Below are 117,091 nucleotides of genomic sequence, written 5' to 3'. Positions count from 1 at the left end.
GGACGGTTAGGTCCAGTCAAAGGCGACAATGGGGTTGTGGCACTCATCTCGCTTTCAGGCTGAAGGAGCCGGCGTTTGTCCACAGACAGCTTTCCGGGTCATGTGGCCAGCAGGACTAAACCGGTTCTGGCACAACTGAACACCGTGACGGAAACCAGAGCACACGGAAACACTGTTTACCCTCCCACCACAGCAGTACTTATTTATCTACTTGCACTGGTGTGCTTTCGAACTGCTAGGTTGGCAGGATCTGGGACAGAGCAACAGGAGCTCACTCTGTTGCGGCGATTTGAACCGCCAACCTTCTGACCAGCAAGCCCAAGAGGCTCTGTGGTTTAGACACAATCCCTGAATAACTCTCTCTTGCCATAGAAATATGCCTATTTCTTTGGCTGATGTGGTGCAGCAATAAACCTGTGAGCACATTTGCAAAGCTAAGCAGGGTCTGGTGTGGTTTCAGATTGGATGGGGGACATGTGTTGAGATGGTCTGTATTGCAGGGGTTTGGAATAGATGACATTCACAGTCCCTTTTCCAACCCTATGATTCTATGACCTTCCACCAACAGTTCAAGACATATCTCTACATAGGCATTTGCAAGGTGAGGGTAGGCTTCAATCTGCATTCAGGGGTTTTCGGATTTGATGCTCTGGTCTGTTTTGTTTACCTAGTTGTTGAACATGTGGCTGTATGAAAGAACAAAGTGGGTCAGGGATGGAGAAGACGAGCTCCTGATGAGGCAACTGCAAAAAAACTATGGGTCATGTGGCCCTATAGATCTCAGCCAATGTTGAATAATTAACTATTGCTCCCTTAAAGGTAAAGGGACCCCTGACCATTAGGTCCAGTCTTGACCGACTCTGGGGTTGTGGTGCTCATCTCGCTTTATTGGCCGAGGGAGCCGGCGTGCAGCTTCTGGGTCATGTGGCCAGCATGACTAAGCCGCTTCTGCCGAACCAGAGCAGTGCACAGAAATGCCGTTTACCTTCCCGCCGGAGCAGTGCCTATTTATCTACTTGCACTTTGAGGTGCTTTCAAACTGCTAGGCTGGCAGGAGCAGGGACCGAGCAACGGGAGCTCACCCCGTCGTGGGGATTCGAACCGCCGACCTTCTGATCATCAAGTCCTAGGCTCTGTGGTTTAACCCACAGCGCCACCCGCGTCCGATTGCTCCCTTATCCAATAAATCAGAGGCTATAAAACACAAGAAAGCTTGTTTGTATTAAGGTGTTGAATTAGATTGACTAGACAGAGAAGTTCAGTCAAGGTTTCATATAGACTACATAAATGAAAAGTTGTCTGCATGTTCCAAATAAGTTTGTGTCTGTGTTATTTGATAGGGTGGTGCTGCCCTCTGGCGGGCATTTGTGCTCATCAGAATTCAAGGATGATACACGCTCATTTTAATGAGAGTAATCAGTTCTATGCAAGACAAACACGTATATGAAAATATAGGACTCTGCCTCCTACTGAGTCAGAGCATGGTGCACCTAATTCAATGTTGTATACATTGACTGGTAGCATTTTCTCCCAGCCCTATCGGGAGATCTTGAGGACTGAACAAGGGAATTTCTGCATGAAAAGCACATGCTCCCCAACTGAGCTACTGCCCTTTCGTATGTTTTGAGCACAAGGCATAATTATAATATAAAAATCATCTGGCCCACAGACACAACCACAGCTGCAGACCCACCTTGCTGTTGGGTTGGCATAGACTCAGAGGCAATCTGATTCTAAGCATTTTTCCTTCGAAGTAAGTCTCAGTGAATCCAATAAGCAGGATTTCCAGATACGTATGGATAGGATCCAGGCACGGTGTTAACGTGGCATTTTGCAACTGAAATATACTCGGAGTTGAGAGTGGATTTCATGCTCTCTATTCAGCTCATAGTGGTGACGAGGAATGGAAGTTCCCCCACAATATCTGCTTTATATACCGTATTTTTTGCTCTATAAGACTCACTTTTTCCCTCCTAAAAAGTAAGGGGAAATGTGTGTGCGACTTATGGAGCGAATGCAGGCTGCGCAGCTATCCCAGAAGCCAGAACAGCAAGAGGGATTGCTGCTTTCACTGCACAGCAATCCCTCTTGCTGTTCTGGCTTCTGAGATTCAGAATATTTTTTTTCTTGTTTTCCTCCTCTAAAAACTAGGTGCATCTTGTGGTCTGGTACGTCTTATAGAGCGAAAAATATGGCACATTATTTACACAATGGGCTGCACATGATTGGCTAATTCCGGGATTCTCCTGTAGGCCAATCAGGTTGTGGATTCACTTCCACCTGGAGCTGGATTGGGTGGCTCCTGCGGACCAATCATATTGCTGCATTATTCTAGGACCAATCAGACTGCTGCATTCTGAATCCTTTTGTTCTAGGACCAATCAGACTGCTGCATTTTGGATCCTATTCAACTCAGTACATAACAGCAACTCAGTGACTTGATGGCTTTCAGGCCAACTGCTTATATTTCCAGATTATACTAGAACTTGGTCTCTGTTCAGGGATGGCGTTGTTGTTATCCAGGACCGGCAGGGTACCTGGCACTTTGCAGGGCACAAGAAGACAGGTCCATGTCTAAAATCTGAAGAGTCTGAGGAAGTGAATAGTTGTCAGGCGGCAGAGGATCCAACCCCCACAGGAGGTTGCCAGGAATGGATAAGACAAGGAATGGGGGTGGAAACGCTCCTTCAGGTATACTGGACCGAGGCTGGACTAAATCATCCATCAGAGGTTGATGGATTGATCCAACAGTTTCGTTGTCTGGAGAGGTCACTTCTTGGCTTGCATGATGGAGAAACCGTTTTCAGCAGAGCCCAGTGACAGAAGGCTGCAGCTGTATTAAGGCAGCACCGAGAGTTGTAATTTTCTGCCCAAACAATTTTTGCGCCTGGGCCTAACTCCCCTGTGGCCCTCCCATTCTACGCCACTGCCCAGTATTATCCAACTTTGTTGGCCTCTGATCTCTGACACTTTCTACCTTTCTACCTCATGTCGGAGTGAGGGCTTTGCCTCTGCCGCTTGCAAACCAGTGGGGGCAGGGCAGATTTAGGTTTGATGAGGCCCTAAGCTACTAAAAATGATGGGACCCTTTATATGTCCAGCTGTCCTTTGTCAACAACAAATTGTCGCTGTTTTTTGGGTTGCATATATGCTATACAGAATGGTAATTTATAGCAACGCGGGTGGCGCTGTGGATTAAACCACAGATCCTAGGACTTGCTGATCAGAAGGTCAGCGGTTTGAATCCCCGCGACAGGGTGAGCTCCCGTTGCTTGGTCCCTGCTCCTGCCAACCTAGCAGTTCAAAAGGACGTCAAAGTGCAAGTAGATAAATAGGTACCGCTCCAGCGGGAAGGTAAATGGCATTTCCATGTGCTGCTCTGGTTCGCCAGAAGGGTGAGCTCCCGTTGCTTGGTCCCTGCTCCTGCCAACCTAGCAGTTCAAAAGGACATCAAAGTGCAAGTATATAAATAGGTACCGCTCTGGCAGGAAGGTAAATGGCATTTCCATGTGCTGCTCTGGTTCGCCAGAAGCAGCTCAGTCATGCTGGCTACATGACCCAGAAGCTGTACGCCGGCTCCCTCGGCCAATAAAGCAAGATGAGTGCCCCAACCCCAGAGTCGGTCACGACTCGACCTAATGGTCAGGGGTCCCTTTACCTTTAGCTTTACCTCCTGTCACACTGCACTTGTCCAAAGAACAGTTCCCACAGAAAACGTCCTTGCATAGACAAATGTGTGTGTGTGTGTGTGTGTGTGTGTGTGTGAGAGAGAGAGAGAGAGAGAGAGAGAGAGAGAAGCTTTAAAAAGCCCTTTAAAACATATTTTGTTATAGCAGCTTACTTCTTTTGTCATTTGTATGATCACCATAATAGTGAGGAGAAATAAACATTACATTGGAAACCGTAGGGGGACAGACTCCATTTCTTGTTTAGTCAAGAATTCTTAGCATGTAGGGCCGGCTGGTGTTCTGTAAACTTCAGCTGGTCTGTGGATTCAGGTTTCAGCTGAAATACCAAATCCTGCTCTCCCTGCTCATTCACTCCTCTTCTCAAAGTAGGCTCAAAGGGCCTGGTTAAATTGCAGCTGTTGGCACATCATATGAGTGCTTTGCCTTAAACCCGATCAGATGTGAACTCTGGAAGAATTAAGACGAACATTTCAAAGAGGATGCTTACACACAGAGAAGCAAATATTTGTCCTAGGTGTGGCTGGGGGAATTTGACTGAATCCTTTGTGAAATGATGGCTTTCAATGCTATACACGTTTCCTTGGGAGCAAGGATGGGTGATTCTGCGCATTTCATTTTCTCCCTGTTTCTCATTTTTTTGCAGTCTTCACTTCCCCACATTTCCACATCCTTTTGCGATTAAATGTCATCTTGAAAATCCCCCCAGCATTTTTGTGTGAATTTCTCCTAATATAATATGATTTCTGTTTGCAGTTTCCCCTAATGCAATGCATTTTGGGGATTTCATTTTCATCAACATATTACTTGGCTAAAGAACTGCTCTGCAAAATTCAGAGAACTGTGAATTTTGAAGGATGGGTGTATTTTGGTTCACATGTTTCAGAAAGTCTGAACAAGGTATGTTTGCCTTTAAATGAAAACTGAACTGAATTTCTCCCCCATTGCTACCTGGGGGCAAGTCCCACTGAACTCAATCGTATTATTATTATTATTATTAGTCACTCCATCTTGCCCCTGGGGCAACTCAAAGTGGCTTTCAACCAAACAACATAACTTCTGAGAAGACATTTATAAGATAGCACTGTGAATTATTTTTAAAAAACCAATCTGGATATCTTAATTGGGAAGTGAAAATGTGGACTATGTGTGTTATGTACTGAAGTTCTCACCCTGGGCCAGCAGGGGGATACTGTAGATAGTTATGCAAATGAAGGATCGAAAGTGACGTTCAGTGATTGGATAGTTTGCATGCAAATGAAGGATCGAAAGTGACGTTCAGTGATTGGATAGTTTTAGAAAATGGCAACAGTTACATTGTTCTGGAGCTCTATATAAGCAGGCTGACTGAGCTCCTCAGTTCAGTTCTGTTCCAGCTTACAAATAAAGAGCTGCTTTGGAAGAATCGCTGTGTCGTCTGATATGTTCGCCCACAACTTAACAATGTGGATCTACACAAGGTTTGGCTACATGCTAAAGCATTTGTGTGGCTGCATCAGTAGCGTTGCATGAGCAGAAGATTGCAGAACATCTGGAGAACCACAGGTTTCTCACCCCTCTTCTAATGTCTCTTGACCCTGGACAGCTCTTAAGGAAGTGCCGACTGCTGTGTATGTTAAGGTTCAGATTTGCTTGATTCCACAGGGAAAGGTTAGGCAGAAACTGTCGGACTCCACCATCTGGAAGCCACGAACCACGTTGGCTACCCTTGTATTAGACCTTATAATTTATCTTCAGCAACTGGAGAGAAAAAAAGCAACATGAAAAAGCCAGCCTGCATCTTCAATAGGAATAGACTCAACCTCTCAATGGGTTATCCCTGGTCAGTATCCCACAGATATCTCATCGGCTCATTTTCCACAGATGTTGCACCTGTTTGATGGTCTTCCTGTGGAGGCCTGACCTTCTGCTCCCTGGTTTCCATGATGGTAATGCCAGTCGCTCTGCTAAGCTCAGCTGTTACGCCTAATCACCCACAGCGTGCAATGTTTGCTAGTTTTAGAATAGCAGAGATGTGAATATTGCCTCTCCAGAGCAGGAGAGCAGGAGTAACCCTATGGAGTGTAAGCTCATTTGCTCAAAGCCACCATGACTTCAGGCTGCCCAGGTTCAAATGTAGACAATAGATAGAATTGGCACAAGGCAACTTTCTATGTTCCATGTGAGTTGCCGGGGATTGGACCCATGGGGTTTCTTCAAACTCTACAATTCTATGATTCTAAGGTGGAATCTACACACATATTCAAAAAACACTGTGAAATGCTTTTTGAAAAAAGTTTTGAAAAATACATTTAATTTTGCATAGCTCACTATCGCCATCTAGTGTCACATTTGTATATTGCGCTTTGCAACACATTGAAAACGTTTTGTTTGCAGCTGTATAAGGTAAAGGTAAAGGGGGCCCTGACCATTAGGTCTAGTCGTGACAGACTCTGGGGTTGCGGTGCTCATCTCGCTTTATTGGCGAGGGAGCCGGCGTACAGCTTCCGGGTCACGTGGCCAGCATGACTAAGCCGCTTCTGGCAAACCAGAGCAGCACACAGAAACAGCGTTTACCTTCCCTAAATAGAGTGGTACCTATTTATCTACTTGCACTTTGACGTGTTTTCGAACTGCTAGGTTGGCAGGAGCAGGGACCGAGCAACGGGAGTTCACCCCGTTGCGGGGGTTCGAATCGCCGACCTTCTGAGTCCTAGGCTCTGTGGTTTAACCCACAGCACCACCCACGTCCTGTGCAGCTGTATAAAGGTAAAGGTAAATAGCTGACTCCTATAGAGTGAGATGAGCGCACAACCCTAGAGTCTGTCAAGACTGGCCCGTACGGGCAGGGGTACCTTTACCTTTACCTTAAGTCAGGCCAGAGAGCAGTTTCAGATGCTGATCTTAATGCTCAGGTAAGCTCCTCAGGGTACAGCTGGCAAAACACGGGGCAACAGCAGCCATTAACCCCTCATTCAAGAAGCTGTGTGAAAGATATAGCAGCTGCGAAACAGCCTGCTGGATATGAAGGGCAGATGAACTACTGTAAATGTAGAAGGTGATACATGGAAAATAACACATTTTGTTGAAATGGTATAGTGCAACTGGGGTTCCACCATTAATTATATGTCAATCACTGCTTTCTCTCCGTCTTTCTTTTTTGCAAAGAAAACTGTGAACATCATTTATTTCCTTTCAGTTCCGTCAACCAATTTGCTGGAAATAGATGATGACAGAACATTCCTTAGCCTGGTGAATAATTGCTGTAAGATGGGGTTTACTTTGAAAGCTTTTTTTGCTAAGAATCGACTGTCTCAAGCTCGCACTTGGTGACATGAGCGACGATGACACATGCTTTTAAAGCTGTTGTGTGACGGAAACGCTCTATTTCTATAACATGCAATACAAAAGCATGGTGGGCTGTAAAAAAAGAAAAAGTCCCGTTCCCGCCCCCCATTTGTGGTGGTGTCTTAAGAATGTTCTTCTGCCTAGCTTTTTGCTTGACATATTCAAAAACATGTGGGGCTTCCTTTGGTTTAGGATGCCTTTGGGGACCAAGTAAATAAAAGGAGCGCAGGCGGGCAAAATGTGCTTGCTTCCTAGCAATTAGCTCTTGGGATTTGAAAAGAAAAGTCTGCAGCAAATCTCTAGCCAGGCACAATCCACTGTGAGCACATTTGGGGCCTGCAACTTGTCTTGGCCGTCGTCCAGTTATTCCCCATCATTCTTGGTCTCATTCTGTCAAATTCTGCTCTGCCTATTTTCATGCCCAGCTGAAAATTGGGGGCTGAAAGTTGTTAGGAGATTCCTAGTCCTGTCACAGAGCTGTGAAGAGCAATTGATTGTTAAACCACTCTGGGAATGGTAGTTCCACAAGGAGAATAGAGGTTTCCAAGCAACTTTCGGCACCCTTAACAAACTACACTTCCCAGAATTCTTTGAGAAGAGCCAAGTCTGCTTGTCTTGTGATTAGTGAAGAAATGAACCTATGTTGCCAATTCTATATTCTCAGAAATTATATAATGAATGTTTAAAGGTTAATCAGGTTTTGGTTTATATCACCAGTGAATGTATGTAAATACACCAAAATCTTGAGGGAGAATTTCCTGAAGAAAGAAATTAAATATTGTAGCTTAAGCCAAGAAGAAATATAACATATAGACTGTAAGTATAGACTTTTGCACTTGTCTGTTCAGATATTATTTAGAAATCTTGTTTAAACACTAACAAGTTTTGGCTTATACCACCAGTGAATGTTTATAAATATATCAAAATCGTGAGAGAGAATTTACTGAAGAAGCCCAAGACTCTTCATGGGCGAAACAGGTGACAAACGCTGGCACCCTGTCTAATTCTTGTGTGTAACATCACCGACACTTTGTTTGATCAAACTTATCTTTGTTGATATCTACAGGAGCCTGGCTAAAGGAACTTTAAAGACTGAATCTTCCTTTTGGACACAATTTGAATGAGTTTTCTGTTTGTGGCTTCTGTAGTAGATCTTGTACATTGTTCTCTCAAGTTTTAGATTATTAATATAACTGTCAGGGGTCCTTTACCTTTTTTTAAAAAAATATTACGGCACTCCTCCCACCCTCCAAATTGTTAAGCTTTCCGGTTGACTTGTCTAAGATCCAGGACAAAGAGCAGCCTTTAGGAAATTCCCCTCAAACATCAATTCTACCTTTGAAATCCCGGTAATGTGTGGGAAAATCTGGATGTACAGCAGCGCTAACTGTGTATCGAAAGGTGGCTGGTTGGTGCTTAAACACTAGAGGTCAGCATCATACAACAGACCAATTCTTTTTCCGCATTGCTTTAAACCTTGATCCAAACCAAACCATACTTTCAAGCCCCTTCTCTGACCCCTTTATTCCTGGCTTCATGATATAAAAAATCCAAAACTTATAGGGTGCATATTATTTTTATTTTACCTCATTTTTGTTTTTCATCTGATTTTGGTCACATTCAGGTTTTTAAAACTCTCTGATTTGTAACTGGTTTTAACTATTGGATTTGCAATGCTGTTGTCTGATCATTTTCTTCTATATTATCAGTGCTGGGTTTACGTATGAACTAAAGAAGCCATAGCTTAGGGCCCCACTCTCTTGGGGGCCCCCCAAAAAATTTAAAGGGAAAAAACCTGGATGTACATTTCTAAAATATAAGATAAAAAACAAATAAAATAAAACCCACATACAGCAATAGTGTTTAGCATTGTGTAGGCTCCTATGATGTAAGTCATGGGCCTCACCTGCTAGCCTGCTCCCTAAAATATCACCGGTTTGCTCATTTCTATACATAGGGTGCCTACATAAAATATGTATTTTATGATAAAATCCATATTTTGTTATGTGCAAATGGCTTTAGATACCTATTAGGTCCATAAATTACCATATAACATATATTCAACACAAAAAACAGCAGCAATTTATTGTTGACAAAGGACAGCTGGACATATAAAGGGCCCCATTACCTTCAGTAGCTTAGGGCCTCATCAAACCTAAATCCAGCCCTGTATATTATTATGAACATCTTCCTTTTTTAAAAAAAGAAATGTGGCATAAAATAACTGTTCAAATTTCCCAGTCCATTGTTTTGCAGAGCTGATAGTCCTGTGAAGAGAGGCAGGGCTTGTCCATCAGAGCACTTGGTCTCTTTAAGCTCATCCTGAAGGAATCTGCTGGTGTTTGCTGGCCTCTGTCTAGCTTTAAGCACCTCTGAGTTCCAGAACGTTGGGGTCACCACTACCAGGTTTCTAGACCCAGAGGACCAAGACATGACAGGGAGGGGAACAGGGGAGAGGTTAGGTAGAACGACAGCAGCACTGAAGTTGTGCCCCTGCGGCAACTAGTTGCAGAAAGCTGGAGGTTGCCAAGAGATTTGCACAGATTGGATTGCTCCGCCATTCTCAAATGCCATGGGTATGCCTCCTTGGCCAAGAATTTTGCACATTTCCAAAGAGGTGCTTCAGGGCTGCAACTGAACCATGGGGACGCTCCCACCAAAAGGTCTTTCCGTGCGTGCTAAAAATAGGTGCGATATGGTATGGGGATTCCCTGCACGGCTGAGACATCTTCTGCGTGAGGCAAATCTGCAGGCAAGCTGAGATTCACCCTGGGCTTGCGAGGGCTTATGTGCATTTGATACAATGGCAGACAGATCCTATGTGTGTTTATGGGGGTGCGGGATCCCAAATAGGTATAAAGGTAAAGGAACCCCAGACCATTAGGTCCAGTCGTGGCCGACTCTGGGGTTGTGGGCTTTATTGTCCGAGGGAGCCGGCGTACAGCTTCCGAGTCATGTGGCCAGCATGACTAAGCCGCTTCTGGCGAATCACAGCAGCGCACGGAAATGCCGTTTACCTTCCCGCTGGAGCGGTACCTATTTATCTACTTGCACTTTGACGTGCTTTCGAACTGCTAGGTGGGCAGGAGCAGGGACTGAGGAACGGGAGCTCACCCCGTCGCGGGGATTCGAACCACCGACCTTCTGATCAGCAAGTCCTAGGCTCTGTGGTTTAACCCACAGCACCACCTGCGTCCCTATACCCAAATAGGTATACTAGGTACTAAATCTCATTAGCTTCCATGAGGGTGACTTATGCAGCCTAAAACACCAAGGCAGATCTGAGGACGGGGTCAAATCTTTCTTTGCTGCTCAGTTCCTTGTAAATTTTCAACCATTTCGGCAAAGCATGTGTGTGAGTATTTAGGGATTTGAGGGATTAAATTTTCTCTTTAGGGAGAGAGAGGTCAGTTAGGCTAAGAGTACTCAATCAATTTTATCGTATATCGCCAAAAGCCTTTACAATGGACGGCAGTGAATAAAAGGAAACTTTAATCTAAAACCCTATAATGTAACCTGTAGCAGATGACATAAAAAGAAATTTACAACATTAAAACTTAAGATTGGCGTGCATTCACATAGCTGGAACGGAGCTTCTTGGCTGCCGGCACAAATCTGGCTACCTGGTGTATAGTATATAGATGTTTATCTGCTAGGAGTTGAACTCTCACTTCCAGTGTGGATCGACCTGGAAGCCAATGAAGAATTGGCAATATAGATTTTCCTCTGGGCGATGCATACAGGGGGGGAATCAGCAGATAGTTTGTGATATCCTCCACCTGATTGCATCCATATATACATTTGTGAGCCATATGGGCAGTGCCAGATTTACGTATAAGCTGAGCAAGCTATAGCTTAGGGCCCCACTCTCTTGGGGCCCCAAAAAAATTTAAAGGGAAAAAAAACCTGGATGTACATTTCCAAAATATAAGATAAAAAACAAATACAGTGGTACCTCGCTAGACGAATGCCTCGCAAGACAAAAAACTCGCTAGACGAAAGGGTTTTTTGTTTTTTGAGCTGCTTCGCAAGACGATTTTCCCTATGGGCTTGCTTCGCAAGACGGAAACATCTTGCAAGTTTGTTTCCTTTTTCTTAACACCGTTAGTACAGTTGCGACTTGACTTCGAGGAGCAGCTCATAGAATGCAGTGTGGTAGCCTTTTTTGAGGTTTTTAAAGACTTTGGTCATTTTTGAAGCTTTTCCAAAACTTTCCTGACACCGTGCTTTGCAAGACGAAAAAAATCGCAAGACGACAAAACTTGCGGAACGAATTAATTTCGTCTTGCGAGGCACCACTGTAAAATAAAACCTACATACTGTTAGAGCTTAATCATTATTTCACTATTAATATACTTCTTCTTAATTGTAATTCTCTATTAATGTACTTCTTCTTAATTGTATTTCAGTTCAACAATTACAACAATTGCTTTGATAAAATACATATTTTGTTATGTGCAAATGGCTTTAGATACCTATTACGTCCATAAATTACCATGTAGTAGGGCTGTCCAACAGGTCGATCGCGGGATTCCCCCCATCGATCCTGTGATCCTCCCCCCCCCCAGCTTTTCAACACAAAAAACAGCGACAATTTGTTGTTGACAAAGGACAGCTGGACATATAAAGGGCCCCATTACCGTCAGTAGCTTAGGGCAGGCATAGGCAAACTCTGCCCTCCAGATGTTTTGAGACTACATCATCCCTGACCACTGGTCCTGTTAGATAGGGATCATGGGAGTTGTAGTCCCAAAACATCTGGAGGGCCGAGTTTGCCTGTTCCCGGCTTAGAGCCTCATCAAACCTAAATTCAGCCCTGCATAGGGGGCATTCTCTGGTATCTCCCCTCTAAATGGGGCCTCCTGCTGCCACTGCACTGCCGCTGCATGATTTCTGTTCTCACCCTGAAGCAAAGTTCTTAACCTGAAACACTATTTCTGGGTTAGCGGAGTCTGTAACCTGAAGCGTATGTAACCTGAGGTACTACTGTAAAGAAATGAGTAACCTGCCCAGTACAGACTTCCAGCATCTGCTTTGACTTTTGAGGCAGGGTGGGGAATCACAGGCAATTCAATCAGAGGCCTCTCCACATCATATTCTGAACCCCAGCAGTAATCCAGCACTCTAACCACTACACCACACTGCCTCTCCTCTGTTGCACCTCCATGCCCCACTTGAACCAGAGCAATGCAGTGGTTTAGACTGAGCATTGGACAAGAGCCAGGGAGTCTCCAGGTTCCGATTCTCCCCTGAAGTTTGCTGGATGACCTTGGGTCATGCACAATTGCTGTGCCTAAGCAGCCTACCTCCTGGGGTTGTTGTGGGGATCTGCATATTGCCTTGAGCTCCTCCAAAGAAAGGCAGGATGCAATGGAGAAAGGTAGGCTGCAAGGGGACAGCTTTCCACTTTCGTTGCCTTGAGAGCCTATGTGATCTAACAGTTAAAAGTGGGGTCATCTAGCCCAACCCCACCTCAACACAAGGTTTCCCATCCAATCTGAAACCACACCGGACCCTGCTTAGCTTTGCAAACGTTCCAGCGGCTTTATTGCTGCACCACTCCCGTTTTCTATGCCTCTTAGGTGGAGAGCTTTCGCTGTCCCGCGCCTGACTTCAGTTCCTGGGTGCCCGCAGGCAAGTTTCAGGACGGTCGGTTAAAGAAGGTGGAAAAAGCAGCAACAAGCAGCAGCCCTGCGCTCGTACCGGGAGCGCGTCTCCGGGAAGAGAAAGAGCAGCGCTCGGCTTGCCAAGAAAGTAACCCAATCCTCCCGGCGGGCGGGGTCTGGGACTGATGTAACAGGAAACGGGGATGTTTCCTTTGCGCTGCGGATCGCTTACAACCGGACCACGCTCGCCAGTCCCTCCTCAGACCCAGCCGCCTCCTCCGGAGGGCAGAGCGCCGCAGAGCCGCCTCCCTTCGCCCCATCTCCCAACTTGGATTGTACCTGCCTCTCCTGATCGACTCCTTTGTTGTGCGCTTCGACTCAGCTTCGCATTTGCCTTTTTGGAGTGTTGTGTGTGTGTGGAAGGGGGCAAAGCTGCCTCCGAAACGAAGAACCCACCGAGAGTTGGACGCACATCCGATCGCCTTGCCTACGGTGCCGCTGGGAGGAAGAGCTTTGGGTGAGCATCGATCCTAATAGAGATCACTCTTTCCCCACACGCGCTAGAGGCAATCGCTCCCGCTGGCGAAGTTGGAGGCTCCCCGCGCGCGTGTGTTTTGCACAAGCCGTGGAGAGGAACTTTATTTGGAGGGAGGGAGAGGGGAAACCCCTTTGTTCGAAAGCGCGCCTCCGTGTTGGGGTGAGAGAGGTGGGACCACACGCAACTCGGGGCTTCGCTGGCTGCGCGTAAAGAGACAGACCCCAAGTTGGCAGCAAGCGACACCCGGGCGCACCCGGTTTCGCCTTTGAGAAGTGCAGGAAATCCTCGGGGCGCCTTCGGAGTTTTCAGAATCCTTCTGGAGTAAAGCCCGGCGTGGAAAGCAGGCGGCTTTGGGCAAAGCAGGGGCGAACGGAAGAAGAGGACGACGGCGATGCCGGCGCTGCAGCCGTGCTCGCCTCGGTGCCGTTTCGGTGGCTGAATCGGCGCGAGGGTTTGCGCGCATTGCGAGCTCCTTCGCTTGTCGGAAAGCGAGGCGTGGAGAGAGAGGAGCGTGCGAAAAGGCACCCCCGGTAGCCCTTTGCTATTCGTGTCATATCAGACTCAGGACTGTAAACCTGCGCGTCCTTACTTGGGAATAAGCCTCGTTGCTCTCAATGGGGCTTCCTTCAAGTAAACGGGGGAAAGCTTGTTCTGGAAGTCCCACAGAGATCAGGGGGGCTCTTTCCTACATAAGGAGACACAGTTGAGGCCATGCGCTAGGGCACTTGTGCCTGAGTAGGCTTAGCATCGTTATTAGCATTCAGGGAAGTTTTTAGTGTGTGATGTTGTGTTGCGCTTTTATTGTTGTTTTTGTTGGGTGCTGCCCAGAGTGGCTGGGGCAACACAGTCAGATGGGCATCATATTTATAAATTGTTGTTGTTGTTTGTATACCAGCGTTCACCTGTAGATAAAGTTCAATACCTGGTACTAATCACATTTGCATCCAGATGTTGCTATTTCTGATTTTATGTATGAATAGTCTAGGTCCCGAATCCAGCCGGCTTTGCTATTTCCAGGAAATATGCTTTAAGATCCATAGCCTTGTTTGCTGCCGCCAGTCGTTTAGGTGCCATTGTGCCTAGAATTTCTGCCCAGGGCTGCAATTCTGCCCACACTTACCTGGGAGGGAGCCAGATTCAATTTGGTCACTCTTCTCAGTAGGTATACAGTGTTTGGATCGGACTGCATGGTCGCAATCCCAAGCAATTGGCAATCCCACACTGAGTGAGAGGACTTCTGAGTAAGCCTGATTAGGACTGGGGTGTTAGCAAGTGATGTGTTCACCACAAACACTGTCGCTTTTTCTCCTTCAGCCTCAAAACCATTGGAGCTGTGAAAATGTGGAAGCGTGTGGACTTGTAGGGTTACATTTTCTCCCCATCCTCATGTGGTTTGACTTCTCTTGATTTGGATGTAGCACATGAATATAGGGGAGTTTTTCATGTTTGGTGTTTTATTGTGTTTTTAATATTTGGCTAGGAACTGCCCAGAGTTGGGGGCAACCCAGTCAGATGGCCAGCCTATAAATAAAACTATTATTATTATTGTTATTGTTATTACAGTTGTACCTCAGGTTACATACGCTTCAGGTTACAGACTCTGCTAACCCAGAAATAGTGCTTCAGGTTAAGAACTTTGCTTCAGGATAAGAACAGAAATTGTACTCACAATGCACGGCAGCAGCAGGAGGCCCCATTAGCTAAAGTGGTGCTTCAGGTTAAGAACAGTTTCAGGTTAAGAACAGACCTCCGGAACGAATTAAGTACTTAACCCGAGGTACCACTGTATTATTATTATTATTATTATTATTATTATTATTATTATTATTTCCATGAGGTTCAGCTTTGGTGATTGATTTTCTGTGTGTAAGGAAGAAATAGTTTAAGGAGGATTGGCTCCTGTGTGATGAGTTATCAATGACAAAAATCCTACTGAGGTGTATAGAGGGAAAGAAATGCCTTTGGGTCGCCCAGGGAGGTTCGCAGCCCTGCATTTAAACTCTATGGAGAATTTGTGAGTGCAGAATGGATGTGCGGTCCAAGCCTCCACTGCTATTTTGGCCATTTGAAATTAACCCTTCTTAGCACTGGGGAGCAGGACTCCACTTACCTGGAAGGTCAAGGGGTTGTTGAGGAAACCCCCGATAGAAATATCAGGGGCACAGAGAGTGCTGAAACGCTTCGGATAGACTTGTTTGGGGTTTTTCTTTTGCCAGAGATTGGAAAATGCAAGTAAACCCCCTTCATACAAGAGTAGCTGCTAAAGGATTGGAGTTGTTCTTCCCTTCTGGGGAAGAGTTACACCTGGTTTTATCATATTTTTAAGTACTGCTGTTGTTCGTTCGGAACTCAAATGGCACGGGGTTAACTTTCATCCGTGAACCCTATGAGGTAATTCAGGCTGGTACCTTGCCTCCATTCCCCCAGGAGAAGAAATCCCTATAGCTCAGAAGTGCATGAATTGCTTCACGTCTCACATTTCTTGACTGCGCCTGCAAAGGTCTGTCCGTTGCAATGGTTAGAAATTGTGTCATTTGTTGTGCCCCTTGCTGCTTGTAACCCATAATGGGCTATTGCTCTACATTTCAACGTTTCCTTTTGTCTGCTGGATACCAGTTGTCTGCTTGTATTACTACTTTTGACCTTTTTTTAAAAAAGGAAAGGAAAGAGAGGCTTTGCAAATGGTCAAATAAAATCCTGCTCTTTGTTGCCGTGATCCAGATAAGTGCTGACCGGTGTATTTCTGCCAGTTCATTCAGAGGGTAGACTAGGGGATTTGGGACCTGTTCTCAAAAACATTCACAGATCTAAAACATCAGACCAGAATATCTTTCTTTGGATTATAAAGAAACCGGCCATTGAGTAGTGCTTAGCCGTGATGCAGAACTAGAGTTCAGGACACAGGTGGTGCTGTGGTCTGAACCACTAAGTCTCTTGGGCTTGCCAATCAGAAGGTTGTTGGTTCGAATCCCCGTGACGGAGTGAGCTCCTGTTGCTCGGTCCCTGCTCCTGCCAACCTAGCAGTTCGAAAGCACACTAGTGCAAGTAGATAAATAGGTACCACTGCTGTGGGAAGGTAACCAGTGTTTCTGTGCGCTCTGGCTTCTATCACAGTGTCCCGTTGCACTAGAAGTGGTTTCGTCATGCTGGCCAGGTGACTCAGAAAGCTGTCTGTCGACAAACGTCGGCTCCCTCAGCCTGAAAGCGAGATGAGCGCCACAAACCCATAGTCGCCTTTGACTGGACTTAACCCTCCAGGGGTCCTTTGCCTTTAACTTTTACCTTTTACCTTTACTATAGTTCACATTACCATCTTAGAGGATGGTGAAGTTGTGTTTGTGTTTCTTTTCGGTGTGTTCCTCAGCTCATCCTCCAACCCCTTCCTCAGATGTTCAAATCAACATGGCTTCATTAGTGTCATATTTGTGTCTGTTTGTATACAGGGGGCATTGATGGGCAGGGATCCTCACACCTTTGCTAGGAATGGCCAAAGGACTCTCGCCGGTGTGAATAGTCTTCTTATGACAGTAGTACAGGATGCAACTATATTTTGGATGATGTTGAGTTGTGTGAACACAGGTTCAAAACCCAGCACTGCAAATGCAGCGAGTTCACTGTAAAGGGGAGTGTGAATTTATTTAATTTTTATTTATTTTATATCCCGCCCATCTGGCTGGCTTTCCCCAGCCATTCTGCACAGCTTACAACATATATAAAAACACAACAAAACATCAAACATTAAAAAACCACATATCCTATACAAGCAACAAACAAACCAATAAATCAATAGAAACCAACAACAATAACAAACAGTTTACAGTTTCTTCAAATTAAAATAACCTCCAACCCCAACTAAACATTTAACTAACACCAACTTGACAAAAATGAAACAGAGGAACCAGAATTGGAACCGTTTAAAGCATTTTGAAACAGTTTAGCCAGTTGCCCGAACCCAAGAGTTGTTCCCGCAATGTCCCAGTAGCCTCCCAGAAGCCCCTTTTAGCTGTCAAGGTGAGTCTGGGCTCCATCCCCTAGGACAGGTGAAAATGGGCCTTAAGGCAGGGAGCAGTTTTCCTTCCAGCACTCATGGCGGCAGCTGTGAACACCGCAGCGGTTAACCTCCCCGCCCCCGCCCCCACTCCAAGGCCACAGTCCCTTGGAAACGTGGTGATGAAGGCTACATAACAGTGGGGCTAGAAGCAAAGATGGACATGGCCTGTGTTTTCTCTCTCTCTTTCTTCCACCTGCTTCCCCACTTCTCTCTCTCTCCTTCCTTCCTTCCCTCCCTCCCTCTTTCTCTTCCTCCCTGCCCAGAGAACTGCCAGGAAAGGACAGCTTGCTGTTGCCAGAGGTCTCAACTGATTGCTCCCAGAGGGATATCCATCCATCCATCCATCCATCCATCCTCCTCCTTCCTCCACCCATTTTGGCTTTGTGTGTGTTTTGCTTCCCTGCGCTCCTTCTCTTCCTTCCAGCTCCCCCCAATTGCATGAAATCCATCGGAGGCCCACAGGTTCCTCACCACTGATCTCAAGAATCTCAGTCCTGTAAGGCAGGCGAATACGATTCTCCCCGTGTCGCAAAGGGATTCACATGCACCATGCATTTAAGGCACTACTCGGGGGGGGGGGGCAGGAAGAATCCTGGGAGCTGTAGTTTGTTAAGGGTGCTGGGAATGGTAGCTGTGTGCAGTTTCCAGGGGCCTCAGCCTCAAGGTTTCCTCACCTCATGTCACTCTATGTAGCGTTTTGAGGCAGGGGAATTCTGACCACGACACCACAATGCAGCACATTTTGCACCAGGGAAGAAGAGCAGGCAGTGGCGTAGCGTGGGTTGTCAGCACCCGGGGCAAGGCAAGTAATTTGCACCCCCTAACCCATGGATTTGCGCCCCCTAACCCATGGATTTGCGCCCCCTAACCTGTGGATTTGCCCTAACCCCAGATGTTGCGGCCGGTGCGGCCGGCCCCCCCTGCACCCCCCCACGCTACACCACTGAGAGCAGGAGAGAGAATAAGACACAGGGCTCCTATTTTCGGTGGCCACCCGGCACCTGCAGCATCATTTAATTTTGGCCCAAGGTGTTTAGAAAGCAACTTCATCCGCAAAACCAAATCCTATCACAGTCACTGAATAAACTATCCAGATTAGAGCTAGATCAAACACCTTTTGTGACTCTCTGTGTGTGCTTTGAATGTATGGCGGTTAGGCAGCCTGTAAAATCCAAATCTAACATCATAAATTTGTCAAACAAGTTTGTTTGCGGACTGAAATCCACGGTAGTTGTCATGTCTAAGGCTTAAGTCACCCTCTGCTTTGAACATCCTCTAAAATGTGAATAGGAAACTTCATTAATAAAAAAATCTACATTCGATTCCCCCCACCCCCCTGCGTTTGGTCCGGCATTAACCACTTTAGGAATGTAAGAAGACCTCTTCTGGATCAAACCAAAGATCCATCTATAATTCACACATGGCACAGGAAAGGCTGAAAGGGGCTTCTGAACCTATATTTTTTGCAGTTGATTCCCCGAAGGAAAGAAAGTATAAACTGAAAACAATGGCGGGTTCAAATGCAAGCGTTTTTGCTTTCTGGGATATAAACTTTTTATTTTAGTTTGCTTAAAATGGTATATATAAGAAGATGGATTGTTCCGTTGTTTATGGATATGTTGTTTGTTTGTTTTTGTTTGTTTTTTAAAAAAAATGGAAAAAAATTATTAAGTACAAATTAGAAAACATACATATTCACAGCAAAAGAAAATACAAAAGAAAAAGAAAATACATCTAACCAAGGAAAAAAATTAGAGAATATTTTGTCTCTTTTCATATTTACAATTATTTATACCTCTATAAAATGCTATTCACAAAAAAGCAGTCAAATGAAAGATAATATATCAGAAAAGAGAAAAAAAGAACAAAGAAAGAATAAAGAAGTAAAAGAAAAAGATCATAGGTGGAAATTTTTAAAAGTAGATAAGTACTCACAATACATAGCCATTTCCCATCTATATTTATATTCAATTGTATAATTTCATCTTGTCCTTATCTACCTTAAATAAAGTGTTTTGTTTTGTTTTTTAAAAAAGACTTCCACGGTTTACCTCACACGTTTTTAATAATCCGTTCGTCAGAACCTCTGTTCTTCATATTTTCCCTTTGGATTTCCTTAATGTCTCACTTTGTATTTTTTATATTATATTTATGTTGCTTGTTAACACTCTCAGTACTGACGTGGCAGTTGTACTCCTGTAGCTAGGAAAATGAAAGAGAGTACCACCGGCATTCGATTCAAGCCGTTGGCTCATCCACTTTGAGAAGGACGTGCAAGAGGACATTTTGTAGCTCTTCAGTGGTTAGTTATTAGTCCTACAATACTTATGTTTCAATGGTGGTGATGCTGGCTAATTTTGGTTACTTTAGAAGTCAGTGAAACAATTGTTTGATACCTCAGCCTGATCTTTCATAAGTCAAAATTTAGAGCGAATCTTCTGGTGTCTTTGGTTCTATGTTTAATAGAATCTGAGGAAGTGGGCAAGTGGAAAGTTAGGGGGGGTAACTTTAACAGCGTTACACACGAGTTGCCAAAGCTGAGGTGGTTTTAAAATGGTAGGTGCACAGTTCAGCAAAGCCACTATTTTGGAACAAATAAGATTCACAAGGTGAAGCAGTTTTCACTTCTTTTGTAGTTTCCGACAGGCCATTGATCTCTGCGTCTCCCTCTAAGTGGCAGGTCTATACTTACTCTTTTTGAAGATCTGCAAATGTGTTGAACAGAAGCTCACCAAAACATTTCAGTCCTTTTCAGTGAAGCCAGCTGAACCGTCACCAGTGCACACCTCCACAGGGTTGTGGAGGTGTGGTGAGCGACAGAGGCTGGCTGGTTCATCCTGGCATGGCAAAATTGGCCAAATGCTCGGGTTAAAAAAATAATAATTAAGCATCCTTTAACCTTTAGCTGTATTGTTCAAATATCCCATGTTGATCAGGAAGGGGAAGCAGGAATGTCAACTTTCCCACATCCAAACCCAACCAACAAGCTATTGCATCACAACTGCTTTTATTCTCACTGAGTGGAAGTTTTTTTTTTTTGGGGGGGGGGACACACTCTAAATTCCCAATGCAGTTTTGTCAAACGGTGTTTTAAAAAGTTTTGTCACTGCTTCAGGTCAGCATTATAGTTTCAACGCAAAGTATACTTGTACCTCGCAATCACACTTTTGCAAACGTAAGCTCCTTCCTTCTGTTCACCTTCTGCCCGTGTTTGTAGTTTCTGAGTGAATCGTGCAGAAATAAGTTCACATTTACAGGCCTCGGGAAGATTAGATTGAATGGATGTGGATATGGTTGCTTGGATGAAGGGGGATTTTCAGGGGATATTTGTGGCAGGCTGCAAATCTCCTGGCCCATTCCGCCTTTCGAAAACTTAATTAAATAAAAATAAAAATCAGGGTGACTGGGTGTGCTACATGTTGGAGTACCCAAAAGGAGACCCAGCCACTTGCTGTTTCAATTTACCCTGAGGACTTTTTTAAATGTTCAAGTACATACGCACAATTCTTGCACACAGAGACAAAAGTTATTGAAATATTTCATACAGTAGCACAGTGAGTGCTGATGAACAAATTGCAACCTGAGCAGGGTAGAGGACCCAGTGCACACATAAAAAAAGGTAAAAAGTAAAGGACCCCTGGATGGTTAAGTCCAGTCAAAGGTGACTATCAGGTTGCGTCACTCATCTCGCTTTCAGGCCGAGGGAGCCGGTGTTTGTCCACAGACAGCTTTCTGGGGCATGTGGCCAGCAGGACTAAGCTGCTTCTGGCACAACGGAACACCGTGACGGAAACCAGAGTGCACGGAAATGCTGTTAACCTTTCCGCCACAGTGGTACCTATTTATCTACTTGCACTGGTGTGCTTTCGAACTGCTAGGTTGGCGGGAGCTGGAGCAGAGCAACAGGCACTCACCCCATTGTGCGGATTCGAACTGCTGACCTTCTGATCAGCAAGCCCAAGAGGATCAGTGGTTTAGACCACAGCGCCACCCACATCCCTTTACCAGTGCACACGTACAATGTTGTGGATCTAGGAAATACTTTAAGCACCTCATAGCTCAGCTTAAGTCCTGACATGCAGAGGTTGTTTCGCCCTATGACACCCAAAGCTTTCCCCCCCCCCCCCGCCCCCGACAACCAGAGTTACCCCCCTAAAAGCCAGCCTCAGTGTGCATCTACATATAAATTAGCAGGTGGAAGCTTGTGTCGTGAGCCTGTGCCCCAAGTCTTTCAAGTACCTATCCCCTTTCCCTTTGCTTCTGTGGCTTTTGCACAGATTTACCAAAAGGGCCCTGGCATTTGAAAGCTTCTTCCCTGTTTCTGGCGCTTCTATAGAGCAAACCTGCAATGTGACTTAAGTCAATTTATGGTTTTATTGACGGCTTTGAAACTGCGTTCGTGCCGATAAAGGAGGAGAAGACGGGGCTTGCTGTTTGGCACGCCTTGTGTTTTGAAAAGTTTGAAGAACCCAGGGAGCACTTCTGTCCAAGAATTTGAAAGCAGCTTGTTCAAAGCTCCTCACCACGTTCACAGCAGATGTGACATTTAAAAGTAAGGACTTCCTGCTTTGCAGCTCAGCCTCTTTACATAAGGTGCAATTCCCCTTATATATACTTATATATATATTTAATTTTTAACCTGGTAGCCACAACATTCGCTGAGCTTTATTATTTTGCAGTCAGCTGCATATGTGTACATTACATAAACTTTCTGGAAGGAAGCCCAGATCCAGCCCACTCTGTATCTTATCTCTGTGTAGGCAACACACAGCATTGTGGCATGGCAAAACAAAGTGGTTTTCCTCTGTCTTGAAGTGCGGGGGTGGACCTCAGACCTGGGAGCCAAATACTCCAGCACTCTCACTCTGGTCCTTGGGAACTCTCTTTGCACTCCTGATTGGCCCTGCTTCACCTGAGTGATTTACCTGGCCAGAACTCCTTAAACCAGGGGTCAGCAAACTTTTTCAGCAGGGGGCCAGTCCACTGTCCCTCAGACCTTGTGGGGGACTGGACTATTTTTTTTTTTTTTTGGAGGGGGGGGAATGAACGCATTCCTATGCCCCACAAATAACTCAGAGATGCATTTTAAATAAAAGCACACATTCTACTCATGTAAAAACACCAGGCAGGCCCCACAAATAACCCAGAGATACATTTTAAATAAGAGCACACATTCTACTCATGTAAAAACATGCTGATTCCCAGACCATCTGTGGGCCAGATTTAGAAGGTGATTGGGCTAGATCTGGTCCTGGTCCTTAGTTTGCTTACCTGTGCCTTAAACTCTGCTAATGACACTTATTTTGTCTGAATGGAGGATTGTGAGGGGTGTGAAAAGCCGTGTGAAAACAAAGGATGCATCCATTTTGGGTGGCTCTTGTGAACCAAGTAAAAACTTCTCCTGGGAAAACACACAGAAGTAGCAATCAGGAACAGCTCAGGCCTCTATCTCTGTGGGTTTTCCAAAGAAAACTGGCAATTTAACCATTTTAATTGTATGGGGACATTAATTTTGTTTCCTGGTGTTCATACCAAGTGCAAAATGTCTCATGAGATGTTGTCCCCCACCTCAACAGCAGTTCCTTACCACCCTCACTTAAATATACTATAGGCGTTCAAGGGGGAAACAACTTTTCCTCAGGGTATGAATTTATTATGTGTGTGTGATAAAGACTTCAAATCTTGCAGCCCAGATTCAGATTATTAACGTTTCCGGGCAAAGAAAGAGGCCAAAATCGTTCAGCGTAATCCACTCAGAAAACATAATTTTGATTACTTTAAATTCAAGTAATCCACTCAGAAAACATAATTTTGATTACTTTAAATTCAAGTGGCAGAGCTTACTGAATTTTAAATGCAAGGGTTTTGAGCAAAGGAAAGTACAATCACATAGCTGTTAAGAACATTTAATAATAATTCTGCCATTGAGCACAGTTTTTAAAATTCAAATGATCCATTTCTGCCTACATATGTAGGCACTGGATATGTGGCCATTATGCTCATTTGCCATCAATAGCAATAAAGCTCTGCTGGATGCAATATTAATTGCCTCTGGTCTATTTTTTGGGAATCCTGCAACAAGATTTAAGTTTTTACTCTGCTAACTCTTTCTTGGGCTCCATGATCACTGCAGATGGTGACAGCAGTCACAAAATTAAAGGACGCCTGCTTCTTGGGAGAAAAGCAATGACAAACCTAGACAGTATCTTAAAAAGCAGAGACATCACCTTGCCAACAAAGGTCCGCATAGTTAAAGCTATGGTTTTCCCAGTAGTGGTGTATGGAAGTGAGAGCTGGACCATAAAGAAGGCTGATCGCCGAAGAATTGATGCTTTTGAATTATGGTGCTGGAGGAGACTCTTGAGAGTCCCATGGACTGCAAGAAGATCAAACCAATCCATTCTGAAGGAAATCAGCCCTGAGTGCTCACTGGAAGGACAGATCCTGAAGCTGAGGCTCCAATACTTTGGCCCCCTCATGAGAAGAGAAGACTCCCTGGAAAAGACCCTGATGTTGGGAAACAAGGAGAAGGGGACAACAGAGGACGAGATGGTTGGACAGTGTTCTCGAAGCTACCAAAATGAGTTTGACCAAACTGCAGGAGGCAGTGGAAGACAGGAGTGCCTGGCATGCTCTGGTCCATGGGGTCACGAAGAGTCGGACACGACTAAACAACAGCAAACTATATATTGTAGTTCTGTTCTGGATCAATATTGAGTAGAATTCCGTGACAGTGTCTACCTATGTAGTGTGTCTGTTGACTGCAGCAAATATGGTCCTGAAACATTTTCTTTTAAGCCATTCAGCTGGAGTTAGGGTTGCCATTTGTCCGGAATTTCCTGGACATATCCGGAATACTGCAGCCGCAAGCAGTGTCTGGATAGAACTCGGCGGAATGTCTGGGAAAGTTCAGACATACAAAAGCCTATGTCGGTAGTGTTGTTTTGCTCAGAAACAGCTCAAAAATGTCCAATCTCCTTGCGACTTTGCCTGAGAAAAACCTCAACAACTTTTCTGTCTGGGTTTTCACTTTTTGAAATATGGCAACCCTAGCTGGAGTACTTTGAAGTAAATAGGTTGTTTATTGGGCAGCGTGGGAAAGAAGTTAAGTAGTTATGCAAATAGTAAATAGAGCGGCTTGTTGTATAATTAGTAACACCAGAAAAAAGAACGCTCGTTTCCTCTCTATCTAAAACGAAGTCTTTGGTTTAAAGCAGCTGTGTTTCTTGTCTGCCTGAAGGTTAGTGACAGTAAGACAGTTTCTTGTTTACTAAATACAGAGTGTTGGGTTGGTTTTAATAATAGCACTAAGTAAAGTGGTCCAGTTCCAAATTACTGTGCCCTTTTTTTTTTATCTTGTCAAATAAAAGCTCAACAACTTGTTATATGGCAACTCTACATTTAAAGCACTATCGTAGGGATTTAAACTGCCATGGCTCCCCAACTGTCATTTGTTAAGGGTGCTGAGAGTTGTTAGGAGACGCCTGTTGCCCTCACAGAACTACAATTCCCAGAATTCCATGGGAAGACAGGTTGATTCTAAAGCCATTGTTGGGAAAGTTGCAGGCCCAACAAAGACTAGGATGCAAATGGATGTGCTAGGTTCTTTGAGGATAAAATTTCTCATCACCGCAACAACTCAGATGCCATGGCTAATAAAGGTCTGATGTGCCAGGATGTAATGCGATTTTATGGGATCAACGACAGCTTTCCAGGTCTGAGGAAACTGGCAAAGTGCTTGTAGTGGCTCAGTCAACAACATGTATTGTTCCTTGTGTACTGCTCTGAGGTGGGCTGCCGGGGGGCGGGGGATACAGTCAAGTGGAATAAATAAAAAAAGCTGGAAACTACTGAACGCTACCAACAAATTTAACTTTAACACAAAGGACCTTCTTCATGATGTAACTCCCTTTCATGCCTTATTCCTTCTGTTTCTGCTCTTAAAGGAGTCTAACTCTCACACCATGCCCTCTTTGCCAGCCACAAAAGCAGCTGCCATTTTTAAAATTCAGAATTGCGATTTTAGAGTGTCTTTGTTTTGGAGCTGTTATGTACTGAAGTTCTCACCCTGGGCCAGCAGGGGGATACTGTAGATAGTTTTCACTCAGGTTCACATATGCAAATAAGGGATTGAAAGTGACGTTCAGTGATTGGATAGTTACAGAAAGTTGTTACAGTTGCATTGTAGTGGAGCTCTATATAAGCAGGCTGGCTGAACCCTTCAGTTCAGTTCTGTTCTGGCCTGTGAATAAACAAGAGCCTATTTGAAGAATCGCTGTGTCGTCTGATATGTTCACCCACAACTTAACAGGAGCACTGTCTCGTTATTACATGCGGAAACCCCAGGGTCCCTCTGAAACCAATGGGACATGTTAGTCCTGACTTACACCCTTGTGCAAATTACTTGAAACGAACAATGTAGTTTATTGTACAAAACTCACATATATGTACATTAGTGATGGATATGACCTCCGCTATTTTTAAGCAGCATTTGAACACAGTTTGGCATGGAGTCTACTAGTTTCTAATAGTAACTGTTGATTTTCGGATCCCTGTACCACCCTTGAATCAGCGCCTGAATGAGCTTCTCCATAGTCATACAGTCTACGGAGGCGACTTTTGCATATAGCCCACAAATTCTCAATGGGATTTACGTCCGGGGAATTCCCTGGCCAATCAAGTACCTGTATTTGCTGCTCTGTCATGAATTTCTTCACCACTTTCAATGTGTGACAGGGGGCAATATCCCAGTACCATCAGGATACCTCTTTTCCAGCTCTGGAATACAGTGGTACCTCAGGTTAAGTACTTAATTCGTTCCAGAGGTCCGTTCTTAACCTGAAACTGTTCTTAACCTGAAGCACCACTTTAGCTAATGGGGCCTCCTGCTGCCACCGCGCCACCGAAGCACGATTTCTGTACTCATCCTGAAGCAAAGTTCTTAACCCGAGGTACTATTTCTGGGTTAGCGGAGTCTTTAACCTGAAGCATATGTAACCTGAAGCGTATGTAACCCGAGGTACCACTGTAACTCTTTTGTAGAACCTCAATATATTGTGGCGAGCACATCATTCCTTTTATTGACTGCAGGCTTCTGACACCATAATGATCAACTGACTTTTCATGTTTGTTTTGAGTACAGGATTACGAGTAAGATAGAAAACATTCTTTGTTTCAGTTAATTTGCACGAAGGTGTAAGTCCTGTTGAGTTCCGTGGAAATGAAGTGCAACTAAGTTAGCTTGGACCCCACAAACGGAAAATAAACTTTTTAAAAAGAAGGCATTCTCCTGAGTGCAGTAGATCAGTTCTTGATATGCAGGGAAAATAGCCCTCAGCAAACAGCCTTTACAGGGACGCGGACTTATAAAAAATATTGGGGGGGCCCGGGAAAGCTCATGAATAATAAATAAGCTCATGAATATGCAAATAAAGTGGCGCCGCCTCCTCGTGAGCGAATAGGGGAGAGCGTGCTGCGCCTATTAATCAGCTCCAAAGGAAATTGGGTGGAGCTTTTGCTCGGGAGGGAGGGCAGGAGGCATGCAGCCCGCCCCTCCCTGTGCATTTTGGGCTGGGGGAGGGGCGGCGATGGCGCTCTGCTGGAGGGGCGCCGGAGATTATTGGGGGGGCAGAGCCCCCCCAAACGAATTTTTGAGGGGGCTCGGGCCCCCTCAAGCCCCATGGAGTCGGCGCCTATGAGCCTTTATCATAGACACCGAAATCCTCCGAATGTACTTGTGAGTTTATTATGGGAATATCTTAATTCTTGTGGTGGGTTTTGTCAATGGAGTCCAGCAGGTGTCACTCTGGGGACTAAACATGAAGGAGATGTTAGAATGATGTTTTTTTCTGAAGATAGGATGTGCTGAAGAAAGATATTTTCTTCATAACCCATAAGAAGTCCTTTTACCGCAGTTCTGTCTCACTCTCTTTTAAGCTGGCATTAAGCTGCTTCTCAAGACCTCCCTCCTCCTCTGTTGCAAACTGTTGTAACTTTGATGTGTGATCTACTTTAAGAATGACACACACATGGCCCTGGATATGGTGCTTGCATTCATTGACTATAATCAGCTGCTTCAACTAAGCAAACATACACAATGGGTTGCTGCGGATAACTGTGATTATGACCAGTGTTTGAAACTCCCATTGTTCCAGGCGCATTTTGCGACAGGGAATTCCATTCTGAGCTCTGGGCGCAGTGCTGCACCTGAGATTTTGGATTAAAACTGCTGAGTGGAAGGAAAGGAGGACCTTTTTCTGCATCCCCACTTCCAGCTGCTCTCTGAAGACTGGAGAAGGGACCCTCTTAAGAATATCGGGGTGGGCAGGGGAAGGACTAGGCCATGTGAAAAAGGAACCTACTATTTTGGCTTCATTCATTTTCAGCTTTGTATTCTTGTTATAAAGAAACACACGCCTAGACATTCCGTTGTGGCACCCATAACATTGGTTTAAGGTGACATTTAGCTTCTAGCTGTCATATCTCAGTTTCTAACACTGATTATGGCTACAGCTTGAACCTATGGTCTGTCTCACTAGGCAAAATGATATTGCCGCAGAATATTCCCACGGTAAGAGGAGTGCATGTGTTCTGAGATGCTAAATCCACAAAGAAGTGTACAGAGTTGAGGAAGCCAGAACATTTTCCATGTCTGATAGCAATAACATAGGCAACTTTATTGGTTTGTCAACAAAAAGGTCATGCGTTTATGAAAAAAGGTTAGAGCGGGTGTGTGTTTTTATGAAAGGGTGTGGGTCCCTCTTTGTAGAAATATGTCTTTGGGCTCAGCGGGGAACTGATTTGCTGTATTGTTCCTGTTGGGAAGCTGGATGTTTTGTTGAGACAAATGATTTGTTTGTACGTGCTGTGAATTGTTGGTCTTGGCTACTTGATTCATTCATTCCAAATATTAATAAGTCAATATTATTTATAAGTACATTGCCCTCGCAAAACAATCTACAAAAAAAGGGGAGCTTTGAGATAGAAGATATCAGAATGATGTGTGCATTATATGTAAGAAAGCTCAAACTGAAGCATACAGACTGTTTGTGAATTGAACTGAATTTTATTATTATGGTCACAGACCAGTTCCGGCTCACTTACAATATCAGGAAAATCATAAAACACAACAGGAATACATTGAATTGCAATTGGGTATAACATAGACAATTCAGATATAGCGGCAGTTAAAAATACACAGTGGTACCTCGAGTTACATATGCTTCAGGTTACAGACTCCAGTAACCCAGAAATAGTACCTCGGGTTAAGAACTTTGCTTCAGGATGAGAACAGAAATCGCGTCGCAGTGGGAGGCCCCATTAGCTAAAGTGGTACCTCAGGTTAAGAACAGTTTCAGGTTAAGAAAGGACCTCCGGAACGAATTAAGTACATAACCAGAGGTACCACTGTATATTAAATCTTGATCACTAAAATATAACCTAAAATTGTCATTTAAAACCTTAATCATTTTGGTGGCACAGCTTGTTCCCTAAGTTTTATGGTAGAAGGGCTTGTTCCCTAATTTTTTATGACTGTGTGTGATTTTCGGCAGAGGTAGAGAGAAAAATATTCAAGCCTTGCTTAAGCCCCTGAACTGAAGTGGCAGGGTGTAAATCAGTTGTAAGGGAGTTCCATTGCTGTGGAATCACCGCTACAATGGCCCTGTTTCCTGAGGACACTAATCTGAAGCTATCTAAAAGCACCCAGCCTGTTAACATAGGTTATTCTTGGAAAACTACTGTGTGAACCAGTATCAAAACTTGGCTTAATAATGGGCAAGCCTTAGTCATGCATGGAGCCCCTAGAATTGGCTGCACATTCCATTGAACTCCAGTGACATGCATTTCCAAGGCTACATGCAGGGCCGGATTTAGGTTTGATGAGGCCCTAAGCTACTGAAGGTAATGGGGCCCTTTATATGTCCAGCTGTCCTTTGTCAACAACAAATTGTTGCTGTTTTTTTGTGTTGAATATATGCTATATGGTAATTTATGGACCTAATGGGTATCTAAAGCTATTTGCATATGTTGCCATGCAACCAGTCCATGCAGAATGTAGGCACCCTCTCTATATATATTTTTCCAAATGTTTTTATTGATTTTCCAAAAATTTTAAACAAACAGACATACTTACATCTTAACTGTACTTAATCCAATCTTAGCAACATTGTTAAGTGACTTAACCTCAAATCCCCCTGGCTGAATTTCAGTATGTATCATTGTAACAGTTTTCCAAAGCAAGTTTCTCATAAAATTTACTTAATCACTTAACATCTTTCTTTCTTTTCATCTTTACTTTAAACATATTATTCTATAATTTCACATATTTAAATCCTAAGCCTATCTGTTATTTGCAAGTATTTCTATTTAAGTTATCTTACCATATTTAACTAAATAGTCTTTGAATTTCATCCATTCTTCCTGGTTCTCCTCTTCCTTCCGGTCGTGGACTCTTCCAGTCAGGTCGGCTAGCTTCCCTCTATATAGAAATGAGCAAACCAGTGATATTTTAGGGAGCAGGCTAGCAGGCAGGGCCCATTACTTACATCATAGGAGCCTATACAACACTGTTGCTGTATGTAGGTTTTATTTTATTTGTTTTTTTATCTTATATTTTGGAAATAAATATCCAGTTTTTTCCCCTTTAAAATTTATGGGGGGCCCCAAGAGAGTGGGGCCCTAAGCTATAGCTTGTTTAGCTTACACGTTAATCCAGCACTGAATACACACATGCTATCTGGCTTTAAGAGCAGTTTGTGCTCCTTGTCTTCCATGGAACGAAATGTGCCAAGAGTTCAGCAAAAACTTCTACAATGTATGATTACAATCAAGTTGTTACATTGAATAGAACCACCACCTAGAACCACAGCTAGCCTATCTCTGAACCTCTTCCTATGAATCTAAGATATTGGGCTGATATTGAGTGCAATCCCATCAAAATTACTCAGTAAAGATTAAAGGTGGTTGGATGAACAGATTGTACAATCTACTTTCCATTGGTTGCAACTTCTTCGGGTTTGCAAAATCCCATGGTACGTTTTAGTAATCGCACGTTTTTTCAAATGTTCAGATTATCCACAAACCTGTAATGGTTGATTAATTACCATATTGACGCCTTTGTTAATCTATACCTCCTGCAGACAACTCTAAGAATGCAAAGGTGATATGAACAGGGGTTTTTAAAATAGTACCTGAATTACAGAAGGGGGTAGCCTCTGTACCTTTCATGACATCACCCTAAGCTAGTATTTTGTGTGTTGTGATTTTGCTAAGATTGAGAGGAGTTGGGGCGGTGCCCCTATATTTGATTCCTTAATTCAAGCACTGTTTTTTGAAGATTTGTAAGATTAGGGTGGCCATAAGCCCTATTTTACAGAGGGCAGTCTTCTATTTAAAGGGCTGTCGGGTTTAAACAGGCCACCTATTCAGTCTTCTCCCGTACAGAGAGATGTTGAACTTCCATTTCAGTTATAGTTATTGTATCCAAGTGATCTCTTTGTGTTCTTTTTCAGAGATGTGCTTCCTTTTTCCCTTTTCCTTTTGGGAAATTTGTTAAGTGGCCATGTTACCTGTGGCAATTTATTATTTCTCACATTTTTATCCTTCACTTCCTCTGAGGAGCTCCGGGTAGCACCCATGGGGATTGTCCCATATTTCCTCTGAAACCTTGAAAAGTGGTTTTAGACTGAGGGAGAGAGCAATTGACAAAAGATCACCCAGTGAACTTCACGTCTGAGTTGACATTCAAACCCAGGTTCCCCTGGTCCAATCACTGTCGTTAGCTCTTTAATTAGCTCTTTAATTAAACCGTTTCTGAAATAGGTTGTGGATGTGTGACCTTTTTTCTTCTTCTTTTAACAGCAGGAAGAATAATGATTTTTGTAAAAAAAAGGTTGTCTAAGGAATAGGCAGAGCCTCCACAAACTTGAAACGCAGAAATTAAAACATTATGAAAGTCATCCTATTGGATCAAGGGAGGAACTGAGCGAAGAATATAAAGCATTTCTCTGAATAAAGATAGCTGTAATTTATAAAGAGGACCTGCGCTGAGGTTTTCAGTCCGGTTTCCCCTGGCTTTGCAGTGTGCATGTTAGACACACATGCAAACAAACTGAACATTGGTTCAAGTCATCAGTCTTGCACCCCTATATTTTTAAGTGAATTGCCTGCCTTATGTATATAAAAAAATCATATAGCCGTCTGTTAACATTAATTTTTAAGTGTGGGTGGGTGTTGTTTTTTAAGTTGCAAAACTACTCCAGGTATTTGAGGCCAGAGACAAGTGTATTTATGATGCCATGGGCTTCTGTCAATCAATGTTACCCGTCTGAGGTTCTGCAGAATAATTGTGGGGTTCTTTGTCTTACATCTCAAGCAAGGAGAGAAAAAGGCACATTTTGAACATGCCAGAGATGTTTCGAAACTGACTCCAACCCTCTGCAAATGAAACATCCCTGTCTTTTAAGATCCTGTCTCCTTTCTATTCCTCTGAGGCCTGGCCACAACTGGAGAAGCAATATTGGGTGAGGTTAGGTTCTCGTTCCCTGTGGACCGTTTGATGGATTGGCTTGGCTTTGATGCGCAAGTACAAGGTTGAGTTTTAGCATGGCATGTATCATCAGGTAAAATCTCCCTGTCGTTCTCCCATGGACGCTTGTTATAAACGCTTGCCCTTTCCCAAGATAGATAAATGATTAATTTCCAGCCAACGCCTCTCCTTTAGTCATATACAAACTCTGTTGATCTATGGAAGATATATCTCTATACTGATTGCATTCTTGCAGACATTGTGTAAAGGTGAAACTCATTCTGCACCTGCAGAGCTGCACTTGGCCTGTTTTATTTAGAGGTGGAAAGATAAGGCCAGGAATCTGCTGACACACTGAGCTTCTCCTGGAGTCGCATTACAGCACGTTGACAGACACGGATGTAGCGAGATGGACTCAGTTATATGAGGAGTAAAATATCTGTATAGCACATTCTTTACCTTTGGCAGGGAACTGGTGTGCGTGCCTGTGGCAGGGGACCTGACTCTGGGAATAGCTGGTGCTTCTAAACCAATTCTGGAATTTCAGAAGCTGTAAGAAGACCCTGGTTCTAGGCCCCATTAGCCATTACGTCCTTGGCTGAAGAAACAAGTTATTACCAACGATCACAAGCAAAGGATGCTGCACAGCAAGATGGAAAAGTGTGAAAAGCACCTTGTTGGTGGATTAGCTTTTCTTTCATAATTTTGCTTCCTCGGGACAAATCATCCAAGTTAACAGAATTAGTTCAAGCCGCTGAAAGACCAGACTGATGCAGATATGGCTATTATCTTTCTTTGCTTAAGAAAGCTCTGTGGGGGGAACACACACATCTGTGAGGGGAACACACACATCTGTGGGGGGAACACACACATCTGTGGGTGTGAGCCTGCCTGCCTGAGAATAGCAGCTACCGTATTTTTCGCTCTATAAGACGTACCAGACCACAAGACACACCTAGTTTTTGGAGGAGGAAAACAAGAAAAAAATATATTCTGAATCTCAGAAGCCAGAATAGCAAGAGGGATCGCTGCACAGTGAAAACAGCAATCCCTCTTGCTGTTCTGGCTTCGGGGATAGCTGCGCAGCCTGCATTCGCTCCATAAAATGCACACACATTTCCCCTTACTTTTTAGGAGGGAAAAAGTGAGTCTTATAGAGCAAAAAATACGGTAAGTTGGGGCACCGTGGGTGAACCCCATAGTGGCTCATTGCTGCAGTCATATAGGCCAGTGTGGGGCCAGCAGTCTGCAGCTGATGGAAAAGAGCAGACCAAGGAACAAAAGAAAAGATATCTGAGGATGGCCTGTTTCTTCATCCTGATTAATTTGCAGGGAGATTAGGTAAATAACAATCATTTATTCTTTGTGGGGGGACGACACATCTGATGTTAAGCCAAAGCTCGTGTCACAGTACATTCTCCAGTACATTTCCCCATCACTTTCCTTCCTGCAAGAAGTCCAGTACTTCAAAGTAATGGGTTTGCTGAGTTCCTCACCAGCTATAATTGTGTGGCCTGAATTTGCTGGTATGCAATTGGATCCCTCCAAGAAATAGTGACAGTCTGGATAAGGCCTGAGAGACAAGGCCAATGTGACCTAGGGAATGTTTGTACTACTCTTCAACCAACCAGATGAATGGGCTGGAAGCTTTGTAAAGGTAAAGGTAAAGGTACCCCTGCCCGTACGGGCCAGTCTTGACAGACTCTGGGGTTGTGCGCCCATCTCACTCAAGAGGCCGGGGGCCAGCGCTGTCTGCAGACACTTCCGGGTTACATGGCCAGCGTGACAAAGCTGCATCTGGCGAGCCAGTGCAGCACACGGAACGCCGTTTACCTTCCCGCTGGTAAGTGGTCCCTATTTATCTACTTGCACCCGGGGGTGCTTTCGAACTGCTAGGTTGGCAGACGCTGGGACTGAGCAGCGGGAGCGCACCCCGCTGTGGGGATTCGAACCGCCAACCTTTTGATCGGCAAGCCCTAGGCGCTGAGGCTTTTACCCACAGCGCCACCCGCGTCCCCTGGGAAGCTTTGTAGGACTTAAGAAATCCTTGAGGTAACAAGGGCGACCAGAATCATTCTGAAGAAGAAGAAGAAGAAGAACAGGAGTTTGGATTTGATATCCCACTATATCACTACCCGAAGGAGTCTCAAAGTGGCTAACATTCTCCTTTCCCTTCCTCCCCCTCAACAAACACTCTGTGAGGTGAGTGGGGCTGAGAGACTTCAAAGAAGTGTGACTAGCCCAAGGTCACCCAGCAGCTGCATGTGGAGGAGCGGGGAAGCGAACCCGGTTCACCAGATTACGAGTCCACCGCTCTTAACCACTACACCACACTGGCTCTCTACACACACTGGTTCTGCCGCTATCCAGGCTACAAACAGCCTTGTTTTCCTTTTCCTCTGTTCCTGTTTGTTCAGGAACTAGCATTCAGGGGGCAGTTTGCCGGAGGCGAAGGTAGACAGGAGCAAGCGAATCTTTAAATTCAGTCACGGGAATCAATCTTTGAAAAGCCTGTCTCCTGCTGGGCTCCTCCTGAGTCAGCTGCACTTAGCAGCACATGGAAGTACCCTGAAAGCTTCCTTTCTAAAAGGAAAAGGAGCCTAATGACTTCTAAGGACGTGATGGGCAAATGGAGTTATAGAAATCGAACACCTGGAGCTCCTCTGCTTAGTAAATTTCTTTTGGACAGCTTGTCAGGTATTAATTTATATAGTACAGCTGACAGCTCACTCAAACCGTTAATACTTATCAAGGACTCCCACATGCTAATATTCAAATATTAAAAGTCAATCTTTTCTTCTTCTTCTTTTTAAAAATACACGGATCGGCTTAAGTTTGGGAATATATATATATATATATATATATATATGCTTTCGTAGATTTTCACGGGTACAGGAATGCAGGTTTTGGTGTCCTCGGGTGTCTTCCCGTGTAAAAGTTGGGGTGTCTAGGCGACGTTTCGACGAGGTCTCACTCGTCATCTTCAGGCTGGTGCTTTCGGCTTCTTGTTATATATATATATATATATATTGTTATGTACTGAAGTTCTCACCCTGGCCACCAGGAGTATTGTGTATGTAGTTTTCACTCAGGTCCACGTCAGTTATTTTAGGCGGGAAACCCTGGGTTGTTGTTGCTACAATGTTGACAGTCGGCTGCCTATAAAAGCAGGCCGGCTGAGCTGTTTGCAGTTCAGTTCTGTTCCAGCTTACAAATAAAGAGCTGCTTTGGAAGAATCGCTGTGTCGTCTGATATGTTTGCCCACAACTTAACATATATATATAATTTTTGTTAAATGCTTTTTTTCCATCCTTGAGAGAAGACTTCCCTTCTTCTCTTTCCATTGTTCATTTTACATATCATAAATCCCTGCATATTTTACAAAAACTATACCAATCCGTATTCCATTATTGCATCCATCAAACCTTATTTACTGTTGAATTTATCTTAATGCTTCCAGCATTTTTCAGCTGAGCACAGTAATTTCCCATATATTCAATAAGTGTTTTCCAGTCTTCTTTAAATGCATGTTCTTCCTGCTCTCTTATTCTATATGTTAAGTCTGCAAGTTGTGCATATTCTGTCAACTTAAGTTGCCATTCTTCTTTGGTTAGGACCTCGCTCATTTTCCATTTTGGGGCTAACAAAACACAGGCCGCAGTAGTACCATACATAAATAAACATTTTTGACACCTGGGAATTTCACTTTGAATTATCCCCAACAAAAGGGTTTTTGGGGAAAGTACTTTTAAACATTTTTTTCAATTCATTATGGATAATTTCCTAATACTCTTTTACCCTTTTACAAGTCCACCGCATATAAAAGAACGTTCTCTCCATTCTTTATATTTTAAATTCGGTTGCATATTGCCCCCTTCTAGTTACGCTTCAGATGCTTCCTTTCAGACAAAAGCACACACTTTCTTCCTAATTACTTTCCAGTGCTAAACGGGTGGCTGAAATTAGTCTAATTGAACACCCGGGGCTGTCTCTTGGTTAAAGTGCTTTCAGCCAGGTTGTCCGTAATGTGGAGATACAGTACTGGGCCAGGAAAGCCCATCATGGGAGGTGTGAGTAGAAAGGGAGGTGATAACCACAATCCTAAAATTGCTTTGTTACAGAGAGCATTTTCAGATACAGGCATGATTTTCTGGGATAATGCTGCATTATCAGTCCTGGAATCAGAGCCAACGTTGAGGGTACATGAAACAGCAGGATCTCTTGTGCTGACCCACTAGCAAAACTTCACAGGTAAAGGGATCATAACAAGGAAGGGAAGCCCTGGTCTTGCAAGTCCAAGGGTTGCACAACTGACTGGGTCATAGTATCATAGTATTGTAGTGTTGAAAGGGAAGGGAAGGCTTGCCCAAGAGTCTTTCTCCCAGTGTGGGGCTCAAACCTATGAGATTAAGAGTCTCATGCTCCATCCAGCAACTGAGGTGACATTGGGCTTCAGTTCCCAGTGGTGCTGCTGAATTCTGTGGCCCATGTGACATTGGCCGCAGCTTAAGTCCTATTTGGGGAGAAGGGGAAGCAAAACACACACACACACACACACACACACAGGCTATCCTTGTCCTGACAGTGGTTACTGCCATGCGCAGGCCTTCTTTCCTGCTAGTCATTTTTGAGCATTTTTGCCAGTGCCTTAAAAAAATAAATGATTCTGAACTCCTTGAACCTGTGAGGATTTAGCTGTTCTGTTCCCTTTCTTGGGTCAACGTCTGCAAAGGCACGACTCCCAGATTAGGCAACCATTTGGAGGGTTCCTGATGTCTGCTAGTTTTGTGTGGGGGTGTTCGGAGCGGGACTCACGTCATACTTTTTTATTGGGTGGAGATGAAACTGGAATTAAAGCTTCCCCCGTCTGCTGATGAACAGAGAACTGGAAAAATGCAAGTTTCGAGTTGCTTATATATCAAATGTTCCCTTCCCTGTGTACTTCCTACTCTCGGGCCGCAAATGGAAACGGAAGTACTAAAATGCCTCGGGCGGGGAAGGCAAATGCCCCCTCTCTGCTGCGTTATTTATAGCTTGATGATGATTATAACATATAAAGTATCTACGGTCTTACCAGAAAACCCGTTTTAATGAGATTCCCATCCTGGATTTCTGGCCAAAGAAATCTGGAATAGCTTCTTCAACAACATGGCCTCTACTTATATCTGAATAGGATCAGACCACTGAATTACTCTTAATTGCTACCTGCTCCCCTCCCTCCATTCCCAACCTTCGTCTTCATTTTCTGCGCATTTGAGAGGAAACATCTTTGCACTTCCTTAGCTCTCGAGCTTTTGCCCATCAACAAAACAGTTGTGTACATCAGTTTCCTTTTCCGTTCCCAGACCCCGGTGTCATTAGATGACTAATATTTTCCGTAAAGTTAAAGGAAAAATGAAGCAGGGGCAATTGGGTTGTAGGGTTTACATCTGTTTGGTAGGGACCAACTTCTAATTGTGAAGGGAGCATGAAGAGTTACCTTCCTCCAAATGGACACTATCTTACAGTAGGGTTGCCATATTTCAAAAAGTGAAAATCTGAAAGTTGTTTTTTGAGGGGTTGGGGCAGGAAGTTTGGCAAAAATGACACTGCTGACATGGGCTCCTGCTTCCAACAGCAACCCCATCTTATGGATAGAATCTGATCTGATAAAATATCCTATTTCTGTCAAGCTCTTCAGACTGCTTTGCACTTGGAGTTAATTAGGTTGAGGGAGTGAATTGCTCAGAGAAGAAGAAGAAGAAGAAGAAAAAGAAGAAGAGTTTGGATTTGATATCCCCCTTTATCACTACCCGAAGGAGTCTCAAAGCGGCTAACAATCTCCTTTTCCCTTCCTTCCCCACAATAAACACTCTGTGAGGTGAGTGGGGCTGAGAGACTTCAGGGAAGTGTGACTAGCCCAAGGCCACTCAGCAGCTGCATGTGGAGGAGCGAGGAAGCGAACCCAGTTCACCAGATTACGAGTCCACTGCTCTTAACCACTACACCACACCATCACAAGAAGAGACCCTGCAGGGTCAGACCAAAGGGCCATCATATAGGGGCAAATCAGAGGCCATGTGGGACATGGGGACAACTGCCCTCACCATGGCTGTTCCCCAGCATACTGCCTCTGATCCTGGAAGCAGCATATAGCCATCATGCTCAGGACCGGTCCAAGAAATTTTGGCACCTGAGATGAACCACAAATGATGCTTCCCATCACCACCAGGGATGAAGGGATGTGTGAAGATCTACATCAGGACCAAACGGGGAATAAGATCTACAATGGGAAGATGCCTCCTGTTCACCAAGGGGTCAACTGTAGAGGTGGCATTGAAGGGGGCAGCTGCCAAGGAGGCACCGCAGCAGTGGGTGGTGCAGATCAGCTCCCCCTATGGATCCCAAAGCTCAAGGTGGTTGCCTCACTTTGTCTCACAGGTGGGCTGGCCCTGCTAGTCAACCTTGATAGCCTCTATGAATTTGACCCATCTCCTTTGACAGCAATCTGTCAAACACCACATCTTCTGCTACTGAATTCCATTCTTGCGCTCCATTTCGTGGCTGTTAGAGAGCTCAGCTTGAAGATGTGATGGCAGAGGTTTCTAATGAAACATTTCAAAGCTTAGCCACCATTGCTCTACAATCACAAACCATACCGACGCACCAATATATATGACAAAGCAGAGTTCCTTTCGTGTATTCTAGAAAGCATTTCTTCAGCACATCACGAAAGGGCAACTAACGGCCATGCCACATTCTTAATTTCAACTTGTGTTTCCGTGTGGGTGCTCCAGGTATAATTAGTGGCTATTGCCAGCTCCTGAGGGACTAGAGTTTGACAGCGATGTGTCCATTTGAAGATACAGGTAGTCCTCTTCTTCTTCTGTGGATTTCCCACACACAATCGCAGCCTTACGTGGATCACCAAAAAATAATAGGCAGACAGAAGGGATGGCCAGCAATCCCATCAGGCATTGGGAGAGTGTCTGGGTGTGGTTGGAAAGTGGCGTGTGAGTTAAGAGCAGAGAGTTTGGGAAGCAGTTGGAGAGAGATCAGAGGAGGCCGGAGAAAGTTGTGGAGGAGGTTGGAGAGTCATCAGTGGATTTGTGCCTTTTTTGCGGTCTTCTAGGGGTTGTTATGAAGGCGGTGAATGTCCTGTGTGAGTGTCTGGAGGCGGCTGGAGGATGGAGGGCGGCTAACAGATTGAGGTTGAATCCTGACAAGACAGAAGTACTGTTTTGGGGAAACAAGGGCCGGGCAGGTCGGGGGACTCCCTGGTCCTAAATGGGGTAACTGTGCCCCTAAAGGACCAGGTGCACAGCCTGGGAGTCATTTTGGAGCTGTCCATGGAGGTGCAGGTCAATTCTGTGCCCGGGACAGCTGTCTTCCAGCTCCATTTGGTACGCCAGCTGAGACCCTACCTGCCCGCAGACTGTCTCACCAGAGTAGTGCATGCTCTGGTTATCTCCTGCTTGGACTACTGCAATGTGCTCTACATGGGGCTACCTTTGAAGGTTGACCTGGAAACTACAACTAATGCAGAACGCGGCAGCTAGAGTGATGACTGGGAGTGGCCGCCAAGACCACATAACACCGGTCCTGAAAGACCTACATTGGCTCCCAGTACATTTCTGAGAACAATTCAAAGTGTTGGTGCTGACCTTTAAAGCCCTAAACGACCTTGGCCCAGTATACCTGAAGGAGTTTCTCCACCCCCAGATGGGTGGGGTATGTATGTATAAACAAACAAGCAAGCAAACAAACAAACAAACAAATAATGTTGTTGTGGTGGTGGTGGTGGTTTTACACGATTTGGCTTATACACGTGATGTCCAGGAATGTAACTCCCACCTAAGTGGTCAGAACCGAAGGAAGTTCTGGAGCATTTCCATCTCTCCATGTTACTTAGAGGGTTTCCCTGGCTATAATTGGCTTCTTGCCCGGCCCCCTCCAATATAAGCTGTCCATTAGACCCAGTCCTGAACGGTCTTCTGGCAACCTGGTGCAAATAAGGAGCAGTTTGTACAGACAATAGAATCAGGTGGCAAAGCCCAGACAAGTCCACTTTCCTGGACATGGCCTCTCCAGACTGTAGGTTGGGAACTGTATATTTTGAATGCTTCCCCATAAAAAAATAATGATAATATTGTATGTAGAATTATAGCAACGCAGGGTGAAAGCCAGGACAAATGTCTAAATTAGGCTTAGAGTATAAGCACACCCCCACGTAAGTATGATCATTCCACTGATTCATGATACTGAGTTCTCTTACGTTTTTAAGCAAGGGGGAGAGAGGGGAACTTGACATTTTCAAGTACTTTCGCTTCCCAAAAGTCTTATATTTGGTTCCCCTTATTATGACCTGCATAGCTACAAATGCCATTAATAGCAAGCTACAGAGAACAACTCAGTTCAGATGTAGAATTCTAGTCTTCCTCGTCATGGGCTTTGTGCTCCTCCTTCCTCTTCTTCCTCCCCGGACTCACAGGCTCCTTGCCCCAACTTTTCTTAGATTGCGATAACCAGACATTCAAATTGTAGCATCCGAATTAGAGCTAACTTGCAAGCTTGGATTTTAGTCTCAACATTAGTTGTTCAGTGTGGATATTGCATAGCAGACTACCACACTAGGATTTTTAAGAGTCAAGACCCACTTTTATTGTTAGATTATGTCAACATGTTATACCTCTGAAGACGGTTCAGGAACATCAGCTGGTGCAGAATTCGGCAGCCAGGGTGCTCACCAGTGGGGAAGATGGTTTTCGCATATTACACCAATCCTGGCCCAACTGCACTGGCCCAATGGTAGCTTCGAGAACAGTATCCAACCATCTCGTCCTCTGTCGTCCCCTTCTCCTTGTGCCCTCCATCTTTCCCAATAACAGGGTCTTTTCCAGGGAGTCTTCTCTTCTCATGAGGTGGCCAAAGTATTGGAGCCTCAGGATTCCGGGCCCAATTCAAAGTGCTGGTTTTGACCTATAAAGCCTTAAATGGCTCAGGACCGCAATACCTCAAGGGCCATCTCTCCCCATATGAACTGAACTGGACCCTGCAATCTTCATCAGAGGCCCTTTTTCATACATCTCTTTAAGCGCCAGACAAAAACCTTCCTCTTTTTCCAAGCCTTTGGCTAAGTAAACCATCTACGGCCTTCTAAACCGTTTTTTTTTGGGGGGGGGGTTGTTTTGTTTGTTAAAGTGTTGTATATTTTTGTGTTTTTACACCATAAACCACCCTGTGATCCTTGGGTGAAAGCTGGTATATAAATTTAATAAATAAATAACCCAAGCACGCATTTGAGGATCCATTTCTTAATCTTCTGCCATATATTTATATGGTGGTTTTGCTCCTGTTACAACCAAGGTTAGATCGGTATTTAACCGGTCAAAGACCAGTAGGCTACAGTAAGAGCAAACTGGAAATGGAGAAGGAAATCTACGTGTGAAAGAGTAGGAGGAGCCCACAAACCCATATTCCTGATTGTCTGCATTGACACATTGATTGTACAGTATGTTACCCAAAGGTAGTACATTTAAATTCACCAGACATAAATGTGTTTATGTCTGTTGTGTTTCTCCTTGTTCTCAAGCCTTAACACAGAAGAAGGATATGCTGAGATTTTGTTTTATCTTGAGCTACCTTTGATAAGTTGTTTTGTTTTTGTTCCATCAAGCTTTTGATTTTTCTGCTGCTTAGATTTTCTTTTGGATCCTCTTCAGGTTTTCTGTGCTGCTTATTAGTTGTGACTTTGCTTTGATCCCCACCACACGCGGTCCTCCTAGGATTGTTGTTTTGCTGTTTGCTGATTGTTTTAACCAACGTTCTCCTTCTAGGATATCTGTTAGCAAAGAGAGGCAGCGAACAAATATTATTACAGATAACGAAATATATCAAACGCATCACCTCCAGCATTTCCCACTAAAATAATTCCATGTCTTTAGCTTCCAAATCCTGTTTGAAAAAAAGGATGCAGACCACATGTTTTGCCACAGGATGGTACAAGTGGCAAGCGGATCCAAATTGAGTTTTCTGCCACAGTAGGTGACTTTGACAATGCTGGCCATTCAGGTTGGTGTCTTCAACAATCGTATCTTGATTCGTTGCTAAATTGGCCAGATATAAAAGAAAGAGGTTTTCCCAGTGGTGATGTATGGAAGTGAGAGCTGGACCATAAAGAAGGCTGATGGCCGAAGAATTGATGCTTTTGAATTATGGTGCTGGAGGAGACTCTTGAGAGGCCCATGGACTGCAAGAAGATCAAACCGATCCATTCTGAAGGAAATCGGCCCTGAATGGTCACTGGAAGGACAGATCCTGAAGCTGAGGCTCCAATACTTTGGCCACCTCATGAGAAGAGAAGACTCCCTGGAAAAGACCCTGATGTTGGGAAAGATGGAGGGCACAAGGAGAAGGGGACGACAGAAAACGAGATGGTTGGATAGTGTTCTCGAAGTTACCAACATGAGTTTGACCAAACTGCGGGAGGCAGTGGAAGACAGGAGGGCCTGGCGTGCTCTGGTCCATGGGGTCATGAAGAGTCGGACACGACTAAATGACTAAACAACAACAGAAGAAAGAAAGAAAGAAAGAAAGAAAGAAAGAAAGAAAGAAAGAAAGAAAGAAAGAAAGAGGACTGTTGATTGGGAGAAAGGAATGTTTTCATCCTGCTACAGTTAAATAGACAGACCACTTTGCAAGTGGTCGCCTTATATCAGGGATGGAGGAACTGTAGACCGGTAGATGTTGTTTGACTCCCATCAGTGTGGCCATTGGTGTGGGTTAACAGACGTTGTAGTCAGGCAGCAAGGGGCTCAGATTTGCCCTACCTGCCATATTTATTTCTTCTTGGGTGGTGACGGGATCTGGCATACCATGTTCATGGGGTAATATCACCAAATAAGCTGTCTGTCTCCATTGGTCTGATATGAAGTCTAGCAATGTACCCTGAACGTAGAATTCTGTGAAATGTGGATAGCACTGGTGGTGATGGTGATGGTGATGATGATGATGATGATGATGATTTTATTTATACCCCACCCATCTGGCTGGGTTTCCCCAGCCACTCTGGGCAGCTCCCAACAGAATATTAAAAACATGATAAAACATAAAACATTAAAAACTTCCCTAAACTTCCCTTCAGAGCTCTCCTAAAAGTCAGTTGTTTATTTCCTTGACATCTGATGGGAGGGTGTAACACAGGGCGGGTGCCACTACCGAGAAGGCCCTCTGCCTGGTTCCCTGTAACGTCACTTCTCGCAGTGAGGGAACCACCAGAAGGCCCTTGGCACTGGATCTCAGATTCTGGGCTGAACGATGTTGGTGGAGACACTCCTTTAGGTATACAGTGGTACCTCGGGTTACATACACTTCAGGTTACAGACGCTTCAGGTTACAGACTCCGCTAACCTAGAAATAGTAACTCGGGTTAAGAACTTTGCTTCAGGATGAGAACAGAAATCGTGCAGTGGCGGTGCGGTGGCAGCGGGAGGCCCCATTAGCTAAAGTGGTGCTTCAGGTTAAGAACTATTTCGGGATAAGAACGGACCTCCAGAACAAATTAAGTTCTTAACCCAAGGTACCACTGTATATGCAACTCCACCCCCCCCCAACTATTACATTGCCTGCCCCTGGCCCTATTTATGATGCAAATGCAAAGGTTTGGGAGGGTCTACCACCCAGTCCTGGTGGCTCCAGAACACTCCCTCCTGCCCATTCAGGCAAGTCAAACAGCAACCCTGTTAAAAAGCTGTGGACGGTGGTGATCGAAATTCTGCTTTCCTTTCTTGTCTTCCCTTCTCCCTCTATGTCTGTCTAGCATCTCTGTCTGTCTGTCTCGTCTTTTTGTCTCTTTCTCTCTCTCATAAGTCAGTTGGCAACAGTAGCAAGGAGAAGCAGCGGGCGATGCCAGCGTGGCGGAGTCCTGCTGAAGAAAGAGACCCCCGCTGAGTCCAGCTTTCCCCAGGGCATCTCAGATCCTGGATGCAGCGCAGCTGACAGAGGAATATCCTCAATTTCCTTCTTTTGGCTGCAAACTGGCTTTGTTGATGTGTTGCTACAAAGAGACACTATCTAGATGGGACGAAACTGAGCGCACTTGGCAGTACTCCTCTGCCCTAACAATTGTTTTAATAGCTTAGGTTCGGCTGCCAATTCGTCTCCAGATGTCTTCTGAGTTCTGACATCCCTCCCAGTCATGTAACTCCAGCCGAAAACTTTCATAATACTATTTCTGTCTATTACCGTCTGCTTTGCTTACATTTTGCAATTCTTTGTGTACATTGACCCCTTTTAGGGATTTCTTTTATTTTTATTTCTTTTGTTCTCCTCCCCACCCCACCCCTGTCCACCTTCCATGTTTACACTTCAGCGTAGATGGACACAGATGGAGGCTTCTGTGCTTTTTATATTTGAAAACGAAAGAGTTGCTTTTAATGCAGATAGCATGCAGAGTGCTTTCATTGAGCAAAGCGCGCAGAAACAGAAGCACGGAATCTTTCATATGCAAAAGTTCACTTCCACTAGCGGCATCGTGCCTGAACTTTTGAGATCTGTGGCGGAGCCTCTTCTGGTGTGCCCATCATCTAAGTCACCTAAGGTCATGGGGGAGAAGCTCTTCTCTAAAAATGGTAAAAAGGTAAAGGACCCCTGTGTGGCGATCACACAGGGTCCCCAGACATTTCACCGTCTATTGATCCCTGTGCCACCACTTTATTTCTCGCTGCCACCACCCAGGCCCTACCTGGGTAAAATACTGAGTCCAGTCAGGGTTAAATTGGAACATAAACTTCTGTTTATTTATTGCAGTTTAACAAGCGTGTGGTTTCATAAACAGTCTCAGTCAATTACAATCATGTGGTGCCTTATCCAGACCTATAACTTCCGCTACCTGCTATCACTCATTAAACCACCTCTCAGATATTTACTTGTCTTCCTAGCTCCTGACTCAGCTTATTTCACTACACTAACTCAACCTACCCACAGACTCTATCCCAATTCACTCCCACTCCAACCAACCACCCACCTCCCAACAAACTCCTCCTTTACCCCTCCCAGAGCTGGTTTTATAGTCCCTCTGACTCCACCCCCCTGGGTTCTGATTGGGTAACTTGTTTAACTATTTCACCTCCAGCACTCTCATATGTTAACGTCACACCCTGGATGGTTAAGTCCAGTCAAAGGGGAATATGGGGTTGCGGTGCTCATCTCGCTTTCAGGCCGAGGGCGTTTGTCCACAGACAGTTTTCGGGGTCATGTGGCCAGCATGACTAAACCGCTTCTGGTGCAACGGAACACCGTGTCGGAAACTAGAGCTCACGGAAACGTCGTTTACCTTCGCTCCGCAGTGGTACCTATTTATCTACTCATACTGGCGTGCTTTCGAACTGTTAGGTTGGCAGGAGCTAGGACAGAGCAACAGGAGCTCACCCTGTCACATGGATTCGAACCGCCAACCTTCTGATCATCAGGCCCAAGAGGCTCAGGGGTTTAGTCCACAGCACTACCCGCTCTTCTCTATGGTAGCCTCACAGCTATGACATTCCCTTCCTTTAGACCAGGTGTCAGCAAACTTTTTCAGCGGGGGGCTGGTCCACTGTCCCTCAGACCTTGTGGGGGGCCAGACTATATTTTTTTGGGGGGGGGATATGAACGAATTCCTATGCCCCACAAATAACCCAGAGATGCATTTTAAATAAAAGGACACATTCTACTCATGTAAAAACACACTGTCCATGGACCAGATTTAGAAGGCGATTAGGCCGGATCCTTTTGACCTACCCCCATTTTTTTTACAGCACAGCAGTCCCTGATAAGGTTGAGTCTCACTGTTCTGAACCTGTTTGCCTTTTCAGCCCATTATCTGAACTCAAATTCAGTCAGTTGCAGTTTGCGTTTCGTTAACGTTCTATGCTCTGGTGCTTTGCAAAAAGAACATTATTCTTATCGATTCTCCTGACAAGGTCGCGAGCGTTGCTCACGTAATGGCTATCGCTGTTCACAGTATACTTCTGCTGCTTTTCAATGCCTGTCATTCAGTAGCACCCATCTATCTTCCCCCCAGGGGTATTGTAATTTATCTGTCTTGTGGTACTACTTTAGTTTTGACATTCCCCTTTCTTCTTTCTACACTTTTAAGGAACTTAATGAGGCTTGCACATGCAGCGGAACAAAGTGCTTTCTTTTACTGTTTTACTGTTTTTACTCGGTCGTCTATCCTCAACTGTGTTGTGGACCCTAACTTGTTGTGGATCCTCCTCGGGAGGCCCGGAGGGTGGCAATACAAGAACGGGGCCTTCTCTGCAGTGGCTCCCCATCTGTGGAATGCTCTCCCCAAGGAAATTTGCCTGGCAATTTCATTATACACCTTTAGGTGCCAGGCAAAAACATTCCTTTTCAACCAGGCCTTTGGTTGATCTGATTGACATCCTATGCCCTTTTAAAATGTGGCTCTTTTTGAGGGGGTGTTATTGGGTTGCTTTTATTTTGATTACAGTGGTACCTCGGGTTACAGACGCTTCAGATTACAGACACTCCAGGTTACAGACTGTACTAACCCAGAAATAGTACCTCAGGTTAAAAACTTTGCTTCAGGATGAGAACAGAAATTGTGCTCTAGCAGCGCGGCGGCAGCGGGAGGCCCCATTAGCTAAAGTGGTACCTCAGGTTAAGAACAGTTTCAGGTTAAGAATGAATTAAGTTCTTAACCCGAGGTACCACTGTATATATATTTTGGTTTTTATGTTGATCTTTTCTGTGAACTGCCCTGAGACCTCCAGGTATAGGGCAGTATATAAATTCTAATAATTCTAATCATCACCATCAACTTAAAAATAATCTTTACCATGAGTGTCCACTTGTTAGGGTTTGGGTCTTGTTTTAAATTATTGCTGCCCTGTGTTTTCAATTGTTTTTCAATTGTTTTATGCAGAAATCACCTGGAGATGGTGGTTTAGAATGTGATCAATAAATTGATTGTAGTAATAATTAAGCAATAATTACTATTATTGTAGTAATAATTAAGAGCCCACTCCATCACATGCATGGAGTGCAACCTTCAGTTTCAGGGGTGTTTCTTTGTATGTTCACAAACACACACAGGAAGCATATATAGAATTGTGGGGAGTGGACTGTAAGCAATGAAGTCAGAGGGAAATGAAATACAAAATGGGCAGATAGTGACTATTCAATTAGAGCTGGAATGTAGGAACTGAAAAAGTTACTTAGGGTGTAGACGAACGTAAGTTTGTGAGTAATATTGGTATTATTTATTGTGTCTCCAGTCGGCTTGTCTTAGAATTCCAGCAGAATTCTCTCAGTCAGTCCTTGGTTGGCCTTTGCACTCTATATAACATGCCAAGAAGTAGCACATCTGCATGGAAGTAAATCACTCATTAGTATGTGCATTTCAGATTGCAGCTGTAGTCAACTATGACTCTGCTGTCCTTAAATATATAACACTGAATTTGGATTGCAGACTGTTCTTCCGAATTTTCTGAATTATTGCTCTGAAACTTTTGACAACCTTTCGGAGATTAAATGTTTGTGTGTGTGGTTTCTGTGTGTGTGTCCTTGTCTGTCAAGTGTGCCACCATTTATTGGCCCGTAAAAGAGAAAGAGGTTTTCATTTCTCAAAAACACCAGGGTACGGGATAACCTTTATGTATAGATTTGCCATATTTCAAAAAGTGAAAACCAGAACACCCCAAAAGTTGTTGAACATCTTTTGGACAAAAACATAATTTTCCGATTGACTTCCCTAAGATCTGCCACTTTTCGGAAATTCCCCCTGGACATCAATTTCACCTTTGAAATCCTGTTAATGTCCACAAAAATCCGGATGTATGGCAGCCCTATTTATGTAACAATTTGCCTCTTATGATCTTTTAAACACTGAAGTATTCTGTGTGGCAGTATGTGAACATAGTCAGATATGCATAATCAGTACAGATTGGCAGCTTTACATTCTTAAAATGCTATGGCCCTGATCCACGTCCAGTTACAAGCATATTGCCTTACGTATTAGTCAACTTTGGATGGGGATATACATTCCCATCCATATCAAGAGACACATCCAGGTTCTTCATAACCAATGGGGCCCATATGAGTATGGCAATGTGGACGCAAATGGAAACACAGATGTTTAACTGCATCTGGCATTGGTTGTTCAGCATCATTGGCTTCCACTGTCCACATCTGGCTCTTCCTTTGCTCGATAAGGACATCATATTGCTAACATGCAGTCACAGCTAAGTGGACCTGCCAAATCCCAGTGCGCTTTTGAGAACAGCAAAGATCTTTTTCTTAGTTCTAGATCAGGGGTGGGGAACCTATTGCCCTCCAGATGTTGTTTGACTCCTCCAGATGTTGTTTGACTCCAAGTCCCATCAGCCCTAGTCCTTTATCTTTGTCCAGCAACAAGTCCTCCACCCTGGTCTAGACTGTAAAGAGAACACGGACATACTCTATGGAAGGATGTTGTCATGGGAAGACTGTTCTGCTCAATGCAAGTTTCTGTTCAGCACTTGCCCAACACAACATGCTACTGCGTAGGGTTGCCATACATCCAGATTTTCCCAGATGTTACCGGGATTTCCAAGGTGGAATTGACATTCCAAGGGGAATTTCCGAAAGGTGGCACTTTGTCAATCAAAAAGCAATCAAAGACAATCAAAAAATTGTTGTTGTTGTTTTGAAAGCTCATTTTTTTTTTGAAGGGCAAGAGTACATTACAGTGGTACCTCGGGTTAAGTACTTAATTTGTTCCGGAGGTCTGTTCTTAACCTGAAACTGTTCTTAACCTGAAGCACCACTTTAGCTAATGGGGCCTCCTGCTGCCGCCATGCCTCCAGAGCACGATTTCTGTTCTCATCCTGAAGCAAAGTTCGTAACCCGAGGTACTATTTCTGGGTTAGCGGAGTCTGTAACCTGAAGCGTATTTAACCTGAAGTGTATGTAACCCGAGGTACCACTGTACAGTTGTACCTTGGTTCTCAGAAAGAATCCATTCGGGAAATCCATTCAACTTCTGAAAACATTCAAAAACCAAAGCGCAGCTTCCGATTGACTGCGGGAGCTTCTTGTACTCAATCGGAAGCTGCGGATGCCACGTCAAACATTCGGCTTCCAAAAAATGTTCACAACCCAGAACACTCACTTCCTGGTTTGTGGCATTCGGGAGCCAAAACATTCGAGTCCCAAGGGGTTTGAGAACCAAGGTACGACTGTAGTAGGGTTGCCATGTTTCAAAAAGGAAAAACCAGGACACACCAAAAACTGTTGAGCTTTTTTTTACAGGAGCCCAGGCCAGGGAGGGAAGTGGTGCATAGAGTGATTTGGCAAACCGCTCTGTGAAGCTCCCCACACTCGGCCAGCCCTCGTCAACAGTGGCTGCAGCAAGGTTTAACAGAGGTGGGGAGGTGCGTGGGGAAACAGCTCTTTGCAGCGCCTCCTCCCTTCTTTAAAAGGGTTGCAGGTTGGGATGAGCTGTGCAAGGAGGGGTTTGGGGTGATCTGGGAAAGGGAATAGGTGAGGGGTGGGGTGAAGTGTGCAGGGAGTGGGTTCAGTGAGCTTTCAGTGGTGGAGGAGTTGGACAGGTGTGGGAGAAGTCGGGTTTGGGAAGGGGTTGGGTGGGGAGGTGGTGTTGGCAAGCAAATGTCCGTCTTCATCCAAACACACTTGAGACCTTTCCAGGCATTTGACCTGATTTCAAAAAGTTCCAAAACTGTTGAGCTTTCTTTTAGAAACCTAGGAACCCACCAAACCCATAATAACTTGGGAGGGGGCGTGGAACTCCAAGAACTCTCAGTGCTTTCTTTCTCCCATTGCATAAACTGGGTAAAATTCTATTTCCATACCCTCCCGGTGTCCCAATTTTCCAGGAAGAGTCCTGGAATTACGAAAGCCATCTGGGCTTCTGATTTGACCCTGGAGCATCCCTATTTCCCCCACCAGGACTTGGGGGGGAGGAGGAACTGGAGCTTGCCCTGAGGAGAGGTGGCGGCACAAGGCTGCAAGAGGGCATCTTGTTGCCCTTCCATGGCCACCGCTTTTGGGTTCCTCCCTTGGGCAGCTCATAGGGGTTGCTGGAAAGGGGGCGAGGAGGAGGAGGAGAGGCTGCCACCTCTGATGACCAGCTTTGTATGACACGTTGGCAGACTGGTGCAGACTGAGGGCAGGGCCACCCTGGGTGCAAGGAGCAGGGAAGCAGAGCGCAAGTAGTATGGAATTTTTATCTGTCTGTCTGTCAATCATCTATCTATACCTATCATCTATCTATCTATCTAATCTATATATCATCATCTATCATCTATCTATCTATCTATCTATCTATCTATCTATCTATCATCATCATCATCTATCTAGCTATCATCTATCATCTATCTATCTATCTATCTATCTATCTATCTATCATCATCATCTATCATCTATCTATCTATCATCATCTATAGATCATCATCTATCATCTATCTATCATCATCTCTCTATCTATCATCTATCGATCTATTGATCTATCAATCATCTCTATCATCTATCTATCGATCATCTATAAATGCTTTGTGTGTCCGCTTCTAACCTTCCCCTTTCTGAACTTGATTTATTGGTGTGTGTGTGTGTGTGTTTTGTAAATCTACCAAAGAATTAAATCAAATCAGGATTAAGGAGTTTTCTCAGGAGGGCGTGTGAGCTGTGCCCCAGTGGCGTTGTGCTAGTGACACTCACCCTTCTAGTAGGAAATGCTCTGTGGGGTGGGGGGACACAAAAAATAGGGGGTGGGATCAAGGAGGGTCAGTTGCGAGGAGTGAGAAATGTGCCTATTTTCATCTGCAGAATTTTAATGGGTATGCACTTCTGGATGTGCTGTGTAGCCTCTTCTGGTGTCAGGCTTTGGGGAATCGCCTTCCTCCCCCCGTGGCAGATAAGAAGATCAAAGAAAGGAACGTCTTACCAGTTAGAAACTTTTATAATCGCAGAGAGAGAACAGAGAACACATCTCCTAGAAATGGTGGTGCTCCCAATTAAGGCTTACACCCCCTCCGTCCCTATTAAACTACATCACTCCTACATCTTGTAATCTGAGCTTGTACCCTCTGCACTAACACTTTCTGAGTTCTCTGTGTCTTTGGGGAAGGGGGGTGAATGCTGTCCAGAGACTGTGAATCTGTTAACTCTTTCTCTCTTAGTGTTTCTTCTGCTAGTTGTTCCCCATCCAGTATTTCCCAGCTTCTGCCTTTGGAACTATGCCCTTCTGCAAACCACTGTTCCAAATCTATACCGTCCTCCTGCTTCTGAGAAGATTCAGAATCATGATCAGGGGGAGGGGGTGGCTCCCACCATTCTTCCCCAGTGCAGCCTTCCTCAGCACAGACTCTGACATCTGGAGACCAAGCCCTCCTTCAGTTTCACGTGTGGCATGCAGCATCCCAGGGATGGTTGTAGCCGCAGGTAAACTGGTCTTCCATTATTGGAAAGATACATCTCCGAGTGAGTTTTAGAATAGCTCTTTCATCACATGGCAGCTTGACGCAGAATACCGTCTCATTTTCTGTGCTGATGGATCCAGAAGCACTCGGACTGCCAGCTGCATCTGTGAATATCCCACTCCATCAGCACTGAGAGGAAGCTGAGGATAAATGATAGGTCGTTACCTTTAAATAAATAAAAAAATGGCTCACACTATCCCGGAGGAAGTCACTGTAGGAGAGCTTTTAGTGTTCTCGTCACATGGGAAGAACGTTGGGCGCTTTTTCTTTTTCAAGGCCATCAAGGCCGTTGATGATGAAAGCTTTGTTGTAATGTTTCCACCACAGTCTGGAAAATTTTCTCAATTTCAGAAGGCTGCCAAGTTAGCAGCTGCGAGCAAATGTGCTGGCAAGTGGAATTTTATGTTGCTGTTGGATAACAGGAAGCACAAATGCAGCTCTTAGCAGAAGTGAGGCTGAGGTGGGACAATTCAGAGCTTGTAAGGTTGCCGTATTTCAAAAAGTAAAAACCAGGATACCCCAGACGCCTTTTCCAGGAAGACCCCAAAATTGTTGTGTTTTGGGTTTTCTTTACAAAAACGCCGAAAACCCACAATTTTTCTATTGACTTGCCTAAGATCCAGGACTAAGCGCTGCCTTTTGGAAATTCCTACTGGACGTCAATTCTGCCTTTGAAACTGGGGCACATAGTTGAGTAAATCGTAGTTTCAGCTGATCATCTCAAAGCCAGCCCAGTGACTTAACTATGATTTATTAACCACAAACAAACCACACTCATAAGCCAAGACTGGTTTGTTGTTGGTTTATAACATTACTTAGCCTTCACCATAGCTCAGTATTACACACAAATGAGGCCAGAATCTGGGATTTCTTTCCTAGTTTTATTTACCACCAGCTAGTCTAACCCAAAGGTAAAATCTCCTTATTCCTCATGGCATAGTCATGAAATGTAGGAAATCAAAGCTATTTCTATTGTAAAGGTGAACACAGACTTATCCAACCTTTAACAGTCAATTCATTTTTCTCCTGCTGAGGGTGTGCTCTGTGTTACATCCACTTGGCTACTATTTTTAGATGACTATCGGAGGGTATGGGTTTTAAAAAATAATAATAATGAGGGATGTCATGGGTTTGGGCTGGTGCATTTAATGAAGTCCTCTCCATAATTCAAACCCTGGCTTTCCTCACCTTTGCTCCACTAGTCACAAGCATATCTTTCTCTGAATCCGCTGCTGACCCATACAAGCTTCCAGCTTTTAAAATAATTAATCAGACACCCAGCATGCTTAGGCATTCAAATGTTTTTTCAGCACCTCTTTTTGCAAGCCAGTCAGTCCCATCTCCCATACCTGCCCAGTAAGCATACTGGAAATGCTGCTTCAGGGTGGAGGAATAACTATGTGATTGTTTGCATACCTTGCTGGAAAGGAGAGGTGTGGCAGAAGATCCAACTTGGGCCCCAGGTTATGGGTGCCCAGTGTGCGTGATGTCATAACATGATGTCATGATGTTGTGCCCCCTGCCAAGACCTCGGAACCTGACTTTCAGTTGCACCAGAAGTCAGGTTCCAAGGTCTAGGAAGGCCTCAGAAAGCATCTCCAAGGCCTCAGAGATGCTATCCGAGGCCTTGCGAGACCTCGGAAGTTGGGGGGGGGGCCCTGCGGTGTGGGTGCTGAGCACTCACAATGAATTTTTTGTGGGTGCTCAGGAACCCAGAGCCCCCTATACTTGGTGCCCCTGCATTGTAGTTGGCTGACCCATGTGGCAGTCGACGCTCTGCACAGTTAGCTTTAGCTGGAAAGAGGAAGAACTTACTTCCGCTGAGCTCAGTTCTCTGAGGAAGATTGTGCATTCAGCCAAAAATTCAGGTGCTATGTGGAGCCTCCTAGATTGCGGGATCTTGAGCTCAGTCTCCAGTCAGTTGATTCCATCCATATTGTTGCTGCGCCAACGTCCCATCCGATGTCTCGTTTGCTCTGCTTCGACTTTCCCACAGATGGAGTGCTCTGCCTAAATCTCAGAAGAGATTGGCAACTTGCATAGATTTCTTGGATGAAATATGTGTCTGTTGTTGATTTTCGGCTTCGTGCGCTTCAATATTCAGGAGAAATGTTGTTACTTTGCGTTGTCAGGTAGAGCGGCAGGGTGGAGTAACGCTAAAGGGTGTGTGTGTGTGTGTGTGTGTGTGTGTGTGTGTGTGTGTGTAAATCTGCTTGTACTTAAGAAGAATGCTAATTGGACTTCAGGGGCCAAGTCTCAGAAGCAGCAGACTTTCTCACGGCCACGCCTTAAGCATCCGAGCCCAGCTCAAATTCACCCCAGCGTTGGGCCTGCTTTTCAGAGACTGATGCTGGCATTCGTCGTCACATGTCGTGTGGTGAAGAAAATACTCTGTGTGCCGTGCACACATGCCTGTATTCATTGGTCAATTTGCTATCCCCCCCCCCCTCGACGGACTGTACCAATTTAGACTGCAGGATGAAGAAAGCATGTTTGAATTCACTCTTCCACCGGGGACTCATTGCCTGTGGAACAGCAGCACGTCGTTGTTGCGTTTGTAGTCTGGGAGCATTCAAATATGCAGACTTCCACCTGCAGTTAGTACAGCCTGGGGACTGCTTGATCCTGCATGATGCAGAAATGGGACCCAATGCAGAAAGACAGTACAAAGAGTGTCCTCCATAATTCACCAGAGTGCGAGCAGCCAAAGTACAGCTGAGACCATCTGGGCATCTGTCCTGTAATTATTCTGCAATTAGTGCCACAAAATGTCCTTTATAACATCTTTTTCCTTAAATGGGGAACCTGTGGCCTGCTAGGTGTTGCCAGACTGCAACTCCAATCTTCCCTGACTGATTGGGATGCAGGTGGCCAGCTCCCAAGAGACTCAATCTACTTACAGAATTTAAAAAAAACCCTGTTTTGGGGGGTTTCATGTCAAAGTTGTTACCTTTTTGGGGAAGGAAGGCCCTGTTTTTTGGGGGGTTCAGGTCAAAGTTAGGAGGAAAGCCCCATTTTTATTAGTTTGGGGAGAAAAAGAGGAACAGCAACCAAAGCTGTCAACCTTCCTTTTTTTTGCGGGAAATTCCCTTATTCCAGCACCATTTCCCGCTGCTATCCTGGATTGTTAGATATTCCGTAGACTGTTCCTGGGACAGGTGAGGCTGCTGATCCCTTATTTTTGAGGCTGCTCCTCCCTTATGTTCAAATCTGAAAGTTGACAGCTATGACAGCCACTCACCAGCAGATCGCAGGGGAAACAAACAGCCTCACTGAGTAAACTCCATCTTCCATTCTGCAGATCATGAAACAATGGAGAGCAGGGCAAGGGGGCGGGGCCAGATTCTATTTTACCAACTCTAAGGAAAAGGACACAGTGATTGACCGTGATCTACCAAAACCTCTACCAGCAGATTGCGATTGACCTGTTGGACATCCCTGGTATAAACCACTGAGCCACTTGGGCTTGCTGATCAGAAGGTGGCCGGTTCGAATCCCCATGATGAAGTGAGCTCCCATTGCTCTGTCCCAGCTCCTGCCAACCTAGCAGTTCGAAAGCACACCAGTTTGAAAGATAGGGACTGCTGTGGCAGGAAGGTAAAGGGTGTTTCCATGCGCTCTGGTTTCCGTCATGGTGTCCTGCTGCGCCAGAAGCGGTTTAGTCCTGCTGGCCATGTGACCCGGAAAGCTGTCTGTGGACAAACGCCAACTCCCTCGGCCTGAAAAGCGAGATGAGAGCCGCAACCCCATAGTCGCCTTTGACTGGACTTAACCATCCAGAGGTCCTTTACCTTATCTTTACCTCACCTGACCATTAGCCAATGCTGGCCATGTCTCTGAAGCAGCTTGCCTGGTGGGTCAGAGTTCTAGCTTCCAAGCTTCCAAATTCTAGCTTCCAAGCGGTCGTGTTGTTACTGCTTGCTGGGAAGGAGGATGGAAATAGTGTGTGGTCGGGGCTGTGTGGATGCCCAAGCAGGAACACCAGATTGGTTCCCCCAAGGCAGCTGCACCTCACCAGCCATTCTGCCACCACAGCTGAGTGCCACCTCTGTTCAGCGGCAGCAACGCGACTGCCAGGAAGCTCATATTGTGGCTCTGTTCTGTTATGATGGCATGGAATCTGCTTCCACTTCCAGGAGGTAGCAATAGGGTCCAGAAGCAGTTCTGGAGACAAACAGACATGTCATGTTGCAATGTCAGTCACCAGATAGTAGGAATGAAGAAAAGCTGGCATTTCTCCAGGAGAATGACCGGATTGTTCAGTTCCTCTCGCAAATAAACGGCAGATCCCTGCAGGTAACGTAATCCTTTAATCCCTCACTTAAGGTTGTTAATCCTTTGTAACATTTGCTCTTGCTTTGGGTTAAGTGGAGAGGCTTTCCTTTAACATGGAAAGAGTCACGGAAGATAAAAGGGAGCTGGTTGCATTCGTTGTACTTACATGTTTATGGAAGCCACCTCAAGGTGTGAACTTAGGTGGTGGTCTTGCTAAACCAGGGGTAGGCAACCTAAGGCCCAGGGGCTGGATGTGGCCCAATCGCCTTTTGAATCCGGCCTGCAGACGGTCCAGGAATCAGCGTCTTTTTACATGAGTAGAATGTGTCCTTTTATTTACAATGCATCTCTGGGGCATAGGAATTCGTTCATCCCCCGCCCCCCAAAAAATATAGTCCAGCCCACCACATGGTCTGAGGGACGGTGGACCAGCCCACGGCTGAAAAAGGTTTTAAATGTACAAAGTTGGGATACAATATTGTGAACTTAGAAACATAATAACTGAAAGATACAGTAAGTTAAGAAACAGGGTAACAAATTGCTGAAACTTTTACTACAAAGAACGCAGAGTCGGGAGGATGTGGGTAAGTCCATTTGGAATACTGAAAAAACTACTGAAAATTGGATTGTAATGACCTTTTTATTATTTCGGTTTTGTATTTGTTTCTTGTATTTTCTTACTCTAATTTTGTGTCTATGACTTTAAGAAAAGAAACTCAATAAAAAATATTTAAAAAAAATGAAAAAGGTTGCTGACCCCTGTGCTAAAGAGAGGCCAGGGTTGCTCAGAGCTGGATGGGGTACCTGCTTCTCCAGAGGTTGCTGGATTATATCTCTTTCTTTCACACCATCGGGAGTAAAGAGTCACAACAGTATTTGGAGAGCCAGGAGAAATGATTGCATAAGCTGCAATGTATTTAAGGTTGTTACATTTAGGAGAACCAGGTTGCAGTGAGTCTGTGGTCTCATTCCATCATCCCCAGATCTTTACAATTTTTAGAAAACTATCAGATGTGTTCGGTATTAGTTTTCTTCCAAAAACATTCTCCTTTGTCTTTGTCAGGTTTGATGACAGCGCAGTGCATCATATTCATCTATGACTAATGCTAATTCTCATAATTCCATTATTGAAGATGTAGGTGGGGAATTAAATTGAAGGCAGATAGCAAAAAAATTAGTAGAAGGTTATTTTCATCAAACGCGGAGGTCTGTAAGGGGGAAGCTTTGATCCCTGGCATCTTCAGGTAAAGCTGGGATATGCCGTGAAACTTTAGAGAAAGCTTTCTGAGCTAGATGGACCAACAGTCTCACTCAGTCATTGTGGACCTGTTATTAACTGGGGGATCTCACAAGTACAGAGATTATAATAATAAATACAAATGTTGCACTGCATGAAGTAGAATTGGAATGTTAGAAGGAATGAGAGGAGTCCCGTCCCCCCAGTAACTGCCTCTGGTTTCACTAAGAGCTAGTTTACTAGAGCATCAAGTGATAAATAAATGAGTTGTCCATGAGTTGTTAAGAGATCAGATGTCTCCAATAGCCTGTAGTATTCATACAAAAAAAAGTAGAGACATCACCTTGCCAACAAAGGTCCGTATAGTAAATGCTATGGTTTCCCCAGTAGTGATGTATGGAAGTGAGAGCTGGACCATAAAGAAGGCTGATCGCCGAAGAATTGATGCTTTTGAATTATGGTGCTGGAGGAGACTCTTGAGAGTCCCATGGACTGCAAGAAGATCAAACTTATCCATTCTTAAGGAAATCAGCCCTGAGTGCTCACTGGAAGGACAGATCCTGAAGCTGAGGCTCCAGTACTTTGGCCACCTCATGAGAAGAGAAGACTCCCTGGAGAAGACCCTGATGTTGGGAAAGATGGAGGGCACAAGGAGAAGGGGACGACAGAGGATGAGATGAGTGTTCTCGAAGCTACCAGCATGAGTCTGACCAAACTGCGGGGGGCAGTGGAAGACAGGAGTGCCTGGCATGCTCTGGTCCATGGGGTCACGAAGAGTCGGACATGACTAAACAACAACAACAACATTCATACACTGTTTTGCAGTGGATTCATAAACTCTCACAACATAGTGCAAGCCATCAGGTCACTTGTGTTATTTCATTGGGCATGAGTCCTGCGACTGAACCTTGAAGCATTCTTGTCTACAGGGGCCATTTGGTGAAAGTCTGGAAAACCAGTGCATTTGCTGCCTTTTTCCCCACTTGCGGTGTGTTTGTTTGCAGAGTGGCGGCTCTAATCTATGGTTTATGAGGACACCACATTAATTTCATTGCACTGCACATTACGCTTGAGTACTTTCAGGGCAAACCAAACAACACAACGATGCTTTTATCCTTGCTTAGGTTTATTTGAGAGCAGGGCAGTTAAATCATGATCAGCAGATATGACAGTATGTATCCATAATTCAGTCTGAGCTCTACTGCTCCCTTAGTCACATTCAACTGTTTGTTATCTGATTGGATTAGTATCACTGGCATCATGGGTGGCAAAGAACACTATTTTGATATGACTGGTGCAGTTGGGGAAAGTGGTAGAGCTAATGGCAACTCCAGGCAGTGCTGCAAAAGACTCCAGGCTGAACCCCCGGAGAGCCACTGCAAGTCTGTGCAGACAGTGCAAATGTACCCTTTGTCAGATTCTGTACAGTGGTACCTTGGTTTAAGAACAGCTTACCGTATTTTTCGCTCCATAAGATGCACCTGACCTTAAGATGTGCCTAGTTTTTAGAGGAGGAAAGGGGGAAAGCCCCTTTTTTTTGGAATCATCTCACCGTTGTGCAGCTTCTTTTGCAAACGAGAAAAGCCCCGTTTTTGAGAGGATCAGCTTACAGTTTTACAGCTTCTTTTGCAAAGGGGAAAAGCCCCTTTTTTGAGGACCATTTTAAAGTTCTTGAGCTTACTTTGCAAAGGGACAAAATCGTGCTTCACGCATGCACAGAAGCACCAAATCTTGCTGCGTGCCTGCGCAGACTCAGCGCTTTGAGTCGCGGGCATGTCACGTAACGGACGGGCCTCTAGAACGGATCCTGTTCGTAGCACGAGCTACCACTATATTAGGCAGCTGTTCCTAAACTAGTGACATATGAAGAGGGATGCAGGTGGCGCTGTGGTCTAAACCACCAAGCCTCTTGGCCTTGCCGATCAGAAGGTCAGCGGTTCAAATCCGTGGTACAGAGTGAGCTCCCATTGCTCTGTCCCAGCTCCAGCCAACCTAGCAGTTTGAAAGCATACCTGTGTGAGTAGATAAATAGGTACCGCTGCGGTGGGAAGGTAAACTTGTTTCCATGTGCTCTGGTTTCCGTTACGGTGTCCCGTTGCGCCAGAAGCGGTTTAGTCCTGCTGGCCACATGACCCGGAAAGCTGTCTGTGGACAAACACCGGCTCCCTCGGCCTGAAAGCGAGATGAGCACCGCAACCCCATAGTCACCTTTGACTGGACTTAACCGTCCAGGAGTCCTTTATCTTTACCTTTTTTTTTTACATATGAAGATGTACCCATAGGGACATCTATTATAAAAAATGCATTTAATTGAGAAAAAAAGAACGAAAAAGCACTGAATTGAATAAGGGTCCTTTCCAGTCAAGCTGGAACAGCATTTACCCACTTTTGATGTCAGCCCTTGCAAAGAGCATCCCTTGACTTTATACAGACATCTGATTCCCCTTTGATATTTGCAGATGCATGTCTGAATCGAAAAACCCATCACATTTTTTTTCTGTACGGATGTTTGCTTATTCCTCTTTCCTTGGTCCTGCTTTCAACTGTGCTTGTGTTGTGATCAGTTTCAGCTTTAGCGAAGTTCTCTCATTTCTTATTAAGGCTGTCCAGGTTTTGGCATCAATGCAAAGCATTTTACTACAGAGCGAGCGCATTTCTGCTTTGCTAAGTGCACTTTGCGGGGCACATTGCCTTTGATGCAGCAAGCTTGATTATCGAGCATGAAGCAAGCTTTGCAAAATCTAGGCTAGGGCTGTGTACTCCATTTTCTAGAAAGTAGTCTTCTTTTAGGAAAGAGGCTTATTTTTTTTCTGCCTCCTCCTGACACTTTTTTAAAAAATAGAATTTTGGTGGTTCCAGAGTCCTTGTTTATTAATTTAATGGTGTATATAACATATGCAAGTGTGCCTGTTTTCCAGGGACAGTCCTAGATTTACAGGAACCATCCTGGTTTCTGATTTGATCCTGGAATGTCCCACTTTTCCTTAGGACGTCCCTATTTTCATCAGGGAAATGTGGAAAGGTATGGAGTTATCGGACCCCTGATCCAAAGAGATAAGTAGCTACACAACTTTTAGAAGACATCTGAAGGCAGCCCTGTATAGGGAAGTTTTTTGTTTTACTATGTTTTTATATATGTTGGAAGCCATCCCTAATTTCATCAGTGAATTGTTGGAGGTTATGCACTTGCATTGTAAAATGGCTTCTAAGGAGTTTACAAGTACAGTGGTACCTCGGGTTACAGACGCTTCAGGTTACAGACGCTTCAGGTTACAGACTCCGCTAGCCCAGAAATAGTACCTTGGGTTAAGAACTTTGCTTCAGGATGAGAACAGAAATCGTGCTCCGGCGCCACGGCAGCAGTGGGAGGCCCTATTAGCTAAAATGGTACCTCAGGTTAAGAACAGTTTCAGGTTAAGAACGGACCTCCAGAACGAATTATGTTCTTAACCTAAGTTACCAATGTATAAAATACTACGTAACTAAAATGCATAAAGAAATGCATAAGTGCATAATTAAAATACAATAAAAGAATTTCATCAAAGGAATGAAAGCACCTGCAATTAAAAAAAGCAATAAAGCAAATCAATTTACTAATGATGATGATGATAACAACAACAACAACAACAATAATAATAATATTTACAGCACATAAAAAATTGTAAAACATTAGACATTCTTCTTCTTCTTTGGCGATCGTCTTCCATAAACACAGTATTTTTGTGTGTGTGTGTGTGTTTTTATTAAATTTTAATTTTTTACCAACAACCAAAACACAAACAATGAAACCCCCCAGGCGGCTGATACATTGGGTATACATAATCAATAATAACATATTCAAATCAACCATATGTACAATTTTATATACGTTAATACTCCTCCATCCACCCATCCACATTATCTTCTTCTTTGGCAATCATTCGTAGCCGAGTAAGATTGTCTTCTGTAAACACGGTTTTAACAGTGAGTCCACAAGTGACTGTGGAGGCCAATTCTCGATCCACACATCCTTCCACAGTGGGGACATAGGTTTCCAGGAGGGCGTTGATCACAGTGTGGATTTTCTAAGGGTGCCTTCCTCTTAGCATGTTTCTCCCCTTCGTACTGCGTTCAAGCGTCTTCAAAGCCCATGATACCTTTGGTAAAGGCTGTTCTTCTGGAGCACTCGCAGGCAAGTTTTTCCCAATTGTTGGTGTTTATACTACTTTTTTTTTTTAGATTTACCTTGAGAGAGTCCTTAAACCTCTTTTGTTGACCACCTGCATTACGCTTTCTATTTTTAAGTTCTGAATAGAGTAGTTGCTTTGGAAGATGATAAATTTCCCAATACAGGGTTGCCTAGCAATTAATTAAAACAAGTAGGGCACAAGTTCAGGGGAATGCTTGCTCCTAAACAGGTGGATCTACAAGTGATTGTTGTTGTTGTTTAGTCGTTTAGTCGTGTCCGACTCTTCGTGACCCCATGGACCAGAGCACGCCCGGCACTCCTGTCTTCCACTGCCTCCCGCAGTTTGGTCAAACTCACGTTAGTAGCTTCAAGAACACTGTCCAACCATCTTGTCCTCTGTCGTCCCCTTCTCCTTGTGCCCTCCATCTTTCCCAACATCAGGGTCTTTCCCAGGGAGTCTTCTCTTCTCATGAGGTGGCCAAAGTATTGGAGCCTCAGCTTCAGGATCTGTCCTTCCAGTGAGCACTCAGGGCTGATTTCCTTCAGAATGGATAGGTTTGATCTTCTTGCAGTCCATGGGACTACTGCTAGGAAGTGCTAAAATTCCACAATACTGGTTCACCAGCAAGAAAGGCTTGCAGTCTTCAGGTGTTTATGGCCATTCTGCTTGCATGCAGAATCCAACATTGGTGCAGGGAAATTGTGATGAGCTCCACCCCCTTGCTCTCCCCCCGCTCATTGACCCCCAACGCATGGAGGGAGGCAGAGATGGGTGTTTGTGTTTGGACTCATGTCCTCTTCTCCCTGCTTGCATCTTGACTTTGCACGCAAGTAAAATGCCCGAAGAGAACTTTTCAGTCAGATGATGTGATGATGAGATGCTATCTCTTCAGAAACGAACTTCTTTGGTTTCCCAGATTATTTTGCCCAGTAATGAATGTGTGTTGCCTTTCGGAAGAGCGAGCGTTTTCAAAATGTGTTCTTTCAAGCATGACAACGCATTTCTTTTCCAGCAGGGCTTTGTTTGAAATAGGGAGTTGCTTTCTTGCTTCTTCTTTTTTTGGCACCAGGTTGCGCAGGAAAGAAAGTTATTTTAAATGTCCATTGAGGACATGTTTTTAAAACAGGAAAAAACACGGCGCTGAGTTGATAATAGTTTGCCGCAAAAGGTTAACCCAGTTTAAATGGGTTTGCCATCTCTAGGAGATGGAACATGATGTTCTAAGCCAGTTCTCAGTTCAGAGCCTCATAGCACAAAGAAGAGGGCTTCTTTGTGGAATTCTGGACCTGTTTTGGAGCACATCTTTGTTCATTTTCCACCTGTGTGAAATAAATCTAAAAGTAAAGGGACGCGGGTGGCGCTGTGGGTTAAACCACAGAGCCTAGGGCTTGCCGATCAGAAGGTCGGCAGTTTGAATCCCGCGACGGGGTGAGCTCCCATTGCTCGGTCCCTGCTCCTGCCAACCTAGCAGTTCGAAAGCACAAAGTGCAAGTAGATAAATAGGTACCGCTCCAGCGGGAAGGTAAATGGCATTTCCATGCGCTGCTCTGGTTTCGCCAGAAGCGGCTTAGTCATGCTGGCCACATGACCTGGAAAAACTGTCTGCGGACAAACGTCAGCTCCCTCGGCCGGTAAAACGAGATGCGCGCCAGAACCGCAGAGTCAAAGGGTCCTTTACCTTTATGTTGGAGGTTTTTTAAACAGAGCTCGGATGGCCATCTGTCACAGAACAGAAATTGTGCTCCGGCAGCGCGGCGGCAGTGGGAGGTCCCATTAGCTAAAGTGGTGCTTCAGGTTAAGAACAGTTTCAGGTTAAGAGCGGACATCCGGAACGAATTAAGTACTTAACCCAAGGTATATAAAATAAAGTCATATTGTATATAAAAATAAAGGTATATAAAAATAAAGTCATATTGTCTGCCTAGCTTTTGCAATAGTAATGAAGCAACAGAAGCTGGTTCACAGAGTCTTCCTTGCTTCAGTGAAATCGTATGTTAAAAATGCATTTATCATACGTCAAATCTATCCTAGAAGCATGCTTTCATTCCCTAATACTCAATATTTTTGTTACGCCTTCACTCCCTTCTTACCTCTTGCCATTAGTGTCACTATGCAGTGAAGAAATTGAATGAGGGTAATTGAGCTTTTGCAGTTATTTTTTTTCATTTTCTTATTATGTTTATATCCAGGTGGCATGGTTAGGCTGAGAGTCCACACATTTTACATGATCGTTTTTTCAGTAAGTGTTAAGCATTTGGCAGATTTCCTACATTTGCCTGCATTTGACAGATTTCTTACATCTTTGTTAACCACTATACACTTGTTTTTTTGGTAGAGGATGTGTGGCGTTTGCCTCCTAGGTTGGTCATAAGGAAAGGGCTAAATGAGTGTGACGTGATTGGCCAGTGGAAACTGATAGGAGGAGTTAGAGTTCGAGTTGGAGTTGTGTGGAAGTCAGTTGGGAGTTGGAGAAGGAAGAGGGAGGATAAGTCTGTGGGTTGGTCGAGCTGTGTGGTGAGAGAGTGAGAGGAATTGTGAGGTGGAGTCAGATAGTTAGTTGGGATAATCAGTTTTGAAGTTGTTAGGAACATATAGGACAGTGAAGGAACTAAGATTAAGAAACCGACAAGAAAAATTAACTGAAACCATAAGCTTGTTCATGCCTATAAAATAAACTTGATTATAATGTTAACAACTGTCTGGACTCTGTGTGTCCCTGTGAGAAACGGGTTGGTGGCAGCGAAGAAAGCAATTACAGTGGTGGCACAGGGTCAATAGACTGTCAAACATCCGGGGACCCTGTGTGATCGCCATGGGATGCCACCACAATTAAGTTAAATCAGGATTTTTTTTAAAAAAAATAAAATCTTTTGATGTACATTATATGTAGGTTTTTGTGAAAGACACCACACTAGGTTGTGAAATCATGCTATGCACTTACATGGAAGTAAAACCCATCCAGATTAATGCCACATACGTCTAATAAACATGCCTAAAGGTAAAGGTAAAGGTACCCCTGCCCGTACGGGCCAGTCTTGACAGACTCTAGGGTTGTGCGCCCATCTCACTCAAGAGGCCGGGGGCCAGCGCTGTCCGCAGACACTTCCGGGTCACGTGGCCAGCGTGACATCGCTGCTCTGGCGAGCCAGAGCCGCACACGGAAACGCCGTTTACCTTCCCGCTAGTAAGCGGTCCCTATTTATCTACTTGCACCCGGGGGTGCTTTCGAACTGCTAGGTTGGCAGGCGCTGGGACCGAGCAACGGGAGCGCACCCTGCCGCGGGGATTCGAACCGCCGACCTTTCGATCGACAAGCCCTAAGCGCTGAGGCTTTTACCCACTGCGCCACCCGCGTCCCATAATAAACATGCCTAGAACTGAGTAAATATGCTTCCTATCCCAGTCCTAGCTTGAGAAGAATTTTATCATACCTATTTAAAAGAGTTGTATTTGTCCAAAATAGTATCCATGGAGTCAACTGTTTGTTTACTGTCATAAATCTATCTTGTAGGTCATGACTGTTGGAGAAAATAAGTCTGAAGATTAGAGAGAGTGGAGCGTATGGGAAAATGCTGCCTGAGTCTAGACAGAGCTGTGCATGTAGGAATTTAAATTTCCATAGTACAAAACAGAATTGCTTAAACAACGCAAAGCCACGGGGCAATATCTAGCTATTGGCATAAAACCCACTCAAGGCCATTGATTTCTGTGGGTTTTCTCTTAATACAGTGGTACCTTGGTTCTCAAACACCTTGGTTCTCAAACAACTTGGAACCCAAACACTGCAAACCTGGAAGTAAGTGTTCCGGTTTGTGAACTTTTTTTGGAAGCTGAACGTGCTCCGTTTTGAGACTTACGCTTCCAAGTTTAGTGCCACACTTCTGTTTGGAGTGTTACACTGAAGTCTGTCTGATTTTGCTACTTATTTTGCATTTTTGTGGCTCTTTTTTGTGTGTGTGACTGTGTGGAACCCAGTTCAGCTACTGATTGATTGTGTGACTGCAGTACAGTGGTACCTCGGGTTACAGATGCTTCAGGTTACATACGCTTCAGGTTACAGACTCCGCTAATCCAAAAATAGTACCCCGGGTTAAGAACTTTGCTTCAGGATGAGAACAGAAATCGTGCTCCGGCAGCGCGCCGGCAGCGGGAGGCTCCATTAGCTAAAGTGGTGCTTCAGGTTAAGAACAGTTTCAGGTTAAGAATGGACCTCCGGAACAAATTAAGTACTTAACTTGAGGTACCACTGTACACCAGGCACATCCAACCCCCAAGAAACTGTGATCTACTCACAGTATAAAAAGACTGGCTGTGATCTACCCATTGTCATTGCCAAGAGTTGTTGAGATTTTTTTAGGGGAGGGTTGGCCAAAGTTGTTAAGCTATATATATATATATATATATATATATTGTGGAGAGTAGACTACAAAGTTTTTGAGCTTTTTGGGGGGGCAGGGTTGGCCAAAGTTGTTGAGCTATTTTGGGGGGCATCTACAAAGAACACTAAGGCGGTCAATTACAGTGGTACCTCAGGTTACATACGCTTCAGAGTACATACGCTTCAGGTTACATACGCTTCAGGTTACACACTCCACTAACCCAGAAATAGTACCTCAGGTTAAGAACTTTGCTTCAGAATAAGAACAGAAATCGGGCTCCGGCGGCAGCAGGAGGCCCCATTAGCTAAAGTGGTACCTCAGGTTAAGAACAGTTTCAGGTTAAGAATGGACCTCCAGAACGAATTACGTTCTTCACCCGAGGTACCACTGAACATTGTTTATTGCTTTCATTTTATGGATCAATGGTCTCATTAGATAGTAAAATTCATGTTAAATTGCTGTTTTGGGGATTGTTATTAAAAGTCTGAAATGGATTAATCCATTTTCTATGGGAAAGCGCGCCTTGGTTTTGGAACGCTTTTGTTTTGGAACGGAGATTAAGTTTGAGAAACACTGTATGGCTATCACCCATTGGCCACAAAAGCAATGGAGGATGGATGAGCAGTGCTCAATGTTGCTGAGGATATTTCTTCTTCCTTTCGATGATCAAATTAAGAACATATGATAGGGGCTTCCGGATCAGAGATCCGTCTTTCCCAGAAAATCTATTTCTATCAGTGGTGACCCAGATGTTTTGGGGACATGGGGGCAAAATGCCTCTTCTGTTTCTCCTTCAGTCTAACAGCTGACAGTCAGTAGGGGTATGTATTTATTTCAAAGGCAAAGGAAAGGGCAAATGAATGCTCCCCCGTTCATTTTCATTTTCACTTGTATTTGTGAGCATGCAAACTGCCTGAAAACTGACATGCACGATGTGCAGAGCTAGCAGTTCAACGTGTGAATATTTCATGCCTTTTGTCTGGAAAACGCCAAAGGTACAATCTGGAGAAGAGGATGGGTCTCCTCTAAAAGGAAGCTTATCGGCTGTCCTGTCCTTTTTCATCACCTCTAAAACAAGGAGAGCCAGTGTGGTGTAGTGGTTAAGAGCGGTGGACTCGTAATCTGGTGAACCGGGTTTGATTCCCTGCTCCTCCACATGCAGCTGCTGGGTGACCTTGGGCTAGTCACATTTCTTTGAAGTCTCTCAGCCCCACTCACCTCACAGAGTGTTTGTTGTGGGGGGGGGGAGGAGATTGTTAGCCGCTTTGAGACTCCTTAGGGTAGTGATAAAGCGAGATATCAAGTCCCAAGGACCTTTTGCCCAGTCTGTCTGAAATTTTCAAGTTTGGTGCCCTGAGAGAATCATAGAATTCTGCACATTTGGTGCCGTTTGAACAGAAAACACCAAAGTTATGGGCATTGGAATGCAGCGGGGTCTCTGCTGAAACCAGTGAGCGAGCAGTTAAAGTAAAATGAAGCTGATTAAAACGAAGGCATTTTTGTTTTTCAAAAATGTTTTGTTTTGTTTTGTTTTCCTTCACCTTTACATCACACAGTTAGTACTCACTGACATCCTGGAAATTGCATGTAGCTACTATGGTTAATTGTGGTTGGTAGAGACTTGTCCTCTGAAATTGTCTGATCTCCTTCCAGAACAGCCTCAGGCCATCATCAAATAATTCAATATTTCTTCACAAAGAATAAGCCAAAGAACCTGGTCCATGCAATGTCTGCTAGACTCAGCAGAACATGTGTAATGACTTCGCTTGTGCCATTATGGAATGCAGAGTTTGGGAAGGGAAGCAGGAAAAATGGTTTCAGAAGGGTAAGCGGGACCAAGTAGAAAAATAGGATTGGTGACAGTTGATGTGGAAGGGGAAGCAATCTTATTCAGCACCATTTTGGTCCTTTTTAAAAAATGAAGTTTATTTATGATTTTCATTTATAACAAATAAACATCTCAAGAAAGAAATTAAAACAATTCTCACATATCGAACTTTGACTTCCCTCCCCCTCTTTCAGTGGTTCCATGAATTTACCCTCTTTTTTTACGCCCTTCTGCATATCCCAATAAACACTATCAATTCTTTTCCTCATCCATTTCATACATGTTTTTACAGTAATCCTGCTAATGTTTTAGTTTGTTTACGATTTGTTTGTAAATCTCCAATAAACGATATCCATTCCTTGATAAAAAGTCTGTTGTCTTGACTTCCTATCCTTCCGGTAAGTTTCACCATTTCTGCATAGTCCATGAATTTCTGTAACCATTCTTCTTTTGTCGGGACTTCTTCTTTTTCCCGTTTTGGGGCAAATATCATTCTTGCGGCAGTGATTGCACACATAAATGAATATCTATATTGTTTAGGTAACTCTGATCCCATCATTCCCAAGAGAAAAGCTTCTGGGTTTGGGGTTGTTGCTTTTTTTAAAATTGCACAATTTCAGTCCTGGCTTGTGTACCATTCCATCTTTCGTCTTGCAGGCTCTTCCCTTGCCCCCAGATTGGTACTAGAGTCCATGGCAGGGGCAAATAGGAAGATGGAGGGGAAGAAGGGTAATTTCCACTTGTGGAAACAAAAGTCTGTTGTGCATAGGTAAAGGGACCCCTGACCATTAGGTCCAGTCGTGGCCGACTCTGGGGTTGAGGCGCTCATCTCCCTTTATTGGCCGAGGGAGTCGGCGTACAGCTTCCAGGTCGTGTGGCCAGCATGAATAAACCGCTTCTGGCGAACCAGAGCAGTGCACGGAAACGGCATTTACCCTCCCACCGGAGCGGTACCTATTTATCTACTTGCATTTTGACATGCTTTCAAATTGCTAGGTTGGCAGCAGCAGGGACCGAGCAACGGGAGCTCACCCCGTTGCGGGGATTCGAAACACCGACTATCTGATTGGCAAGTCCTAGGCTCTGTGGTTTAGACCACAGTGCCACCTGCATCCCTTCCTAAATATTTAGTACACAGTTAAACCATTTGTCACATTTAAGTTGACTACAATGGGAGCAATTAACCATATATTTTAATTTCTCCCTTTCAGTGAAAAAGAATAGAAATGAAAGTGCTTAACTTTGGCTGGTTATTGTTCTTCCAGTGAAATATTATGAGTGTCTATTCGGTTTAAGGTTGCTTTTTATTTTATTTTTTAAAATGTGTTTGTCTTAATTTCAGCCACACTTCTTTTCTGAACTACGGTGCAACAACTACTCTAGCTATATTGAGTGATGGAGACAAATTGGATCATGCAGATGGTGTTCCTCTTAGCTCAGACCTTGGTGAGTTGCTTTCTTTCCCTGGAGTTACTCATACAGTACAATAAAGGTGTTTTTCTTCTTCTTTTTCAATATGCATATGCAAAGCATGCATATTACGTTACCGACACCATCAAAATCAGGTCAAGCCTCAGATTTTCATGCTTTTCACTCCGAAAGCATATCCCTCCCTCAAAATAATAATAATAATAATCTGAAAACTTACATTTCTCCTGTGGATCAAGTCAATGAATTTATTCATTTCTGCAAGCTTTCAACATTTCTGCAATGAAACAATGTGTTGTGTCTAATGCGCCACATGCCTGGTTCCATTGCTGCAATGGGATTGATTTTTATTTCCTCCCCCTGTGTGCCCCCCAACCCTCTGGAGCTGATTTTGAGGGTGTATGAAGCGACTGGAGGCAACAGGAGAGGAAGAGGAAGCTCTGTGCATGCACAAGATCTGTGGGGGCAGTGGAACAGCCCCATCTCAGAGAACCCACTATTCTTTCTGTTCCTTAAAAAGTGAATTCCCAGTTGCAAACTGCAGTGGAAAGTCATTATCTCACAAGGAAATCGGTCTTGTTAAGTCTTAGTTAATTGTGGGAATTTGATCAATGAATAGATCTCATTTGCATAAATTTGCATACGGACAAAAAGTGTTTCCACTACCTGCTTATTTTAAACTGGCACAGGCATATGACTACATTTAAAGAGTCATGCCTGCTGTGCAAGAGAAATGGTGGAAGGGTAGAGCCTTGTAAGTCGTGACCAATGGTTTTTACAGGTACACGTATAAACCTCTTTTAAAAAATCTCCCGCCTGGTTTCTTGGAAGAGGCTTCTTTAAATCGCTTGGAATATTTCGCCCCACTTATTCTAACTAATTAATCGATGAAATACTGCATCCCTCCTGAGAACGGTGGCAATTTCTTTCTCCCTTTTCTATTCAGATTTTTGTCACGGCGGTTCCCGACGAGAATGCAACCAAGGAAGGCCATATAAAAGGGGATACGAACGCAACCGAAGATATCTATGGATTAAGCGTAACTGTGAATAAAATCATGACAGCACAGTTTGAATGTTACCAGAAAATTATGCAAACACCTTCTCAAAAGAATGAAGGTAAAAATATTTTTTTTAAAAAAAGAAAAACCTGAACAAACCCATATATTCTGAATGAGAGCATTGTATCTGTTGTTACTTAAAATTACATTCTGAAAAACAAAGGCAATCCCCATGCAAGTATAATATCTCATTCAGACCACTGTAATTATAGGATTCTAGAGTTGTAGCCCTTGCCAATGCAGAAAACCGACTTTTACAGTCTTCCTGGTAGGATGCCATCCAGTCTCTGCTTAAAAAGCACTCTTGATGCCTTATGTACCATACTTTTCCATGTATAAGACGAGGTCTTTTTTACTGTAAAACAATGTTCAAAATCGGGGCTCGTCTTATACACGGATAGTGCGGAGGGGGGACCGGCGATTGGTTGCCAGCGGCGATTGGGTGGGCGATTGGTGCCTGCGGCAAGGGCTGCTTTGGATTGGCTGCTGCTGCGGCAATTGTAGGTGCGCTTGCCAGCTGCTGGTGGCGAGCGGGTAGATGCTCTGTGGCTTTCATGACGCGTGCGATCGGCAGCGTTTGTCAGTCTGGTGAGTGATTTTTGGCATCCCCCCCCAAAAAAAAAGCTCAACAACTATGGGCAGCCCTCCCCAAAATTGGAGTCCCCCAAAATACATGGGGGCGTCTTATACACGGAAAAATATGGTATTAAGGATCCCTTGCAAACAGTTCAGAGGAGGAGGGAAAGAACATGAAGCAAACAAACTCAGGGAGTTGAAAGGTGCAGCACACGGTACATGGAATTACATATTTTTAGAAATTATCCTAATTAAATCAGGGTTTTGAAAGTGTGGAGTGCAGGTCTCAGCAAATCAATGAGACCTAAAAGAAATGGGACCATGCAGACCTTCCACCGCTAATTTTGACCAGCTGCATCAGAGGCCCTGGCAGAGCAAACCAGTTTGTCATGTAGCTTCACTCTAGCATTCTGCTTCGTATATATATTTAAATTTTCCATTTTACAATTCAAAATACTCATTTTACATCCTTAAGATAGCAATGACTTTCCTTCTTCTCTTTCCGTGGTTCATTTCAATATGGTTCATTTTACCTATCACAAATCCCTGCATATTTTACAAAAACTATACCAACTCAGTATTCCATTATTGTACCCATCAAAACTTGTTTACGCTGTTGAATTTATCTTAATGCTGCCAGCTTTTCCAACTGCATACAGTTATTTCCCAATGTATTCAACCAACGATTTCCAATCTTCTTTAAATGCATGTTCTTCTTGTTCTCTTATTCTGTGTGTTAAGTCTGCGAATTGTGCATTTTCTGTCAACTTAAGTTGCCATTCTTCTTTAGTTGGGACGTTGCTCGTATTCCATTTTGGGGCCAGTGCTTTTTTTCTTTAAAAAATGTTTAGAGGTACTCTCATTATCCTACTCATATTGAAATACTGCCCTCAATGAGGCCAAACTAAGATTCACAAAATGTTTAGAGGTATGTGTACCCCCGCGTACCCCCAGAAAAAAACATTGTTTGGGGCTAATAGCATTCTGCTTCTTGGTCATGCTAGTGTCAAGCTTCTGCCTTCTGGAAGAAGGTACAGGGTTATAAAGACTAGGACTAGCCGCCTGAGAAACAGTTTCTATCCAAATGCGATTTTGGTTTTAAATGCAATGTAAGGTGGCACTGTGGGTTAAACCACAGAGCCTTGGACTTGCCAATCAGAAGGTCGGTGGTTCGAATCCCTGCGACAGGGTGAGTTCCCGTTGCTCGGTCCCTGCTCCTGCCAACCTAGCAGTTCGAAAGCACGTCAAAGTGCAAGTAGATAAATAGGTACCGCCCCGGCGGGAAGGTAAACGGTGTTTCTGTGCACTGCTCTGGTTCGCCAGAAGCGGCTTAGTCATGCTAGCCACATGACCCAGAAGCTCTACGCCAACTCCCTCTGTCAATAAAGTGAGAGGAGCGCCACAACCATAGAGTCTGTCACGACTGGACCCAATGGTCAGGGGTCCCTTTACCTTTACCTTTATGGGAGTATATTGTATTTAAAAATGGGGTATCAAAATTTTTAGGGGGCTAACCAGGTTGTGATAGTAGGCTGGTTGGTTTTTGAATGTCTTATGTAGATTTTTCAATTTCGTTGTTCTGTATGGGAGAATGACAATAAAGATTATCATATCGTATCATATCATATCATATCATATCGTATCGTATTGTAGGGTGACAGAGCCTCAAGAGCTCCCAATAATCTATAGATACTCAAGAGGATATGGTAGTGATGTTTGAAAGCCCAGATGAAACAGATGGAGTGGTCATGTGGGAAGGTTTTTTGTTTACCTCGAAAGCAGATATGTAGCCATTGCAAATCCACTGGACTTGATCCAAAGGTCAGCTTCCTGGAACGGAAGGAGTCCTTCTGTCAAAGCAAGTCTCCTTCCGCAGGAGGACATTCTTCATGGTGACTTAGGATCAAACACTTCATAACTTCTTCTCTCGTCTTTTGCTTAGGTCCTCATTGCAATAGGACATGGGATGGCTGGTTGTGCTGGGATGATACTGCTTTGGGGAAAACAGTCATCCAGAACTGCCCTGATTACTATCAGGACTTTGACCCCTCAGGTAAATCTCTGCCAGTGAGGAAATGTATTAAAATGTGAACGAGTATCACCAATACCACGAGGAAGATGCTGTTTGTGGTGCTGCTCTTGTGCCTTTCTAAAAGCCACTCTTTGGCCCATTTAAGACCAGCCTTAGACCAACATTGGTTCCTTCACATTGCACCAGGCAGAGGGCCTTCTCGGTAGTGGCACCCCCCCTGTGGAACGCCCTGCCATCAGATGTCAAGGAAATAAACAACTGCCTGACTTTTAGAAAACATCTGAAGGCAGCCCTGTTTAGGGAAGTTTTTAAAGTTTGATTGTGTTTTTAATATTCTGTTGGGAGCCACCAAGAGTGGCTGGGAAAACCCAGCCAGATGAATGGAGTATAAATAATAAATTATTATTATTATTATTATTATTATTATTATTATTATTATTATTATTATTATGGTACCTAACTACAGATGGGCAAATGGATCAATTTCAGTTTTCCCCACTTTCTCATTTTTCGAGTCTTAGGTCTGGTTCTTTACATTCCCACATCACTTTGCATTCTTAAAAAAGATTTTTTAAAGTGCTTTGCTTGGCTACCGAGCTGTCTTTAGCTTGAAAGGATTTAAGTTCTGTAGGCCGGAATATATGTGCACTTTTTCTCTTGATGCTGAAATGCCAAACCAGGGCAGAATTGTCATTCACCCAGAGGTGAGACAACCAAGGTTAGGACAGCCAAGCGGTTTGTTCGAAGCCTCCTAAACTGCACTGGAGCCCAAGGGTGAGAGTGGGTCCGCAAGACCATCTTGTGCCTAAATAATGTCATTTGAACTTTGTGCTTCAATTCAACAGTTATTGGACATTTATGCCATTTAATTTGTAATGACTGCTCCCCACATAAAATGGGGGGCAACCTTTGCATGGACGCGCGCAGCCCCTGGATCTTGAGCGGCTCCATCAACACAGGCTTGGCTTTGCCTTCCCTCAGGTGGGATACCTGGAGGTCTCCGCCTACCTCAGTCAGTTGTCCAATCTCGCCTGGGGGAAGTGTTGCCAAGGAGACCAGGCCAGGTAGGGGAGGGACTACCTGCCCACACAATAGAGGGAGGATCTTACCTGGGAATTTGTAATATACTATAGGGTAGTGGGATGGGACGCGGGTGGCGCTGTGGGTAAAAGCCTCAGCGCCTAGGGCTTGCCGATCGAAAGGTTGGCGGTTCGAATCCCCGCGGCGGGGTGCGCTCCCATTGTTCAGTCCCAGCGCCTGCCAACCTAGCAGTTCGAAAGCACCCCCAGGTGCAAGTAGATAAATAGGGACCACTTACTAGCGGGAAGGTAAACGGCGTTTCCGTGTGTGGCTCTGGCTCGCCAGAGCAGCGATGTCACGCTGGCCACGTGACCCAAAAGTGTCTCCGGACAGCGCTGGCCCCCGGCCTCTTGACTGAGATGTGCGCACAACCCTAGAGTCTGTCAAGACTGGCCCATACGGGCAGGGGTACCTTTACCTTTATAGGGCAGTGAGTGTTTCATTTATCTGAAAAAGTGTCATGATTATAATCCACAATGCAATTATGTATGTTTACAACCCACTTTAATGCATGTTTCTCTATTTCAATGTGAGTGCACAGAACCTTTGTGCTGCGTTATTGCATCAATGCAATCTTAAGTGATATATTCGCATTTACTTCCCAAGTCAAATAATGAAATAGTTCAGGTTTGTTTGTTTTTTCAATTTCTCTGAAATTTTGACATCTTTTATTTTTCTACATCTACTTGTTAAATACAGAGAAGAAACAAGAGTAATGACTATGTGTGTGTTTTCCCCCTCCTTAATTTTCCATAACAAGAAAAAGTTTTTAAGACCTGTGAAGAAAATGGGCAGTGGTTTGTGCATCCCGAAAGCAACAGAACATGGACAAACTACACGCGCTGTAGTTTAGGAGTAAATGATAAAGTGCAGGTAGGCTGAAAATATTATCGGGGGATGGGATCCATTTCAAAAGCACATGGGACTGATGTTATTATGGCATCATGCGCTTTTTTATATACAACCTTTTTCCCCCCACTGTATTTCAGGGAAGTTTGAAATGCATGTAGTATTTTACCGAATGGTTACTATTGGTTTTACTCATGGGTAGGCAAACTAAGACTCGGCGGCGGGATCCGACCCAATCGCCTTCTCAATCCGGCCCGCGGACAGTCCAGGAATCAGTGTGTTTTCACATGAGTAGAATGTGTCCTTTTATTTAAAATGCATCTCTGGGTTATTTGTGGGGCACAGGAATTCGTTCATTTATTTATTTTTCAAAATATAGTCCGGCCCCCACAAGGCCTGAGGGACAGTGGACCGGCCCCCTGCTGGAAAAGTTTGCTGACCCCTGGCTCTTTTATTGCCCCTTCCAATTGGGCAGATAGTAATGCATTCTATAGAGAGAGGGGCTCACAAATTAGTGAGGGCAGGATCATAAACAGTTGTTGTTGTTTTTAAGGAACTGCTGCATGTTGGAGGGGAGACATTAGCAGTTTCCATGAGTTTTTATTTGATAAAGGAACATTAGAAACGTGACAGAAACTTACCAATCCTTGAAGCAGTCTCTTTTTTGTTATATTTTTACTGCAGGTGAGGGTTCACCCCAGCAGCACTGAATTATTTACCAAAATACAGTGGTACCTCGGGTTACAGACGCTTCAGGTTACAGACTCCGCTAACCCAGAAATAGTACCTTGGGTTAAGAACTTTGCTTCAGGATGAGAACAGAAATCGTGCAGCAGCGGCACAGCGGCAGCAGCGGGAGGCCCCATTAGCTAAAGTGGTGCTTCAGGTAAAGCTCTTAACCCGAAGTACTATTTCTGGGTTAGTGGAGCCTGTAACCCAAAGTGTTTGTAACCCAAGGTGTTTGTAACCCGAGGTACCACTGTATGCTGATGACAGCTTCGCAACTGAGAGTCGGCAGGGAGGTGCCTAGCCTGACCCAGTCCCACTGGTGTGGACAGGCAATGGGTGGCTTAGAAGCACATTGGACCTTACTGATGTGCACCACATCGTGTAAATGTGACTTGAAACACAATAGGGGGGAAACAAATTTGCTGGTTTTAAGCCAGTAATGTGTACATAGCCTAAGGATGACAGCTAATGCCACCCACAGGCAGGGAAGGCAGGCAGGGGGTGGCTAGCTGACCGTTTACTAAGCTAGGGATGTGGGTGGCGCTGTGGTCTTAACCACCGAGCTTCTTGGGCTTGCCGATCAGAAGATCGGCGGTTCGAATCCCTGCGACAGAGTGAGCTCCCGTTGCTCTGTCCCAGCTCCTGCCAACCTAGCAGTTCGAAAGCACATCAGTGCAAGCAGATAAATAGGTACCGCTGCGGCGGGAAGGTAAATGGCGTTTCCATGCGCTCTGACTTCCGTCACAGTGTTCCGTTGCTCCAGAAGTGGTTTAGTCATGCTGGCCACATGACCCAGAAAGCTGTCTGTGGGCAAACGCCAGCTCCCTCGGCCTGAAATCAAGATGAGCACCACAACCCCAGAGTCGCCTTTGACTGATCTTAACTGTCCAGGGGTTCTTTACCTTTACCTTCTACCTACTGAGCTTGGTAGACCAGTGCCCCATTCACTATAATGGACCAACAGCCTAGGGGCAGTGATTGTGAAAGAGTGCTGGGCCATTCTGCCCACTGGTTCCATGGAATAGGCAAGACGACAAATTCTACCAATGAGCATTTAAGAGTGAAGCTCCCCTCACCCGGCCCCGGCATCCTAATCTTCAAGCTGTTCTGTTGAATGGAGCATAGCCAACTATAAAAGGTGTTTGATGTTTGGGAAGCACATTTCGTTTAATGACAGCTTGAGACCCATGAAGTTCCTATTGGGTTACAGTGCAGTTGGTCTCATGGATTTTGCAAGGTCTATTAATATAGGCCTTGATCACCCTGTGGCTTCCTTGCAAGCTGGGGTGTGTGTGTGTGTGTGTGTGTGTGATTTAACCCGCTAAGTGCTCATGATCTCAAAGTTACATGAGAGCCTCTTGTAAAATAAAGGATGGAGAAGCAGGCATGCAGCAATCTCTGTTTAGAACCAGCCTGCACCTTTTGTGGTCCTCAGAATTGAGCATAGCTTCAGATACCCTAACCCAGGGATCAGCAAACATTTTCAGCAGGGGGCCAGTCCACTGTCCTTCGGACCTTGTGGGGGGCCAGACCATATGGGGAGGGGAATGAACGAATTCCTGTGCCCCACAAATAACCCAGAGATGCATTTTAAATAAAAGCACATGTTCTACTCATGTGAAAACACGCTGATTCCTGGACCGTCCGCGGGCCGGATTTAGAAGGCAATTGGTCTGGATCCAGCCCCCGAGCCTTAGTTTGCCTACCCATGCCCTAACCCATGTTTGTGCAACCTGCAAAGTCTTTGATGGTGATTCCCTTTGTGCTTAGAAGTCCCAGCAAGCAGCAATAACCAGAGGCAGGCTCCAGTTCATCGTAACGGGTCACAAGCTACTCAGGCCAGATTTTGAAGTGAATACATTTTTTGGACTTGTGTTGATCATGGAGGCCAGCTCTGCTTCCTGGCACGAGGGGCAGAAGCAGCCATGAGCAGAACTGGGCTAGTCCTAGAATGCCTCACCAACAGAGAATCTGGGAATCTCCCACAGAAAGTTATAGGGACCGAGAAGAGATATGGGGTCTCCCAGTCAATGTCCTAAGTGGTTTATGCTGAGAACCACAGTGTAGTCCCTTAACCGCTATTTGCCAGTCGGTGAATGCTGGCAAACAGATGCAAGAGATGCTACTCCAAGCTTGATACAGATGTGATTAATTCAGAAATATATATTCCACCATTTACCATGAGTATCAGATTATCTCATCTGCATCTGCATTTGCACCAGCTTCCATTTATTTCTCCTTCTCTCTCTTTTTTTTAAAAAAAAAACACTGATGGAAAAGTTTTAGTTCAGTATGTCAATCACAGTTTATTTAGGTGTCTTTCATTTGCCGTTTTAAGATCCTCTTGCGGTACACATGGATTTCATCGAAGCACTTTAGAAGCACGTTCATTTGCAGAACATTTGTAATGGGCTCAATATGAGATGGATCAAGTTTAATGCATAGCTGTACTCAATAAAGTAAACTCAAGTTATGCAACAGCAGCCGAGTATTTTTTTTTAAAAAAAAGATTGCAGTATGAAATAATGGCTGCTGTTCTCAAAATGCAGTGTGTCCACCCCCATCCACCCCCCAGCTTCAAAGAAGCTACTCTGCAAATAAGCAAAGTTAAACAAAGCTAAACATGATTCCTGTTACAGCTTTTATTGGCGTGGAGGTGGGGGTCTTTGGATCTGAAGGAGCTTATCATTTAGCCCTATAGCTCGGTGTCCAATGTGCCTGACAGCGAAAAAATTAACAATATAGCAAACCCACATAATAAACTACTGGAAGCGGTAGCGGAAGAAAACAGATTAAAAAAACAAACACCTGGCAAATCAACAAGAAGCTCAGCGAAACGGAAAACTATCGCTGGCTTGAGCTGGGACGTAGCTTGGGTTGCTGGCACCCGGGGTGGGGCAGCGGTCAGTCCCTTCACTGGCCAGTGTCTAATCCACGGAGTCTTAGCTCTAAAACTAGCCCCAACCTGGCAGCAGAGATAAGGCAGAGAAACACAAAGCTAGGAGTGCCGCTAGGAGTGCTCACCTTCCTGTGCTTGCAGTGAGGCACTCTAGGCAATGCACATGTCTCTGGCAGTGCTTTCTTGCCTTGCTCTTCCTCCCTCCCTCTCAGCCCAGGGGTGAGGCGCATGCAGACATCCCTTCGCCAGCCATGAAGAGAAGCCAGGCCCTGCTGCCGCCCAGCCTCAAAGTCCTGGCCAATGACTCCGGCCTTGATGAGGAAGCCTGTTGTGAGAGCACCTGTTGAGCTCCCTCAGAAATTTGTGCCCCGGGTCACTGCCCACCACGGTACACCACTGGGCTTAAGGCCGCTGAAATATACTCGGAGTCGAGAGTGGATTTCATGCTCTTTATTCAGCTCATAGTGGTGAGGAGGAATGGAAGCTCCCCCAGAATGTCTGCTTTATTTACACAATGAGCCCCAATTGATTGGCTAATTCTGGAATTCTCCTGTAGACCAATCAGGTTGCGGATTCACTTCCACCTGGAGCTGGATTGGGTGGCTCCTGTGGACCAATCAGGCTGCTGCATTCTGAATCCTATTGTTCTTGGACCAATCAGACTGCTGCATTCTGAATCCTATTGTTCTAGGACCAATCAGACTGCTGCATTTTGGATCCTATTCAACTCAGCACATAACAGCTACCATTCTTATTTGTGAGTAAGCAGCACAGAATTCAATGGACCTTTTGAACAGGCATGTGTAGGGTTACTCCCTGAAATGAGGGAGGCAAATGAGGTGCTTGGAGGGGGATATCTAAAGACACGAGGCCACCACTGAACCTGCCCTGACTTCATGCCCACTAGCCTGATGGTTCTTAATAGTGACTCAGATAGCCCAACCATGGAAGCTGGTTTTAGGACTCTAAACGTGTAGGCCAGGAATGGGAAAACTGTGGCCTCTGGATATTGCTGGAAACCAGCCAGTCTGGTCGGGGATGATGGGAATTGTAATCCTACAACTCCTGAAGGACCACAGATTCCCTGTCCCTGGTGTAGACAGTCACAGTAGTGAGATGAACTATTGCTAATATCCTATTTTGTACTAGTCGTGTTACTTTGGAATGCTTTGTACCTATTTAGTTCATGGGATTTGTGGTTTCATCTTCTTCTCTGTGTTTTATTGCAGACAGCTCTGAATTTGTATTATCTCACTATCATTGGCCATAGCCTTTCAATAGTTTCACTTTTGATTTCCCTTGGCATATTCGCCTATTTTAAGTAAGTATAATTCTGTTTATATTTTGCTCTTCCCTGACTTTGTAAAGCTTTATTATTATGGAAACAAACACTAATAAATCTCCATGACCTATAAATCATTCCATTTCTCACATCTAAAATTATTTTGAACAACTGTTGGCAATGGCGACTGTCATTTTTTAATTTTTACTGATGCACTCACATTTAACGGTAATTTACATCGACCATGTTTGAACATTCATTTCTCAGCTCAGTAAGCCAAAATATGAATGAATCTCTTCCCTGCCCATATGGCTTGATAGCTCCTCCCTTCATAGCCTAAGCAACGAAACCAGGAAATCATAGTTTCGTATTTTATCCTAGCCAGGAAACTATGGTTATCAGTATCAAAACAAACCAGGAACTTAAACCATGGTCTGAAGTTGTTTTAATGCCATGGCTTGTGCTGAAGTGCAGTAGCCATAGTTTCCCGAGTTGGATGAAACAGGAAACGGTGGTTTATTGGAAGCTTCCTAGTTTGATTGCTTGTACTACAAAGGGATGTGCACATGCAAAATGCTTGCTCCTTTCTTGGTTTACTGTATTCCAGCATATAACTGCATTGCTACTGTTGAAAATCTCTTGACTATCCACATTAATTTCCTCTTGTGTATGTTTCCTTTCAGGAGCCTGAGTTGCCAGAGGATCACTTTGCATAAAAATCTCTTTTTCTCTTTTGTTTTCAACTCCATCGTTACAGTCATTTCTCTCACAGGAGTTGCCAACAACCAACAGCTGGTTAAAGCTAATCCAGTAAGTGGGCAGGCCTTTGGTTGTTTTACTGTTTCATAAGTAGCAGCCTTCCAGTCTCAAACGTCTGATAGGCAGTGCAAGTGAGTCTTTTTCCAGCAGAAGTAATTAGATGGCAAATTTGATACCTACAGATTAGATGGAGGGCAAGGTAGGGCTATTCTGCTTTACCTTTTTATTCTGTCGTTCTGCCCGGACACTGAGGTCCAGCGCCGAGGGCCTTCTGGTGGTTCCCTCGCTGCAAGAAGCCAAGTTACAGGGAACCAGACAGAGGACCTTCTCAGTAGTGGCACCCGCCCTGTGGAAGAGGTCAAAGAGAAAAATAACTACCAAACTTTTAGTAGACATCTAAAGGCAGCCCTGTTTAGGGAAGCTTTTAATGTTTAATAGGTTATTGTATTTTAGTCTTTTGTTGGAAGCCACCCAGAGTGGCTGGGGGGACCCAGCCAGATGGGCGGGGTATAAATAATATATTATTATTATTATTATTATTATTATTATACCTGACCTCGCTCCAACTGGGTCACTGCTGCATACCAGGATGGAGACTGGAAATGGCCGGGTTGGTGCAGTGCTAAAGCACCAGCAAAATCAATCATGGCTCATGCCAGCGCGTTTCCACCATGGCAACCTCATTGCCACCTCGTCCCTGCCCCTATCCATCCTGGGGCCTCCTGACCTTCAAATCGTTGGAGAGCATAGATGGCTGCATGGCAAGAGGACACAATAGGAAACTTTCCTTTTGCAAGTTTATTTTAGCACCCAAGCCTATAGCATTAACACTTGGAAGTTACAAATGTATCTATTTCAAAACATGGCAGTTTGGAGAATTAAAATCTTTTTCTTCACATTAAAATTGATGCCCAAAACAATTCTTATTTGGTTGTTTCTACTTTTCAAATGATTTGACATCATTCTGGTGGTGTTTTTTCCCTGTAGATCACATGCAAAGTGGCACAGTTCTTCCATCTTTATTTAATGATCTGCAATTACTTCTGGATGCTCTGCGAAGGCATTTACCTGCACACGCTCATTGTGGTGGCTGTATTTGCAGAAAAGCAGCACTTACTGTGGTATTACCTTCTCGGATGGGGTATGTTATTTTCCTCCTTCTTTTTCTTCTTAAATCCCAAAGATGTGCCAATATCCGCTGGAGAGCGCAAGCATAATGGTGCTTTCATTTAAGAGATTTGCAATGCCATGGTTGAAGCAAGCCTGTCCCGAAGCACATGGCTCAGGCCACGGATTGAGACAGGTGGCAGATTGTGTGCCCAACACCCTCCCATCCACCAAACATGAGGCCCAGGGCAGTCGTAAGCATATCCGGTGCTGTGGTGCAAAGGTCCCTCCGGCGCCCCACCCCCTTTCCCACAGTTGTCGACCTTTTTTTAGGGCTGGAGGAGGCGGGCAGCGAGCGGGGAAGAGGCGGAGGCTGAACGCGGCAGCTGGCTGCTTCATGCCATGGTGGCCACGGCAGGCAGCACACAGAGCAAGCAGGCCTGTGTCGAGCGAGCGAGGGCGCGTACGTCACTCCCACTGAGCGACGGCTCGGGTTTTTTCCCTTTTAGCCTTCTGGCACCCCACAGAATTCAGCGCCTACAGGCTAAAGGGGGGGAAACTGAGCTGACGCTTGGCGGGAGCGATGCACACACCCTCGCTCACTCAGCGCGCTCGTTCCGTGTTCCCCGGACGCTCACTTGGCGCCCTGGCACCCCGCACCACTAGCCTCTATTGGTAAGACGGCCCTGACGAGGCCACCTTCAAATGGCTGGCTGGCTGGCCTTTTGCTGCTCCTGCTATCTACTATTTGGTTGGCCCATCTAATGCCATCTGTTCCAGCTCCTCCCACCCCCTGTCAGGGACTGGGCAGTATGCTGTCTTTCCATAGTTGCAATTATGCTCAAGGTGGCTCACAACATGACAAGATTTACACAATTACAAACATAACAGGAGCCATAAAGGGGTTAGTTTAACCTCCGGTTTGCTAGCAAAACTGAATCGCTGTGTCACGAAATTATGCCTGTCTAAAAAGTTTGGAAAAGCCCTGCTCTAAGTGAATTGAGGTCACCTTAGGAGAGCCGGTACCACAACCACTCGGTGGCTGCTGCAAGTTTTAGTTTAATTTTGACATCTTTTTTCCTCATATATTCCTCATTTTAAAATGGCTAGTCATAATAAAAATAAATGTGTGGTCCATTGGAGGCCACAATAAATCAGTAAGGAACGAATCCTAAAAGCAATGTAAAAAACAAACCAACCCAGAGGAAATCCCCCAGGGGAGGGGTTTATTAAATACAAATTATATAACCACATAAGGGACTCAGTCCCAATGCTGTTGCCATTCACCTTTGAACAGTTTTGTCACTTTACATTGTAATTTGCGGGTGTGGCAGCAAAGCAGTGGAGGTTCCCTAAGGGTAAACTTGTACATAATTCCTCTCTCTGAGGAGGGATCTCTAATTCAGAGGGTTTGCATGGAGTGCACAGTGGGTGGGGGAGAATGGGAGCAGGAGTTGGAAGAGGTGCACAGCCTGGGAGTCATTTTGGACTCACAGCTCTCCATGGAGGCACAGGTTAATTCTGTGTCCAGGGCGGCTGTCTACCAGCTCCACCTGATACGCAGGCTAAGACCCTACCTGCCTGCGGACTGTCTCACCAGAGTGGTGCATGCTCTAGTTATCTCCTGCTTGGACTACTGCAATGTGCTCTACGTGGGGCTACCTTTGAAGGTGACCCAGAAACTGCAATTAATCCAGAATGTGGCAGCTAGACTGGTGACTGGGAGTGGCCGCCAGGACCACATAACACAGGTCCTGAGAGATCTGCATTGGCTCCCAGTACGTTTCCGAGCACAATTCAAAGTGTTGGTGCTGACCTTTAAAGCCCTAAATGGCCTCGGTCCTGTATACCTGAAGGAGCGTCTCCACCCCCATCGTTCAGCCTGGACACTGAGATCCAGCGCCGAGGGCCTTCTGGCGGTTCCCTCATTGCAAGAAGTGAGGTTACAGGGAAGCAGATAGAGGGCCTTCTCGGCAATGGCACCCGCCCTGTGGAACGCCCTCCCTTCAGATGTGAAGGAAATAAGCAGCTATCCTATCTTTAAAAGACATCTGAAGGCAGCCCTGTTGAGGGAAGTTTTTAATATTTAATGCTGTACTGTTTTTAACACTTGATTGGGAGCCGCCCAACGTGGCTGGGGAAACTCAGCCAGATGGGCGGAGTATAAATAATAAATTATTATTATTATGGGAGAAATATCAGTAATGGATCGGGAAGAAGTGTTTGGCAGAGGACGGGACAGTGGCAACAACTCTCTCATCCAAAACATGGCTGGGATTTCAAAGGCGAAACTGAAGTCCAGGGGGAATTCCCGAAAGGTGGCGCTTTGTCCTGGATCTTAGGCGAGTCAAACTTTCGGGGTGTCCTGGTTTTTACTTTTTGAAATATGGCAATCTGCGCACCAGCTCTGTGTTCAAAGAGAGAAAGTCGGAAGTGGGTAGCCTTTCTGCTTTGCTCTCATAGCTAAGAAATAAAACCAGAGTCAACTTAGAATGTCAGTCTTCTTTTCCCCTTTGTTTTAGTCTGGCGAAGAAACCTTTGCCGTGGCATTTAGGCAGCCATCTTTATCTTGGCTAAAAAAGACAGCGCACATTTAGCCTAATCAGGAAACGGCTCCTCTTTTGTGAAGAGAAAATAGTCTTCTATTGTGAAAAGGCATTCAGGGGTAATTATTCATTGTTTCTGATCTCCAAGGTGTTTATACAGGAATGAGTGTTTGTTTTCAAAGAAGTCTCGCCATTCCTATGGTAGGAGGTCGAACCAACTTCTATTTTTTCAGCAGTTCCTCTTGACCTGCTTTGTTCTCAGAGGAAAGCAAAAAAAATAAAATTATTGAGATGAAAAACCTGATGCGGAAAACAGTATTGAAGACTCTAGGCTGAAATTTCTGAAATTAACCCAGTTAGCTTTTTGGACTTTTCTGTTTAAAGAAAAATTAGACCCATGTGAACTGCCTTATCCCCGTGAGCATAAACACTGGGGAACTTGATCCACAAAAAGAGCCAAATTCAACTTGGATTTAAGATGGCTCCTGGTCCTGTCACATGAGCTCTTTCGGTGACTCAGTGGCCCATAGCGTACTAGTTGCTTATGCCCCTCCCTCTTTGAATTTTAGCTTATTTTTATTTTTCTTATGGAGCAAAACAGCTTCCATTGCTTTTTACTCTCCCAGGGTGTTCCACCTTTTATCTGCTGTTCACACAGACAAACTAAGCAAACACTTCCTGCTCAAAACTGCATCATTGCAGCACTCTAGCAGGGAGTTGGCAGAAAGTATATCAGAAGCCCAGCCTTTAAGGGACTTAGCAGGTTTGGTTATTCTTCACTTGGGATCTGGCTTTTAGTGTGTCAGGCTCTGACCTGTGGAACTCCCTGACTCTGGAGAGATTCAACAGGAACTATCCCCCCACCTTTCCGCTTGGGGGGGATGTTTAGATAAGCCTTTACAACAGAGCTTTCCAAACTTTTCATGTTGGCGGCACGTTTTTCACGACACAGCAATTTAATTTGACTAGCATAAAAGGTAAAGGGACCCCCTTTAGGTCCAGTCGTGACCGACTCTGGGGTTGCGGCGCTCATCTCGCTTTATTGGCCGAGGGAGCTGGTGTACAGCTTCCAGGTCAAGTGGCCAGCATGACTAAGCCGCTTCTGGCGAACCGGAGCAGCGCACAGAAATGCTGTTTACCTTCCCACCAGCGCACAGAAATGCTGTTTACCTTCCCACCAGAGCGGTATCTATTTATCTACTTGCACTTTGATGTGCTTTCGTGCTTTCGGCAGGAGCAGGGACCGAGCAACGGGAGCTCACCCCGTCACGGGGATTCGAACCACCAACCTTCTGATCGGCAAGTCCTAGGCTCTGTGGTTTAACCCACAGTGCCACCCGCATCCCTCTTGACTAGCATACCGGAGGCTAAACTAACGCCTTTCCAGCCTCGGGAGGAGCACGAGGAGTGTTCATGCAACGCACCTTCGCATTAGAGCTGTGATAAGAATTTTGAGGTCTTAGATATGTAATAAATGTTCATAAATGTGCCAAGCAAACACGTACATAAATATATAAACCACATGTCTGAAAACTCCACAGAAAAAAGTCCTGAACAAATTGACCTCAATTATTTCTCTGCAAGGTCAAAGTGGGAAACCTCCCCATTGTCTCTTTCCTCACAAATCCTGTCTTAAGGGCACATTTAAGATATTACTAGGGTGTGAGCCTGTGACCTGGCTCAGGAACTAAGTATTTATCATTACAAAAGACTGGCCAGGCTCCCCAGACAATCCAATCAAGTGACCATTAAACAGGTAACCTGGCAGACAGGAGGTAAACAAAGCACTCAGATTTCTGCTGTAGACCGCCCTTTCTGTGATGTAGGTATGATGTATCGGGGGGGGGCTTGAGGTACACTCCTTCTGTGATGTAGGTATGATGTTTCTGGGGGTGGTCTTGGACTCCAGGGAGGGAATTTAAATTGACTATATAAGGGCAGGCACACACTTGTTCTGAGTTCCTCCTCCTTCTGCGTGTGAGGGGAGCACCCTGTTGCAACAGATCAATAAAGATCAGGCTTACTAGCTGCTTTGCTTCTCAATATTCTCTGGTTGGCCTCTGTTATTTTCTCCTACCAATAGGGAACCTACGTAAGGACTCTCTATGGGCTCTTGGATACCCCATAAGAGAGAAAAGGGCAGATTTTTGTTTACAACAGAGCCAACACACTAATGTGTGGTTTGGAAAGTTCTGCTTTACAACATGCTTTCCCCCCTTTTAACTATTCGGTATTTATTGATATTTATTTATGTTTCTATGGATCGTTTGTTGATTTTATCCTTACGTGCTGTACTCTACCTTGCTATATATTTTTTAATTATAAGTTTGTGAGTTAATAAAAACACGGCTCCTTCGGAAGCCATTTCCAGATTAGGAGATTTAATAGCAGTGATGGCTGGGTCATCTGTGGGTTGAACACCCTCGCTCCTGCCCCAGAGCGAGAACGTGGCTTGCTCTAAGCTGGATCTTTTGGTCTTCATTCTTAAATGACTTTCTCCACCTTTAAGGCCCGAGGCTGCGAGGAATCGGATGAGGGTTCTATTATGTACCGTTACAGCCCTTCAGAAAGAGTATCAGTGTATCCTCTGAGATTATCATGCAATCCTCCTGTGATCCTTTTTCCCATGGATAAAAATGTCACCTTGGTCAAAGGAACAAACTCAAGGTCCTACCCCAGGCCAAATGCTAAAGATAATCTGAATATGATAAATGATGGTTTGGAGCCTCTGTTTTAAAGTACGTGGCACAGCATGGTGGGTAGCTTCCGAAAATCTATTTTTGTGCTTTTCGGAACCATGTGCCTTCTTTTAATTTTAAAGCTTTTAATAACTATTTAACATAGACATCCCTGACAGCTTTGACTGATTCAGGCTCAGATACACAGACGTTATAATGAGTCACTTTTAATTAGACTCCACAGGGATCAATCGGAGTTTGATTTATCGTCTAGAAGGTGTCAGTGTTAACTAAACGGTTTAATTTTAAATCATTCTTCATTTATAAACATGTCTCTCACCTTACATTGGCATTATAGATTCAGTTTACTGATTAGAAGGGAACTGCAAGCTAAGTCTAAAGGCTTCGCTAGTTCAGAATCTGAGGACTCAGCTGTACAGCTGCAAATAAAAGGTTTTAAGTGTGTTGTAAAGTGCAGTATACAAATATGACACTAGATGGCGAAAGTGAGCTATGGAAATTCAATGCATTTTTTAAAAACATTTTTTTAAAAAGCATTTTCACAGAGGTTTTTTATATCTGTGTAAGGATGCTTCATTGATGCAGCAGTTTTAATTCACCCTTTCCATCATTGCAGGGGTAGCAAAACTTGGTGCCAGCCCATTTGTAATTTGTTTTCTTTTGTTTTGGGTAAACAAAACAAAACAAATCCATAAACACTGAGGAAGAAAGTTTGTCCGTGCTTTTCTTTCATGGGCTCCACTCCAGCAAAGCACTTAAAAGTTTGCCTAACTGCATGTGAAATCTGGGAAAATTCATGGCTTAGCAATTGAATTTTCAATCTATCCTTCTGGCCATATTCAGGCTAAGATCACATTTGAGTTACCAAGTAACTTAAACAGGCTTATTCAATCAAGTGAGGTTTATTAAATAAAAGAATCGGTTGTGCCAAAACTGGAGCTTGAACAAACAACATCTTTTCATTTCCCAAACAGAAATTGCTCTGCGGTTCTCTTGAAGAATTCCAGACGGGCAACTGCGGAGCAAAAACAACAAAGAGTCCTATGACACCTTAAAGATTAACAGATTTATTGGGGGGGTGTTTTCATGGGATAGAGGCTGCTTTTGCCAGATGGTCACATATCTAGACTTCTTCCTGCATCTGATCAAGTGGGCACTAATCTACGGAATCTTGTCTCACAATAAATTTGTTTTTAGGGTGTTCCGGGACATTTTGTTCAAGGAAGTTCAAGTTTGTACATGATTTTTTTTTTTATTTTTTTTAATGTTGATTCCGCTGGCACAGAATAACATCAAGGTGAATTACGGCGTGGCATCACTTGACTCGGGCGCGTGCTCCTATCTGCCAAACAAACTTCTGTCTTGTTTTGAGGAATAATACACTATTATCCTCATGGTAAAGATCTGGGAACGGAAGATCAGGTGGTCTTCAGGTTATAGCCAGAGCCCCTAGTTGAGCTGGAATTCAAAATAGGGACAGGTAGTTTGCCCGCACAGAGTTTGGTGCTCCCTCCAGTGTTTCTGTTTGTGTATGGCTTCAGAGAGTTCAGATTTGGTAGGCTCACCTTTAAATGTGAACAGAATCCTAGATCCCCAGTTGCTAAGAAGTCATTCATTTTCATGCAGAGCTAGGGTGCATAGCTGTCAACCGTCCCTTATTTGGCAGGAAACTCCCTTATCCCAGCACCATGTCCCGCTGCTGTCCCTTATTGATGATGTCCCTTAAATTTCCTGGGTTTCAAAGGAAGCAGCAGATCTCCCTCCCTCCCTGCCGGCCAGGGAGGAGGGAGGCTCCAACTGTGTTGCTCACCCAATAAGGAGTCTAAGAACGACTGGGGGGTGGAGCTTGCATGCCTTGTGCCGTGTTGCCTGGGGATTCGCCTTTGCTCAGCGCTTCCCAGCGGAGAGGTGATGGTGGTTTTCCTTGCTGCATCCCATTTGCCGGGTTGCTGCACTGTGGGAACCACCACTTGAGGCTTCGTTTGGCTGCTGGCTGGGCTTTCTGCCTTTGGCTCGGAGGGCTCAGAAGTTGAACCTACCTGTGCTATGAAAATCCCTTATTTTCAAGGCTGCTGGTCCCTTATTTTCAAATCTGTAAATTGACAACTATGCTAGGGTGATCCAGGGCTTTTTTTCAGCCGGATCTCGGTTCCGGCACCTCTCAGGTGTTCATTCTAAGAGGACGAGGGAGGTGTTCATGGCGAGTTCCAGCACCTCTTTTTCCAGGCAAATAGCACTGGGATGATTTCCCCATTTTTGTGCACTTGCTTTGGATGGGAGTTCTATACTAACCCAGCCGCTCTTGTTCCTGTTGTCTTTCCTCTGGCCAACGTCTGCTTCCTCTCAGTTTTGCTGTCTGGCAGCTAAAGCTGAGGTCTTTTTGACAAGAAGGGAAATGAGGATGATCTCATTCTCTGGCCAATGGCTTGGGCCAGCCTTGACTTCCGTTGACCACAACCTTCTTCAGGGGAGAAGGTGACCTCTCAGCGGCCCTTATTCCTGTGGCAGCAGAGGAATCCTTGCTGCTTCTTTTTCTTAGTAACAAAGATCCCATTTTCTCTTCGCAGGATTCCCGCTCATTCCGGCCTGCATCCATGCTGTAGCAAGGATCCTATATTACAACGACAAGTAAGTCAAAACGCAATTCAGCCTTCTATCTTTGGAACAAATCTCAAGAGCACCTCTGTAATGGTTCTAGGGGTTGCTTGTGTGTAAATCAACGCCACCCTTGGCTGGTTGCCTGAATGAACCCTTTCTGTCTGGACAGCCACGCACCACGCATCGCTGGCAGAATCTGTTAATGGGCATTTCTTGAACTTCTTCCAGCATAGAAGCTCTTTGACACCTAGTCTCCGCCTACTTTCCCTGTGCGGAAGCCTTCTGCGCAGGGAGGGTGTGGGCATCGGAGGACCCGTGCTCTCCCCACTGGTTCCCGGCGAGGAGTCTTGGAGCCACCTCGCCGATTCCCCCATCTGCCCCCCTTCTCCACTGGTGTTACACTGATTTCCTTCCCCAGAAGATGTGCTGCTTCTCTCCCTCCCGGGACGCTCTTCGGAATCCCTCTGGAGCCCTCCCTCTCCCTCTGGCTCCGATGGCAGTTCCCTGACAGCCTCTTATGAGAGAGAAGACAGATTCTTCTTCTTCCCTAATTCTGATTTCTTCTCTGCTCCCTTGCAGCTGCTGGATCAGTTCAGAGACTAATCTATTGTACATCGTCCATGGTCCTATTTGTGCTGCTTTATTGGTATGAATTTTTAAAATATTGTATTTTTTAAAAAATAATCCTGGTTTTACGTCTTGGCTTTCATGAGGACCAGTATGATTTCCTACTTAAAAGGGAGTAGGCCTTAAAGCAGGGGTTTGCAGCCTGAGTCCCGGGTGCTGAATTTGTCCTTCTTCATCTGTCCCTTGGGACACATAAATCTGGCAAGATGAACCTGTTTAGATAGATGGAGACAATATTCCTTCTCCCCATAGGTTTACAGTCCAACTTCTTGCCTGAGTTTGGGGTTTTTGGTAGTGATGATCCACACGCACCGTGTGTGTGTGTGTGTGTGTGTGTGTGTGTGTGTGTGTGTGTGTTATTAGTTATTATATTTCTGCTAACTAGCTTCTCTGTAAGAAGAATACTTGCTGAAAAGTTTCAGTGTTCTGGACAGTGGATGCAAAATGGCCTGCTTTTATATTTCATCAAATAATTTATTTTGATATTCACTGCAATTTTAATTGCCAAATAGTTTTTATTTTTTTAAAAAATACTTATTAGACTGCAATTCTGCAGCTGCTTTGAGGCTGGCTGTCAGCACAAGTGCAAGAGGTGAAGATCAACAGTGAAACAGAGGCACCCTTGGGAAGTGGTGGACTCTCCTTCCATGGAGGTTCTTAAGCAGGGGTTGGATGGGCATCTGTCATGGATGCTTTCGCTCAGAGTCCTGCATTTCAGGGGGTTGGACTAGATGACCCTTGGGGTCCCTTCCAGCTCTACAGGCCTATGATTCTATCATCCTCAGGCAGAATTATACTTACGCCACCAGAGGCCCATGTGTACCCAGAAATCTCCATCAACATAGATGTTCTGCTCGCTGTGTTCCACCAACAGCCAAAATGAGCTTGTGTGCGTGTGTACTAGAGTAGCCAATAATCTTCCAATTCCCCTGAAATGCCCCCCAAAAATTGGCCCACAGTTATGGAAAATTCCCTACCACTACTGCCAGCATCCTGCCCTTGCTTCCATAAACTGGCAGAGCTGTGCATGCTGCGATTGTTCTGCCATAGAATTGCCCGCAATCCAATAGGATTTTCACAGTGAGCTATGGAGCCTCACCCAAAACAAGTGTGTCGATACTGTATGACAAAATTTATCCATGTTAACACTGTCCTTCTGCTTCCCTTGTAGGTGAATCTGTTTTTCCTCTTGAACATTGTGCGAGTGCTGATCACCAAGCTAAAGGTCACCCACCAAGCAGAATCCAATCTCTACATGAAGGCTGTCAGAGCCACCCTCATTTTAGTGCCACTTCTGGGCATCGAATTTGTACTGTTTCCCTGGCGGCCCGTGGGCCCTATCGCCGAAGAGATTTATGACTATGTGATGCATATCCTTATACACTATCAGGTATCAAATCTGCATATGGAGTTTGCACTTGGGGGTACAGGAATGTCAAAAAAGAAAATAAAAAAGGAGTGATGTGCTCGTGATGATAACTGATCCAAATGCCCCTTGCGAGCCTTGTCAGATCCACTCCAATTTTTGTTTTGTTTAAGCACTGTTGATAGGGTGGTGCTGTGGTGTAAACTACTGAGCTTTGCCCTTGCCGATCAGAAGGTCGGCCGTTCGAATCCCCATGACGGTGTGAGCTCCCGTTGCTCAGCCCCAGCTCCTGCCAATCTAGCAGTTCGAAAGCACGTCAAAGTGCAAGTAGATAAATAGGTACCACTCCGGCGGGAAGGTAAACGTCGTTTCCGTGCGCTGCTCTGGTTTCGCCAGAAGCAGCTTAGTCATGCTGGCCACATGACCCGGAAAAACTGTCTGCGGACGAACGTCGGCTCCCTCAGCCAGTAAAGCGAGATGAGCGCCTCAATCCCCGAGTCGTTCATGACTGGACTTAACTGTCAGGAGTCCTTTACCCTTACCTTTAAGCACTGTTGATATATGCAGTATATAATGCGGGTGGCACTGTGATCTAAACCACTGAGCCTCTTGGGCTTGTCGATCAGAAGGTCAGCAGTTCGAATCCCCATGACGGTGTGTCCCAGCTTCTGCTAACCCAAGCAGTTCGAAAGCATGCCAGTGCAAGTAGATAAATAGGTACCGCTGTGGCAGGAAGATAAACAGCGTTTCTGTGCACTCTGGTTTCCATCACAATGTCCCATTGCGCCAGAAGCAGTTTGGTCATACTGGCCACATGACCCGGAAAGCTGCCTGTGGACCCTTGGCCTGAAAGCAAGATGAGCGCCACAACCCCACAGTCGCCTTTGACTGGACTTAACCGTCCAGGGGTCCTTTACATTTTAAACCTTTACTTTATACAAAGCTGATTCACAAGGATTGGGGAGGGGAGCAGACAGTTGTTTCAATATTTTCTTCCTCTAAGAAATATGCCCTCCACTTTTCACAGTTTTGCAATGCAGAAGAAATTGTGCGGCTGTGTTTGTATAGCTGGACCATAGCCTTGAAACATACCGTATTTTTTGCTCTATAAGACTCACATTTTCCCTCCTAAAAAGTAAGGGGAAATGTGTGTGCGTCTTATGGAGTGAATGCAGGCTGCGCAGCTATCTCAGAAGCCAGAACAGCAAGAGGGATTGCTGCTTTCACTGCACAGCGATCCCTCTTGCTGTTCTGGCTTCTGAGATTCAGAATATATATTTTTTGTTTTTCTCCTCCAAAAACTAGGTGCGTCTTGCGGTCTGGTGTGTCTTATAGAGCAAAAAATATGGCATTTCCCTCTACCCTGCATTTAGGCCCTGATGTTCCTGAAAATTAGATCTTTTCAGCTCTTTACCAGTTGCTGCTTTGGCACCTTTTTCTTTTTTTAAAGGACCTTCTTCCTAATAACCAGATTTGTCTGTTTGAGGGTGTTTCCAGCATTCACCAACCGGGTGAGCTGCAGATGTTTAGGACTACAACTCCACTCAGCCCAAGTCAGAATGAAGTTAGCAAAGGCGGGTGCTGGTAAGAGAAAAACATTCAGAGTGAGGGCCTCACTAGAAAAAAAGGGCAATCCCCCCCCCCTTTTAAATTAATACTGAAATATACTCAGAGTCGCAAAGTGATTTCATGCTCTTTATTCAGCTCATAGTGGTGAGGAGGAATGAATGCCAGTCCCCTCAAAGTATCTGCTTTATATACATTATTTACACAATGGGCTGCACATGATTGGCTAATTCCGGAATTCTACTGTAAGCCAATCAGGTTGTGGATTCACTTCTATCTGGAGCATGATTGGGTAGTTCCTGCCAACCAATCATACTGCTGCATTCTTCTAGGACCAATCAGACTGCTGCATTCTGAATCCTATTGTTCTAGGACCAATCAGACTGCTGCAGTTTGGATCCTATTCACTCAGTACATAACAAATACACATTTGTTCAAAAGTTTAAAGGTAAAGGTAAAGGGACCCTGGATCATTAGGTCCAGTCATGGCTGACTCTGGGGTTGCGGCACTCATCTCGCTTTATTTGCCGAGGGAGCCGGCTTACAACTTCCGGGTCATGTGGCCAGCATGACTAAACCGCTTCTGGCAAACCAGAGCAGCGCACGCAAACGCTGTTTACCTTTCCGCCGGAGCGGTACCTATTTATCTACTTGCACTTTGACGTGCTTTCAAACTGCTAGGTTGGCAGAAATTCAAAAGTTAAAGGTAAAGGTACCCCTGCCCATACGGGCCAGTCTTGACAGACTCTAGGGTTGTGTGCCCATCTCATTCAAGAGGCCGGGGGCCAGCGCTGTCCGGAGACACTTCCGGGTCACGTGGCCAGCGTGACAAGCTGCATCTGGCGAGCCAGCGCAGCACACGGAACGCCGTTTACCTTCCCGCTAGTAAGCGGTCCCTATTTTTCTACTTGCACCCGGGGATGCTTTCGAACTGCTAGGTTGGCAGGCGCTGGGACCGAGCAACGGGAGCGCACCCCGCCGCGGGGATTCGAACCGCCGACCTGACGATCGGCAAGCCCTAGGCACTGAGGCTTTTACCCACAGCACCACCCGCGTCCCATTCAAAAGTTACAATACAGCTTTTTCCACTGTCATAATATCACAGAATGAGCACTCCAATCTTCAATCCCTCGTCACTGTCATGTTGGCTCACCGAATACCCTCAGTAGGAACCCAACTACCGATCTGGTTTGCTAGATGTTTCCACTTAATATATTCCCTGCACAGACACCTCTGGTGGCATTAAAATATCCTGTTCTTCTTCAGTAAAAGAGAATGCCACCAGCGTTGCAGAAAGCAGCCAAGAACCAGTGCAGAAAGCAGCCAAGAGCCAGTGCAAGAAAATGTGTCCCTCTGAGTTTCTGAATCACCCTTACTTGCATCTGAATTTTATTAAGTGCATTTGTCTCATCAGATTTACAGCTTCTTGTTTTGTTCCACAGGGCTTGTTGGTGGCAACCATTTTCTGCTTTTTTAATGGCGAGGTACAGTAACTGATTTCTTTACTTTTACGAATGAAGGTTCTTTCATATCATGATACAGTTGTGTGAAATGCTCGTTGGCCCTTGCTTCCATTTTCCACCACAAAGCTGAGGAGAAACATTTCTTGTAGCCCTGTGAACTCTGTGTACATGGTTGTTTGCCATACTATTTGGTACCGTTGGTCTGTACTTACTCCTGACAGGTCTCTCCAGTGTCTGGTTATGGTGTTTCTGGCTGCTGAAAGTAGGTGGGTTATGAGTTCTTTGTGGTGTAAATGGGCATTATTGTCTTGGAAGATGTTTAGTAGGGCCAATTCTGGGGTGATTTCTAATACTTGTAACCAATAAACTGAAACTGACACGGTGACAAATAGAAGAAGATGCCTTCAGCCAGGTATGGCTCCCATTTGTTACATACACAGCCGAACAAAACAATGACAAAAATCCACCAAGAGCATACAATCAATATGGCTAACCTGACCCAAAACACCCACCCACCCCACTCACACACGAAAACAAAGACCACCACAGCCAATCACAAACAGACAACCACACCCTGGGCCAACCCCAACCTCTCTCACCACCAAAGGAACACAAGTGAATAGCACAGAACCTACACAAGCAACGCTGACACAAAACCCTATATATATTAAGTATACAGTGGTACCTCGGGTTAAGTACTTAATTTGTTCCGGAGGTCCGTTCTTAACCTGAAACTGTTCTTAACTTGAAGCACCACTTTAGCTAATGGGGCCTCCTGCTGCCACCGGAGCACAATTTCTGTTCTTATCCTGAAGCAAAGTTCTTAACCTGAAGCACTATTTCTGGGTTAGCGGAGTATGTAACCTGAAGCGTATGTAACCCGAGGTACCACTGTAATAGAAACACCGCCACCCAACCCCACCCATCTCTCCCCCCCCCCCTTTCCCCCTTCTTCCTCCTAATGTCTCAACAAATGAAACGGATCTGTAAAGAATGGAGGAAAAAAGAGAGATAGAGACATTGCACATACTTTTTGTAAACTAAGAAAATCTTTAATAAAAATACATTAAAAAAAACACTCCGTATACATGGTGAGCTGCTATGCACAAAAGACTCAAAATGTGGGACAGTTTCCACATAGCTGGGTTTTGATCAGCTCCCACAGTGACCATTTCTTCATGTACCTCACAAACTACTTGGTCCTCCTGTGCAAGCTAGGGTTATCGGTCTCCTTTAGTCATTCGCTACAGAAAACGGATGTTGGGATGAGATGGAAAATCCCTCTTGAAGAAGGAAATACACTTCCGTACCATTCAGTACTGGATTCACAGAGGAGTGGTAATACCATGGAGAGTCTGTTACCAATAAATGGATTCCTGGAATTATGTGGCTCGAATTCTAAGTTAATTTAAGGACGTTTGTGGAAGGAAAGTTTCCCTTCCTCTGAGACCAGCAGCTACTTACACACACCCCAAAAAACCCTTTCTAGTGGGGGGGGGGGAGTGTCAGGGGCCCATTTGGGATGGGATGCAGGGAACGGAAGGGGTGGGAAAGTGATGGGAAACTTTCCTCCCATGGACTTCCTTAAATTATATTGAAACCCCAGTTTATATAAGCGGCTGTGGAAACACACGGATATTTCTGTTTCCTCCAGTGTGATGAATGTGCAGCAATGCACCGCTTCTGCCTTACCGAGAACAGGGGGGGGGGGGGGCGGATAGCAACTGAAGCATCTCCCCATAAAAAGGAAAAGCCCAAAGAGGACATGGTTGTGCGTACAATTTGCACATACAGTTTGCATGATGTGCAAATTTAGACATCACAGTGATCATTTAAACAGAATTCCAGTACATCCCACCATAGTAGTAGTAGTAGTAGTAGTAGTAGTAATAATAATAATAATAATAATAATAATAATAATAATAATAATAATTTTTATTTATACCCCGCCCTCCCCAGCCGAGAACGGGCTCAGGGCGGCTAACACCAAGTATAAAAACAACTTAAAAAACAAGATTAAAATACAACATTAAAATGCAGCCTCATTTCAGTAGGAACTCAAATCAAAAACGTTTTGTGGGATGAAAACATCAAGTCTTCACCAAGGCTAACTATCCAGACTGGTCCTAAATGGGCCAGAAAAAAGCCAGGGAAGTCCCCAAATAGGAGTTCCATCACAAAAGGAGAAAGGGGAAAAAAGTAGGGAAGACCATGAGCAAGTTGACTGGTGTGACAACTGAATCTGCTGCTCACAGCAGCTTTAGGCTCCCTCCTGCTCCTCCTTACTATGGTTGTTTACCTTTAAACCCAACTCAGACAGGAAAACCCTTCAAACAGAGGACGACTCTAAACAGAAGACTGACAGCCTTTCGACTAGATGGTGGCCCTCTATGAAGTGGGGTACAAGGCCACTCTAAATGGGGGTGGTATTATAATACTAGGGTAGGGTTGCCATATTTCAAAAAATAAAAACCAGGACACCCCGAAAGTTGTTGGTTTGGTGTTTTTTTTAAATAAAAATGCCAAAAAAAACCACACCGCGTGCTATGAGTTGCTCCTCGAAGTCAAGTCGCAACTGTATTAACGGTGTTAAGAAAAAGGAAACAAACTTGCAAGACGTTTCCGTCTTGCGAAGCAAGCCCATAGGGAAAATCATCTTGCGAAGCCGCTCAAAAAACAAAAAACCCTTTCGTCTAGCGAGTTTTTTGTCTTGCGAGGCATTCGTCTTGCGAGGTACCACTGTAATATAATAAAATTTATTTTTTTTATTTTCAACTTCCCAACCCATTTTCCGTGATGTTATTCTTATACCCTTTTTGCTGAACCTCATCTTCCCTCTTTTTTCATCATTATCATGACACAATAATCTCACATTCTTTCTGTTGCTCGTAGTTCGAAGCCTGGTCGTGGGTTCTTCATATTGTAATATTCTCACACTCACACACACACCCAAAAAACCCAGCCATCATTAAATTCTCTTATTTTAGTTTTGCTGATTCAACATAGCCCATTACTTTCCTTATCCATTCTTATTTGGTGGGAACTTCTTCATCTTTCCATTTCCGAGCATAAGGTATCCCAGCTGCTATCGCGTCCAATATTTGACAAAGCAGATTCAGTAACCTTCCACTCCCGATGTCAACGGTTCTTTGAGGGGATGGGTTCTGCATACCTTTTGCCAAGGCTGCTGGTAAACTCCATTTCCTGTTGCACAGGTGGCCTCCCATATTGTATAAACGGAAACTATTGTAAAACAGAACATCCTTCCATAGTCCTTCTACAAACAAACGCAGGCCGCGTGTGCCTTCATCTGTTTTATCCCATGTATTTTTAAACAAGGTAGGAAAGCAGACTGGGCTCTATTCAGGAAGCGGCGTTTCCATCAACGCCACAAAAATGTGAATCACGTTTGCTGATTGAAAACTCTTGCCAGATTATGCAGATGCATAACGTTTAGAATGCTACGGTGCTTTAAACCATGCTGAACATCTCACGTTGGCCAACATGTTTTGGGGATATTTCTTGTTTCCATTTGTACAGAGGTCACCAGGCAGTCTCCCACCCAGGGGTCACCAGGTCCAGGCCTACTTAATTTCAGAAACTAAACCAGAGGATTTCAACCTTTTCGAGTCCACGGCTCCCTTGACCAACAGCATTCTTTGTGTGGCTCTCCTTGAGTCAGTTCATGAGGAAGGATTCCACCATTGTGTCTGTTGCTGTTCACACTGAGGAGGAGGAATAAATAAAAAATTGTCCAGTAGCACCTTAAAGACCAATTTAAGGTCCCACTGGACAATTTTTTATTTATTTCGACTGCGTCAGACCAACACGGTTACCTACCTGAATTGAGGAGGAGGGAATTCCAATTCATGGAATCCGTGCCTCCGGTCCTTGAGCCCCTGTGTTATTCAAATATATAACCTATTTGAAATTAGGAGCATAAGGTGAAGACAGTGCCAGATTATCAAATAAGCAGAGTAGGCACCAGCCTATGACAGCCGATCAAAATAATATTGATTTGATCTTGAAATTGGTTTATTAAAATTCTTTTGTTTGTTTGTTAAAAAAACACACACCAACATATTAGAAGATAATTTCCTGGGGGAGGCGGCTCCATGGGGTTTAATCCAGCACTAGGTGAGGAAAGCAAATGTGTGCCATTTTCTATGTTTCGATTTCTGGGAATGGAGTTGAGAGATGACCTAACCTGGGGAGAAAACAGCAAAGAGCTGATGAAGAGAGCACAGCAGAGGTTATATTTTCTGAGAATCCTCCGGAAAAATAATCTCTCGAAAGACCTGATGATGGCATTTTACCATTGTACTGTTGAGAGTGTATTAACTTATGGTCTGTGTGTGTGGTTTGGGAGCTGCATGGTCAGGGGAAAAGCAATGCTGTCCAGGGTTGTAAAGACTGCGGAGAGAATAAATGGGTGAACTCTTCCCACCTTGGATCAAATCTATGCTTCCAGGTGCCATAAGAAAGCTGCAGAGATAGCGCAGGATAGTGCACATCCCAGAAATGATCTCTTTCAGCTTCTGCCTTCTGGAAGAAGGTACAGGGTTATAAAGACTAGGACTAGCCGCCTGAGAAACAGTTTCTATTCAAACGCGATTTTGGTTTTAAATGCAGTGTAAGGTAGTCTCTATGGGAGTATATTGTATTTAATTATGGGGTATCAGAGTTTTTAGAGGGCTAACCAGGCTGGGATAGCAGGCTTGTTGGTTTCTGAATATCTGGTGTAGATTTTTAATTTCATTGTTCTGTATGGGACAATGACAATAAAGATTATCGTATCACACTGTATTTCTGATATGGCACCTCAGGCAGCCATCTTTGTCAACCTGTTCTCTGTCCTCTTCTTCCCTGAAATAGGTCCAGTCTGTTCTGAGGAGACACTGGAAGCAACACAGGATCCAGCTTGGGCACAGCTTTTCTCACTCAGACGCCCTTCGCTCGGCTTCCTACACAGCCTCCTCGATCGTCGATGGTCAAAGCTTCAGCTACAATCGTGAGTGCTTCCTACACAACCCGCCTTCCTACACAGCCTCCACGATGGTCGATAGTCAAAGCTACAATAGCGAGTGCAACTGGGAACATACGAACGGGAAAAGCATTTACGACACGGAAAACGTTGTTTTTAAAGCCGAAAAGCTGTAGGGCTGATCAGCAAGGACTCTTTATTCCCACCCTCATGATATTTTGAGTGGATGACTCCAGGAGCCAACAAGACAGTCCCACCCACCCTCCCACCCACACTTTTTTGGTCAGTCTTTGAACTCGGTTACTCTTGAAGGATGCGACGGATTTTAATTTCTTTCTCACATGTGGTCATGCCTTGGCATATCTCAGCATGTGAGTTCTTGCTCTTTGTTTGTACACTGGAGCTGGTCTTGCCCACCAACTGAAGTTTCATGCTCTGACCTCTGGATGCCCAACCGTCGGGGAAATACTGGCTGAAGTTTTCATGGGGATCAATCAAGCCCTAGATCTACATATGTGTTTTGTACATATAGATATGTGTCGGGATAGATAGATGTTGCCTCTTCAGCTTCTCCCATGTAGACAAAGTGGGCAATTCTTTTGTATGACGGGAATCAAGGGAACTTTCGGTTTATTTTCAGCGGTTTTGTATCATGACTAGGGGTTGTCCAGGAGGTCGTTTTGTATGCTCAGAAGAACTTGTAAATGCTGTATTTATCATGTCGTTTCGTCTTAAGTGCAGCCAACAGAGCAACCTAATTAAGTATTGGAAAGGATGCGATGATTGTAAAGTATTCTACATGTTGACTGTGCAACATTTAACTCTGACAAAGATAGATATAAATCTGCAGTATAGACAATGGCTCTGATTTGATTGGCGTTAATCAGTGACTAACCTGCTCCATTGGCTTCAATGGGACATGCTACCCTTACTTGAGATTGAGGCCCATGGAATTAGGTGTGCACAGCTCCTGGGTATAGATGAACAGGATTGGGCCATTAGTCACCACTTGCTTTCTCCGACCCAATGATTTGGCTTGTATTGATCACTATTTTGAATGGAGGGAGTCGCAAAGCCATGGGGAATCTTTGGGCCTGAATGCTATGCTATGCTTCTTCATCTTCTCATTCAGCTCCTCTAAGGAATTTCTCCATGGAGCTTCCCTTTCCTTTTTGCAGAAGGATCTGTTTTTGAATGTGCACAAAGCGAAGCGAATGCTTGGACCGTAGTTCCGTGTGCTCCTTGGTGCACATTGTCGAATAGAATAAATGAAGTTTGCACTAGAGACAGTAGCAGGTTTGTATTTCGTAAGAAGAAGAAAATCAGGCACTTAAAACTCACATCCTGTGATGCACAATGCAATGCAATGCAACGCAACACAATACAACGAATTGTTTCCAGCTGGTTTGTCTCCTGGGTCCTAGATGTTTCAGCCAGAGCAGATTTAGATGTATTGCAGCTGCTCACTCTTCTTGTGGTACAGAAACCCGACTGACTATATACTGATGGGAAAGGCAATGATCGGAGAATGAGTTGGCCATAGCTAAGTTGGCTCTTCAGAACGCAATAGTGGAGATGGGTACAGGAGCCCTGACCCATCCATGAGTTGACTCAGGTATCATCTTTTCTTATGGACCCAGGAGTCTGCATTGGCAGTAGCGCTGACAGTAATTTGGTATGGAAGGCATAGGACAGGGATTAGGGCTGGGCAATATCTGTTTTTCAACATCATGGTATATTGCCAGTCAAACGTTGCGATAGACCAAGCTATCACAATGTTTGAAATAAGGATGGAACTACCCGTATTTTTCGCTCTATAGGACACACTTTTTCCCCTCCAAAAATGAAGGGGAAATGTGTGTGTGTCCTATGGAGCGAATGCAGGCTCCTTGGCTTCAGCGATAGCAACATGAAGCCTCCAAAGCGCTCTGGAGGCTTCGCGTTGCTTTCGCTGAAGCCTGGAGAGTGAGAGGGATCAGTGCGCACTGACCCCTCTCGCTCTCCAGGCTTCAGGAATAGCCTCCTGAAGCCTTCGGAGTGCAGCGCAAGTTCCCACCGCGGTCCGCAGGCTTCAGGTTCCTTTTGCTGAAGCCGGGAGAGCAAGACTCTCCCGGCTTCAGCAGAGAGGGAGAGCTGTGCAGCGCCCCTTCAGCGAAAGAAGAAATGGAAGGGGCTCCGTTTCTCCTCCCGCTTCACTGAAGGACCACTGAGCAGAGAGGGGGAGAATTTTTTCCCCCTTGTTCTCCCCCTCTAAAACAAGGTGCGTCCTATGGTCGGGTGCGTCCTATAGGGTGAAAAATATGGTATATAGAGGTGAACCATAGGGCTGGGCAGTATTTGGTTTTCAGCTTTGTGATACATCACCCGCTAAACATTGTGATAAACTGATCTATCACAATGTCTGAAATGAAGACGGAGCTGTTTTTAAACTTGCTGATGTATCACCAGCGAAACGTCACAATATACTGATATATCACGATGTCTAGGTATGCAAAGACATTGACCGGCCTCGCGGTCCTCCCCATATTGTGATTTTTTACATAGCGTGTACGCATCATGATTTGCAATGTATTGCCAGGTCAAAAACTATGAAGACAATCTCGTGATATGGACTTCGAACTGGACTTCAAATCGTTATATTGCCCAGCCCTAATAGGGATAGTTTTCTAGAAAAAGAGGTGCTGGAAAGCCTGCCTTGTTCTCTTATAATGGCAATCGCACCCACCTGAGAGGTGCCGGAATCGAGTTCCGGTGAGTTCCGGCTGGAAAAAAAGCCCTGGGGATGAGGAACCTGCAGCCCCTCAGACGTTGCTGGACTGCAACTCCTCTCATTCCATGTATACCCCCTAAAGTACTTAAATCCAGCAGAAGTCAGTGGGGTGCAATATAGCTTAACTGCATGCAGGAAAACCTTCTGGGAGACTTAGCCTCTTGAGGTCTGCAAGTAAGTGCGATATTCTTGTTTCTCACGCCTTTCCCAAACTTTATTCTGCTGTCTCCACTTACACTGAGAAGGGCTTTACTCTGTGGATAATACCACTGGTGCATTTTAAAATGATGAGGTATTTTTATTTTTATTTTAAATCATGTATATTGACTAGCAGGAAAAAGCTACGAGAGCACGTGGACCTAGGTGAATTAAATTCCCCAAAAGACTTAGGAACAAAGAAAATGGGCATGCGGGGGGGGGGGGCAGTTTCTTTAAAATAAATAATATTTAATGTGGAGAAAAAATGAGAACTGTCGAGTCACTGCTACTGGTGATGGAACAGTCTCATACCAATGTGGTTCTGACTTCTTATGAAAGGACTGCCAAGGAGGGAAATGAAGCCCCTTTGTCTTTCTCAGAACAACATCTGCCTATAAATGCCACAGTGCAATGTGAAGTGTTCAATTTCCTCATTTTTTTTTCAAGGCTGCACATTAATTGTCATTTAACAGGCTTCAGTAGGCAGCTAATTTTGTGAGCCGTTACAATGCTTTTGAGGCTTGAAAAAGCTTTGAATGGTTGCCGTCACGATTGTATAATCATATTCAGATGCTTTAGGGAAAGCTCGGCGAATTCTTGTTATTTTGTTATTTAGGATGGCATTTGACGGAGTAATGAAATGTATTGAAGCGGCCTTGTGGTGTTACAAAATTAAAGTCGCTGGGTTCTTGGAGCCATTCCTGTCATTTGAAAAAACATGGATTTATTCAGGGTTGTGTGTTGCCTGTGATTCCATGGCAGTAAAGTCTACAGCAGCCTTTCTCAACCTGTGGGTCCCCAGATGTTGTTGGACTACAACTCCCATCACCCCTAGCCAGCAAGGCCAGAGCCCAGGGATGATGGGAGTTGTAGTCCAACAACATCTGGGGACCCACAGCTTGAGAACCTCTGGTCTACAGGATTCATGTTCCTAAGAATATCTTCTTTTTAGAGTTATAAAAAAAATGGTTGAAAATGTGTGTTCTGGTCTCAGAATCCAGGGGTCGGAGGGAAATCTTCCACAGAAAGATCCTTCCGGTCCCTTTGGGTACCTCCTCCTCTCCTTGCCTAAATTATGCAAATATATTCTGTTTTATATAGGTCACAGCATTCGGATTTTGGGTGTAAAGGAGTTTTTAAATCTAATTAGCTGACAGCGCTGTACTTACAGTGTGTCATCTGGAAACACATCTGGGCCTAAAGTTGCACAATAAACATGTTTTAATTCTATTAGACTCATCTTTCTTGGAGAGATGACACACAGATTTGCCCTACCCACGGTGTCACTGAAGGACACATGTTTATTTTACAATTTTCTTTTCTGTGGAGCTTGCTCATGGGTGTGGTACCTCAGGGTCCATCCCTTCCTTTTCAAAAGCCATACAAGGAGAGCTTTGAAATGTCATTTTGTCTGTAGATTTTAATCTAGCAGGCTGCTGCGTTGGCCCAAATCTGAGGAAAACCAGAATCGTTTCATTGCATCCAAGGCCAAGCTGTTGGTCTGGGGACATGCTGTGATTTTCTCTTGTAAGCAGGGCGAGAAGGCTCTGGATATGCAGTGTGGAATCGGGAATATTTATTCCAAAGGAGACAATGGAAAGCCCTGGAAACACAGAACTTTGGATTGTGGCCATGCTTGCCATGATCCACCTCAACAACAGCCATTCCTTTCTTTATTTCTAAGTAACTCCGCCTCTGCTCCCATCCCCCCTAAAAAAGAATTCTAAATTTCTTTGAGACCCACATATCATTTCCGTACACTGGCCTGGATGTTAGGTCATTGTAACTTGAGTGCTACGACGCTATCAGCTGAGGCCTTTATCAAACCTGCGTGGACATTACGTGATCCAGCCATCACTTGTGGGTTCTCAAGTGACTACAGTCGTACCTTGGAAGTCGAATGGAATCTGTTCCGGAAGTCCGTTCGACTTCCAAAACATTCAGAAACCAAAGCATAGCTTCTGGTTGGCTGAAGGAAGCTCCTGCAGCCAATCAGAAGCCACGGAAGCCCCGTCGGACGTTCGGGTTCCAAAAGAACATTCGCAAACCGGAACAATCACTTCCGGGTTCTTCGGCGTTCGGGAGCCAAAACGTCCGAGTTCCAGGATGTTCGGGATCCAAGGTACGACTGTATATGAGCTCTCTGTATGGAAATATATTGCAACTGAGTAGATATTGGGTGATAAGAAAGTTCTCTGTGTGGCTATTAATCAGTGATAGTTCGTTGAGACATGCAGATTGTTGTTTGATGTTCCAGCCAAGGGACAACCATGCCTGTATGAGCCAGCCCTTAGTGGCTTGAACCCAGGGTTATTCCTCACCTGCAGGGTATTCTTGCATGGATGGTGTATCCTCTTATAAATGTGGTTAGTAAACTAGCATCTTGGAATAATGGCACTTTTTGAAGGTGGTTCAACATTCTTTGACAGTCATCATTTTAGTAACCTAAGAAGTCAAGAAAGGGATTTTTTATTTTATTTTAAAGTATTTCGCCTTACAAATGGTATCTAATAACAACGAATGTCTAAATTTTAGTGTTACTAGATATTTCTTCAAATGAATGAATATCCGTTTTATTTTTTTCCTTCTGCTGCTGACGCGTTCAGTTAATAAAATGTCAGAAACTACTATTTGCGTGTGATCCTTAAAAGATTCTTAGTTGCTCTCCTTCTCCACCAAGGTTAACACACACTTCAATCTCTCCCTGCCCTTCAGGGACTTTCATTGCATTTCTGGACTCTTGGAGTTTGCACATTTTTTCCAATGCATGGTCAAACAGCAACATCCAAGACTGAATCACATTAATGGATGATTTACAAGGGCAGGGTTAGCCCCAGATTTAGGATGGAGGACCCACATCAGTGCCTCTGAAGCAAGGAGAAACCATGGACCAGAAACTCAAAAAGGTTGCTTTTTCTCACCTTTCGCACTCTGCCAGTGACTTCCTTCGCGGCCACTGGGTTTGGGTGTGCTCTTTTCCCCTCCTCTGTGAGTCCAACTGCCTGCTTGCTTGCTTTCCTCCCTCCACTCGTGGCTTTCCCTTCTGACTCCTCCCTCCCTCCCTTCTTCCTCCTTCTGCAACTCTTGCCCAATCTCTCAACCTTCCTTCCCTCTAAGAAGAAAAGTTTGGATTTGATATCCTGCTTTATCACTACCCAAAGGAGTCTCAAAGCGGCTAACATTCTCCTTTCCCTTCCTCCCCCACAACAAACACTCTGTGAGGTGAGTGGGGCTGAGAGACTTCAGAGAAGTGTGACTGGCCCAAGGTCACCCAGCAGCTGCATGTGGAGGAGCGGGGAAGCGAACCCGGTTCCCCAGATTACAAATCTACCGCTCTTAACCACTACACCACACTGGCTCTCTAAGACCCACTGGGTGCTTCGCTCACACTTCTAATAGTGCTGACGGCCAACTAGGGATGGGAGTCGGGAGGGTTACTGCAACGGCCCACACCAGGGACCAGATTCCTCCACCCAGGGGGGTAGGAAGTGCGGTGCGGGAGGGGCAGTTCACCCTGGGTATCACTCTGACAGGGGGTGACAAAATGGCAGGCAGCACTCACTGCGGGGCCTGAAGCATGCCCGAGTCATGCCTTTTGGCACCCGCAGGCTCCACACTGTCCGCCTGCTGCCTCCCCCCAGCTGTAGGACAGCTGAGGCACCGTGCGCCCCACCCCTTCCCTCTCTAAGGGCACTGTGCCCATCCTGTCCCATCTCTATGGGCTCCAAGTGCCCCATTCTGTCCCTATGGGCGGTTTGCCGCGCGTGCCGGAGAGGCTATCTACACCACTGCCTCCATCGAGATGCCCAGAAAAGCCTCACCTAATAATAATAATAATAATAATAATAATAATAATAATAATAATTTTTTATACCCCGCCCATCTGGCTGGGCTTCCCCAGCCACTCTGGGTAGCTTCCAACAAAATATTAAAATACCGCAATACATCAAACGTTAAAAGCTTCCCTAAACAGGGCTGCCTTCAGATGTCTTCTAAAAGTCTGGTAGTTGTTGTTCTCTTTGACATCTGGTGGGAGGGTGTTCCACAGGGCAGGTGCCACTACCGAGAAGGCCCTCTGCCTGGTTCCTTGGCTTCTCGCAGTGAGGGAACTGCCAGAAGGCCCTCGGTGCTGGACTTCAGTGTCCGGGCTGGACGATGGGGGTGGAGATGCTCCTTCAGATATACTGGACCGAGGCTGTTTAGGGCTTTAAAGGTCAGCACCAACAACCCATTTTTTTGCGCTGTTCCACCCTATCCTCCAATTCCCTCTGCCGCCTCATCCCTCCCTCCATGGCATCCCATCTCTGTGTCATGAAATGAGCATGGAGCCCAAAGGCTGCAGAAAGTCCCCAGATTTATACTCTTGCACTCATTCATCTAGACGCCCGGATAATTTCTGCCCGGCCATTTATTTGAGAAATTAAACAGCGCTACTTCATCGTTCCATATGTTGGATACTTCACGGCCCATCCTGAAGAGTCCTCCTGACTTCTCCTCCTTTGGCAAAGTGCGCCAACGTTATCCAGGAATACAATAACTCATCGAAGAACATCACAGGATAGGACCACTCTTAGGTGCCAACTCCCTGGGGCCCTGGGTGCCCGAGCACCCAGAAAATTCCCATGAAGGGACAGGGCACCCACAAATTTTGGTGCCAGGGCCAGGCACGCCGCATGGCACCCACAACCCTGGGCACCCACAGTTGTGGGGCCGACTCTGGGGTTGCGGTGCTCACCTTGCTTTAGTGGCCGAGGGAGCCGACGTACATGTGGCCAGCATGACTTAGCCGCTTCTGGCGAACCAGAGCAGCACACGGAAACACCGTTTACCTTCCCACCGGAGCGGTACCTATTTATCTACTTGCACTGGCATGCTTTCGAACTGCTAGGTTGGCAGGAGCAGGGACCCTGTCGCAGGGATTCGAACCTCCAACCTTCTGATCGGCAAGTCCTAGGCTCTGTGGTTTAACCCACAGTGCCACCCGCGTTCATTAATTGTCTGCAAATTACTTTGGGGTGTTCTAATAAATGTAGGTGTGATTGTTCAAATTTTAGCCCTTAAGAAGCGGAAAATAGAAAATAAGCAAAGCCTGCAATGCAGAGAAATTTAAAATGCTTTGTTGTGTCTTCATAAAAGCCTGGTTTATTTACAGATGCTCCAGATAAGAGATTTATAGGGTTGCGTCCTACAAGAACAGGCAGTGTCTGTTCCAAAATAACATCACTCCCAGATGTGAAAGTTAACAGGCTCTGAGCATATAAAGCCAAAAAAATCTGCTTCTCATGAGTTTTTTTCACCTCCCCCAGCTGCTAAAGCTGCCACAATAAAACAAGCTTCTACACCCCTAGGGTTGCCATGCTTCAAAAAGTAAAATCCAGGACACCCTGAAAGTTGTTCAGTTTGGGGGGGTGTTTTTGGGAATCCAAAAGTTTTTGAGCATTTTTTAGACACACACCAAAAAATGTGATTGACTTGGCTAAGATCCAGGACTAAGTGCCGCCTTTCAGAATTTCCCCCAGACGTCAGTTCTGCCTTTGAAATCCCTGTAATGTCCAGGAAAATCCAGACATACGGTAGCCCAAACCACCCCCTACTCCTCCCTGGTTACTGAAAAAAACCACATGAGTTCGATATGGCAGCCAGCCTCAAAAAAGGGAGCAATATGGATTGCTTTTGCCTGTTAGTTACTATTGATACATTTGCATTGGCGAACCTTACCTTCTCTGGTGACCTGGGCTCAAGCTTTTCTTGAAGCTTTTCCATCCCTTAACTGAAGTCACTTTCTGATAAACAGCCAAACAACAATAATAATACAACAACAAAAAATCAAACTTATATACATAAGAGAGCTTGGATAACCCAGTCTTTTTGGCAGGTCACAGGGGTGTGCTGTTTTGGCATAAGGAAATTATTTGTTGTTTCCTTCAAAACAACAGTCCAGATAAAAACGGATTCTGTTTTACAATTTCTGCAAAGAGAAAATGTTAGTCGATTCAATGCCTTGTCTCTCATACAACAAATGAATGTTGAGAAAGTAAGTTGATCAAGCTAACATCCTCAAATATTCAGTTTTTCATTCTTTTTATTGGAAATGGAAACAAATTAGTTTTTCTCCTTTCTTTAATCATTTTTTTATGTGTAGTAATACAGAAAGTTTGATCCCAAAAATTCCAGCAGTGGGGTGGGGCGGGAGAATACAATATATCCTGGAGGGGATAATAAATAAGAACACACAGGAGAAAAAATATATTGCAAAAGTGGTACATATATTTATTAATAAATGTGAATAAAAAAGACTCGAAAATCTCTCACACAACAATTATTACCTTCGTATGGACACTGAGACATCGTTCAATTCCAGTAATTGTATGAAAGGCGTCTCCTCCCTTCCATTAAGGGCTTACTGTTTATTTCCATGGAAGTGATTTTAAAATGTGAAACTTTATAATCTCAGGGAATTTCCTTTTTGTTCACCGAGATTGACAAATGCTGAAAGGGGTAATGGTGGTTGTGCATGTGTTTTGCTAAGAGTTGTGAAACTGCACATGCTCAGAATACTTATTTTCTGGTTCACGGAAGCTTATTCCATAATAAATGTGTTAGTCTTTAACATCCAAAAAACCTTATTTTATTTTATTTTATTTTATTTATTTCCCTTTTGGGAAAGCGGGGTCCTATTTAGAGAACTGCACCAGAACCCTCACCCATCTTAATTTGGCCTCAGTCACAGTGCAAGGTAAGATGGGAATTAAACTTTTCCCCTGCCATAGCGCCCCATCAGTTACACATACTCAAAGCAGTCTCCAACTAATCCAGGGGTCAGCAAACTTTTTCAGCAGGGGGCCGGTCCACTGTTCCTCAGACCTTGTGGGGGGACCGGACTATATTTGGGGGGGGACAGCCCCCTGCTGAGTGGATCAGCCCCCTGCTGAAAAAGTTTGCTGACCCCTGGTTTTCCAGCTTAGGGGGGAGGTATGCTATTTCCTCCTGCATCATAGCCAGCCGCGTCATCTGTGTTGGGCAACAGCTCCAGCCAATCAGCCAGCAAGGTGGGAGTGGCCGTGAGTAATTTAATCACCGGAGAGCTGGCCAGCTCCCTCTTCCTTGCCTCTCCATCAGATCACCCTACACACCTACCCTCTTTTCATGCTTTGCTCTGATATGACTTTGCTGTGGCAATTGTCGGTCGCCATGTTGTTGGAACCGGGTAGGAATTTTTTCCTCTTGGCAAATTGGCATCAGCCATTTGGTTTTCACCTACCTAGTAACAATCATCACAACTTTTGTGAGATTAGGCATTGGGTAAGCCTTTGTTTGGTTGGAGAGGAGGTTGTTGCCTTCGCCTGCCCCTCCTCAGTAAGGGTATCCCGTTAAAGGGATTTGGGGTGTGAATATTGTCCGAAGTCTGTGCGTGGGCTAGGGCCATGTCACAGCCCCTATGGGTGGTTTACGCTTCTGTGGACTCCCTGCAGACGGGCAGGAGTCTGGATATAGCCTGGCTTCACCCCAATGCCTAAGCCAAACTGCTCACATCTGTAACCAATAAAGTTGTGGCCTATATGAACCAATAAACCAAAATACTCCATGTCAGTGTGATTTATTGTTTTCCTGGGAACTTTGTGGCTCAGGTGCCTTGGCATGCAATTGCAGCTGTGGGTAGGTGGGTTGTACACACAGAATCACAAATGCTGTGCAGGACAGAAATGGTATACAGTCGTACCTCGGGTTACAGACGCTTCAGGTTACAGACGCTTCAGGTTACAGACTCTGCTAACCCAGAAATAGTACCTCAGGTTAAGAACTTTGCTTCAGAATGAGAACAGAAATCGTGCGGCGGCAGCAGGAGGCCCCAGTAGCTAAAGTGGTACCTCAGATAAAGAACAGTTTCAGGTTAAGAACGGACCTCCAGAATGAATTGAGTTCTTAACCTGAGGTACCACTGTAATATATCTGAACCTTAATCTAAAGAAGCACAGAACAGTTCCTGCTTCGTTTTTTTATTCCTTTAGACACCTGGCTTTGTGCACAGAAACAACTTTGCAGCAGAGTAGGGTGTCACTCTCACAAGATTTGAACTGGGCTGAATGCAGGATTTGTAAAGAAGGCTAAATCCCACATGAATCATTAAAACTTCTCCATGCATCCACTGTCGAAACCTGACAGAGACCTTGAAAAACAACAAAGTAGTTATTTTGTGCCTTTTCTAACTTGAGTTGCATCGCCCTGAGGCAGCACTGCCTTTGCCTTTTTGTTATTGGTGTTGTGGATGTGCTCTTCCTGTCAGTGTACAGAATGTTACCATCTGCAGTGTGAGGTGGTGAGAATATGTCCCTAGGCAGTTAAAAGTGCCTTAAGCCAGCCTTCCCCAAGCTGGTGCCCACCAGATAATAATGATTTAATAATAATGTTATTATTTATACACCGCTCATCTGGCCGGGTCGCCCCACTCTGGGCGGCTTCCAGCACATACAAAAACTTAACATTAAACATTAATAACTTCCCAATATAGGGCTGCCTTCAGGTGTCTTCTAAAAGTTGTGTAGTTCTTTATCTCTCTGACGTCTGATGGGAGGGCGTTCCGCTGCCGAGAAGGCCCTCTACCTGATTCCCTGTAACTTCGCTTCTCGGAGTGAGGTAACCTGCAGAAGACCCTCAGAGGTGGACCACATTCTGAGCGATGGAGGTGGAGACACTCCTTCAGTTATACTGGAGGAGATACTTTGGACGACAACTTCCTAGCTGCGGCTGATGGAAATTGTCATTAAACCAGCTTCAGTCTGCAGTATAGGATACAGCCTTTGCGTTTCCCATGGATTGTTATGTTTGGAAGATGCCCTGGCTTCTTTCTTCTGATCCCCACAGGAAGACAAATGTGCAACATCTTCCAATATTTCAGCTATTGTTCCATGTGTCTGTTGGAAACGAACGGGTGATTCCGTTCCAGGAACTGGCAATAGAGCTAGTGACATATGTACGACAAAGTCTTGACACAGCAGAAATGCCTCCCGTTAACTGTGGTGCTTTCAGTATCAGAACTGTTAACTAGACAGAAACCGCTCATGCAATGCCATAAAGCAGGGGCTCACTCTCACAATTCTTTATTTCTCTGTCTTGCTCGCTCAGCAAACTTCGGTGATTATCATAGCTGTCAACTTACAGATTTGAAAATAAGGGACCAGCAGCCTTGAAAATAAGGGACCAGCAGCCCAAATAAGGGACCTGCAGCCTCACCTGTTCCAGGCACTCCAGTCTTCCTGTCCTCCTGCAGTCTGGTCAAACTCATGCTGGTAGCTTCGAGAACACTGTCCAACTAACTTTGTAACCAGAGGTTCAACTGACTAGAATCTGAATCACATGCACCACAAGGCCTATGCAGCCTCAACTTAAGATGGCTCCCCGGCCTGGCTTTGCACTGCAAAGTTTGCAGCAGCACGTGCAACAAAATGGCGTCCAGCATTCAAAAAACCCCTCAGCTTGCATTAACTAGCCACACACAAGGCATGCAAGCTCCACCCCCCTTCTTATTGGGTGAGCAACACAGCCAAGCAACACAGTTGGAGCCTCCCTCCTCCCTGGCCGGCAGGGAGGGAGCGAGAGGAGCTGCTTCCTTTGAAATTTAAGGGACATCATCAATAAGGGACAGCAGCGGGACATGGCGCTGGAATAAGGGACTGTCCCTTCAAATAAGGGACACTTGACAGCTATGGTGATTATATTTTGATGTCTACCCACGCCAATGGTCCTATACACAACAGATGTTGTCCAAGCAAACCCTGCTGCTACCACCAATTTCTGGATATCCTCAGAGTTTTATCTGTCATGCCCCATGGGCCGCATTTGTGCAATGCCTGGAAGAATTAAAACAGTGGAGTTCAGCGGAGAGCTTTTGGTCCCTTAAAAAATGACTGAGCGTTGCTGTTACTAGTTTTGGCACTTCCAGATGGTCTGAGTAATGAATCTCTGCTAACGTTGAGTAACAGTGTTATGAAAAACTGTGCAAGATATTAAGACAATATGTTTCGAACAATCGTTTTTGGGAAGCATTTCAATTTTTTAATAATAAATGGGATGACAAGGCAGAGCGTACTATTTATTTATTTTTTTTAAGTGAGTGAGGCAGCTTCCTTCTTACAAAATTGAACTGGTGTAAAAAAAAAATGGCAAAATGGTAACAGAGTAATTCTGCCAGCACTTATGTAATGCCTTAAGGTTTCCTCAGTAATTTTGAAAATAGGTTAGGTATTATTGAAGGCCACCAACATCTCGAGTTCCCAAACCAGGATGCAAATCTTCCTGCCTGTGCTCCCGTGTGAGTCTTATGACCTGTGAGAGATCACCTAAAGATCGTGGCCCCCCAAGAAAGCATTTTTCGGGGGGGGGGGAGTTTCGGCATGAGATCACAATGTGAAATCACGCGAGATTGCAGTACTCAAAATGGCCACTGTGCTCTTCCATGAGAAAACAGTATGTTCCATTTCTCCAGGACACTTGTGGGGTATGAGAGTACCTGTGTTAGAAGCAAAAGAACCAACAGTGGAAGACTGGCAGATGAAGATGATGGATTTTTCAGAGCTAGCCGACCTGACTGGAAGAGTCCGTGACCAGAAGGAGGAGGAGTACCAGGAAGAATGGATAGAATTTAAAGACTATTTAGCTAAATATGTTAAGATAATTTAATTGGAAAAGCTTGCAAATATTAGATAGGCTTGGGATTTAAATATGTAAGGATAGGAATTAAGATGTTTAAAGTTAGATTAGAAAGAATGAAAGATGCTAAGTGATTAAGTTAATTTTTTGAGAAGATTGATTTTGGAAAACTGCTAAAATGATATACAATGAAATTCAACCAGGGGGATTTGAGGAAGTCACTTAACAATGTTATTAAGACTGGTTTAACCACAATTAGGATGTATGCTTGTCTGTCTGTTTGTTTGTTTGTTTGTTTGTTTGTTTGTTTGTCTTAAAAAATTTCTGGAAAATTAATTTTTTTAAAATGCGGGGGGGATAGAAGCAAAAGATCCCATGTTCAGTCTCTGACATCTCCCAGTAGGATTGGGAAAGACTCCTTTTTGAAAGCCTTGAGAGCTGCCATGGACCCAATATGTGTGATTTGTATCGCTGGGTAAGCAAGGGAGGGCAGTGAAGCAAGCTGGGTGGGCTTTTTTTAATGCAAAATGTTGACTTTGGGGAGGGCACAGCAGGGACAAGGGTTAAAGTCCTCCAAACCCCCATTCTATCTGGATTTTGGGCCCCACAGCAGCAATTTTTGTGTGCTTAAACTGCACTTATGGGTACAGCTACTCATCTAGGATAACCTGTATAATATGTCCCTGGGAGACTGAAATAATAATAATAATAATAATAATAATAATAATAATAATAATAATAGTATTATATTATATTATATTATATTATATTATATTATATTATATTATATTAATTATATTATATTATATTATATTATATTATATTATATTATATTATATTATATTATATTATATTATATTATATTATATTATTTTATTTTATTTTATTTTATATTATTTATTATACCCTGCCCATCTGGCTGAGTTTCCCCAGCCATGCTGGGCGGCTCCCAATTGAGTATTAAAAACAATACAGCATTGAAAATTAAAAACTTCCCTAAACAGGGCTGCCTTCAGATGTCTTTTAAAAAGAAGATAGGTGCTTATTTCCTTCACATCTGAAGGAAGGGCGTTCCACGGGGGGGGGGGGGGGCACCACTACCGAGTAGGCTCTCTGTCTGGCTCCCTGTAACCTCACTTCTCACAATGAGGGAACCGCCAGAAGGACAGAACCCTGAGGCACCCCACAAGTGAGAGCCCAGGGGTCTGAACACTCATCCCCCAACGCCGCTTTCTGGACATGGCCACTTAATAGTTAATAAACTCAGAAAGAGACCTGTGATTTTCCACCTTCCCTTGCCATTTGTTCTGGACATAGAAGAGCAGTGATTTCATTTATTTATTGTAAAAATAAATAATAATATCCCCCTTGATTGTGGCAAAACCCCTCAGCCGTATGCGAGAAACATTTAAATGATCAAAATGAAACAGTCTAAAAATATTTGAAATAATTTACTTGATTCACATTCCCACATCTGTGATATTTTGACCAAAATGCAAGGCAAACTCATAGAGGTGTCATTTGCCTCAGCAAGCACATTTTGTGGGCTTTGGGTGTGCATGTCTGTCTGCTTTTCCTTGTGATCAAGGTGGCTTGTTCTTCTTTGAACTTATGTGACCTCTCTTTCCTGCCCTACAGGAAATAAATTTCTCAGTATCCAATGCAGAGGGTTTTTCCCCCCATTTGATTGTGGGCTGTGAGGTTCTGCAGATGCCTTTTACAATTCCTTTCATGCTCCCTGAATACTTTCCCCCATGATCCTTTTGTGATTGGCACTGAACACAAATCTATATCTAATCATATCCTCAGGATTTGCAAATGCATACCTTCTAGTTTTTTTTCTTAGTGCTGTTACATAATAGTCTGTTTACTATTAATCTTAACAGCTGAGTTCAGAACGGATAGCACTGCAAATGCAAAACTTCTTCTTTCTCTCATCGCACCAAGTTTTGAGTTGGTACACACTTCTCGGATAGAAGCTATGGGTGTGCATCAGATTCGGGTGAATAATAAATCGCATTTGGGTAGTGTCAGGAATTTTACTTTTTGAAATATGGCAACCCTAAAGATGCCTCACCTACTAGTATTCGCAGTGGCGTAGCGTGGGGGGTGCAGGGGGGGCCGGCCGCACCGGGTGCAACATCTGGGGTTAGGGCAAATCCACAGGTTAGGGGGCGCAAATCCACGGGTTAGGGGGTGCAAATTACTTGCCTTGCCCCGGGTGCTGACAACCCACGCTACGCCACTGAGTATTCGCAATCAACTCACGTCTTTTCTTCCTTACTGCTGCAAGTATTATTTATGCAATATCACAGGGGACAGCATCAAAATCTAAAGACTTATAAAGCTTGTTAAGAAACCAACCGTTCAGAAAACACACAGTTATTTACAAAGATTGCAAAATGTAGCTTTCAAAAAAAATTGTTCTCTTTTAGTTTGTTGTAAATATTGCAAAAACATTGTAACACTGTGTCGTGTTTTGTATCATTTATATATTTGAGGGGAGGAAACTGTATGTTTAGTCATGGCGTGATGAATATGTGATATGCAATTTGTATTTTTCTATTTGTTCAGATTTGTTTAAGGTCTGCAGCATAACATATCTGAAGTTGAGCAACATCTGAATTTATTGTTTTTATTCTGTTCTCATAGCCAGTTATAATGTGCTATAATCCATTATTTCACTGTGTTGTACTGATGCATAGGTGATACTGTGTTGCTACTAGACACTGTGTGTTTTCCTTAGGAAGGAGGGAGGAATATAAGTATGAGGAAATAAATAAATTAATAAGTAAGTACTGTATGGCAAATGAAATATTTTATTTCTGTCTAACAGAGCACAAAAAGATCTGACCTACGTGTTTCTGTTTTCTTGATTTACTGTTCATAATTCTACGCATGCATGCTAAAAATATTCTTAGAACTATTTCGGGTGATCTCTCTCCTTAACTATCTCATTTTCTAAAAACAAAAGTTCACAAAAAGCAGGACTATTCTGTCTGCTCACAACTTGCCTGTAAACCAGTCTCCTTTTAGTTTACATAGTTTTAGCAGCAAATAAATTCCTGGGAGAACGCAGAAACAGGACTTGACAGATAACTGCATATTTGCAAACCCAAACTAAACCTGACATGGTGCTTGCATCCTTGCGGTAGAGATTAGCATGGCTTAAATGGCATTAACAACCACTTAGGTTAGTACGCTAACTCACAAAGTCAGGTGGTCTAGGCCGTGCCATGCAGTAACAAGGTGCTGGGTGACTCCACAAGTAAGGTAAAGGTAAAGGTACCCCTGCCCGTATAAATGGGTCTACTCTCAGAAAAACCGTCTTCTCAAACAGGAGAAAGCCCTCCCCAAACCTCATTGCATTTATGACATTAGATGCCACAGCACCAATCCCCAACAACTTCCTGTATTCATTTGCATCATTACAAACTCCACGCAGCTAAAGCGAAAGGTTACATTTAAAAAGAAAAACAACCTTATTAAATTTCTCTCCCACTCTTCCTCCCAAAGGAGCCCAGTGCACAACCATCAAAAAGGCCAAAGCATATAAAATAGAATACAAGCCTATTTTAAAAACCAAAACCATCTAAAGACATTTAAAAGCAATAATAATAATAATAATAATAATAATAATAATAATAATAATAATAATAATTTATTATTTATACCCTGCCCATCTGGCTGAGCCTCCCCAGCCACTCTGGGTGGCTCCCAAACAAGTGTTAAAAACAGTACAGCATTAAATATTAAAAACTTCCCTAAACAGGGCTGCCTTCAGATGTCTTTTAAAGATAAGATAGCTGCTTATTTCCTTCACATCTGAAGGGAGGGTGTTCCACAGGGTGGGTGCCACTTCCAAGAAGGCCCTCTGTCTGGTTCCCTGGAACCTTGCTTCTCACAATGAGGGAACCGCCAGAAGGCCCTCGGTGCTGGATCTCAGTGTCCGGGCAGAACGATGGGGGTGGAGACGCTCCTTCAGGTACCGTATACAGGACTAAGGCCATTTAGGGCTTTAAAGGTCAGCACCAACACTTTGAATTGTGCTCAGAAACATACTGGAAGCCAATGCAATTACATACTTCCACCATTTCTAATTTCAAAGTGACTATGGCCAGTATCTTTCAGCCATCAAATGCTGAAAGATACATTTTTAGATTGTTCCTGTGAGTCAATGAGAGAGGCAGATGTGCTTCTCCAGTAGGGGTGTTCCAAAACCGGGAAGCCACCACCAAGAAGGTCCTGCCATGGGACAATGCCAACCCAGCAGGAGCCAGAGGCAGAACCACCTACAGGACCTGCCTTTTCATGGACCAAGATGATTGATATTGAAGGAGTTCCTCCTCCAGGGACTTGGGTCCCAAGCAATTGAGCTTGAATTGGGCTTGGTAGCACATTGGCAGGCAGAGCAGAGCTTTCAGGACTGGGGACACATATTGGGCTGCAACTGGGCTGCCTTTGCAGATTGGGGCTCATTGGGCCAAGCCCTGGTTTCTACTGCTTCTTAAGTACAGCAGCATTTCCCCCCTCTGCATGGTTGACATAGACTACTTCCACTTGTGATATTGAAAGACCAAATGTGCAGAAACATCAGCCTTAGTTGTGCAATCTGGACATGCGGCGATGGTTGTGTAAGGCAGAAAAGGAGGATCACCCTTGCTTGGTCTCACTGTCACATCCCATGCTGCCAATAATAATAATAATAATAATAATAATAATAATAATAATAATTTAAAAATA

General features: G+C 44.5%; 1 protein-coding gene across 3 annotated transcripts; it reads left to right on the top strand.

Annotated features, from left to right (window-relative positions):
- The first annotated feature begins 12,689 nt into the window (after positions 1–12,689).
- Positions 12,690–104,328, top strand: CALCRL (calcitonin receptor like receptor). Of its 3 annotated transcripts, XR_013390393.1 has the most exons (14): positions 12,690–13,136; positions 68,426–68,529; positions 69,458–69,629; positions 72,090–72,200; positions 74,020–74,132; positions 78,966–79,057; positions 79,702–79,828; positions 80,765–80,918; positions 88,697–88,757; positions 89,307–89,373; positions 90,526–90,744; positions 93,729–93,770; positions 98,625–100,808; positions 100,854–104,328. XR_013390393.1 is itself a non-coding variant. In XM_028750200.2 (13 exons), exons 2-13 carry the CDS (start codon positions 68,479–68,481, stop codon positions 98,907–98,909), a joined length of 1,494 nt encoding a protein of 497 aa, XP_028606033.2. In that variant the 5' UTR covers positions 12,690–13,136; positions 68,426–68,478; the 3' UTR covers positions 98,910–104,328. The 3 variants fall into 3 exon arrangements, 2 of the variants coding, with proteins under 2 accessions (XP_028606033.2, XP_028606037.2); XM_028750200.2 differs by having other exon boundaries at positions 98,625–104,328; XM_028750204.2 differs by lacking the exon at positions 12,690–13,136 and adding an exon at positions 13,191–13,687 and having other exon boundaries at positions 98,625–104,328.
- Positions 104,329–117,091: the final 12,763 nt, after the last annotated feature.

This window comes from Podarcis muralis, chromosome 1 (genome assembly GCF_964188315.1).
Source record: "Podarcis muralis chromosome 1, rPodMur119.hap1.1, whole genome shotgun sequence".
In the NCBI taxonomy this organism is placed as follows: domain Eukaryota; kingdom Metazoa; phylum Chordata; class Lepidosauria; order Squamata; family Lacertidae; genus Podarcis; species Podarcis muralis.
The sequence above is the reverse complement of the archived record's forward strand: the minus strand, read 5'-3'. Positions and strand labels throughout refer to the sequence as shown.

What these genes read in the sequence shown, in the direction of transcription:
- CALCRL (XM_028750200.2), top strand. Translation starts at nt 68,479, where the DNA reads ATGGAGACAAATTGGATCATGCAGATGGTGTTCCTCTTAGCTCAGACC. An exon ending in GGCATATTCGCCTATTTTAA is followed by an intron (nt 79,058 to 79,701) that starts GTAAGTATAATT and finishes GTTTCCTTTCAG; the next exon opens with GAGCCTGAGTTGCCAGAGGA. An exon ending in GTATTACCTTCTCGGATGGG is followed by an intron (nt 80,919 to 88,696) that starts GTATGTTATTTT and finishes TTCTCTTCGCAG; the next exon opens with GATTCCCGCTCATTCCGGCC.